We start from the raw sequence: 126,438 nt of genomic DNA on the forward strand, positions 1-126,438 counted from the left end.
ATGGACGGTTCAATCACGCCTTGGTCCAACATTTCTTGGACGTGCTTATTAATGAACTCTCGTCCCTTCCAACTCGTTCGGGTTGGGTTCATTTTAATTGGTGCAGCGTCGCCGACTTCTATGACGTGGGTCACTCCTTTAACGTCGCCGTAAGGCTTTTTGGACGTCGGGAATATGGCCCGGAGTTCCCATAAGTCCTGACGGAGTAGAGCGGTCTGCTCTTCGGTCAGGTGATCGCCGAAGTGTGCATTAGCGATGTGAGCGCGGATTTCGCGTTCCACTTCAGGATCTTCCTCTCCGGTTTGGAGGAATTGATCTTGGCATAATCTTCATCCGAGATTTCCTCGTATGGCTCCACTTGGCCCATGTTAACTCCTTTCCGGAGTATATGGGGCTCTTTGGAGTAGTTTGACACCAATATGGTGAAACTGTTGCCATTATGCTGGACTGGTCCGTCGAGCATGGCCAGACTCCGTTTGGTGTCTTGGCTTCCGAGGTACATAAGTTTCTGTCTCGGATCGACAGGATAATCAATGCTGACTTGGACCGGGGTAATGGACTCCGGTGGGAGTTCCACTTTTACAGTTGCCCGGACCATAGCATGGTCGTTAATGGTGCGGTACCGATTTGGATTGTTCCCGCCGCTTTTGGCCATGGTAAGGCGTCGGCGTTGGGAATTGACCAATCTACGCCGTCCTCCTTGATGTCTGGCTCATATATGTCGCTATAGTACATATGGCCAACTTTTGCACCTTTGCGGAGGATTTGGTCGCGTCGGGACTTATTTTGGACCTGAATCCACGCATGTTCGCTGTTTCGAGTTTGGACCTCTGCTTCGATCGGTATGACCAAGCGGTGTGGTCGTCTCAGCGATTTAAAGTGGATTGGCCGTCCCGGGTCCATAGTCCGATAGGACCGGACCTTAATCCAGCAGGTTGAGTAAGCTGGTAAGGTGTACCGCTGATGAACGAAAACGACTTCTTTCTCCTCCTTTAAAACGTCGGTTGGACGTTCGGTCCGCAATTTGCGGATTACCGGTGCTTCGGCTCGGAGTTGAAGAATTTCTGTGTCCTCTTCGTCATCACTCGACTCCTCCGATGATTGGTTATCGGAGTCCGTGTCCGGTGAGTCGCTTGAGCTTTGGACGTCCGAATCGGTAGACTCGGGTTTGTCGTCCTGCACTTGTTTTGGCTCGCCTTTATCCTCGTTAGAGGCTGGCGGCCCGCCGGTCACCGTTGGTACCGGTTCTGTTATGAGATCCTTTGGTTGGATCTCTGGCGTCCCGGTTGCGATTTCCTGTTTCTCAGGTTCGTCCAGTTCCGCCGAAGTGGTTGGACGGCTCCCGTTAGGGAGTGGCGAAGCTAATCGGCCTTTTGCCCAACGTTGAGTCGAACGGGTTTGTATGGCCCGTATTACTGCTTCAACGCCGTCTCCACATAGAGGACAAGTCAATTGGACTTCCTCTGATGAAGGGTCCTGCTCGTTCTGGCTGGTGTCCCTTCGATGGCCTCCCTGTTCTGGGTGTGGGCCATCATTGAAGCGCACCTTTGTCGCTATATGCGGTGCAGCTTCCGGCAATGGTTCCGGTATGGTCCTAACGTTAGTCAGGCTCAGGTCGTACTTTGGCCATATGCTGACGGTTAAGCCAGGGTGTTGGGCCACTTGTCTTCGAAGTTTTATGATGTCATCGAAGAGATCCGTGCACATCTTTTGAAGGGCTTTCGGCATTTCCATGTGGTACTCCCTGTATTCCCACACTAGGGCTAGACGTTCGTCCTCCCATAATGCTCCTTCTTGAACCAAATCGTCCAATTCTTGGGCGAATGGTCCGTATTGTTCGGCAATTTGCGGCCACGTTAGTGGTTCGCCTTTTTCTTCAAGCCAGCTCTCTTCTAGAGCAAGGAGTTGGTTAACGCGGTATTCCAGGAAATTTCTTACTCCTGTGAACCAAGTTTTATAGCGCTGGACCAGGTTCTCCTTAATTTCTCTGTCAGGCACCGGCCGTTGGCCCGGTGCCTCTGGTATCGGGATAGTCTTTACTATCCCGTGATTTGGCTTGAGTATGCCTGCACGGAATTGAGTCATATAACGCTCGATTGCGTTATGGACGCGCAGCTCCCATATGAGGCTTTCAATGGTGTCCAGGCATTCCCAGCAGGTAGAAGGAGAACCTTTCGGGTGATCAAGCCGATTTACTCTCACTTCATCATCGGGTCCCGGTGCCTCTGGTATCGGGATAGACTTTACCGCGTCCCAAACGATTTCTTCGTTTGGCTTAAGAATGAAGGTGAACTTGGAGTGGAGATAGTCACATCCAAGTAGTACGTGCACGTCCGTTAACGTCGGTTGGACGAAGAACGTGTGGTGGCTCTTGTATCCCTGCAGTGTCACCGGTACGGTGCAGCAGTGGGAGACCACGAAGGCGGTTTGTCCGCCAACACCAAGGATTTTGGTGTTCCGTCCTAATGGCTCCGTTTTGATGCCATTGGCGGTGCAGAATTGCTGGCTGATGAGGGATGTCTCCGCTCCAGTGTCCAGCATGGCGAGCGTGTGGACTGGTCCAATTTGGACTTTGTGTGTCCATGCTCTGACGGTCTTCGGTTTGCGATTTTCGTCAAGGCCAACTGTCACTTCCCGCATCACCGGTACAATGGGGATTAGCGACACTGGTCCTGGATCGTCAGGAGCGTATTGAGGTGAAGGAGGCTCCTTCTGGACAGACTCTTCCTGTGGTGGTGTTTCCGCAACCCGTAGGGTCGAAAACATGCTTTTGGTGTTGAGGAAGGTCCGTGAGCTGTTTATGGTTCGCACCGTTGGTGTGGTGCCGAGGGGTTGTCCACCGATCTGGGGCCAGCAGGTACGGGGACTTGACGCCTCAAGAGGTTCGGTTGTCCAATCTTTTAGGGATCCGACCTCGCTGTCCGTATCTTGTACGGACCATCCTTCCGTTGCGCTGTCGGAGGATGTGTCTGACGCCGATTGTGGATACGTCATGTTCGTGGTGCGACGTCTCGCTTTGCCACGTGTTCGGTTGGCCTTTAGGGGTTGGTTGAGGCTCCGAGTTTTGGTGATCGGTTGGCCTTAGGGTTAGTTGAGGCTCCGAAAATCGACTTGGTCGCCAGCTGGACGACTGTCGGCCTGGCATCACTTTTAGAGCCAGGTGGCTCAAGCGCTGGTTTGCCGCTGAGCCTGGATCCACTGGTGGGCTGTTGAGCCATAGGGGTTAGTTTGGGATCCATGTAGGGATTAGTTAAGTACGGATTATGGGTTATGTCCGGCGGTTTCGGTTCCGGTCTTAGGTCGGGTGAGTTGCCGATACTCCCCGACCTTAGGCGTTTCCCGCGGTTGGGCTGGCCCGGCTAGGGCCGCCGCCGCCATTGCCATTTGGCTTCACCAGCTGGTCCGGTATGGGTGGTAGCGCTGCCCTTTCGTTGGCTGGCGTCTGGTATCCCTGTTTTGGACCGTTCTGCCGGTTGCCGCCACCTGACCCACTTCCTGAGCCGGTGGATTGCCTTCGGCTGCCGGTCCCCCCACTACCACGTGGTGGTCTGGGTTGTTTGGGTGGCACTAAGCCGAGGCGGTTAGGATTGGCTGACCCGGTAGGGTAGCCTTTCTGATAGCGATTTCGCCAATCCAAATACCATTTCCGGTTTGGATTTTCGCCATATGGCCTGTTTGCGTAGCCACAGCCCTCGGTTGGGTGGTTTCCCCACAGGCAGTGGTTGCAGGTGATTATCCCGTCTTTGGCCCATCGTTCGAACATGCGCTCGACTCTGTCGATATACATGTCTTCTTGTCTGCGGGCCTCTTCGGGGCTCAGAGTCTGGCGTTGGCCGCTCTGGCCTCCTGGGCTTCGGTTTTGTCCTCCAGGGCTGTTGCCGCTTTGGTTTCCACTAAAGCTGGCGTTTTGGCCCTTGGAGAACTTGCCCTTTGGTCCTCCGCCGCTATTGCCCTGGCCGTAGCTATAGTTGCCCTGGTTCCGGGCCTGGCCATAGCCGCCACTACCGCCGTTGGGCGGTGTAGACCCACGTTGTGGGGAGGCTAGGTTCAAGGCCGCGATGGCGGCGTATGTTGCCTCTATTTGGGCTTGTGTAGCCTGCGGGGGATAAAGTGCCGGTTGTTGCGGTACGACTTGGGCTTGTGGCGTTTGTATGGCCGTTCGAATGGTTGGGTATCCGCGGCCCGCCTTCCCTTCGTACTCCGGCTTTCCCATTGTGTATTGCCGGACGTAGTCCCGGAATTCTGCCGGTGACTTCGGTATCCGGATGTCCAGAGCGCGGCGCAGTTCTGGCTCTTTGACGTTCTCCCTCAGAAAGTGGAGGGTCATTGTGTCGTCCAAGCCAGCGCGCGTCTGGAGAGTCAGCATGGCGTCATAGTACTGCTCAGGGGTTTCGGTCAGGTGCTGGTAATACCGGTGGGTAATTTCTCCCATGGCAGTGGCCTGCTGATTATCATCGCCATATCGAGTGGCAAATTTTGGAGCCACTCTTCTACTGGCCAGCCGTCCTCGTCTTCGCGATTGGCTTGGCCAGTGTACCATTCTTTACAGGGTCCGATAGGGCCATGTAAATGCGGCCTCATAAAGTCCGGATCTGGTTTGTTCAGATCGGACGACTGCTTACAGATCCGTCGGACCTGTGCAAGCCATCCTTTCACCATTGTTTTGTTGCCATCGAATTTTGGCAACTCGGTGCGGACTTGAGCTCTCGCGTTGGCTTTTCCCATCTCTTGGGCCATTTCCTTTATTTGCTCTCTGGTTGAGAGAGCTGGACTGGCCGGTGGTGATGGGGCAGGTGTTGGCTGCTGTGGTATCAGCGACACCTGTTGTGGTTGGGCCCACATTGGTTGGCCCGGTGCGACTTGGATAGTTCCGTTGGACGCCATCCATGCGTATGCTCCATTCGGGAGCTGGATCAGCATGGGCGCATTTTGGCCCTGGCCTGGTTGGGCTGCTGGTCCTGGTGGCATGGCCGCTGGTGGCGGTATGCCTGATGGTTGGGGCACATTTTGGCCCATGGGCGTGGTTTGGCCCATCTGTGGCTGAGCTTGGCCCGTTGGGGCTGCCGCCGTGATAGGAGGGCCAAATAGGCTTAGTTGGCCTACTAATGGTGGTTGCACCATTGGTGTACCACTTTGGCCTCCCGTCTGTCCTTGTGTAGCCGATGGCCCGAACATAAGGCTCGGCTGGCTGGTCCTGGTTGGATCCATGCTGCTAATGTGAGCCTGGCTTGTGGCCGGTTGTGGACTGAAGTTGAAGTCCATGTTCGGGAATATTGACGGGTACAAGGACGGGTACGATGGCTTTGATCCGAAATAACTGTGGCTGGGTGTTGCCTGGCTCGGGTCAAAGCCTAGCCCGCTTGACGTAGACGGATGAGTCTGCGTTGCGGGCGTCACTATTGTCGTTGGACCAATAGTGGCAGTTGTGGTGACCGGGACTGGTGGTGGCGGCAGTGTTACTGTCGCCGTTGATGTTCCACGGTCCACCGGGCTGGGAGGCGCAGGTATGGTTGGCCCCTTTGGCGGATCTCCAACCAATGGTGCTTCCACAGCCATGTTGACTTGGTAATTTTGGTGATGATACACTGGCTCGCGGTAGAAGCGTTGGCCTTGCCGCAGAGCCTCGTCGACTTTTTCTTGTCGGCGTTGTGTATCCGAGTCCGGAAAGGTATGGTAGGACGGTGGTTCAGCGGACAACTCGGAGTTGATGTCTACGAGGTGTGATTTCTCCGCATCTAAGCAGGCGTTCTCCGTGCTTAGCCTTTCCAGGTCCTCGTTCAGTTCCGTGATGCGTTGGGTGGCCGCCTGGTAGTCTTTGACCAGGCCGGCGTTATTGGCCTCCAAGGTGATGATCCGGTCGTGTTGGCCCTGGATCACCTGTTTGGCTTGGTTGAAGGCCTGCTCCAGTTGGACAAAGTTTTGGTGTCCAATGGCGCTGTTTTGCTCAAGTTGGACCCGAATGGTTGATTCGGTCTTGAGCTGGCTCTGGAGGGCAACAATTTGTTGCTGGAGTTGCACGTTCTGTGCCTCCTTCTGTTGAACCGTTTGGCTCAACAGTCCTCCTTGTTGAATTGTCTTCATGAGATTTTGATGGCTCTCATAAAGGAGGTTATAGCCGTTGCGCAGGCGATTGATTTCGTCCTGCAGGTTGGCCAAGTCGTCGGTAAGACGCTCGTTTTCGTTCAAGAGGCGGTCCGCCTCTGAATCGGTTTCATCAATGGTGGTCCGGGCCGCAGTCAGGTCATCCCTGGCTTTGGCCAGCTCAGTCCTCGTAGAGGTGAGCAAAGCTTCGAGTCCCGCCACAGCCATTTCTAGGCTGTGGATTGTCCTGCCGAGCTGGTCTCGCTCAGCATTGGGACATGGTGACAACTTGAGCTGGGTTAGCTCAAGTTGGGTCTGGGCCAGTATGGCCGAGACACGTTTAACCTCTGCGTCCGATTGGACCGCAAGGTCTTTGTGTTTAGAGACTTCGTCCTGCATCCAACGTTCGGATGCTAGGGCGGCCTCTGCTATGTCCGCCAGCTGTTTGGTCAGGTCCCGTACTGTGGTCCGAAGTTGGTCGACTTCGTCGATCTCCTCGGGCCGGGTTGCCTGGATCAGCTTTGGCGGGGTGACGCTGGCGCTGTTTATGTCCCAGGTGGGCTGATTAAGGTCCATCCTGGCTGTGGCCCTGTTTAGTTGTGCCAGGTCCACAATTGGCTCATGGTCCGGTTTGGACGGGCCAGACGCGCCGATGACGTCATTGGTCGGCGATGGCGTTGTTTGTGCTGAGCCATCGGTTTCAAACATGATGGGCGACTGACTCACGGGCTGTTGGCCCTGGTCATGTGCCTTTGGACCAGCCTTTTTGGCTTGGCCCTTGGCCTTGCGTCCTCCTTTGGCCACCGTTGGTGCCTCAGGTTGGATCTGGTCCGAACCCGGTAGGGTTGGACATGTTATCAGATCCTGGACGTCAAGGTTGGACCGGGCCAAGTTGTTTGGCCCTGGTCCATCATGGCGTGTCTTGTCCTCACTTGTGGCCGCCGTTGGCGCCTCAAGTTGGACTTGGCCCGGACCAGGTATGGCCGGTTGGTGCGCCAAGTCCCGAGGGACACTGTTGGCCTGGGCCGTCCTATCGGCGCCAGGTTGGCCGTCCTGAGGCTGGTTGGCCTCGGACAGTTCATCGGATGCCTCCAGGAATGTGTCGTCCCGGGTGGCGTCCAGACTCTCGTCACTGGTTTCCAGGTCAGCCGGCAGGATTTGTTTGTCCCGCCTGGCTTTGGCCTCGACCGAACTCGTTGAGCCGGCCGAGTTTGGCTCGTCTGGGTCAGAGCTGTTTGGCTTGGCGTTACGGAACCGGTAAGGTCCCGTTGGCTCTCGTGTAGCGTAGCTCTTGCCCAGTTGTTTCTTATATTCATTAGGTTGGCGCCCGTCCATAGGACTGAGCAATCTCCGTTGGAGTTGCTCATGGCTGGTGTATGGCATCACCTTGGCCAAGGCGCTTTCAGTTTGGCCCATGGTATTGGGACTTAGGAGATTTCTTTGGTCTTGGTCCGGACCGGAACGGGTTGGATCGCTGTCGGTGCTGGTCAGGTACGCTAGAGCTCAGGTTTAGCGTTAGCTTCCTATGGCCCTATGTTACGTTACTGACCAGTGTGACGTCAGTTACAAAATGGTCTTGCAAAAAGCTCTACGTCACAAGTAGCGTGCCGTGAGCAAAAAATGCAAAAAAGTATGATTCACTACGGCTGTTATAACACGGGGAAGTTTCCCACGCGTTCTGATTGGCCGAAATTTTATAGAAAATCACCACGCTGACGTCACGCGACTTTTCGCAAAATTTTCCGGCTGGACAAAATGGCGGTTGTTTTTCGCCGATAATTCGTCAAAAATTAGGAAAAAATTTCTCGAGAGTAACACTACACGATTCTAGTGCAGAATTTCACGAGGAATCCGAAAATGCTAGTTTTACGCAAATCGGATGAAAGGATCAAAAGTTATGGATTTTTAAAGTAAAGTTCTACGCGGGAACCCCGAAATTTTCGAAAGTTCTACGAAAAACCTAAGCGTCACAGTCTGGTCTTACCGAGGTTTTCTCGTCCAAACTGCTGCTCCGTCGTTCCACTTCACCCTCTTCTACCGTGAGGGCCGCAGCGCACCCGATAGGGCGTAATGGAGTAACAGGACCGTACCGAGCGCAGTTTTTGCGCCGGGAGCCAAAGCTGCGGGAGACCTACTTTTAGGCGCTGACCCGTATCAACGCAACCCGGTAGGGCGCTTAGTTGGACAACTGGGACGTACCGAACGCAGTTTTTGCGCCGGGAGCCAAAGCTGCGGGGACCTACTTTTAGGCGCCGACCCGTATGTAATCCGTCGCGCAGCAGGTTTCCAATGAAACCTGTATGATGCAGAAGATGTGGTCGCGGGATGGCTGGCCTACTTATAGGCGATCAGCGTAGTTCGACCGATGCCTTCACTGGGGATCAGAGGCCTCGTCGGAAAGAAAACCGAACGAGTCTGCTACCATGTCAGATATGACACAGAGGCAGATGGAAAATGGGGCAAATATCGCCTTTATTGGTACAATAAAGCAACAACAACAACACAAAAACCAACAGAAAACCCAATGCGGGAAAAGCTGGAAAAAAAGTGCCTGCAGTGCGCTGGTGAGGAATCGTGATTATGATTCCGCGTGCTGCGGGTATGCAACAGCTGATGCGGCAAAGCATGGAATCGCCCGTAGGCGCAGGGCTCCACCCCCAAGAGTGCAGGGAAATGCGCTGATTGGTCAGCGTAGACAAAGTATACGCTGAGTAAGCAGCGTAATAGCGCGGCACAAATGGAGTAGCCATGTGCGGGCGGGCGACAGAGCAAAGCCACGAGAGGTGTCTACCGCCTCGAGTGAGCGGTCTCTGACAGGTTTGATCGTAAATTCGTAATTAGATCTTGATATTGTTATCGCGCTATTGAAACAAAGTGCACAAAAAAAATCCCAATGCGTCCAGATGTACGAAACAGTTAAACACACACCACAGTCCACTTGCTGCTTCTGTAACTGGCACTGATGAATGATGCAAATGTTGTTTTTGTTTAACATTAGCCGAAAATATTGTATATTGCCGGATATTGTTATCGTACTTTTTTAGCAATTGAAGCAGCACGGCCCACAGTAAAACGTAACTGTACGTATCATTATAATTAAATTCTGCATTGCCACGGCACGCTGTACAAGTTTGGTGATTCCTCTTTTGTTTTCGCGTTGGCTTGTGTTCGGTCCACATAGAAAATGGTTTATTTAGTGACTTTATTTGAAAACCGAATCACATGTGCATCAGTAAAAGAAACCTATTAAACTCAAGCGAAAAGGAACACTTTTTAACAGCCAGACTACATTATGCTTTTTTGTCAGTTAAAAAAAATATAAAATTTATTCTGTTAGGAACTGGTTGGAAAACGAAAAATAAACACAATGTATGATTCACGTATTAGTAGCAACTTGCCATTAAGTAGTGATGCCGATTTACAGTCTTCTACAACTAAAGCGGAGCCTTTCGTACATTCAGTGAACCATCAAGAAATTCACGCAACGCAATACGGATTCACCAGCTGGTGTCGCTTTCGTTTCACTCGACTCTTCCCGCACACATCCTTCATCTGTTTCTCCATTTCTTTGCTACCCGCCTGGACGGTAAAGGTGTGCTGCACGACAGCAGCCTCCCTACTCTCGTCGACAATGCGACACCGCTTCCAGATCATTCTCTTGTAGACCGCACAGTCCCCGGCCAGACCGGTCAGTTCCTTAAACACATCACAGTCTTGGATCTCTCCATTGCACAACACGCAGTTGTACAGCACCAGCGTCCGCAGACGGTGGCCGTTCAGCAGGCGCCGCACCAACCCCGAAGAGTGCCTAGCTTCCGCTAAACCCATGCCGGCGAAAATCAGTGTCTTGGTGCGGCGAGTCAGGCATTTCAGCAGACAGACCGCCATCCAGTACCTGGTAGTAAATTACGTAGTTTATTTGTTACTATGATTTTAGAAAATCGCAGTTCAACTTATTACGGCAGAAAACGTTTTTAAGGGCAGTGACCCGGTTCACGTAACCAAATTCGTGTACATGCACAAAAACTTTCACTTTCGCTCACTCCTGCCAGCACCATCTGTGCATTTAGTTTAGTTTAATTGCTTTTAGAACAATATGCAGCCGATGGTTTGTACACACTGGCGTGAACACCTTTAGTGGCCACAACATCCGGTATTCCGGTTCGGGAGTTATGGCTGCATGTAAACTCATAAAAGTTCTAATGTAATCCTTGAATTTTGCACGGAAATATGACGATCGCTTTTTACACTGAATCGCACCACGTTTTCCAGATTTTGAATTTAAAGTTTTCTTACTCATTCTAAAATGTGAAAATAAATGCAAGAACCGTGGTTCGGTGTAAAAACGATCTTCACGCAAACATGTCAAGATTACATGCATAATTAGCCGGAGATCGGTCCATGGTGAGGCGTTTTGGTACATCTAAATGCACACAAACGTTTTGAAGTTTTCTTGCCGCCTCATCTCCCGGAACCGGATCTTACGCACACAAGCTGTTTTCACGCCAACTAATAAGTACTAACCATTTGGCAACATACATATGATATTTCATAAACAAAATGAAAGAGTGATTGGGGGCATGTACCGGGTCCCCTCCCTTAATGTGGTTCGATTTTCGTTTTTCCGGTACAAAACAATCAGAAATGAATTGGGAACAAAATTCTGCCATCAGGCTGTCGCTATCGTTACAGCTCTTTTTGTAAACTGCTCCAACGGCCAAAACAATACAGCTTTCACTGTTTCGCACACCAAAACCTCACCTGTCATAGCCGAACGGCTGATCCGCTGAATCTACACACCACCCAATCACGCATGGATCGTAGACGTTCGCGTCCGTGGTGAGAAGAGTGTTCCACAACTGACAAACACGCCGACAGCGGATCCCCCCGATGGAGCCCAGCGCCTGGAAGACCTCTACCAATAGTTCCGCTGGTAACGGAAAACGGATGCGCCGATGCCCGGCACCCTTGCGCTTTTTACTGGCGTCACGCAGGGCCATTTCACAGAGCGCGTATTCTGCTGTCTCCGATGGGAAATCGTCGTCCTCCTGCTGCTTGGCCCAAGCGTAGACCTCTTCCTGCAAGAAAAATGATGCTCACTAACCGCAAAGTTCAATAAATGAACTACCTCAATGGTTGTTGTTTAACGTTTAAATTTGAATAATTTTAAGTAGTATCACGCGAATGCACTTTTTCTTGTATAAATGCCAGTTTGACGTACCACTTGTTCAGCTGTCAGGGGAGTGGCGTCCTGACACTGCATATACACCAGAGTCTGACTGAGCACCGACGTGCACAGCACGCGGCATCGGCGGCTTAATTTACACTTGAAGAGCTCCTTCAGCACCCGCGACTGGTCCGTCCAGTAGGTCGCGGGCAGCGGACAACTGCGCAGAACAAAGTGCTTCTCCTGTAGGCGCCATTCCCGCAAGTCCTTTTCCGACGGCACCGGACGCACTTGATCGTCGGAGAGGAGCTCGCGGACGGTGCCGTAGGGCAGCTGCACCTCCACAAACGTGGAACGGTCCGAATAGCGGTGATTGGGGTCCACGGCTGTCCCGGGGTACCACACCCAGGCCCGGTCGGTGGAGCGGCGCAGCAGGACCTGGACGCGGTGTGGCCAGGCATTGAGGTAGCGGCTGTCGAAGATGCGTCCGTACGGGATGAATTGCGCGCGCTGTCCCGCACAGCGGAAGTCGATGATCAGGCCCCCGTCCACGACGCTCATGGCCTCGCCGTGCTGCAGCTGGCCGTCGACCAGGACGTCCACCGAGTTCCACGCGAAGACCGTGTGAACCCGGTCTTCGTACACCAGCATCGTGCGGTTCGTGCAGATACTCGTTCCAAATCCGCAAAGGACAATAAATTATTATCGTCGGTCGACTACAAGAAAGTCAGTAGCAAGACGTTGCTCGCCAATCTATCCAAAACCTTAATTCTATCAAACGCTGCGTGTCTGTTCTAATGATAGTAAGCAAGGTTGGCAAGCAATTTGTTTTGCTGAATTGAATAAAAACGAAGTCTGAAAAAGTGCTGTAACAATTTTTATCTTTTGTGATGGTCGTCCGCTGCCATGCGCATGCGCGCGTCAGCGCATATATATATTCTACACGTAGCCGTCCCACCGGGCGGCAGATTTGAATGCTGTGCAGTGTGCACTATCGCCACAAGTTTGATATGCTCCTAAATTACTAGTAATCGGCCTGTTAAGTACATTGGTTTAGCTTATGGCAGCAACATCGCCAATAAAAAATCGAATTTTCGAGTTGTTTCGTCGATGATACGTCGCGCACCCATAAGGTTCCACGTTATTTATAGCAGATATGAGCTCACGCGTCCACGTGCTGACCACATCCGTGCAGTTGGTACTGGCTGCTTCCGTTAAACGGCATCGATAAATTTGGTTCCGACATTGTACGCAGAGCCACCTGTGACTCGTCGCAAAACATTACCCAAACACAACGTTATTATTCATACTCGTTGCTGCGTATTTGATAAGTCGTATTTGATTAGATAAAAAAGCCATTCCTCAACACACGGCTACGATACCGCAAAGTGACCGTAACTCAAGGATTTTTGGAAAATCTAACCCGGTAGATTGGTATCTGTGGTCACCCGATGGTGTGGACCCGGTATAATTCGATTATTGCGGCGCGCCTGAATATCTGTTTCATATCATGTGGTTTAACCTGTAATACAATTAATGAAAAGCTTCGTACTGAATTTGTTTGTTTTATCTTCAGCCATAATCAAATCAGGAAGCCCGCCACCGAGCGTGGAAAAACGTCCTTCCATATTAGTCCATTACATCAAGACACCTTCCCACTTGTTACCGATTCAGTTGTAAAGATCGAAGTCCATCGAAAGCAAGTGACGCATAGAAAAACAGCCATTAGCGTGATAACAGATGAACTGGCATGAAGACAGCAATGAACGCTACATCAAAACACCGCCATATGTTTTGGCGCCAAGAGAAGTGCAGTGCACTTGTATCTCTTGCTTGCATATTTTTCAGAGGAAATCCAGTGTGCATCTGCACAGTTTGGACTTTTTGCGATAACCGTATCTGTAATATTATTAATATGGCCCCGCGCAAAAGTAAAAGAAAATTAGCAGTAGAACTTGTTGAAAAGCTAATTTTATTAAATTCCTCGCGAACAAATTCATCACTGCGATTTTTATTGGATGAACAAGAATTACTGCTGCATTTGTCATCACGTAAACAGGAAGAACATGAGTCCCTTCTTTTAATGATTCGAGGTTACCTGCACGTTACTCGTTATTTAAATCACCGTTTAACGGTGCCGAAAAGTACTAATTTTCTTCGATTTATTTTGCCCCGCCTGGACGATGACAGATTCCGACAAGAATGCCTGATGGCATTATAGCTCGCACCGACCGGTGGATTAATTTTTTTGGCCATCAACAGTATTACAGTATATGACAAAATCAAATTTTGTAAAAACGAGGGTCAGTTAATTTCTTTGTCAATAGTATTCCACAGTTTATTAAACTGGTCTATTCTGAAAACCAACACACCATGAAGTTAATCTGCTTGCGCTCATTCATGTAAAACGTGCACACACTGATGAGAGAGTGCAATGCCGAAATGAAAAGCAGCTCGGGACCTGCTTTTCATTTCGGCATAACGTTTTGGAAGTTGTGTGTGTGTCATACTTCATATCGCCAATCCCAGCTGCTGCGCTTATCTCAATGGACTTTGATCTTTATAGCCAATTCGGTAACAAGTGGGAAGGTGTCTTGATGTAATGGACTATTGTAAATGACAGAAGCGCTTGAGTCAAATAAAACGACCAAGCGGTAAATTTACGGTATGATGTTGAGACAAGCGACCAGAATATAAGCGACCAGAATATAATTTCGTATACAACTAGGGGAAAGCTTGCACCCCAGTTGTCCGTTTCTGGACAATTTTAACGTCTGCCACGCGTTGTAAAGAGCCGTTCAGCTCATCCAGTGACGGATAGCGCCACAGATTCCAATACAGTCCGCTCTGCATTTTCGGATACGTCAGGGCAAAACTGAACTTGGTTACGTCTCGTCTGTCAACAATAAAGCATACGTCAGAAGAGAAATAAATTTTTTTAAATTCTTATAGAAATAACTGGTCAGTTTCTGCCCACACGGAAACATTTTGCTTAGAAAAATCGGAAACCGTCTGGTTATATAATATTTTTTTTAGAATCTAAAAACCCAGCTTGAAAAAGTATGCCCACCCTGTGGTCGGTAAATTGGTATCGCGTCCCGTTAAAGTAATTGAGAGCGTGATATTATCCATTACGACGGGGTTTGCGATGGCAAAAGCTCGCTGTACTGCATCCAAGATTTTACCGGCATCCTGCAAAGAAACCCAATCTGAAATTTTTCGATCGGCATGCCATCGAAACCAGGAGTCAAACCATAGATGTACTTATTTCAAAAATTCAACAAAGCTCTAGATCTCTCATGGTAAAGTCTTCAACAGCTTCAACATGTTGACTCTTTCCTCCGTGCACTTACCGGCGGGTTAAATGCGAATACGGAAGGTTTCGACATCCGTTCGACGTACAAGGTGAACGCTGCCGTAACGGGACACGTCAGCTCTTCGACCGGTAAGGGAAGCAACTGAGTCTCTCCTCTGCAGTTGCGTAGCGTCGCTGCTTTAATCGTATCCTCCCGGGAATCCTGTGCAGGATACCGCGTCAGTCTGTATGGAGAACTCGCCGGTAATAATACGCGAAACTGAAAACCATCGAGCTTGCGGTAGATTGTAGCAGAATGCAATAATCTGCCATCCACGACGTAAATCCACTGTGGCAGGGTTTTAAAACGCAGGGTCACAACAAAGTTAACCACCCAGCCATTCGGATCGAAGTCCCAGACACGCACTTCCGCCGAGCAGTTCGACGCTGAAAGGGTAAATAGTGTATAGTTTGCCGTTGCTGGTCTATGCAAAACTCACTGTTGCCGACATTCAGTTGTGATGTCATTAACGCCTGGAGTCCCGGTAACCATTGGACATTCAGGGGGCGGTCCAGGTACAGACGGAACGAATAGGCCGGGTTCACTGGCATCATCATGCCCAAGACGGATGGGTAGTAGCGATCGGTATGGTTGTTCAGTGGAGACAAATCAATACCGAGGAGACGGAATCGTCTGCCGTTTTTCTTCTGCACGATGAGAAGGAACGGAAAGCGCATTGCCCGCACACTGCTCGAAACAAAGGCGGGTGTTGTAGTGATGACACATTTCGCAAGCCGGCAAGGTGCACGCACAAGATGCACGCACCATAAATTGCACGATGTCTGCAGCGTGCACTCTATAAATCTATATAGTGCAATCCATATACTGTAAATCTACAAAATCTACTCTACAATTTACATTTACATTACACTATAAATCCCTTCGCATCGCATGCGACACCGCTGCCTCTTATATGTACGAGTACTGATTCTACTGATGTACAGTCCATTTCCGAATTTTTGGTTCAGAGGTGAAGACAAGGGCTTGAAAGCAAGCACAGTGCGCATACAACCACATTCACTACAGCAAGTCTGGACCAAAAGCTAGTAGGTACAAGCTTGTCCCGTAATTTCTATCGCACCAACACAGCGAAGAGTATTAATTCAAGGGTTTCGCGCAAAAATACACGCGTCCTTACCTTTACGATAGAAGCTACAGGATAAGCTTGCATATTCGTGCGCTTCGAAGTAAATTAAGTATTCGAAACCGAAATATCTCAACAGCGTTGAAAATTTGCCCCTACTCAGAATAAGTGCCATTGCTCTTGTATGGCACGATGCCCGGCTCCAAATTTCCAAAATGGATTTCCACATCGTCCACGCGCGCATCGCCGCAATCTCGTCTACGCCCTCTTTGAACAATTCCCATCACATCCGCCTTCAACTGGTCGGTGTCAAAAACGCCGGATGTAGCATTTGCCCGCAGGTACGCGGAGTCGCGTGCAGTATACGCGGTGGTCGCGGGATACTTCTGACCGTCGTATGCTGCCAGACCCTTGTCCTGCAGGCGCCGTTTAAAATCGTCCATGGAAAGCGGAACGATTCGCGAGGAATTCGCAGAGGAGATAGCATCGGTCACGGGCGGTGGCATAACATAGCAAACCGACATCAGCGGTGACCTGCATATGTGCAAAATATTTGTAACAGCAGTTGCCAATTGCCATCAATGCACACAGAAAGGGCAAACGGGACACACTGCTTTTTTTAAAAGGTAAAGTTTTAAAGATTAATCAAACGATCAACCTCTCCATTCTCGAGTTAAGGAAGTTGGCCCGGTACATGGTGTCAAAAATAGGATACATACACCAAAACTTTCGCTTTCGCGCACTCCGTCGAATCGCTTTCTTCCGAATCTCTTGGCACGAATGTTAAGAAAAGCACATAGTAACAATCACTGGTCACTTCATTTTACGAATTTTCGGTCCATAAAACGCACTAATTCGCTTAAAACTGGCCCGGAAAAGCTTCAAGTTATTCTACTAATGGATGCAAAAATATACTAATCCGCCAAAATATTTCTCTAGTCGGTAATGATTCGGCGATCAAGTTATAGCTGGCGCTTACCCGTCTGGAGAAAAGTACAAGGACCCGTTTTCAATGTTCAGGATTTGGGCGTGTACCGCTGTCCAGTTGCTTTTCTCTAAAACGTTATACGGATTAGCGCACCGGTTGATTCTTTTTGTTAAGCTGAACTGATGCCTGTTCAGTTTTAATGATTGGATGTACATACATAAACAGTGGACGACAAAATTGTCTAGCACTTATGTACTTAATCCCAAAACGCGCGTAACCAGGCATTTCCTATACTCAAACAACTAAATTTGGAACTGGCCATCGGCTTGTTGACTTAGACACTTGCACCTTGCGCATTTCCAAACGAAAATCATCGACCAATATCTCAAACGAATACCATCGACCAATATCTGAAACGAATGAGGAAAAAATTTCCAAAAAATTTGATACCAAACAAGTTGCTTTTCATGAGATTTAAGAAAAAATCGACGGATATCAAGATCCTCGTAGACATAGCATAGGATTTGAATCCGCGGTTTGGTTTAAGATTCCACACAGAAATCGTACGCTTTGTCTACGACAAACTAAAATGGCTCGATTTTCTCTCAGATTTTCATAAAAGATGACCAATTTTGGTATCGAAATTCTTGAAATTTTTTCCTCTTTCTTTTGAGAGATCAGCTGATGGTTTTTGTTGGGTAATGCGTAAAGAGCAATTAATCAAATTCTTGCGCGTTTCCTGTTTATTGGTCATTCGGTCCCGGACCGAATGTGACACAATTTGGACGTCCACTGTACAGTCGCGAAGGGGCTGTTACTCCACCAAGCTGTTTTTTTAGTCGTCAAGACGTCAAGTACTCAGATTAGTAATGTCGTGGAAGTCATACCGAGACTTGGTAGCCAAGCATAGGTGATTGCATCCTGCAGCTCGGTTACGGTGCGGTTGTTAATCTGTAGCGTCACATAGTGCCGCAGCAGCGACTCCTTCACTTCGAGGTACGTCTCGAAAGGCTGCGAGAAGGACGGCCGTGTATCGAAGCGTATGCCGACCACTCCAGCTAGATCGGAAAAGTCATCGCGTCCCCCTGTTGCATTACGCAGTTCCGTGTCCGACAGTTCCGAGTTCGGACAGAGGTCAAATGTTCCGGGCAGAATACTGTCGTCTCCTAAATCAAAAGTTTATGCACCAGTATCTTTCTTATGCACAAATCACATGCCGACATTTCAGGTAAATCAAAACGAAAAATTGAAACACAATTACGTTACTAGATTTAACATTGCACGAAATAATTTTTCAGCCGGTCGCTTGCACTCGTCAGGATTAGATTTACCTAATTCGCTGGCGGTGATGCGGGTCGACAAACTGATCGGTAAAGTTATCAGAACAGAAATAAAAAATAATAACATAATCTTCGGTACGCCACGAAATCGGCCCAATTGCTGTAGCGTAATATCCATGTTGAAAAAATAATCGAATAACTGTTGTATCAGCAAGTTACAACCAGAAATAAAATATTAGCCGGTATATTCACAAGCTGTGATCGTACACGGATGTATGCATCCGTTCAGAGCACGCCGTTGGCGCTAGCCCTAGGAATGTCAATAATTCATTTTGAGTTCCGGCTATTCCGGTGATAATAATCAGCGTTTTGAGATTTGCTGGCGCCTTGTTTTAGACGCAGCCTTAATCGGTTAATTACATGCTAACTTTACATCAGAAGCGGTTTTAATACTGGAAAGCAACTCAATCATTGTTACGGAAAACGGTATTAAGCGTTTCTGAAATCTATTCGAACCTGTTGAGCATCGGCTATGTTATAAAATAACGCTTTTTGCGAATCCTGAGTGGTTGCCGTTCAATTAAGCGATTGCTTCTCTCCTCAGGCGCACAGAATTAATAAGAATGCTGCTTGTTTTCTTTCTGCAGTGTGTGGGTTAAAGGTAGTGACGATGACAAATTGCCCCTGCGGAATTGTTCAATGTAGACATGCTTCCTAGAACAGTCGAATGACTATTGTTACTTGCAGCTTCGTTAAGTGACCCGAGCCGGAGTTAGCACAGTAGGATTTAACCGGAAACAGAGTACTGAATACGCTCGTACTTTCCTGTATAAAGAAGAGCGCCGGGCGCTTTCGTCATCATTCATCATTTTGAGTTAATCGAAGAAGCTTAGCTACCGTCAATGCGGCGTAGCAACGCCTGTTGAACCTCGAGTGGTCAACATCGTAGAAGATCAACTGCCATAGGGTGTGTCACAATTGCCTTGGAGAAACGGGCTATGACTGGCTTGGGATGTGACATGCATGGACGCAGTTGCTTTTTCTAATGTCATCAGCAGCAGTACCAAGGCATGCAGAAGCAGCCAAAAAAGCCGATGAAAAAGGCGCCGGAAATATGAATACTGTATTTAGCCAACGATTACATGGTTGTTTCTTTCGCTTTTAGGACTTTCGGCGTTATTGTCCCTGCATGTCTACAGCTTCTGCGCGAACTAGGTACACGGTTACTGGGTGATGATGCTCGTACGAGTTTTTGCTGCAGCGACTTAGCAATTTAGATAAAGCAGGGAAGAGCGTTTTCCATAGCCTTGACCGTCCCACGTTCTAACGGTCTTAATGCTGTTTAGTGCACTACTTTGTTTTATAATGTTTTTAACATTATACAACATTCACCCCTTTATTAGACCCATGCAGCTGAGAACCGGACAGTCCGGTGGATTTTAACAAAGGGGCAGTTTTCTATTATAACATTCACCTTTCTATAACTACAGCATACACCTGACAGTACGAAACGGCATCAAAAATTGAAGAAAACCAGATATTCCTTCTGAAGCATAAACTGCCAGTAACACTACAATGTCCCTACGTAACAAACACCTCTTAACAACATTAAGAGAGCTAAGAACGGTGTACGCGTTTTACTGTATGGCGAGTCAATGCTTCAATCACTTCCTTCCATTCATCCGATACAGCATTCGTGGTGAGTCTGTAGGGATCACTATCCGGTGATAAGCGCAGCTCTAGACCATCGAGTTTGCGACAGATTATGGCCGAGTGCGACATTCTGGCATCCGGGGCGTGCAGCATCCATGGTTGGGGTGTATAAAGCAGAATGACAAAAAAAGTTAATAGCCGAACCATTCGGATCAAAGTCCCAGACGCGCACTTCCGCCGAGCAGTTAGACGCTGAAAGAGCAAACATTCTGGTTCACCATACCATACAGCTGCAATGTCGCAGTTAAATTCACCATTGCCGGTTTGATTCAGTTGTGATGTCATCAAAGCCTCCAGTCGCGGTAGCCACTGGACATTCATAGGCCGATTCAGGTACATACGGAATGACCAGACCGGATTCGCTGGCGGCATGTCCAAGTGGAGATAGTAGCGATCGGTATGGTTGGTCAGCGGGGTCAAATCGATATCGCGGATACGGAATCTTTTACCGTTTTTCCGCTGAATGATGATAAGGAGAGGAAAGCGCATTGCCCGAACACTAATCGAAACAAAAACAACCGGTGTTGCAGTGGCAGCAGTGCTTACACACTTCAGAGTTGTTCGCAGAGCGTGCAATTTAGATAATTTTATTTTTTCGGCAAAATAATCTTGCATAAATATGGGTTTTCCTGTTTTATGTATGCTCGAATAATTTTACTACAGTATAGCGTAACGGTGTTGAAAAACCGCACTTACTCAGAATAAGTGCCGTTCGTTCTCAATGGCACGATGCCCGGCTCCAGATTTCCAAGATAAATTTCCACATCCTTCACGCTCGCATCGCCGCATTTCTGTCGACGCTTTTCTTGAACAATTCCCAGCACATTCGCCTTCAACTGGTCCGTATCAAAAACGCCGGATGCAGAATTTGCCCGCAGGTAAGCGAAGGTTGGCGAAGCGGTGGGATAATAATAATAATATCATAATATATCGGACCGTCGTATGCTGGTAGACCTTTCCTCTCCAGTCGCCGCATAATATCGTCGACGGAAGGTGGAACGATTCGGGAGGAATTCGCAGAGGATAGCGCACCGGTCACGGGTGGCAAAATATAGCAAATCGACATCAGCGGTGATCTGCATATTCGAAAAATAAAAACTGGTCCGAAAACACCTATTATTTCAACCACGTATGGATAGCTTAGTTAGATATCGATTTCGCACGATGGGTCATGTCATATCTTTCTGGCGGTTACCCGTTTGCAGAAAAATGCCAGGTCCCATTTTCAATATTTAAGATTTGAGCGTGGTTCGCTGTCCAGTTACTTCTCTCTAGAACACACGTATTAGTCAGGGGATTAGTGATGACGTAGTAAAGTCGTACCGAGACTGGGGAGCCAAGCATAGGTGAGTGCATCCTCCATCTCGTTTACAGTTCGGTTGTTAATCCGCAGCGCCACATAGTGCTGGAGCGCTGACTCCTTCACTTCGAGGTACGTCTCGAAATGCTGCATGATGTAAGGCCGTGTGTTGAACCGTATGCTGGCCACACTAAGAAGATCGCGAACGGCATCTTCGTGACCTTGTCCCGGTGTTGCACTGAGCATTTCCGTGTCCGACGCATTTGGACACAGGTTAAACGTCCCCGGCAGGAATTCGTCCTCTCCTAAAATAAGTTTTTGTGCGCCACTGACTGTATGGACAATCACATGCCGACACTTCTGATTACGTTGCGGGTGGATATAGACTGCACAAAAATAATTTATTGATTCCGTAGTTTGCACTGGGCAAACGATAATACTGACCTAATTCGCCTGGAATCCACGTGTTATTGAGGAGAGGACGTGTGAGCTCGTTGCCGGTTATGATGTCAGTCGACAAAGTAATCGGTAAAGCTACCAGGGTCGAAAGAAAAACTAGTGACTTAAATTTCGATACGCTAGGAAATTGGATTGATCGTTCTAGCATCTTATCCATGTTGTAGATAGTAATATTTAAGTAGTAAGTAATATTTGCATTACCGGTGCGTCAGCAAGCTACAAACTGGCATTAGCCGGTACAGGAATGTTCTTGTTATGCAGTTATTTATACGCATCCGTTCAGCATACGCCGTTGGCATCGATATGTCAGCTGTTCACTTTGAATTCCGGCTCAACTTATAGTGCTCACAATAACTGGTAGTTGCAGAGGAAGCCATCCTCGGTTGACATTCGAAACGATTCATTGTTTATTGTTTTCTGGGGAAACAACTCAATCACGGTTGAGGGAAACGCTGTTAAACACTTCTGCGGCTTTTTTGTGCAGTATGTAACGCTTTTTCGGAATCCTATTGGTTGCCGGTAATTATCCGTCTTGTTTGTTTGTTTGTTTGTTTAATCAGCTTAACGTCTACAACAATCAGGACAATCCTGCACGAGGTTGTAGACTACCAGAAGAGAATGTGCTTTCATATAAACGAAAGCACGGCACATAACAAAACAGTCAACAGTTCATCAGAAATTTACAACAAAGGATAGTGTTCAGCATTAAGGAAACGTTTAGTCCAGCGTAATTCCGTCCATTTGATGCGATCCAAACTGGCGCCGAAACAGGCGATGCTTGAATGCGACTCTTGAGGAAGTTTCAGCTCGTTCCAAAGCTGCGACATAAGGAATGCGAAGCTCCTTTCACTTAGCAAGGTCCGTCCGTTTGAACTTGTCCTTGAGGGTTCCACTGCATACGGATGTTCGTCCAGGGCGGTGGCAAGGCGCGTTCTTCCTGCAACACATTGAGAAACGGCAGCAAACTTTTCACGAAGCTTAAAAAACTTTTCGCCGTAAGGGACAAGGCTAAAAACGATTTTGTACACGAGAAGAAGTGACTTTTTAATGCGGTTAAGCAACAGCGAGTTATACTTAGCCAGTCGTAACACTTCGGGGTATTGGAAACTGCAAGGTCCTAAACGAATAGTCTTTAGGAAGCGATACTGACATTTTTCAACGAGGTCAATTAACAACTTCTGCTGACAGAATGCGATTGTGCTACCGTAATCAGCGATCGGCTTAACGAGCGAATCGTACAACTTTTTCCTAGCTGCACTATTCTGATATGGAAACAGAGCGTTCAGGTACCGGATTCGTTTCCTTATCCTACTTGCCAAATTTTCGCTGTGGTATTTCCAGTTTAGGTGGCGGTCAAGGTAGATTCCTAGATATTTTGCATTTTCCGCATTCGGTATACTCTCGTTGTTGATAAAGTACACACTACCTTGCAACTTAGCGCGCTTTTTCGTGAAACGGATATGCGTCGATTTTTTAGGATTAAATTTTAACTGATGATCGGCAGCATATTTCAAGACTGTATCTAGGGAAGACTGCAGATTCTGTTCGTCTTGTACTGACTCTATTTTCTGCAAAACACACATATCATCGGCAAAAACAAGTATTTCGCTGTCACCAGGCAGATCATCTATGTCATTCGTAATGCATAAGAACATCTGCGGGCCTATTTTCGACCCTTGAGGTACGCCGCTTGTGACATTCTTAACAGAGGAAATCATACCGTTTATGATCACAGCCTGGGATCTGCCTTGCAAGTAGTCACTTAGCAAGTCTATTAAATTTTCATGCACATCTAGATTACGTAGCTTTGTGATTACAGTTGCATGGTCGACTCTGTCGAAAGCATTACTGCAGTCCAGAAAAACACAATCAACATCGATTCCATTATCAATGAAGTTCATGACTTTCTGAACTAGGATCTGGCATAACAATTCAGGAGAGTGCTTTTTTCGGTAGCCGAATTGATAATTTCTGATCAACCTGTTAGCGGTCAAGTGCGACGTCAGTTTATCATTGATGATTGTCTCTAAAACCTTTGAAAGGGGGTGAAGACAACTGACAGGCCGCCAGTTTTTTGGTATCGTAAGGTCACTCGACTGTTTTGGGACAGGAGTGACGAAGGATAGCTTCCAAGTTTCAGGAAATTTTCGTTCGAGAAAACAATTATTAAATAAAATTCTTAACGGCGTTATTAAGGCGGAACCACATGCTATTATTAACTGATTCGTGAGAATGAACGGGCCACTGCTTTTCGACACGTCTACCGCTTTTAAAACATTCCATACATCATTGTCAGTTACAAAAATGTTTTCTGTTAAACGGTTTCTGCAAGTTATTATGTTTCCTGAGCAGTGGGAAGAGCACGGAACAAGGGTGCTGACGTAGTGTGAATTTAAAACATCTGCTTTCTCTCCGTTGGTAGTGGCAACATGGCTTCCATACCGTAGTATTGGCATACTATCCCTATCCACACTTTTTCTTACAAACGACCAAAACTTTTTTGGGTTTGTTCGCGAAGCTGTTGCAATATCCTGAAGCTTTCGGTTCATGAAATTTCTTATCAGTACATCACATTTTCGAGCGTGTTTTTTCCAGTTGCTTCTTAACTTCGTCTTACGTTCACCGGTACTTGCATCTACGTAACGCTTGTGCGCGGTATCGTGCATTCGGATCGCACGCTTTAAAGGAAGAGGATACGTAATATCAAATCGCTTTGGAGTAAGCTTTATTCTTTCGAAAAACTTAAAAGCTTTGTCAACAATTTCGTCCTCAATTTTAACTGCCACTTCAGTACAGTTTCTATTTGATAAAATTACAGTCCAGTCAATTTCAAAAAGTGCATTACGGAAGGGCAAAACACGCTGGCGAAATTTTCCATACAAACTTGTAAGATTCTTGTGATTTATTTTTCGGTAAAAGAACACTGAACGATATTCCATCGTGATCGTTAGTGCTTGCTGGTGGGCTGCAAGCACCGACATAATCGATGTACCATTTAGTTGGAACGATAACCAAATCTAAAACACTGTTGATACGAGTCGGAAAAGTTACAATTTGTTTCAGATTAAATTCTTTTAACGATTTTAACAAATGCTGTCCATGCACAGTATTTGACGTTAATGCTTGCCAGTTAATTTTGGGACAATTAAAATCCCCCATCAGTAGAAGCCGCTGCATATCGTTTTCGACAAACTTTTCGCTCAAATGTTCAAGAAAACGTGGTAGTATTTCCGCAATCTTATCAGGGGAGCCATAAAATACACCAGCAATTACGTTAATACTGCTAATCTCAACCGCAACAAATTCAATGTCATCTCTCTCAAGGTCCGACCGTCTTTGTCCAGCCAAACATTTTTGACAATTAGAGCAACACCACCACCTGACCTACCGATACGTTCTCGACGAAAAACATTAAACATTCTGCCGTCTCTAAATAGCTTATCGGGCAACCCAGGCTTATCTTTGGTCTCAGTCAGACCTACAATATCTTGACCTGTGCAAAACATTTTTACTTCTTCTGATTTAGTTGAAATTCCGTTGATATTACACAATTTAATGGCTACTTGAGATAACAGGCGTTTACGATTACATCTGATGTTCGTTCTAGATTTCAGTGATCTGAGTTTAAATTACCGTTATTACCGTTATTCTGGCCGCCCGCTGGCTTTGGAAAATATTTCCAAAGTTTAACAGAAATGTTACTCGGCCAGATTTGTGCATTCATACACACAAGTTGTGATCAAAACGTTGTGATCAAACCTTGTAACTCTTGTTCTCTCCTCAGGCCAGCATGATCATTAATCATGCACTGTCTGCTTTCCTTCTGCAAAGTGTTGGTAAAAGATAGTAGCGATGACACACGATCCTTGCGGAATTGTTCAATCTAGACATGCATCCTAGAACAGTCGAATGACTACTGTCACTTGCAGATTCGTTAAGTGACCAGAGTCGGAGCCGGCGCAGTAGGATTTAACCGGAAACAGAGTACGTAAAACGCTCGCGCGTGTCTGACTTTCCTTGTATAAAGAGTGCCGGACGCTTTCATCGTCTTTCATCGTCTTTCGTCATCTTCAGTCAAGTTATTGGGAGAAGCTAGGTTACACCGTTAACGTGGCGTAGCAATGCCGGTTGAATCAATAAGCTCTTGTTGTTGTAGTCAGTCTCTCTGCTAGTGAGGTCGTGACCGTTAATAAACCAGCTGCAGTGAAACCAACATCGTAGATGATCGATGGCCAGACGGTGTGTCACATTTGCCTTAAAGAAACAAACTACGACTGGCTTGGGAAGTGACATGGGTGGACTCACTGGACTGGACACAGTTGGTTTTTCAAATGTCATCAGCAGCAGTACCAAGGCAGGCAGGAGAAGCAGCCCAAAAACCCGATAAGGAAGGCGCCGGAAATATCCGGAAATATGAATATCTAGCCAACGATTACATGGTTGTTTCTTTAGCTTTTAGGAATTTCGGCGTTGTTGTCCCTGCATGTCTAAAACCTCTACACGATCTGGGCACACGGCCACTGGGAAGTGACGCTCTTACGAGTTTTTGCTGCGGCGAGTCAGCATTGGAATACAGCGGGAAGTGCGTTTTCCATAACATTGACCGTCCCACGTTCTACTTTTTAGTGTTTTACTTTGTTTTATTATGTTTTAAAATGTGAGGCTCATAAGCTGGCTGATTACTAAAGCAATATGAATTCCATCATCGTTACGTATACCCTTATACAACATTCACCCCTTTATTATATAGATGCAGCTGAGAACCGGACGGTCCGATGGATTATAACGTGGCACGGTTCTTGTTTTGGAACAATTAAGCTTGTTCGGAATTTAATTTCACCCATAACTTCCCAGTCGGATGTTGCGCGCACAAACGGTTTTCACAACAACATATACGATGCATACCATTTGGCCACAGCATACAATACAACAAAGCGATGCAAAAAAGTGCCTGGGAGATCGGGCATGCGCGAAAGTGTGTATGTACAGTACCCTTAATTTGAAAACCTTGTACCGGGGGTCACTTCCCTTAAATTTTGCAGTTTGCTACGCAGCAGTTTGGTACGCAGTTCTTTGTTAATGCCCCGGAATAAGTCTATAAATGTCAGACTGTGGAAAACAGCAAAAGACCATTTTGGGACTAGATATGTAAGACATACACATAAGGCGGTGCCGCAGGAACATAAACATAATGCTTCCGTACACCGACATAAAGTCGAAATGCATAAAAGCCGAGCCACAAAAGCACAAACTAATGTGGTTATTTACAATAAGGCAGATATTATAAAACACCATGAAGAAAAACACAAATGTGACCAAACAGTTACTCCTCCCTGGAGGCCCGGGCAAACCGCCCATTTCTTGCATGCTTTGAAGGGATACCGGAACTTCCACGCGTACCTTGTACTTATAAAGTGTCATGTGCTTATAAAGTGTCAGATATGGCACGATAGGAACACTGTTTCTACAAACACGAAACAACTACGTAAATGCTTCGAATCAGCGCTCTACAGCTTATCCGAGGTTTTCCCGCGTGCATCCCACTTCTGCACGTAGCGCCATAAGGCACGCTGGCACAACGTGTTCAGCTGTCGGACGTTCACGCTAGCAACATTGTCCTCCGTCCACCTGATTCCGCGATAGTGAGCAGAGGGTCGTGGATCTCCGGTTTGACAATTCTTTAGAATCTGGAGGGTAAGAAAAGAGCATTCCTGTAGAAAACATCACCGCAGCCTTGTTGGAGTAACACACCACTCTGCGGCACTTCAGATTTTGAACTACTACAATGCCTTCTCAAGTCTTCTCATCGATGGCCGTTTAGACGTACAAATTCTCTACGCCATTAGCGTATACAGGCATTAACCTGACCGCATTTCTTGCCATTGCCATGTTTTGACTTTATTCAACTTGAACGAGCTGGTTTTCTGCATCAGAATCACTTCGAGCTTATTGACCCTGCACCTTGGTCAGCCCTGCTGCACCGGGAGTTCACGCCGCACTTTGTGGGATTAGAAGTGAAGGTTTACGTCGTAATATTGCGAAACGTATAACAGAGTCAGCCATAAGTCGGCAGTCCGTGGTGATCTTAGCGAGGGAGGGCGGTCAGATGAAGATCCTGTCTGTTGAGGAAATTCCGAAAAATGGCGATGGAGCGGAATCGAACCGCTGGCTACCGGGTGAGATCCACGTAGCACAGCCACTGTGCCATCGCCGCTGTTGGCGAAGATCAAGATATTTGTGCTTGAGCTTGAGCCAACCAGTAGGCGGCGGATGGGCGGCTGCTGTGGGTGCAGAGGATTCTCCTCTTACAAACAGTTGACCTAACACTTTGACAATAGTAATAGCTGTTCTGCCAAACGCGAAAATGCTAAGTCCTTGACAGGGCTTCCGAAGATTCATAACTTTAATACAAAAACGGCTTTCTTTTAGTGTTACCTTTTTGACCATCCAAGCCTTATCACGCTTCCCTGCGCAACCGCCTATGCAGTGGGCGATGCGCTCCACATTTAACGGCATTCCACTGCCCAACACATGCTCCTCAAACACGTTCCACATCAGCGTTTCGTCCACATTCACCAGGACGAAGACCGCCAACGGAATGGCAAATTCCGCTGTCGCTTTGCCAACGTCTCCATATTTCAGGGAATAATCTGTCCAAATCAAACGATCACAACAGTTGGCCAGTCCCGCATAGTGCGCGGCCATTTCAGCGAACACCATAGGCAACTCCAGCAACTCGTATCCACACGGAATGACCATCAGAGACCGATGCTGCACGACCAAGCGGTGAACACGACTGCCGGCTTCGTTCAAGACGCCTTTAATCAAGGTCAAAGCTTGATTGCTCTTCCTGAAAGTGTCTATATCACCGCAACGCACTTCGGTGTCCCCGATACAAATGCTCTGCGTTGCTGGTGTGATGTACTTGAAGATGCAACTGTACAAGGCCAGATACCGATGCCACTCTCCCTCCGGTCGCGATGAAACGGCCGGATGCGGACGCAGTACATTGACGCGAACATCTCGGCACATCTCCGTCAAAGTGAGAATTCGTTCCCATCCGCGGCAGCTGCGGCGGCAGCGCTGTCGGTCGATCGTGTCCAACGACAGGAAGACCTCTTTCATGAGTTCTACTGGCAACGCTGCCAGATCGCCATCATCCTCACTGGCCCGCTTATTCCGCTCTGGTTCACTGGTCACTTCGTCCAGACGGTTCGAATCTTCAGAGAAATCATGGCTGGACAGTACGAATTCCCGTTTCTTCTTTTCGAAAAACCTCGTCTATGGTAAGAATTAAAAACCGTCAGTATTTCTGATAGAATTAACGTGGTTTTGGTAGTTTGCTTTATTCAAGAGTAAATCTGCACATCGTAACATTGTAAAAGATTTCCTTATATGCTCAGTAAAACAGTCACACGTTACTCAGAAGTTTAGTCAAACTTCTCCTTCAAGGTTAGTGTAAAACAAAGGTGTACAACATGAGTAACATCGTCTGAATAACCCGTACAATCATTAATTCTAACAATTTCCATCGTTACTGTCGAACAACTTACGATCGTAATGTCCTTTATCAAACCGTGTGCGCGCCGCCGGATGTAGTGCATTTCCTGGCTGAACACGCGAGTAAACCGCAAAGAGAATCTGTCTTCCATGGCACGGATTAATTTGGCGACTAGGCAAGGCTGGAGAATCCAGTAGCCGTGCGGCAGAATACACGTCCGTATTTGGAAATCACTGGATGCCAGACGCCGGCGCGACCGTTTGTTCTCCGCGAGCGGCAGCCGGATCTGCTTGTCGGGCACTATTTCGACCCAACGCTGTTCAGGCATTATCACCTCCACCCGCGCATAATCCCGCATGTGGGCAAAACAATCGATGAGAATTCTCCCGGGATACCACTTCCATGGATGATCGGGACGATCAAATAATAGTACCTGTTATACAGGGTTCTACTAGTAAATGAGAATACGCGGATGATACTAAATAAGCTTTAATGATAAACGTACAGTCTGTGATAATCGTAGAGAAGTAGCATCGAGATGATCGTAGAATGATGAGAGCATGAATATCGTACGAGAGAAGCAAAAGCGTTTATATACGACTAATACGAGTAAAAGAGGTGAAGGTATTTAGGTAAATAACACAAGAGGCTATGTAGATGTACAGACATGACACGGAAATACATTCTCTATATGACACACCTCCACAACAGCTCCCTGAAGCGGTCGGACAGTCGAGCTATAGCCTGGATGGGTGAAGCAGCCGAATGCCTGCCCGCAATCTACCAGCACGGACCGCTGCTCTGGACACCCAAAATCCACGATAAGACGCCCTTCTCTATCTCCGCCATGCTCCAGGCCAATGACGTGACCGTGCTGCAGGAAACCGTGCATCTTCACATCGATAGCATTCCATGCACACACCGACCGTTCGCCGTTGTTGTACAGGTACATGGTTAGGACGCTCTGGATAAGGAGGAGAAAAATCTCTGGCGCAGAGGCACAGAAATATTTTAAGCAAAGTTATTAAATTCCTGGAACGATACGCGCATGATCGAAGACTGTCATTACTGGAATTGCGGTTACTGATTTGTAAAACTGTGACTAAATCAGAAAGTTATTTGGACCTTTAAAAGTACTGGCACTGGATGGAGTTATCCCCCATCTGCGCATCCCATAGCGTGGGGAATCATGCGCACAGAAATAATAACCTAAATCGAACCAAATGGAAAGCTTCAAGCATTAGAAGTGCTTAATTCAGGACCGTTTCCCACTTCCGGACATTTCCGAGACGTTTGTAGGGCAGAACCATTACATTTGGGTAAATTGTATCCGCAATATCGGTTAGACGTTAATGTGCTGAATTCTCGTCCCATAAAGCGTGCACCTGGCTCAAAGCGTAAAATGAGCAGATATGCACACATTAGGAGTGACTTATGCTGACAACAATAATACTATGATTAAACAGTGCCACTGACAATCCGTCCTAATTGTGATGCTACCGTTGTATGAGTAAGAATGTGGGTATAAGAAATCGCGCACAGTGTTACTGTAGATAAGGAGCTTACACCGATAGATAAGCCATAAAGTCACAGATATCACGTACCAAAAGGTCTGTTTACCAACGCGTGGGCCTTCCTTTAGTAGGGCAATGTTTGTGCGCCGCTCGAAATCGGATAAATGTTACTGTACTCTCACAATGCGTACTAGTATTCGATAATGTGTGAATAATCTTGACGCGTCACTAAAAACATGTGCTCGCTGCACGTGATGAGTCACTTACACGCGCACACAGTGCGCCTTTTCATAGTTTAATATACTGCACTTATTAAATGTCTTTCACCCACGTGCTCACTAGTACTGTGTAGTGTAGTGTGTACTTATGAGTACGCTGACTTGGTATAATGAGCTTAAAGTACGAGTGATCTGCTGTACCGTCTGTTTGTATTCCGGTGTAGTTTATTGATAGCACTGCTTAACTTTTTTGTGTTAACGCAGTTTGTGTTCCTTTTAATTAAACTTGGCAAAGATGTAACCGTAATAACTAATTAATTTAACCAGGGTGCAATTAACTTTTTCACTACTAACAAGCAACAACTGTCTGTAACTGTTGCGTTATTATGGACAAGATAACAACGGCAAATGTACCTGTGTTGTTGGCAGCTATCTGTATGTAAAACTGACCTATGGTCAGTAGATCGGTCTCACTATTCCTGTGTTGCAGTGAGCAGTTCGTCCTTGGCAATGGGAATTCTCTTATGTCCGTACTCAATAAACGTGCATGCACAGTACCTCTTGATCCTCCAATAATCAGCACAATATCATATGCACTTACAAGCTTTCTTTCACGCCACTTTGTCGCAATATAGAGTTCTCTTGTAAGCGCTTCTGTGCTATACTTTGCAGGTCGACGATGACCTTTATGTCTACTTATGTATTAGACAACGCACAACGCACCGTATGTCTGTGACCTTTAATCGAAATATATCACTATGCCCACTATAACAATGCTAATGCTAAGCTAGCTATGCCAGGGGAGGCTCGCAATGGGCTGATGTGGTGCTGTGGTGGATGGGGCTTTATATATCGTCCCGGTCGAGGTGCGCTCGACGATCGCGGGCGGGGCTGGTGTAGGGAGGATCCAATGGCGGGGCGCACGACGGCATAGTGATGTAATATGCCGTCAGAATGACCGCGCGGGAATGTGCCCGGCATACCTGCACGCGCACTTCCGGTGACTAATGGCGGAGCGCTGGCGGTGAGGTTCGACTAGTGACGATGTCGTCACACCAACACCAAATTCGGCTTCCACATTGTTGCAGTCGTGCACGTGTCTGGAAGGTACTTTAGACTGTTTAGATATCCGGAATGACAGGACGCGTGTGCGCATACAGAGCCCTGTAGCACAAACTAGTGGACTCGCGCTAGCGGCCGGCTTCTTCCAGACGCTTGATCTTGATCCGCATTTGCCGATCCCGTACTTCCAGGTCATAGCTATCTGCTCATACTGGACTTTATTGGTCAAATCAATGCGACAATACACAAATTTGAAGAGAAAAAAACACGCTAAACTATAACAGAAAAATTTCGTTCAGCTTATCCAGTCCTTCCATCGTGCCCAGCACTGACGCCGCATTTCCCCGTTGAATTTCTATGGACAAACGCTGCCGCAGAAATTCGAGCGAGCGTGCTTCTCCGGTGTGCTGCTGCAGTCTTTTTCCCAGTTCTTTGATGATGGCGATCGCCGACGGTCCCCACGGGCCCAGTGTTTCAAAAGCGATCGGAACGAATAGGTAGCGGCCGGCCAGATAGGAATATAGCCCTGATTTTCTTAACTCTGCCTGCATGGCGGCCGCTCCAGCTGTGATGGAAGTGGCCTTGACATGCGAAAGCGCAACCGTGTCTACACAGGTTACGTCCCAAGCGAGGCATAATCCGCGTTTCCATGCAAAAGTCGTGCAGCCATCAGGGCGGCATTCATTGGTGTGAGAAGTGCCGCGCGGTTCCAGTTTCGCTGGCACACCGGCGGATACTAAGGCTCTGCAGAAGATACTGTTTAAACCGCCGTGGCGCGGATGTCGACCGGCGGAAAAGGCACATGACAGCCCATGGTGCCCGTAACCACCAACAGGTTTGTGGCACTTGACGCAGTCGTGGGGTTCGCAGATCGTGGCACCGAGACGGAGGTCGATGCTGATCTTCAGTTCGTCGTCGCCCAGTAGATTACCGATGTGAGCGGACGACAAAGCGCTCAACCAGATGCCGGCCTCTGGTCTAGACTGGGCAAGCAGGCGCGCTGTGTTGACTTCGTCTCCTTGAAACGCCTCCAGGAGGGCCGCAAGAGATACGTTGCATAATGGCAAGTCCCAGGCCTTTTGAGACTCCTGAAATGCAGCTTCCGGGAGGTACGGGTTGGCGGGCTTTTAATTTCCATGACTCCGAGGCACCAGTAACGTCAACAGCGGTGCGGTTAGGCAGTAGTGCAGAAAGCAAACCGGATACGGAATGAATCGAAGCCAGGAAGGCTGGAAGGGATAATTCTTCCTACCGGCGGATGCCGATTCCACCTCTGCTAACCGGTAATGTTGCTTGACGCCAAGGCGGGTAGTCGTTGTGATTGGTCCGTACATTCGACAAATTCTGGAAGCAGGAGCGCATTGCTTCGTCCAGCTGGTATAGTAATGCGGGATATTTCCATGCATTACAGCACCGCAACATGTAGATAATTTTCGGAGCGCCGAGACAATCTGCTCATTGGTCTACGACACATGCGTTATCACTTCAAGTGTTGGAACTGTCCAACAGCCGATGGCCGTTGCAGAACAAGCAGCACTTACCGAGTTGCGCCGCGTCGTGATCCGATAGTGACGGCAGACACCGGCATTCCGCGGGACCCTGCAGTACAGGACGGACCTAGGCGGTGGCGGACTGGGGATGAGAAGTGGTCACTAAAAAAAGCGGTCAAAATACAGCTGATCGGTACAGTGATTTGGCGTACAGAAGGCTTGCAGTAATAATTCACAACAATTACTGCCAATCATATTAAAGGTATATGGATTGATTACTGTACTGACGGAGTTCCAAGGAATCGTTTATCCATATGTAATATTTTTATTTCACAAAACACGGCTACAATTGAGAATCAAGCACAGAACTTATCACAACAAAAACAGTTCATTTAACGCTGCCGCTCCTTCCATGGTACCGAGTACGGAAGCGGCGTTGCCCCCGTTGGATTTCCAAGGACAAGCGTAGACGAAGAAACTCGTGAGAGCGAGGTTCACCCGTCTGGTGTGCGAGCCGCTTACCGATTATCCATATTGTCAGCGCCTATCTATATACGTTCCTATTGCTTAGTGAATCAGGCAGCAATTTGTTTAGCAGGTTTTTCTCAAACTTCAAAGAGCATCGTACAGCTGAGTCAGCAGTAGGGTTGTCATCCCACCAAGGTTTTGGAGGTGGGATGTGATGGGAATGTGAACGGGAAGTGATGTGATTGGTGGGATAGATTATTAATTTATTGCATAATTTCTGACATATTTTTCACAACAAAAATTCAAAATTTTTTGCTAACTTTTTTCAAGAAAGATGCCTTTCAAAAAAGTTGAAAAAACCTGCGCAACTATGTAATTAAGCTACCACAAGTTGACATCCGTTCAAAGCCAAAACTGGCAAGCAACGAAGTCTTATGGTCCTCGCAGTTTTGCAGCAGTTTACAAGAAATAAAAAGCCGTTGGGAGATTACGGCAAGTATCTTACCATCATCTTCCTCAGCGGTCACTTCAGCCCATCCCAATCTCCGGCCACTTCGGTAGATAATTTACAAATCAAATACCGCCACATCACAAGGACGAAATTAAACTGCTACAAGTTTTTGAAAAGATTTTAAAATTAAATCAAACCAAACCACAGGCGAACCAAGTCACTCAACTGCTCTCTCACAGGATTTTTTAAAAATGTCGCTAAAAATGTATGCCCTGTCGATGCGCTATAGTTTAGGTAACCGAATTTTGACCTTTCATTTTTAACAATAAAAACTCATCCCATCACATTTTTTTATCCCGCCCGCAATTGTTCGGCATGATGGGACTGTGAGCAGGAAAACGGCGTGACTGTGAAACTGTGGGACGACGTGATGACAACCCTAGTCAGCAGAGCGTCCGGCTGGGTGCCGGGTGGCACGCTTACGGTGCGAGCGTGCGAGATATCCGTCTGCACTTTGCACATTGCAGTTTTGACCTGCCGCTGGACTGAACTGACCACTGACTGTCACTGATAGACCGTGACAAAGAGACATACGCTGCTGTCTATCCGGACCAGAATACTCTTGGTCTCTCTCCATTTCTCTCTGTTTTAACTTCTCATGAGTCTTCGGGGTCGCCTTCATCGAGCGCCAGCGCGTGCGTTAAAATTTTGTCAGCTGTACCGCAGCACTCTATGAGATCTGATATTTTCATACCGTACTTGCTGCGGTCTTCGAATAGTTTGTAAATTTTGTAGCACTTTTTTAGAATCTGCTATTAGAGATTTTTACGGTTGCTGCTATTTGAGATTAACCAACAGCAATCTAAGTGAAGAATACAAATTGACGATGGCGAGCAGGAATTCTTTAACCAGCGGGTCTCTCAGTGGGTCCACAAAGCACCATTCAGCGAAAAAAGGTACAGTAAGTATTGACTGTACGAAGGTAAAGTGTGGTACTCTACGAATGTACTGAGCCTATTCAGGTATGCACTATGCAGTAACAACTGAAAATGTCCCAAGTTTTTACCACATTGGAACTTCCTTGAACTTTTCTTTATTTTTTTATCTTACTTCAGTTAGCCTGCTAAGCTTTCTCGGGTTTTAACTGGCCTTTAGACTATTATGTGTCAGTTATCGCTGATCACTGCAGCTTCGTATACTAAAAGGCATCAAACTGTATCATTTAAAGAGCGGTCCCTTTACTGGGAAAAGAAAGGATTGCCTTTCCACATAACGCTATGAATTGTTCTTGGCAAAACGAAGCATGCTGCGGTTATGAAGCGATCGGAACGTTGGGAATTTTTTTGGATGATCACTACGCGAGGTGGAATAACATGAAGTAACGGAAATTTTGCGATAAAATAACTGTACGATAAAAGCCTATGGTGGATTTCCTATTTGTCGTACGTTCAGTCTTTAACACAAACAAGAGCTTTTGGTCGTGCATTCAGATGAAGCACGATCCATCGTAGCTTCTAATTATTCGTCTCATCTGTTTTTACATATGCTGTATTGGGAAAACTTCTGATTACGTCGCGGGTCTGTAATCTGCCAGCAAAACGAATGAGCTTGACAAAAGCCGGGGCAAAAGTGCGCTTAACCATGTATCCTGAATGTGTCCCAGTCAGCTGTTTTCCCTTCTGGCCTTGAATATTTTCTGGTAACCTAGGAAAAGTTAAACCATCGCGAATTCAGTTTTAGTCTGTAATTTCATCTACATCCCTGTCTCAAGAAGCAAAACTAACTTCGATGAAAATGATTTCAAGTTAAAAAATTAGCCGTACTTTGCGATCAGGCGGAAAGTTGTATAGGAAACAGCACGGTTAGATACTCAAAAACTCCCCATAATAATGAGATGGTAGGCAGAAACTGATAAGTAATTCAAAAGCTTCCATGTGGGACACTGAAGTATATGTTATAGGCAAATACGCCACCGGAATCCCAGAAGCATTTGAAGTGATGGAAAAGGTGAGGCTTTTCATGTATATTCGCACTGCACTGCCGGCATGTTGGAATATGTGGTTCTATGTTGCTCCATAGGCGTACCGAACGGTGCAGGCCCAGTGGACCGCGGAACAGGACGCCGTAGAATGTATGTATTAAGCGGAATCTGCTGGTGTCTAATAATTTATGAAAAAATCGTTTCAGTGGCCATCAAGACGCTGCAGACGCAAGTGATGGAGCGCGACCGGGTTATTGAACAGCAGACGGCGATGGTGGGTGTTCTGCAGAACGAGATCGCCACGCAGATGCGGACGGTGAACGAGCAGCAGCGGCGCGTCCGGGATCTGGAGGGTCGCTTAGCGGAGGAGCGGCGCCGTGTTGCGGAGCTAACGGAGCGCAATGCCGCCCTGCTGCAGGTCACCGAATCGCTCCAGGGGCCCTTTGCCATCTATGCCAAACTGATGGTGAGCTAGAGGATTCAGGTTTAAGTGTTCAGTGTCCTGTCAGGTTTCATAAGGGAAGTGGGTCGGTACATGGCACCGAATTCGTTTACATGCACGAAAATAAGCTTGCACTTTCGCGCACTCCAAAACACATTTTTCTTTCGGTTTATGACATTCTGTAGCCAGAAGATTTGTACACACGGGCGCGAAAACCGTTTGTACGCACTACAGCTGGTTCGGGAGTTATGGCTGTTAGAAAATTCCCAAAAGTTTAAATGCATTCAGGTGTACCAAAAGTCTCGTTATGGACCGATCTCTCTCAAATTTTGCATGTAAATGCACGTAACCACGAAGAACCGGGCCACTTCCCGTAAGGCAGCATCGGTCAACTGCATAGCGCCGGGTTACGGAATAAAGAAATAGGCGGACCGAAAAGCGTTTTTATATTAGCGAAAAGCATTATATAATAATTAGGTACATTACAGACGTTTACAGTGATTATTTGTAGAGTTCCAAAGGAGACGTCGAAGCACCGGTTGCTGCTGACGCTGCAATTCCACCAGTTGCCCCGATGCTGGTTCCTGCTGTCGTCGCTGCGCAAGGGTAAGGCTGTCTTGTAATTTTCCGATCTGTGGAAAAACTTTTTTCCTTTCACCCTGAGTTCCGTACTATTTATTCCGATTCATTATTCTCACGGCTACAACTAAATACCGAAGACTGCGAAATATGTTTATTCGAATGTATGCTTCTGTTATGCCTCTGTAGTAAGCCAAAGGCAAAGGCATACAGACAGTGAACGCGTTTCCTTCCAGGCAACCCGTGGCTGCTGTCGGGAACGTGGACTCCGCGACTGACCGGCAGGATTCCGCTGCGCCGGAGCGCCCAGTGGAAACGGTCGTTGAGCAGGTGGACGTCAACACGGCTGGAGCTCCCGTCTAATCAGTGCCCGTGGCGGACGATCCAGCGTCCAGCGCCGGCCCGAGTGGCGCAGTGAACGTGGACATGCCACCCACCCTCCCCGTCGAGCCAACCTCGGAGCCGACCGCCGCGCCACCTGTCCGCAAACCGCTTCTCATGAAACTAGCCCGAAGACCCATTGTGAAGATCTGTCGCTCCGACAACTCCCCGGCTGAACGGGAGACCCCGGCCACCCCGAAACCCTGTCCGCCCAAGGAGACCCCCGGTTCGGCGGCGCTGACCGTAACGGTGATGCGGGGCAAGCGGAAACGCGCGCAGACGCTGCTGGCGTCCAGCATCTGCAAGGGCTGCAAGGTGGAGTTTGCGGATGCGGGAGAGCGACGCCGGCATGCGTGTCCGCAGCAGCGCACCTTCCCCTGCACCGTGGACGGCTGCGACAGGACCTTCCGCAGCCAGCCCGGCCGGCGATACCACGAAAACGCCGCGCACGACCGCTGACCACAAGGGAAATTTGCTCGGTCTAAGCGGTCATGTTCCACTGACTAATGCGGGCTAAATGCGCGGAGTTCTGTACATTTCGTCTTTGCATTTATGCTTTGGTATGGTTACGATATTCGGGTATGTTGGTATCGCCATTGCCGTATACGATGCGTTAACATCATTCTGAAATTCGGTTTACGAGACGCGTTTAATGTCGAGCACCGTTCCTTTGATCGCGTATTCAATCTTACTGTACAGGATTTGTTTTATTATGTACAATTTTATATTTTCCCGGAATGAGCTCATATCTGGTTTGTTTTCCAGAGTGTAACGTGTAACTGATAGAACTCTTCAGTTTGTGGTGTAAATAAATGTTTTTTCTGCAGTTCGACTGTCCTGATTTTGTGCTGGCGGGAAGCCTCCCGTTGAAGTGCGTTTCCGATGTACATGTTCGCAGAATCGCAGTTTCGTACTAAAAGTTTTGTACTTAATGTGCTCAACCATAGCATGAACAAAGGCTATGGCTCAACCCCATAATCGTCAGTAAAAATATTTCGGAACATTGACACTCACTTCATTCGGATTTCTTGGGCGCCTTCCTTAGCTCACGTGTTTAAAGTGCGTGAAACATGCAGTGCGAGTAAACACTCGCTGCAAAAAATCTAGCAGTCACTACCACACATTTGATTTTTAATGCACGAGAAGGAAAATTCGCGTTTTTTGCTGGCCGATGTTCATTAGGTTTTGGCTTGCAGCTTATAACTGGATCAGTCTGGATAATCGAACTCGGCGGCGTCGGCGCAGTCGCTGGGATGCAGCGTAGCGCCGACACGCAGCCCGCGTGCGGTTGGGTAATGCTTCGAATCGAACAGATGCAGCACAAGCAAAATCGAAACGCTTACGTTGATTCTTCCCGTATTTTCGCGGCCTTCTTCCCTCGCTGCTAGTCTAGTGATTACGTTTGCACGCGTGCTTGCAAATCTTGCAGTCTGCTGCTTCAAGATTTCACAGCTGGTAACGAACAGAAGCCCAGTAAGTGTGTGCTACCCAAGTTACAGTGGCAGGCGTAGCAACCAGCAGCCCATAAGCTCTGCAGTCGGGAGCGCACTGGGAATCCACAATGGCCAGCCGAAACTCCGTAACCAGCGGGAATCCAAATGGGCACCGTTCAGCTAATCAAGGTATGAAGAAAGCACGATTTTAGATCTTTTGATTCAGTACAGTACGATTTAAACGAACACTCTCTGCACTTGCTTGAAGCTGCAGTGGTGCAGCGACGCGCATGTTGGAAACCGAATCAGGGAATATTCCACGGATAATGTTTGCTATACTCTCAAGTTTCAAGCGAATCGGGGTATCCATGATGTAGCTACACTAGACAGGCACTTAAGAGATGTTACCAAGTTCCGTATGAATTACGACCGGGAAATACGCGGCGGTTAGAGCAAGTAACACGACCGCCGACGCATTTTCCCAACAATAACATCAGCGTTAAGAAACAGCACCTATTTCGCTGGCAACATGCAGGTTCTGTTACGCCCTGCATTTTTGAAAAAGCACAGAAATGCAGGATACTGTCGGCAGAATACCGACCGACCTTGAAACCTTGACAAAATTTATCTCTGATTAAAAAATCTGGAATATAGACACTAGTGGAGTTGCGTAATGATTATCCCAGGTTTCTAATTCTTTGGTAAGCGCGGTTTGGTTTGGCTTGTTTCTTTGGTTTGTTTGTTTGTTTGTTAACTATGAAGTCGTTAGTTCTACTGTTGGATGTTAGGTCCATCCGAGAGCGGCGCGGAAGATAAGTTCAAGGAGGTTATCGAGGTGAGACACGCGCAGTACACCGTACGCACTGCATCGTTGACACGTTGATGCTCGTAGGCATGCGAACGTGTGGAAGCCAAGTGGGAAGAAGAGCGGCAACGCCAACAATGTAAGCCCGTCTCCCGGAATTCATTACTAGTCCGAGGTGCGTTGAATACGGCGCTTCACTGACTGCCTACTCTTGCATATGCAGCGACAATCCGGACGCTGCAAGAACAGGTGATGGAGCACGAGCGTGGCGCTGCCGAGCAAAAGACGCTGATAGCCGAACTGCAGGCGGAGATCTCCGTGAAGGAGCGGATGCTGGAGGAGCAGCAGCGTCGCTGGCAGGAGCGGGAGGTGGAACATCAGCGGGAGCAGACGCGCATCCGCGATCTGGAGGGGTGTCTGGTCGAAGAGCAGCGCCGCGTGGCCGAGCTGACGGCGCGCAATGCCACGCTGGCGCAGGTCACCGAGTCTCTGCAAGCGCCATTTGCCATATATGCCAAACTGATGGTAAGCATGCGTCCAGTTCATTTTTCTGTTCAATTAAGCTGCCCGGCCCGATTGAATGAAGGCATCAACTGTCGACTGCATGATAGTGCCGAATTGTACCTGGTACGGCTTGGCTACTCAGTAAACAATCATTCAATCAGGCGCAAAGTTTGGCAATAACAACAATTAAAAAGGGTGTCGGAAAGTGTTTTTATTAGCCAAAGACGATATAAAAGAGTCGAAATAAGTGTCGAAATATGCAAAGTACGAGGACAGCTGGGTGCTGTGAACATACCCTGCACGATTAGGTGGCGATGAACAGCCGGCTAAATTTAAGCCTTTTTTTTTTTTTTTAAGCCTTTGCATTCAGACTGTGATATCAGTAGCGTTGCGAACTAGGGCTAACCAGCTGTTCATCGCAGCCTAATCGTGCAGGGTATGTTCACAGCACCCAATTGTCCTCGTAGTCAATGTACGAAGGTCAGTACTGGTCAGCGCGGTAATTATGGGTTAGCAGTATATTGCGCTGAAAGATCCCTGTTATTATACTTTGTTTTGTTGTTTGTTTGTTTAATGAGCTTAATGTCTACAACAATCAGGGATGTCCTGCACGAGGTCATAGACTAACATGGAGAAAAGGCTAGCGCATTAGCGAAAGCCTTACATATAAAACATCACAAATCTAGACAACATGTAGTTTCACAGTAAACAGTAATGATCAACATGAAGTTGAAGGAAACGCTTAGTCCATTTTAAATCCGCCAACTTAACCGCATCCAGGCAAGATTCAAAACTGTTGATGCGGTTGTATGATTCCTGGGGCAGTCTGATCTCATTCCACAAGTGCGCCATTAGAAAGGCAAAGCTCCGCTCGCTAATGAACTTCCGTCCGTCCGAGGCGCAGGTGTCCACGGGTTCCACTGCGTAGGGATGTTCATCAAGGGACGTTATCTGACGTGTTCTGCCTGCAATACAAACGGCGGCAGTACCAAGTTTTTCCCGAAGTTTGAAAAATTTCTCTCCATAAGGTACAAGACGGAAAACCATCTTGTACATCAGGAGCAGAGATTTTTGGATACGACAAAATAACAGCGACTTGTAACCCGCTTTTTTTAACGTTTCGGCATACTCAAACTTGCAAGGTCCGAATCTGATACTTTTTAAAAATCGGTATTGGCAGTCTTTTAACTGATCAATTATTAGCTTATGTTGACAGAAAGCTACGGAACTGCCATAATCGGCTATCGGTTTGACAAGGGAATCGTACAACTTCGTTCGAGCCGCACTGTTTTGATATGGAAACAGTGCGTTTAGGTAACGGATACGTTTTTTCATGCGGGTAGCTAGATTTTCGCTGTTACGTTTCCAGTTTAGATGTCGGTCCAGGTAGATACTTCGCATTGTCGGATACTGGGATATTTTCACTGTTTAACGTGTATAAACTATCTGGCACTTTTATACGCTTTCTGGTGAATCGTACATGAGCGCTTTTCTTTGCATTGAAGTTTAGCTCGTGTTCAGCCGCATATCTAGAAACAATATCTAAAGCTGACTGAAACACCTGCTCGTCTTGAGGAGACTCAACTTTTTTTAGAAGACATACATCATCAGCGAAAACAAATACTTCACAGTCTTCTGGTAGATCCGGAATATCATTCATGACACACAGATACATTTGGGGGCCTACCATCGATCCTTGTGGAACGCCGCTTGTTACTTCTCGATGAGACGACAGCTTACCGTTTACATTCACTGCCTAAAAACGACCTTGTAAATAGTCACTAAAAAGTTCCACGAGAGCTTCGTTTAAGTTCAATTTACGAAGTTTGGTTATCACGGTGGAGTGATCAACACGATCAAAGGCTTTACTGCAGTCTAGAAAAACGCAGTCAACATCAATGCCACAGTCAATAAAGTTCATGACCTTTTGCACAAGGATTTGATTTAACAGTTCGGGTGAATGTTTTTTACGATAACCAAATTGGTAGTTGCGAATAAGATTGTTAGATGTTAGATGATTCGTTAATCTACCGTTAATTATTCTCTCGAAAACTTTGGATAACGGATGAAGACAGCTAACTGGCCTCCAGTTTTTGGGTATTGTGAGATCGCAGGACTGTTTCGGTATGGGGGTAACATAAGAAATTTTCCAATTCTTCGGAAATCGTCGTTCAGAGATACAACAATTGAACAAAATTTTAAGGGGAACAATTATTGCCGAACCACAAGTTCTAATAAGATGATTTGTCACAACAAACGGTCCGCTACTTTTCGAGATATCGACTGCTTTTAGCGCTTCCCAGATGTCACATTCATTGACGAAATTTTCATTTTGTTCAGATTTCTTGCCCACCGCCGATGACAGATGGCAGTGTGACGGGCACGGTAGGAGAGAATCAAAATAGTGTGCGTTCAAAACTTCCGCTTTCTCTTCGTCGGTTATAGCAACTTTACCATAATGGTGCAGGATCGGCATACCCTGTTTATCGACACTTTTTCGTACATAAGACCAGAACTTTTTTGGGTCACTTCGGGAGGCTGTGGCAACATCCTGAAGTTGTCGATTCATAAACTTTCTCGTCATTAAATCACACTTCTTAGCATAATTTTTCCAAGCTATTTTGAGTTTTTCCTTTCGCTCACCGACACCAGCCCTAACGTAACGCCTGTGTGCTGTATCTCTCGTCCTGATAGCTCGCTTTAGCGCAAGAGGAAACGATATCACAAATCGATTCTGCACTACTTAGTTGCCGCTTCCGGTCGTGTAGCTGACCGGTATTAATTTATTGCCGAATACGCTATAAGTTTTTACCGAATACGCTACAGTTACCCTACGTCGAGCGATTCGACACCGTGCTCATTTTTTTAGAATTCCAACGGCGCCATCGACAATCCTCTTGCCCCTGCACAAGCACACGCTGCACTTCCGGCTGTCGTCGCTGCGGAAGTGTAAGGATGTAGTGCTGCAGTTATTTAGTTAACCTGGAATTGTCAACCAGTATTCTTAGCTACTGCGCTGATTCGGAGCGTACCGTACCTAGAACGAGTAATCAAATGTAAATGTACCTGTACAGGCTGCCTTGAATTAAATATACCCTTAAGTGTAATATAGTGTCAACTTTAAACACTGGCTTGAGATTGGTTGAATTGTTCTCTTTTTTGGTTTTATGATTAATTCCTGGAAGCGCGTTGTAATTTTAATTGCCTAGAAAAGCTAACGAAATGTACTTTATTTGGATATTGGTGCAGGCATCACGTGACGGTGGCTGATGACATCCCGCAATCGGCGACAGCACCAAGGCCAGAGCTCCCGGCGGGAACGGTCGCCGCGCAAGTGGCCGTCGACACGGCGATGGCGGCCGTCGCGCCGCTCCCCGTGGCGGACGACGCAGCATCCAGCGTGGACGGCAGCCTGTCCGCGGACGGGGACCTGCCGCTGACGCTCTTCCTGGACCCACCCCCGCAGCGCACCGTCCCGCCACCGGCCTACCACTCCATTCTCCTTCTCCCTGCGGAACGCACGCTGCTGCAGCGCCTGAACGGCTGCATCGAGTCCGAGTACCCGGCCCCTCCGGGGCCCGCTCGCCCCCCGAAGACGGTCCGTTTCGCGGCGCTGCCATCGCCGGTGGCTGGCGGGAGCAAGCGGAAGCGCTCGGCCTCGGTGCTGACCGCCGGCACGTGCGGCGTCTGTAGCGTGACGTTCGCCGATGCGGCGGAGCTGCGCCAGCATGCCTGTCCGCTGCAGTGCGCCGTGGAGGGCTGCGGCAAGACCTTCAGCACCGAATCCGCCCGGCAGCGCCACGAGAAGGGCCACTTCTCTCCGCTGAAACGGGGAAGCGCCCATGCGTCGCGCTAGTTGTATGGACGCCTTACAGGATGCCGCACTTGGAACGGGAGTCGCGTTAGTCGTCTGTCAGACCCTTGATGTAAAAGTTAATGGTTTCGGTATATTTCGTCGGTTACGCTTTGCACGAATATGCATCGCCGTTAAGATAATGCGATGATAACATTTTTTCCAGTTACTCGCACAGTATTATCAAATTACTTTGATCTAACGTCGGGTTGTTTTCTGTGGTGTAATCTTTTTATATGGTTTCTGACTTTCTGTCGTTATTCAGTTGGTCACCGTTGGCGTTGGTGTAACTCCAGTGCAGTGCTTGCCTAAATATTTTCTGCATTTATATTAGCCTGTAAGCCTGTTCTGTTATTTTTGTTCCGGGAAGATTTCCATTGCCGTGTTTTTCGACTTTTTTCATAAAATCATGAATTAAAAGTATAAAATTTTTAAAATGTACCAAAAAAAGTTCCATTAGCCTGGTAAGATATCTTCATCAGCTTGTGGTGAATAAGTTGGCTACTGTAGGAAAAATAATAAAAAAGGGAACAGCCAATTGTGACCTTAAGCTATCCAAAACTTACACAACGTGTACTTTAACCGTAGACCCCTCAACATATACGAAACTTTTACCACTTTGCAAATCGGCAATAAAAAGACAACAACAATCAACCTACTAGAAATAATTTCGTCCAATTGGTGAACTGGTTTTGAATCTGAATGGATTGTAAGTCAATGCACAAAGGCTAGCAAATAAAAACGTAAGCAACTGTTGCAGGAAGACTTCACCTACAAAATCAGTGTCTAATCAAACAGAACAGCGAGTGAGAAAAGTCGTGAACGATGAGCCAACGGTAGAGAAAAACCGGCTGTTTATACGCAGCCCTCAACACTGAGCAGAACAGCGCAGTTACAACAGTCCGACCACGGAGCTGACCAGAAACCGGCGTCCAGGAGACCAGGCAGTTAATCGAAATAGGGGCCCGTGTCAGGATAGCGTTGTGGGCTCCACGCAGCGGGCAGAGGGGAACCAAGGGTTTCGCTGACTGTGAGGTTGGCCACCGTCAGGACGCTCAGCTGACCGACGTCCAACTGCCCGATGTCCGCCGCCGTCCACAGCCGCCCGCGGTGCACAGTGCCGGGACGCGGATCCGGGCTCTGGTAGTTGTTCACCGTCTGCAATATGCCTGCTACTGTTTATTCGGCAACGACCAGCTTACATAACGCACATCCTGCGCTGATAAAACTATAACCAAAAGCCAATAAAAATTCCGTGTTTTCCCAGAACATATGCTGGGCACAATGGAAGGCCTGGATAAGCTCAACGAAATTTTTCTGTTATAGTTTAGTGTTTCTTTTTATATATATGTATTGCGTTTTTGATTTGACCAATAAAGTCCATCAATACCTACTCCACTTTGTCTTAAAACCAAGAACGCAACTTTTCTGACCGGGACCAATTTTTCATCCAGAAACTAATTTGTCCGAACGAGCAGAAACCCGGTTTAACTTGGAATGACTCAATTCGAAAATATGAAAAGTTAAGCGTTTTAACTTGTGATGAAAAACACTGATCTCGTAAAATACACGCTCTCAAAAGAGCGACCCTGGACCTACCTTGACAACATCTTCAATCTCAGCGTCATTGTGTTCAGCGATGCAGGCAGCGATTCGCTCCTTAACGGCCAGCCGGTCCAACGGTCGTTGCAGCAGCAGACCCTTCTCGAACACCTCCCACACCTGCACCGCCATCTCCTCCCGCGACTGCACGTTGAATACGTGCTGCTCCACAACCGCCTCCAGAAAGCTGATAACGCGGCACTGCTTCCACACCATGCGACGGTCCGCCGCGAAATCCTCGGCCAGGCTCGTCAACCGCTCGACCATGTGCTCGAATACCACGTCAATTTGCCCGTACATGTAGTCTTCGGTATCGAAAATACTGAAGCAGGCCTGGAACAGCACCAGCGTCGGCAGGCGGTGACTGCCGCGGAGATGACGCACCACCGCCGACAATTTCCGGCAGTCCACGAGCCCCATGCCGCTGAGGACCAGGGTCGTGGTGGCGGTGGTCAAGCATTTCAGCAGACAGGTCACCAGCCACATGTCGCGCATGAACGGGAAGTCGGGATACTCGGACGACCAGCCGTCGATGTGGATATCGGGGAAGTAGGTTTCCGTGGTGAGAATGCTGTTCCACAAGGCGCAGACACGGCGACAGCGGACGCGCCGGCTGCAATCCAGCGATTGGAAGACCTCCACCAGCAGTTCAATCGGCAAAGCCAATACCGCACTTCTCGCAGAGGTTTTGCGCTGTTTCCTGGCGTTGTCCAGGGAGATTTCCCGGAGCACGTAGTCCAGGGTGAGTGAGGGATGGTCAGTCTCGGTCTTTTTCTTGGCCCAAGCGTACGTTCGTTCCTGCAACCGATACATACAACGAAATTTTAAAAAAAGGTTGGAGTTTTATTTTTATAATTTATATGCTCGTTGACATGCGTATTGAAAAATAAAAAGAAAAATAAAAAGAAAATTGATAATTATGTTAGCACTATTTCATTCAGGGGTCGGTGTTGCTTCAGGACGCATAATTCTTAATACATAAAAGCCATTCCCGTAAATTTAACCTGCATTCCTGCACAAATCACTTGATCGTATAACACTTAACAGCGTTGTTACGCAGAGCCTAAAATAGTGGAATTTTAAAGATTGACACCCCCCGGGTGGGTGATCTGCGGTGTGGACTGGGGGGAGGGGGCATGGCGGCAAGGTGTAAGCCACTGTAGGGTCAAGAGTTACATCAAATGCCAGTTTCTGCGCGAAGACACGGAGCTTTCCCTCCAGAAACTGCTAGAACTTAGATTAAAAATAGTACTAATAAATCGGAATTTGTGGTACGATAGATTTTGGGCATTAAGCAACGGAATTTGCAGAATTTTAGCGGAAAGTATTTCCACGCGAAGCGCGAAGCCAGCGAGCGATTTTGCTGCAAAAATTGCTAGAACTTAATCTTAAATTAATAATTAGTAGAAATAATTTTTCTTTGCAGCGAAAGCTTAAGGGCATGCCGCATGAAGTATGGTTGTATCTTGTATATAGTCTTCAGAAAAGATTCGCGCGAAGCGCGAAGGTGACGCACGTTTTTACTTGGAGAATTGCTAGAAATTTTATAAAAATTAGTTAAATATTACAAATTTCTTGTAAAGCACTTCAATGAACACTCGAGTTCACTGCAACAAATAATATTCTTATTTATATTTTTAATTTATTTTTTAAATCGCGGACCCCCTCAATCTTTTTATTGCATTTTTCAACTTTCAACAGATTGACAGTTTTTCCCGTAAAGTTTGACAAAATTTTTAAAGATTGACACCTGTGTCAAATAATTGACACTATTTTAGGCTCTGTTGTTACGTTTCACGAAGGCATCTAACTTATAATCTGACAATTTCGAACGAAATTCAGAGACTTCCGGCGGAAGGATGAGTAAATGCAACCGCTCGGAGTGGCAGCTTCAGACGAATTGCATCTTGAAGTTTCGGAACTTCAAGATAAAATTTCCGTTTTCTACGGCGTCTTCAAAAAATGGTAAAATATAGGGTACAATATTTCCATTAAGAAACTGAAAATAAATTAAGTAAAAGAAACCACTCCAAATTGTACGAGCTTGAAAAATTGAAAAACATGCAAGAACAGTGAATCAGTGTGAAAACGTTCTTCGTGGGTATGTGCATTTACATGCAAAATTCGAAAGAGATCGGTCCATAATGAGACTTTCGGTACACCTGATGCATATAAACATTTTGGAATTTTCTAACAGCCATAACTCCCGAACCGGATGTGTGCGCACAAACGTACGGTTTCCACGCCAGTGTATACAAATCATTTGGCTACAGAATGCCATAAAACAAGACAAAAAAGGATTTGGGAGTGCGCGATTTGGGAGTCGGACTTGTTCACGAATTTGGTACCATGTACCCGGCCACTTCCCTTAATGCCACTTACCACCTGTTCAGCTGTCAGTGGGGCGGCGGTCTGGCGCTGCAGATACAGCATGGTCTGACTGAGCACCGACGTGCGCAGCACCTGGCAGCGATACTTCAGTGCGCACTTGAACATCTTCTTCAACACCTGGGACGTGTTGGTCCAGTAGGCGGCCGGCAGCGGACAGCTGCGGATGACAAATCGATCCTCCGTCACCACCCAGCCCCGCAGAACCTCCTGGGAGGGGTGGGGACGCACTTGCTCACTGGGAGCAGTTCGCGGACGACGCCGTGGGGCAGCTGCACCTCCACGAACAGGACTCCCTCCGATTCGAAGGGCTCCAGCTCCACTACCTCACCGGGGCACCACAGCCAGGCGCCGTCGCGCGCACGGGGCAGCAGCACCTGCATGTGTTGCGGCGTCCAGGGCTGGCCATGGCGTCTAGCGAAGATTTCCCCGAATTCAGCGAAGTGCGCGCGCTGTCCCGCACAGCGGAAATCGATGATCAGGCCCCCCTCCGCCACGTCGACCACCTCACCGTGCTGTAGTTGGCCGTCGACCAGGACGTCCACGCCGTTCCACGCGTACACCGTGTGCTGCGCGTCCTCGTACACCAGCATCGCGCCGTTCGTGGCTAATGGGCTTTCTCGATGGCTGTAATATTTCACGAGTCGGTGGACCAGCAGAAATTCACAGGTTTATATGAGTTTTATCCGAGATTTAACCGAATCGCAATTCTCAGAATTCTGACCAAGTTGTCAACAACTTTCTCGCCTGTGAGAGTGATTAAGCGCATTATCTTGATTTGCAGCTGCGATAATATCAGGGATACTCGCCAGCTGAAAAGCCAAACAAATGCCAGCTGACTGCTGCTAGCACGGTAAAGGCAGAGCCACGGTTTGCAGCACGCCTGCATTTTGAGCGTGATCGCCATTCTGGGCGGTCACGGCGGTGGATTTGCAATTCGTGCGCTTTGTGGTTCTGTCAAAATCTCTCTGTCATTAGTATTAATATCTAAATTTTTTTAAAATGTTGCTGTTTTTTGTTGCCATATCGTGACCAGACTAGTGAAGTGTCTCAGGATATGTCTGCTCGGAAATAAACAAAACCAGGCACACTTCATTCGCGAAGCCACAGTCTTATCCGACAGAAGAGGGAAGACCCTCATGAACGAGTAACCAACGGTAGAGAAAACCCGGCTGTTCATCGGCAGCACTTAGCACGGAACAGAACTCCGCAGTTACAACAGTAAGAGGACTGATCAAGGAGATGGTAAGTAATCGGCGTCGAGAAGACCCCGCAGCAGATCCCCAAAAGGATCAACGTCAGCGCTAAGTTGTGCGCGTTCCGCATTGGCAAGCGACGAATCAAAGCCTGCGCCGAGGCTGGCCACCGTCAGGACGCTCAGCTGACCGACGTCCAGCTGCCCGATATCCGCCGCCGTCCACAGCCGGCCGCGGTGCAGGGTACCGGGCCGCGGATCCGCGCTCTGGTAATTATTCACAGCCTACACAAGTTCATCTTCATTTCTGATAATTATGAAGGAGAATTATTAATATTTTACAATTTATATCGATCGTTGATAATTTACGTCACATATAAATATAATCGACATGTATGAGCCATGCCAAATGCGTGTGACGTGCCGCAAAATAAAGTTTGCAAAATGTATCTGCTGCTGTGATAATGCGGTAGAAATATTAAGGAACAAGCCTGACGCTCTCCAAAAAAAATACTCGTACGCAACCTACCATCACCATATCCTCAATCTCGGAGTCGCTATGGTCAACGATGCAGGCAGCGATCCAATCCTTAACCGCCTGCCTGTCCAACGGTCGCTGCAGCACCAAACCCGCCTCGAACACCTCCCACACCTGCACCGCCATCGCCTCCCGCGGTTGCACACTAAACACATGCTGCTCGACAACCGCCTCCAGACTGCTAACCACCCGGCACTGCTTCCACACCATGCGACGGTCCACCGCGAAATCCCCGGCCAGCCGCGTCAACCGCCCGACCGACTGCTCGAACAGCACGTCCCGCTCCTCGGTGTCGAAGACGCTGAAGCGGCACTGGAAGAACACCAGCGTCCGCAGGCGGCGGCCGGCGAGGAGATGGCGAACCAGCGCGGAGAGCTTCCGGCATTCCAGGAAGCCGACGCCCGTGATCATCAGGGTCGTGGTGGCCCGGTTCAGGCATTTCAGCAAGCTGGCCACCACCCAGAACATATCGGGCAGGGATGGGAGGTCGGCAGACTCGGAGGACCAGTGGGAGACGCGGACATCGGGGAAGTAGGTGTCGGTGGTGAGGATGCTGTTCCACAGGGCGCAAACACGGCGACAACGGACGCGGCCGATGGAGTCCAGTGTCTGGAAGATTTCTACCATTAACTCAACGGGCAACGGAAGACTTTGACGATTTCCGGGAGTTTTGCGCTTTTTACTGGTGTTGCCCATGACGATTTGCCGGAGGACATAGGCCACTGCGGACGAGTGAACGGCTTTGTGCACCTCGTATTTGGCCAAAACATAAGCATCTTCCTGCAACAATTATTAAAAATGAACTCTTGTTACTGTATTTTAATACGAGAATAAGAGGAGCAGTATTTTGGCTGCTCAGGAGGCGCAAAGGGTCGCTTAAAGACGCATAGCTTCTAATTCACATGAACGACTTCCTTCAGAGTAACATTTATTCCTGCGGAAATCACTTTTCTGTCTAACGTAATTTATGTTTAACGACAAGCTCCTCAATGAAAATTTCCAACGACAGAAATTCAACGACTTCCGCCGTCTGAAGAGATTGCAACCGCCCGTGTGACAGCAAATGTCAATTTTACCAAGAACGTCGTTCAGAACGATTTTGAAAAAATCTGTTTTCTTCCTTTTTGATTATCTCCCCAAAAATGACTACTTCCTCTGCAGTGCTTTTATTTAAAACAAATAAGAATAAAATTAATGAAGTACAAGAAATGCTTCTTGGTTGAAGATGCACCATTTGGAGGCAGACTGATACAAAACCAGTAAAAGCAGAACGAACACAGAATACTACTTAAATTTAGTCAGCCAATAATCAATATCATCTTTAAGACTGACGTCCTTAACCCGGAATGCATGACGAAAATAAAAGCAAAGTTAACAAAATCATGACTGCACTTACCACATCTTTACAAGTCAGTGGAGCGGCGTTCTGGCCCCGCAGACACAGCATGGTGCGGCTGAGCACCGCCTTGCGCAGCACCTTGCAGAGTTTGCTTAGTTCGTACTAGAAGAGCGCCTTCAGCACCCGCGACTCGTCGCTCCAGTAGTCCGAAGGCAGCGGGCAACTGCGGATGACAAACCGCGTCTCCGTCACCACCCGCCCCCGCAAATCGTTCTTGGAGGGCCGTGGGCGCACCTGATCCCCGGGGACCAGTTCCCTGACAACCCCATGGGGTAGCACCACTTCCACGTACTTCGGTCCGTTGGATAAGGAATCGAAGGGACCCAGGTCGACCAGCTCCCCCGGGTACCACAGCCAGGCGCCGTCGCGCCCGCGCGGCAACTGCACCTGCACGTGCTGCAGGCCCGAGATCTGGTGGCGCTGGCAGCGACTCTCGAAGATCTCCCCGAATTCGACGAAGTGCGCGCGCTGTCCCGCACAGCGGAAATCGATGATCAGGCCGCCCTCCGCCACGTCGATCACCTCGCCGTGCTGCAGTTGGCCGTCGACCACGACGTCCACGGCGTTCCACGCGAACACCGAGTGCTGCTGGTCTTCGTACACCAGCATCGCGCCTTGCGTGGCTAACACGGACGCTTTCCTGATCACCGATGGGTCTGATATTCCCCAAGTCGATTGCCCAGCAGAAATTCACAGATATTCCAAATTTTCAAATGTATTCCAGATTTGTACAAGTCAGAATCCTGTCACGGACTCACTGTCAGACACTTTATGTTTCTGGCCCGTCAAAAACATGTTTAACAAATCGAAGACTGCAGTTGTGCTTTTTGCCAGCTGATCGGCAGCTAGGAGCAGCACGGCTGAATTTCTCCAACGTGCTCGCCTCTCTGGGCGGTGATTTTGTGCGACTGCGGTGCAATAATTTTTTTAAAATATAACCGGCTCCCCTCTAAGGAAATTTCCATTTTTTGATTGAACTTTTGAAGACAAATTTGGCAGTTAGGATACTTAAAAACATAGTTTCATCGACAATCGTCCAGGAGGCGTGGCACGATTCCGATACCGCTACGATTTCGCCCAAAATTTCCGTTATGATAAATCCGATATTCCGCGCTTTTTCCGCGGAAAACATCGGAATTGTCGGACATATCGGTGGTCTCCGATGACTTATCGGACCAGCTGTGGAACAGACTGTACCTGAACCAGGGTGTTGAGTCTACACACTATATTGCCTTACGTCAAGAACATTTTTATTCAGATTGCAACTAGCACACTATACCGTACCGGTTCGGTGTATCAACCGGCTTTTTTTACAACGTCAAGTGCAAGAAATAGACCACTACTGTAAGATTAAAGATGCCCAATGCACAAATTTAAAAAAAGCGCTACAACTCTATGGATCAGACGGTCCCCTGTCGTATACCAAAAAAACTGGGAAATCTTTATGCGTCGCTAACCAGGAGCCAGCAAACAGCCCGATCAATGCACCGAACGCAAGAGACTATAGTAATTATTATTATGGATAACGCGTCGGAACGATATGGTGACTGCCACGCAAAATGTCCTCAAAAGTCAAAATCCGGATCATCCAGGGGATAGGGCCAGCTGGTAGGTGGGTCAACGGGAGTACCGCGCTTGGCAATGTTGTCGGTAGCGGGCAGAGACAGATCGATGGCTTCGCTGAAGCTGGCCGCCGTCAGGACGTTCATCTCGCTGACGTCCAGCTGCCCGATATCCGCCGCCGTCCAGCCGCGACCGCGGTGCAGCGTGGCCGGCCGCGGATCCGCGCTCTGATACATACCAACCGCCTGCAATGCAATCATTTGTACAAGTGTACACGTCGATCCTTATTATCACTTCGACGTTTTCCCATACCGAACATTTTCGCACTCTGGATTCGCGTACCAATCACCAGAGACACGGTATTTTCCGCATGAAAAAAATTATCAAAAAATTGATTAGGTGATTATACGCATTTTTACACAAGCATGTACAGGAGATTAAAAGAAAGTGCAATGAGTGCATCCTATGATCCTAATGATTTTGGATGTTTTTTTAATGTTTAAAATTTCGTCATTTTAATTAGCGTAAAGATGCGCGAGCGTATTGTAATGCGCGGCTGTTGCCGAATAAAAAATTGCATTTAAAAGAAAGTATGAAGGTTAAGAATGCGGAGCTTCGCAGCGAATATGTTTTGGTTCGTTTCGAAATCTTCGTAGTTTTTTGGTTGTATAAGATAAACATGTAAGGTCTTTACCCTAATAATATCATCAATCTGAGAGTCATCGTGTTGCTCAACGCACGCAGCGATCCAGTCCTTAACCGCCGGCCGGTCCAACGGTCGCTCCAGCACCAAACTCTTCTCGAACACCTCCCATACCTGCAACGCCATCTCCTCCCGCGACCGGACGTGGAAACCCTGCTGCACCACCACCGCCTCCAGCTGATCGTGCGCCAGACGGCACCGCTTCCACACCATGCGACTGTCCGCCGCGAAATCCTCGGCCAAGCCGACCAAACAATTGACCATATCCGGGAAGTAGTCCTCCTCCTCTTCTTCCATATCCAGATAGCTGAAGCGGCACTCGTTCAACACCAGCGTCCGCACGCGATAACCACTGAGAATATGGCGAGCCACCTGTAACGTGATTCATATTATGTCCGTGACTTTAGCGAGTCTGCTTGACCTACATGCTATTTTGTTGATATTCTATGTCTAGCTATATAAGCCACAGCCCGTTTTGTTGAGTCATGTGGTTTTCTAACTAGTCGATCGACTAAACAATGTATCAGCACGGTCAAATCTCTTAGTAAAACTCTTCTTTACACACCGCCGCCAAGCTCCGACATTGGACGATATCCAGGCCGGTGATGACCAGGGTCTTGGTGGTGCGGTGCAGGCATTTCAGCAGGCAGACCACCATCCAGTACATGTCGGGGATGAACGGGAGGTCGGGAGCGTCCGACTGCCAGCCGGAGACGCGCACGTCGGGGAAGTAGGCGTCGGTGGTGAGAAGGGTGTTCCACAGTTGACAGACACGCCGGCAGCGGACGCGTCCGATGGAGTCCAGTGACTGGAAGATGTCTACCAACAGTTCAGACGGCAACGGGAATTTCTTTTGAGGCTGTCCGGATTTGCGCTTTTTGCTGGCGCTTCGGGTAGCCATTTGACGGAAGATGTGTTCGGATGTCGGGCACGGGGAGTCGGTCTCCGCCTCTTTCTTCGCCCAGGCGTACGCTTCTTCCTGCAACCAGTAATGAAATTGCGGATTTTTGCTAAGTCTGATTTATTTCAGTATATAAAAAGGGAAGTAGTTTATATAAAGGATTTAATGATTTAACGTCCGCACACATTCAGGGCCCAGTTCGAGGCAGCAGACACTCACAACAACAACAATTCTTCAGAATACACAGCATTTCAGATCCGCTTTAAACAATAATACATCAGCGTACTGCGTACATATAAAAAAATTCTGATTATTATCTTCCGGCGTTCCCACTTTAAAGTAGGCGGCAGATGGCCTTATAAAGTAATTATTTATGTAAAATCATAAATTACTCATTAACCCAATCAATTCCTTTTCGATTATTCGTTCTATGTCTTATTTTTAAATAAAAAGGAGACTTTTATTCAGCAGTAGACACAGCAGTACAAAAATGGTTGCGCTGGATTACATTAATTAAGTTGAACAAATTTTAAACACTAAAATAATACCAAAATAGGTCTTACCACTTGCTGAATTGTCAGAGGGGCGGCGTTCTGACACTGGAGATACAGCATGGTCTGGCTGAGCACGGACGTGCACCGCACCTTGCAGCGCTGGCCCAATTCCGCCTTAAAGAGCTCCTTCAGCACACGCGACTCGTCGGCCCAGTAGGTCCCAGGCAACGGACAACTGCGAATGACAAAATCCTTCTCCGTCACGACGCACCCCTGCAAGTCCTCATCCGATGGCTGCGGGCGCACCTGGTCGACGGGGACCAGTTCGCGGACGGTGTCATGAGGCAGCAACACTTCCACGTACTCGGAACGGTTGGAGAGGTAGGGCCCCAGGGGGAGCACCTCCCCGTGATACCAGATCCAGGCGCCGTCGGATGCTCGGCGCAGCAGCACCTGCACGTACGTCGGCCAGGTCTCCTGGTAACGGCTGTCGAAAATGCTCCCGTAGGCGACAAAGTGCGCGCGATGTCCCGCACAGCGGAAATCAATGATCAGGCCGCCCTCCGCCACGTCGATCACCTCGCCGTGCTGCAGTTGGCCGTCGACGCGGACGTCTACGGCGTTCCACGCGAACACCGTGTGCTGCTCGTCTTCGTACACCAACATATCGCGCAGTTCGTGGCTAGATCACAGATGGGTTCGATATTCGCAGAGTCGGTTGCCCGGCAGAAATTCACAGTTTTGTCAGGTGTATCCCAAATTTATATACAAAATCACTTGCCAGATACACTTTCTGTCACCGTCTCGTCGGTATAAATATTACACAAATGATAAATCTGAAACTTCAGTAATCGAATCTGGTGATAACGTACAGTACTGATAAGAAAAACGTTGAACGAAAAGCAGAAATGCACCTGCTTAGCGCACGCCTGTATTCTTGACGTGCTCGCCGTTTTGGGCGGTAGGTTAAAATTTCGTGAGATTGCGGCGTACTGCTTAGGTTTATGGTTGTAATTAAAAGTGAGTAGCGGCGCGCAGCCTTTAATTTGTCCGGCCTGCAGTCAGCGACCAAGATTCATCCCAAGATTCACAACTTGAAAATCTTACCAGAACTGTGCAGTTACGTTCAATTATTGATTTTTAAGCAAATTCAGCTATAAGGCTCTTTTCGAGAGTATTGTTAAAAACCACCAACGACTACGATCTCGTTTTAAAGATGGAATGGTGGCGCCTGCTCCCCATAGCGCGGCGACTGTGCAGCTGCTGTCCGCCCAGCCGTCTCCCACGATGCGCTGGTGCGAAGCCAACATCCGCTACCCCGACTGGATGGGGTTCTAGCGTGGGCTTACACAAGGATTCAAAAGCGTCTAACACAAGAATCGGTTACATGTTGTCGCTGTTCGATCATTATGATTCCGCAGCTCTTATCTGCAGTAATCTGCTTATTTAAAGCACTGATTTTTCCTCTTCTGGATTACTGCAGTCCAGTGGTAAAAGCTTTCCTTAAAATGCAACGAGAAGATCTAGAGATATGTGTTTTGAAATTTTTAAAAAGACTACGTCTGGGAAGCGCGCGTAATGATTACTGTGGCCGACTTCATGAGGTAAACTGGGACTGCGTTGAGTTACGTCGGGTTACGACCTCTTTTTTTGTTGCGTATAAGCTATTACTCGGCATTATGCCCCTCGGCAACTGCTTTTTCACTAGTTATGAGTCAGTCACTGCCGTCAATACTGTTGCAGGTAACACCCGAAATGCAAACCGGATGTCGCGCCATCCATTCCCGATTCAAGCTGCGAATACCACTTTTTGCAGAACCGAAGTGCCAGCCAGTGAAGACTCGTTCTCATGGAGGACTGACAAAATCTGGAATGACCTCGATTTGGACGCATCATCCTATCGCAGTATCGCTCACTACATGTGTTTCAGGCAGCACTGGACAGCGTTTCATGGAAGGAAATCGCCTCTGTTAAAGACCACCTTGACACGCTTAATTAGCTTGACCTTTGTTGAAATCGATGTAATCGTCCTTATTTTGTCGGTTTTGTTGCACTGTTTTCTTGTTTTAATTATTTGACTTGTCTATAGATCTCGATGAGGAGTGATTCGTTGTATCTGTAGACATTAAGCATTAAAACCAAACAAAACCAACCCTAAGCGCCGCGTGTGTGGTGTGTGCTTGTGACTACGGTATGTGTGTGCTGTGTGTCGCCTTGGTTGATGAAAATTAATAAAGGTCATGCTCAGACGCGGTTATACGTGGCGCTCGTCATAGATTCTACGTTTTCCGAAATGGTCAAATAGTTATTAGCCATCAGGAGAATGAACACTAGTTTTATTGCAGCCAGAAATTCTTGAAGATTACCACGATCACATCGCATCACGTTTTGTCCAGCCAAAGCATTTGGTCTGCCAATGCATTTTCTAGTTATTCTAAATTTACAAAGGTAATTCATTTTATTTTAGCCAGATCGTCATTATAAAGGTCAGTCCTCTTTTATTATACAGACACAAGTTCACAGCAGTATTCCAAAGGTCACTTATTTATTTGCATCGCCAATATTTGTTTCCATCCCATTCTATTAATTTTTATTAGTGCCACATCTGCTCTGTGAAGACCCCCCGCATTATGACGTCATTTTAAAGGTCATTTGTTTACATTTAATAATAGCCACATAACTCAGCTAGGAATAGGAAACATGTGGAAAATTCCTAACACCACCGATACTAGTATCGGTGGTGTTAGGAATTTTCCACATGTTTCCTATTCCTATTCCTATTCCTATTCCTATTCCTATTCCTATTCCTATTTCCTATTCCTATTCCTATTCCTATTCCACATGTTAGGAATTTTCCATGTGCGCGTACTTCTTCACGAATACTATAATCATCGTAGAAGGCGTTCTCCAAATGTATCGCTTTTGCTATTACAAACTCGTACTAGCTTCGTATTATTAAGTCACTTTATTGCATTTGTCTAAGAATTAACAATCAGTTAAGACAGATGAGAGACACATGAAAGTGATTTTCTTCAATACTTAGATAACATCAGTGAGCGAATGATTTTTTGTCGGTTATTTTTTATTTTCTGGTGCTGTGCATATATATTAAGCGCAAAAAAACTGAACATGATTTGGCGCCTGAACATGGCGCAAAGAATGACTTACTTTATCGTCGAAATACGTAATTCGAAACGTTTTAATAAAAATTTATCCTCCAAAAAAGTGCAGATTCGAATTGCTAAAAACACGATTTTCAAAGCAGTACTGTATCTGTATATTCCATGTTCCGTATATGCCGTATATTCTAGATGTACAAGCCTGTCCGTGTAATGAGCACGTAAAGGTACAGCTAATGCATATTTAGCGCGATATTAGCGCTGAGCACGATGGCCACTACACTACGTTTACCACAATGCGTAAATGCGCTCCGCAGTTAGATTGTCCCTTACTGCACCGACCGTTTTCTAGCCACCATCCGCCAGGCAATTACAATTATTCTCAATAAATTATCAGGTGCGCAGCAGGCCACCAGCCAGCGAAACGCATGTTACGTGTTTAAACAGTGTGGCGTAGCGTGGCGTTGTATGTTGTTTGGCGTAACCCATGAATTTACATTTTTTGCTGTTCTTTATCGTGCTCATCATCCGGACCGGCTTGTACAAGCTTGTCCGGTAATTTCTGTCGTAAAGGTACAGATGGCACATATTTAGCGCGAAGTATGCGCTATAGCGATTGCCACTACACTACGTTTGGCGTAACACGCAAATTTGCGTATTTCGCTGTATTGAACCGGCAGGAATTACCGGACAAGCTTGTACAGTATATATAGTATATATTTATATACTGCTTATATACAAGCCCATCCAACAATTCTTTGACCGCTGTAAGCGCAGCGCATATAAATCGCGCACAGTAATGCAAATACGCATCGTAGTGTAGTGGCAGATATATTTATAAATATTCAACCAATATATTAGATCACAATTAATAGACCATTATTAGACCAACGTGGAATCAATCATCTTTAGCCCGGGCATGTTGCAATCAGTAATTTGAAAGTAATATGGATATTAAGTACCACCGCGATATTGTATTGCAAAGCAAAGATAATACTGTTACAAAAGCATAAAATTAATATAAATTATGATGGCAATAAATAATGCTAAACATATTACATTGTATATCACAGATACAGTAACTGCAACACATGCAGATTTGGTGCTTATTTACGCAGAATACGCAGACCCATGTGGCGTGACGTGTCGAAGCACATTAAATGGTTCAAGCCCACGTTTCTTTAAATTCCCGCTTACAGCGGTCAAAGAATTGTTGGATGGGCTTGTATATACTGCTTGTACAGTATATATTTATTCTACAGTTTATTGAATAATGAAGTAATAATATTTTTTTCATTCGCCTTTTTGTAAAGCTGTAACTGCTGTATAAATTAGCTTAGTGCTCACTTCACGCTGTTGCTAAGCGCTTTTCTTCCGTGCACAAAACAAGACGAGCACCACATACAATAATAGTGAGTAGTGTTGTTGACCTACCGTGAATGTATGAAGCTTCAAACCATTAAAAAACTATCATCATAATAGTGAGTGCGTACTATGTTAATAAACTTTCGATTAGGCATTCGTACGACGACAAAAGCTTGAGACACAGCTGCAGACTGGCAGTGGCGCAGTTGAAATGCCATCAGTGCTTCCGGTCTAATAATATATTGAATTTGGCAATCGCGGCGACCGCCATCAGTACAGTATATGAAGCTTCCGATACGAAGGTTCTTGGCTGGCCACTAATTTAATTGACCAGTAAGTGTGTAAATAGATTTTGATGACCACTTCGTACACTACCTTTCCCTACCTTTTATTCCGTATACTACCTTTTGCGCTGCCTTCCTTTCCGTGCACAACCATTTTGCACCACATTTCTTTCGGTACGCTGTCTTTTTGAGGAACTACCTTTGACCCCGTACACTAACCGTTCACTTCCTTTATTCACATGCCTGACGTTCTGTTTTACAAATTTTTTCTTGTGACGACATCGTCACTACTCACTAGTCGCACCGCATCGCAATTAGCCACCGGTGTGCAGGTAAGCTGCACATTCCTGCGCGGTCATGTTGTACTGTTTCAGTGCTCGAAATTCTGAAATTACCTGTGCACTTAAAACCTACGAAAATCAAACTTTTTCTCTAGAAAAAACGAGCTCTTACGGCATCAGTGTCTCCTCTGCAGTGATGCCTTATGCAGTGTTCGTAAACCAAAACCTACAACGTGGGGAATACAATGCGAGCAAGAAAGGAAGCTACGGGTTTAGGGTGTGCGTTCTAGCGAAGACAGCGAAAACCGGTTTCTACAGCTCGTACGCGCACAGACAGCCACACTCATACGTGTGTAAGTGAATGCGAGCGGATTAAACCACTCACACACACATGTGCCGATCAATCGATACAGCAAGGCAGCATTCAGCTTGCGCTTTTTGGCAGCACTGGAATCCGCTGTCTTCGGTCTGTTTATAGTCACAACAGAGACGCTGCATTGATCAACCAGCCTCAGCGGGCAAAAAAGGCTGTTCGCTGGCTTTTTAACATAGACCGTAGCGTCCTCATTTAGTCAGATTGTATGTACTCTCATTGTTGATCGTGCTAATTTCGTCCACATTCGATGCATTTCAAGCGATTTTAAAATATCGCCATTTCAAGCAGATTGACGTTTCAATTCACTTCACATTTCACGCAAGGGTCCTCGTGGTTATGAAATGAAAGTGAAACGAAAGTGAAATGTTTAATCGTGAAAGCGTGATTTCAACCCGACAAGTTTCCTTTCCACTTACCATTTTTTATCTAATAGTGGCTAAGTGGATACTGGACATTCGATAGAATCACTTGGGGGAATTCACCTGTCGCATTTATAAGCGTAATGTGATCCAGTACCTTAGTAACAAGATTGGTGTATCCTACGTCAGCTGTTGCGCCGCAAAATTTTGAACTATATTCTATGGTGGCTTTGTGCCGTGAAGGATTCGTAATTGCTACTTTGAATGTATTGTCACTGGGTTTATCGGGTGATTCGGGTCGGATATAGGAGTATGCAAGCTGCACGTGGCACAGGCAGTGCATGGTCTTTCAGAATCACAACGCGCATACGATCGTAATCAGGGTTGTTTCTTTTTTTGTGGAAGAAAGTAAACCTCGTCATCCTCGCAAAATTTCTTGCTTGCTTGATGAGATGGGCGAAAGGAGTGAACAGTAAAGTTTCATTAGGGTTTCCTCCATGTAATCTTGGAGTCTTGGAGGAGAAAGTTGTTATTCATGCTGTTCAGGCCATATATATTAATATTTTTCGAATTCTCCCGCATAAATTGTGAATCTTTTTCTCCCAGCCGAAGAATGCACAGCCCCAATTACAGGGAATGCCAGGTGGACTGCAACACCGGGGGCCGGATACGTTTTCCGACAATGTACATGAATTTTCCTCCACAGCTACTCGTACACTTTTTTTTGGTTTTTTAACTGACACGGCATTCGGTCATGACGCCATCGCTTAGTACGTTCTTTGTCGACTTCCGACATCTCGCTACCATCCGGCCTAATATCGTTTTTGCGGGATAAATCTCTTCTTAACCGTCCAATAACTTTTGAGTACTTTCCATTTCATTGCTTAGTTTTCTGGATACCCAGTTTGGTTCATTTTGTTTATCACATATCTGGTTATATAAAAGATACGGAATTATGAATTTCCTCGTTCATCGCGGCGTGCAGTCCAATCCTTTGCCTCCCATGAACACTGACACTTGTGCCGCCGTTGTGAGTCCACAGAGGAAATAAATATCAGTCTGCGTAGTTTATCAGTTTAGCTGGATCCCCGGTTATGAGAGCGAATCAGCTGTTCTCCAGTTCTTAAATCGTATACACAAATTTTTTGTACAGTCCTCCTCCTGGTAGCCCTCAAAAACTACGCGCTGTTCTTGGTCTCAAATCTCTGCGAGTGGTAAGTTAGCCACCTTATCACTACAGTGCTTTTCAGATTTCAGAGCGACAGATACGAGAAAACTTGCGGACAAACTGACTGAAAATGACGCTGTATGGGTAATTACGCTGGGTCAGCTAGTTCAGCATGACACCGGACACTCACTGCAGAGCGTGCAGTTGCCGGTGCCCGGGAAAGGTCATCATGTTCGTTTTTATCTGCTATTAATTGTCGTTCGCGATAATTCACAGCATGGTAGAGATTCAATGAAGGCCTATGTTTTATTGCTTTGCTTATCGTTGGGACTGAGTATTCCCTTGCGAAATCCATTTGCAAACACTAAAAGAATATGTTACAAAACCTTTACGCAGTATTGTATGTGGTGAACTCCGTATCAAAGTAGCAATAGAACGCTGGGTTGCTTCCAGCGTTCTTTGCTGACTTTATTACGAAGTGCCCGCTTTTCCGCTTATAACACACCCGCGATGAAATATAAGAGAAAAATTATCGCTCGTGCTGGTTGATTTTAAAAAGGCAACGTTTGAATTGCTTCATCTGAAGTGTAGGACATTACATTGAATTACCTATTAAAAACTTACCGTAATAGTACAGTACTGTAACTTTATTGTACGATGTGCCTCCCATTCCGTAATAAACATTAAGTACGTACCGCCTCTGCCTATTGCACTAGGGAAGTATTTGTAGGAAATACTTTTGTAGTGTATGTAAGTACTCGTACAAAGGTTGTACGAGTATCTCGTGAATCTGGAATGATGCCCTACGGATAATGCGCCGTAGCAACGGGATACTAATGTCCAGTGTTGTTGTTTTGTCATAAGTTTAGCTGGTTGTTTGCTGCTGTCCCGAGCGGACATAATAAAGATTATGCCGTTCGTTCAAGACATCACGACTTTCTATAACAAAGAACAGCCATGCAATAACTAGGCGCAAATATCTGGCACATAAAGAATTGACCACCAAGGTCTCCGCAGTGATCGCGGTCAGCTTTGAAGAATCCAAATGGGTTTAAATAACACTGGGCACCGTCCAGTCCCCATCGCGGTAGTGGAAAGTGAAAACACGCGGATCCACACTTTGGTAAGATTGGAAAGCCTACATACCGCTTAAAAACAGTTAATTTGTTTGGCTGTACGTGACTAGATATCTGATTTTATGCGGTTTCTGTTGAAATTTTAACTATGACTAGCCGGCTGATCAGTGCCTCAGGATTGTCTGCTCGGAAATGAGCTAAGCTGCAACTGTCCATGCCCAGTTGGCGACATCCCTGCATTTAGATCACGCCCACAGCTACACCACTGTCCTGAACCAGTAGGGACGTCTCGAAGGGTTTTAAGTCAAAGGATTCGGTGCCTTTGGACTACGGCATAACTGGGAACTTAAAATGAATGTTATGTGGGAGCAACGCTTTTCAGAGAGGTCTGTTTGAGTTTTAAAATTCCTGGAATTCGTAATTATCTCGAATCCTGGAAACCGCAGGTGCAAATGGTGTCAGATGTACTGTACTCACAATCAGTGATTACGCAAAAGTTTAATAGTGTTAAAATCATGGGCCAGGGGTTCATGCGAATTTTTTAAACGGACACCGGCAAGTTTGCGTGGACAGGGTGTATATACACCCTGTCCACGCCAAGTTGGCGGCATGGCATTCTGATTTGTTGCCGGATCATGTCGCGCATGCTTTCCAGATCTCTTTATAGTTTCTGGTGTAGTTTTCTTTTGCGCATTTATTGAACAAAAATTCAATCGGTTTTCGATTGTGATTCCGTGAGAAACACCTTCCGAAGCGAAGGCATCGATGGAATGAGTCATGGCAGTGCTGAAACACAATTCATTTCAGCCAGAAATTCAGGAACGACTTTTGGCGCTTGGAATTGAGATTAGTTTGAGGACCCCTAATAGCGTGCTTCGCGAACAAAAACTAAAAGTCAACGGCTAGACGAAACCTGCAAAACGTCAAGGGGAGCAAAACGTTTTAGCGCCAAAACAAAGCACTAGTTGAAAAAAGGGATGGTGTCCATTGAAAACTATTACATTGGAGGGTCGCGCGCTTATGCTGAAGATGATAGTGAAAAAGCTAATGCCCAACACCTCGTGAATCGTATTTTGTGGTGCTTGTTCAAGGAGGCCTTCCCTCGGCTGTATGGTGACCTCGCGAAGGAGGTCGTCCTACAATTTGGCCACGCCCACCGTTATACCGGTGCCCTGACCCAGGAGTGGCATCAAGTTAATGATGTGCAGTGCACCCCGAAGGGCCAATGGATGGCCAAGTCAACAGATTTGGCGTCCTTGGGCTACGTCTTAAAGGGAATTTAAAACGAATTTTAGGTGGGAGGGACGAAACCGCGACAGCTGAACTGCAGCGCACTTTGAAAGTGGTCCGCTCTAGTTTTAAAATTTCTGTAATTCGTAACAAGCTCAAATCTTGGAAACCCCAGTTGCAAATAGTGTTGGATAGATTCAGTTATCACCTTAATGTTTAACAAAGTAAATGTATGGACCAGTGGCTCATGGGAATTTTTTAAATGGATGCCGCCAACTTGGCGTGGACAGGGTGTAAAATGCTCAAAAATATTCATCTTCTGCGCTTTCTATTTATATCCCACTGACACACGACAACGTACGCTAATTCTGACCTATACAATTCGCAACACGCCGTTTTTACTTACTACCCTTTTTTTGGAACTTGTGTCAATAAAAATAGAATCCGAAAGATCGCCAATAAAGGGTCTAGTACTCATAGTAGCTTAATCATTTCCCGCTCAATCTCTCTATGCCGCTTCTCAGGATGGGCGCCTTATTCAGCGGCACAGAGAGATCTTTCTGCGCCAGTGTATACAAATCGTTTGACTACGGAATGTTAATTTTAAAACCATGCAAGAAAGAGATCCGGAGTGAGCCAAACCGACTGTTTCCCGGCGTTTACACGATGTAGTGCTACGTACCCAGTCACGTCTCTTCAGAGGTACCAGAGTATGAGTCGTCCACCCCTGCGCTCAAGGCCGCCACAGTGAGGGCTGTCAGCTTCGCGGCATCCAAATCGGAGATGATGCTGGACATCGTCCAGTGCCGACCGCGGTATGGTGTGGACACGCGCGGATCTACGCTCTGGTAACAGTGGAGACTCTGCAAATGTAACAAGCACCAGCTAATACTGGATGCGGCGCTAGCCAATATTCAAATGATCCTAACACTCGCGTCTTGCACTATTCCAAGTTTCGTTAAAAGGGATTGGCAAGAAACTGTTTATGAGGACCGGCGAGAGTCGCTCCCCTTGTTTTTTTGTTTCAACATTTAAGTTTGGAGATTATGCGTGGTAACCCTATGAGTGTTTTGTGTACAGACCCATCCCATGTTAATTGGCATAAATTTTTTATTTGATTTTATTTACTGAGTGGTGCTCGCTGAAATGAATATTGCGAATAAAATACCAAGTTTGATTGACGTTGCATATTCCTATGTGCTGCAAAGGCAAATATCAGGCTGATTTCGCGCCGGGCGGGTTCCAGTCGACAAATTTTCAACTTCGCAGCGGGCGCGGTGATTTGTTTAAGCACCGGAAGTCCTTGAAATTTCTTAGTTTTCTGGTTGGTTTTTTTAATTATAAATGAAGCTACATAGAAAATTGGATTTACTTGGCGAAACGGCAGTCAAAATAGTGCGAATGATAAACAAATGACCGAGTACCGTGATGATCTCCTCGGTAATCTCCCTTTCCCGCTTCTTCGTAATGCACTCGGCAATCCATTCGATTACGTTGGCGTGCCGGGTCCGCTGCCAGAGAATATTTTTCTCAAAAATCTCCCACAACTGCATTCGGAAACCATCGCTGGGCTGTGTACCAAACGCATAATGCGATACGACGGCCTGCAAATAGCGGTCAGTCAAGCGGCACTCCTGCCACACCACGATCTCATAGACCGAACACCCCGACACGATGGCGTTGATGGCCGTTGCGATGGTCACATCCTGCGCGTAATAATCACCAAACTCGCACCGGTAGAACACCAGCACCGGCCAGCGTTGGCCCTGGAGAAGGTGGCCGATCAAGGCGAGGATCGGCGCTGACTGCTCGCCGGTCAGATGCATGATGGCCGTGACCTTTACGCGGCTGCTCAGACATTTCAGCAGGCTAGCCACCAGCCAGTACGTCGCGTCGTTGCCGTGTCCGCCGGAGACGTACACAGCGGGGAACTCTGCTGCAGTAAGGAGACGGTTCCATTGCCGGGACACACGCCGGCAGCGGACGCGGTCGCTGAACTCCAGCGTCTGGAAGACAGACGCCAGTAGCTCCACCGGCAACACCATGGGAGTTACCAGGCTGGCCGACCGCTTGCGCTTTTTCTTCACCGTTTCCAAGCTGGCGATCTGTCTGGGCATCAATGGAAATGGCCAGCCGCCGGATCGCGTCTCTTTCGACCACCTGAATGCCGCATCCTACAAAGCCAACGCTGAAAACAAACGCTACAAAGTCTTAAAAACCATGTTTGGCTGGTAGAACGATTCGCGACATGACAGGAGAACCCCGCTCTACTGCATTTTTAAAGCAGAGATTCAGTCTGGCAGTTGTTAAAGGAAATGCTGCTGCTGTTTTGGGCACTATGAATATGCGACCTAAACGGCCAGACGGCGCTAACGATTTTGGTTGTTTCTTTAACGTTTAAATTCGAATCATTTTATGTAGTATTACGCGTATGCATATTTTCTTATGTTGATGGCCTCTTGCCTTTTGCCCAAGAACATCAAAAGCCATGTTTTAATTGGGTACACTTGAAGATTACAGGCTTGGGCATATATAATTACGTTTACCTATACAGGTGAGGTCTTGAATTTTTACAGACCACCTTAAGGGGGGTCGGCTGTTGTAGGACGGGGCCAATAATTTAATTCGATAATAACGGTATTTACCATATCGTCAGCCGTCAAGGGGCCGAGAGACGCATCGCGGCGCTGTACATACATCATTGCAAGGTTGTCAATCTCCGTGCACCACACATCTTTCATGGTCTTATTATTGAGATGCCATTTAAGGAGTTCCGTAAGATATGGCTGCTCCTCTTCCGACCAGAAGGAATCGGGCAGCGGGCAGTTGCGGACAACGAACGTCTGCTCACCGACGCAGCGCTGTATTAAGTCTTCGGGTGAGGGCGAGGGGCGCACTTGCTGGGCGGGTAGCAGCTCCCGGACAACGCGGTAGAACCACAGCGTTTCCACCAAGGCAAAATGGTCGTTGGCGGGGTAACCGCCCAGGTCGACAACCCGCCCCGGATACCACGTCCAGGGTTGATCAGGCGAGGAGCGCAACAGCACCTGCATATCATCGGTGGGGCGCAGGAGCGAACAAGTCCGCGGTTCGTTATCGCAGTGAAAGATGCGGCCGTATCTGATGAATCGCGGGCGTTGGGCGGTGCTGTTGAAATCGATGACCAGGCCGCCGTCCACCACGTCCACCACTCTGCCGTGCTGCAAAAGCCCGTTGTGGATCAAGACCTCCACGGCGTTCCATGCATCGACCTGGCTGGAGAACACAACCATTGCTGCCACTCTGTGGAATTACAGTGAATTCACATCACGTCTCCCAAACAAAAATTCCTGCCACTCATTTTTAGTCCTTCACTCCTGTTGCCATTATAGGCCTTTTTAAAAATCGTGCGTGGGGCAAAAGTAAAACACATCGCAAAAATCCTGTTAACGCGAGAAAAAATTCAATATTTAAACCTGAAGACTTACCAGACGGAAACCGGGATTTCGTAAATTAACGGATATTTTTCCATAGGAAATTAATAATGCCAATCTGCAAGTGTTTCGCAACGGCTGAACCTGAACGCACGGAAGGAGGAGAAAATGACGGTGTCGGTCGGTGATTGGTTGGATAGAGCCCGCAACACAGGTGCCTGCCACAGCCGCGCGCTCGGCGGCACAGAAGTCACTGAACACTGAGCTGTGATGGCGCTATGAATGCATCTGCCGGCTGGACGGCGGCCGGCTGTCGGTGCATCCTGATCAGCAGTGACCGCCAACAGGTGGCAACTACCGCTGCCCTGGCGCACGTTGACTTGTATTTCCGTTTCCGGTTTCATAGATTTCTCCTTTTGGATGTGCACATCGTTCTCGACTCTCTTTTAAATTCGTCACTTTATGCAGCTCAGTAACTTTGTCAATCCAAGTCGTTTTTTGTTGGCATTCTCGAAACTAGCGTAATAACGTCTTATTTGTCGCGTCTGCGAATTATGGGACTGCGTCACTGCCAGGAGGCAAGAATTCCTTTTAATGAAGACTGCGGCGTTTAAATGCGCTGCTGTAATGTTGTTTAAAGCTTGATCTGAAACACTAGTCCGGTTCAATATAGACCGGAAATTTAGTAAATCCTGACAATTGTGAGAATTCTGAAAAAGCTGAGTAACGCACGAGATAAGATAAGCGCTCACAACTGGTCAATATTGCGATGATGTGTCTTTTGCACGTTTGTATCCACGCCCCAAATATTCGTAAATGTTGCTCTAGAAAAAGCTACTCGAGAGTAGCATATTCGAGCGTCAAAGTCGCCAATTTAGATATTTCTCATACAAACTCATGTGCACACATTTTAATGCTTACATTTCACTGCGATATGCCGTAATCGTACACCTCAATAATTACCCAATAATAAGTACTGCTAACGCCTATCGGGTATCCACAATCTTAACAGCTAATTAATAACATCATAATTAGTGTTAATTGCTCATCCAAACACATTCTGGTAGCGTAAAGGCGGCCCCATAGTGAACCGTTTTCTGAGACGGAGAAAACGTTTCTCGACGGGACGGTACTGACGGAGTTTTCGTGGTCACGGATTTCCCACGACACGGTCACTCCGACTTACCGTCCCGTCGTTGTGTCCGAAAGTTGTGTTCCTCATAGTTGTCCGTGCTTCGGCTATATTCTTTTGACAGGAAGTAGGCAACCGCCCGCTGAATCGGTTGGAAGTCACCGCCCAGGGCGGTTGAAGGCTGCATTATGGCAAGCCGGCATTAGGCTTATGGCAAGCCGAGTATTATAGTATTATTTGGAAATAAATACTGTACTGTGCAGTACATGTCGATTACGAGTAGGATGAGTGAGTAGAGGCTTTGCAATAGATCAAACAACATTTCAACAAGTAATTATGCACATTATACTGCATAATTTGCCAAATCTGAGAAACTAATTTTTTCATAAACTTTCAGTTTGGCAATCTACCAACTCACGGTAATTTTTGGCACAAAATACTTCATTAGTAGCTTTCCATATTTATTGTTATCCCCAAATGCCTTGCAATGTTCACACAGCTGCTCTGAATTCCGAGTTATTCGGTATTAATTTTTTTATACTGTTAATGTTTTACGAGGCATTTTGCTACAATTTAATAAGCAAATGTAAAACTTACGTAAACTTTCCAAACGGCTCACAGATGGAAAATCATGTAAGTATGATATGTACTGACTTACAGATATGGAAAAATGTGCGTACAGATGTAACTATTTTAGTATTTAAAATGTCTGTTTAACAAAAAGGGGTTGTGTTACATGAGGTGCATTTATGTAATAATAATTAGTACATATATATAGGTACATGATATAAATGTATTAATAATCTGGGCGTCCAGGTGGGCAGTGGCCGCTTGGGCAAACGTATGTATGATTGGGCGAAAACAAACGGAGACCGTATTAGGGAGGAGCCATCCTCTCCTACACCGAAGTCGTCGAAACCACGAATTTCGACGTTTCGGTTTCAACACGGTCATGTCCCCTCATAGTCATCCGTAAAAATGGGACGGAGAGTCGGGGAATGGTGTCCTCATAGTTATTCGAAATTTGGACACCTTTTAGTCGAAACTGCCGTTTTCGGTGAACTATGAGGCCGCCTTAAACCAGAAAGTGCGCGTAGGACGCATAAGTCTTTAACATAACTTACCACGACGTGTTAAAATGTCTAATTAAAATTAATTAATTAATAACGGGTTTATTAGAATCAAACATTTTGCGGATAATATGGTGTACAGAGTATTGATTAATTCGTTGACCGCCTGGCGTTTATTAACTTGGAACACATAGCGTTAACTAACTGTTTTAAATTAACGGTTAATTACAGTAACTGTTTTAATTACTGTAAATTGAAGCACTGAATTCGGTAGGCAATACATTTATAGGCAGCAGTAAGGTGCAAACTGCAAAGTTAAGTTACAGACTGGAATGAAAGCACGCCGTAAAGCAAAATGTCGCACGTTTTTGCGCTCCCAAAATTGCCTGCTCGATGCAGATATGTGATGCATCATTGCCGTGCAGTTATTTGCTGTTTGTTAAGGTTCAAAGTGCGATTTTTTTAAGCGTGTGTCACAGATTTCCTTCGTTGAAACCTTCGTGACTGAATCTTGAGCCTAACTACTGTGTATTCTGGAGAATTTTGGTTGTTGTTAGTGTCTGCTTCGAACTGGGCTCTTGCCCTGAATGTGTGCGGACGTTAAACCACTAAACCAGCTCCAGCCATGTTGGTGTACGGAGACTATGAGCATTCCGTTAGCGCGTGGAACGCCGTCGACGTGGTAATCGACGGCCAGCTGCCGCACGGCGAGGTGATCAACGTGGCGGAGAAGGGACTGATCGTTGATTTCCAGTGTCCTGAACAGCGCGCGCAGTTAGTCGAGTACGGGCGCATCTTCCATTGCACGACGAACGCGGAACGCGCGACGACGGAGGTGGAAGCGCTGCTGCGTCGCCAACCCGACGGCGCCTGGATCTGGTACCCGGGACGCGTTGTTCCCATTGAATCCTGTCTGTATGAGGGAGCTCAGTACGTGGAGGTGCAGCTGCCCAACCGAACGGTCCGCGAGATTCTGCCCGTGGCCCAGGTGCGCCCACCGCCCGCGGGTGGGGCGTGCAGGCAGGGAGGCGTGCGGGAAAGCGACTTTGTGGTGCGCTCTTGCCTGCTGCCTGTCACCTTTGGGGCGGACCAGTCGCTGCACGTCCTTGTGGGATTCAAACCGGAGCTGAGCCGAGTCTTTAAGGTGCTCTACATCTCTCTGATCAATGAGACCATCAGCTATCTTCAGCGTCAGGAGGAAGAGCCACTCACGGCGAAGCAAGTCGTAAGTAAATATTAGTTAATACGTGGAGTAGTTAGATGATGATTGAAGATGGTCAACCGTTTGTGCGGGCAACATCCGGTTCGGGAGCTGTGGTTGTAAGAAAATTCCAAAAAGTTTAAATGGATTGAGCTGTACGAAAAGTTTGATTATAGCCCGATCTTCTTCAAATGTTGTACATAAATGCACGTACGTATGAAGATCGGTTTGACACCGAACCAGAGCTCTACCATTTTTTCAAATTTTCACATTAATTTTTAAATATTTAAAATTAATTTTGAAATTTGAAAAAAATTCTGGTATAACGCGGGGCCGTATGGGCGCCACGCGTATCCTCGACAGCGAAACAGCGGTAAACCCGGATGAGGCTTTATTGCCGAATCTAATGCGCACCGTGGCGCAGCAACACCAGACTAACAAGGAAGGATTCTGCAGCCAGTGCAACTGTGCTGCAGATCCGTCAAAACAGCGCAGCAATGTGCGGGGTGGAAATCCCCAGAAACAGCGAATAGCTACTCAGGAGGGCGGAGCGTCCCGCCGTTACACTGGCATTCTGAACGAGTTAACTCGTTCAGATGAGTTAACTCTCGCACTCGTCGATGGTTTATTTGCACGGAGTTTTCTTGTGTGTAGTATGCCAGAGCGTTCGGCTCTGAGCTCAAGTCCGTTTCGGATGGACCGCCGGATCGGAGCTGCCGAGCCGCTCTTGTGCAGTCGATCTCCATTCATCGGATTCCACCGATTCATTACGATGTTTTTGGCCTCAGTGTGTTACCCGTATCTTTACACGGCTACGTCTATGACCTTTACGATATCCCGTAACAACGATGTTTAGTCGTTTAATACCGTAAGCTGTATTCTGCACAGATCGTAAAGTCAGAATGATTCCATCATTTCCGCCAGAAGCACACTACCACAAAATGAGACCGTCTAGCCACATGCCAATGCATTCAGTTCACAACATTTCCAAGGACATTCTTTTCCGTTATCACACTTTCCAACATACCACCCAAGACTATCGATACACTTCCCATGACAAATGAAAGTTAGTTATGCAACAGCATGAACAACAGGTGCACGCGCCGGTCATGCGCATCCACGCATCCACACGCGACTGGCAGCGCGTTGTTAGTATTAGCGGTTCCCCTTCGGACGCGTTATCAGCGTTATGCGGCTAGCATATCCCCCTCCTTCAGACTTTTGGTCCTCCAAAAGGAAGGGACGGTCAGGCTTCAGGCTTCAGGCAGAAATCCCACGATGCGCAGGGACGGATCCGTTTCCTTCTTCCAGGTGACACTATCTTTGTTGACGGCCACCCTCGAGGCTTCCCCTAGGTCCACAGGGGCGCTTCCGGATCCATGCATCCGACCACCGGCGCCATCCTCTATGTCGGTTATCGCTTCTTCCGTCACTCGCGCTCCATGTTCGGATTTCCCTTTCCGGTTTCCTCTCCGCGTCGGGCATCTCCATAGGCACGCGAACAGTTTGCGGCCATACTTCAAAAACAACACAAGCAAACAGGCGCAAATAAGTATACCTGCTATACTTCCGCCAATGCTCTCCCACAGTTTCATTCGGTAGAATAGTTCTGGCACTTGTGCGGACTTCGACGCACTTTGCACAATCTGGCCAACATCAGAGATCCCATGCTGATCCATTGTGCCGGCAAGTTGACCAAGCAAGCTGAACTGGAATAAGTGATCTTTTTTAACCACCGCTTGCAGTGCCGATCCAGACAAGTCTGTGGACTCTTTGAAATGTGCCGCCAGGAGCAGGTGATTGACACTACTGACCGGTTTCACCAACACCCACTGTCCGTTTCTTGCTTCATACGGTTTACCGTTGAAATTCACAACCGCAGATTTCCAGTAGCACTCGGTGTAACTGGCAAGGGTGTAAACGTCGGTAGCAATTGTGAAGTTTCCGCTCGTAGGCTGTGGTCCACATTTGGAGCCGTTGTGTACTTCGAAATCCATTACCGCTGCTCGACACTGGAGTATAATACCAAACGTTCCCATACTCTCCAGTGACTGGCATCTCCGAAGTTGCATTTCGCGCGCCGCTAGGACACCGGATAACCGCGAAAGCGCGTATACATTACTCAAACGCGCACGGGCCACTTGGCAGTCGAGTGTGTTCACCGCGTCGCCCACAGCCTTCAGATATTCCGTTTGCATATCTTGTTCGAACTGCAGATGCGGCTGCAGGATCTGGTCCAGGTCAAGTGTAAAGTTGTCACCACCGACATCCCGTCTGCCGCGTCGCAATGGCCTCCTTCTCTTGAACTTACTGGGCGCCGGTTTCTTTACTCCGTTCAGCTGATCCCGTGCTTGACTGACATTCAGCGGTTTCCTGTCTTCAGTGTACAGTGTAACAAACAAGTCCGGTTGTTGCGCTATAGTAATCAACTGATAACGTACTGTACCGCACACCGCTGTGACATTTCCCAGGATGAAATCCAGCTGATGAATTGAGTCGCGTAATCGCAGTCCGTCCGCTTCAGCGTATAGACTTCCCTGCCACTGTGTAATTTTCTTTACTTCACATGGCTTCCTTACTGCTTCCACTTCTCTCCATACGAATGTACGCTGTCCTTGAACTGAGTATCCATCAGAACGTTTATGGCTGATTTCTCCAATCACGCTTACCACCGGGCAGCTGTCACAATTCTGTTCCAACGTTACTTCTTCCATTTCACAGTTTCTGGTTGTGAAATCTTTTACGCTATTCCAACTTCCTTCGCCAGTTGGCGTAGCTGTGTAACTCCATACGCGTCCTGCTTTGACCATAGGCGAGTTACCGCATTTCATGGTCTGCACCATCGTCCAGCAGTCCTGTGCACTGGTGGGCACATGCGCCACGTCTCTTGTGGTATCCGTCTGCCACAAAAAGCTTTCCGCAATGTGTAGTTGGTTGTCCCACTGCCGGCATACATAACCTTTAAAGGTTTTTCCATCCGGCTTTCGAGTCCACAAGTCGAAATTCACAGGCATAGACTTCAGGCTCGTATTCTGTGCTTTACAGTTAAACTGTTGCTGGAAACTGACCACTCCCACATACTGCGGCTGGTTGCAGTTGCAGACTTCCACTTTCACTCCGTAACTTCCGCTAACGATGCTGAGAACCAACATCGACATGAATAGCAGTCTGGACATCGTTGCTTGCGGCTCAATGCGCGAGTTGAACACCGTTGACGTGTTGTGGTTACCGGTTGGCAGTTGCTGGTGACCTTCCATGTCAGGCGCTAAGGGCGAGCCAAACTCCTCGATGTAGCGCTTCGTGGTGCGTTCTCCTTTGTTTGCACGGCCCGAGCGGCGCGTCTCGACCACCGGCTCAGGTCCAACATTGTTGTACGGTTGGCCATACATGTCCACTCCGCCTGCCGGTTCCCCTTGGGCTTCCCCTGTGGCTTCAACCGGGTAGGTGTCCACACTGTTTGCACCGTCCTTCTCGTCACCGGCGTCACTGTCAAAATCCTCATCGTTCGAGAAGTACCGCGTTTCGTCAGTAAAGTCATCTTCCAGCTCCCGGTGATCGATGGTCTCGTTACCAACACGATCGCCGTTCACGACCACAATGTCCTCTTCATCTTTGACCACCGTATCGTTCAGCTCCTCATCGTCGGAAACTGATTGACCACTTACTTTTTGGTAGCCACCATTGTCCTGGTCCATTTCCGCATTACCTCCGGCCGGCTCTTCCCAGCCTCCATGCGTGCTGCCAGCGTTTTCTTGACCATCGACGTCTTCTGCATCAGATGACTCATTTCCGTCGCCGATGTAGAAGGTTGCTTTCTTTGTCGGAATATCGTCATCAGGGTCATCGTACATGGCGTTTCTGTCCTTGAACAATTTCAACTTTGATACATGTACCACAAACGTTTTCCGCCGCTTCCGGCCTTGGGTGTGCACTTCGTAGTTCACTGGTCTTGTGCGCCGTAAGACCAGGTACGGACCGGTCCATCTGCTCAGCAGCTTTGTTGCCCTACCGACTTCTCCCGCGGGGCAATACACCCAGACTATGTCACCGGGGAAGTACTCCACTTCCGGGTGGTCATCACGCGCCCAAGTCTGATTGTGACTTGCTTCAATCCGGGCATGGGCCTCTGCATGGACGTCTCTTAACCGGTCTGCCACATTACGGACAAACGGCTCTTTCGCCGTTGGGAGTGCCAAGTCCACTGGGAGCGTCGGTTCACGCCCATACAGCATGTAAAACGGGGAATATCCGGTGCTGTCATGGCGGCTCGTGTTGTATCTAAAAACAACAAAAGGTAGCAGTTCATCCCAATTCTTTTGCGTAGGCGTCACATATTTCGCAAGCATGTGCGCTAAAGTCTGGTTGAAGCGTTCCGTCGTGCCGTTGCACTGTGGCCGATATCCTGATGTAGTAGTGCGGTGAATGCTGAGCAGCTCGTACAGTTCTGCGCTCAAGTTGTTCAGGAACGGCGTTCCCCTGTCGCTCAGGACCTTTTCTGGCATCGAAAACTTCAAGAAGACTTTGTAAAGGAGGATCTTTGCGACACTTGTCGCATTCTGCTCAGTCAGCGCCTTTGCACATGTCCACTTGCTGAACAAGTCAGTGGCAACAATTATGAACTTGTATCCAGCACGGATCCGGGGCAGTGGTCCGAGGTTATCCGTCGCCACCGTGTGGAACGGCACATCCGGACAAAAGCTCTGGACTGGACCAGCAACTTTTCACAGTAGGACGGTTTCTGGCTTGACATTTGACACATGACTCAACGTATGTCTTTACGAAACTCAGCATGTCTGGAAAGGTCACACGTTTGCTAACCTTTTCCCAAGTTCGGTCGAATCCCAGATGATCAGACAGCGGGTCATCATGTAGAAAGGCCAGGACTTCAAACCGCAACTTCTTTGGCAGCACCAGCAACATGCGCTTCGTCCCCTGTGACTTCCACCATCTGTACAGTATGCCTTCCTGGAGTACGTATGTCTTCCGGCACATTCTTCTCGTGTGGCATCCGCTGTACAATATCGCTGCAAAACGCATCTTCTTTTTGCTCGGCTGCAATGTCAATGTTCATACCAATTTTATCCGCAATAATAGCGTTAAACTGCAGCGGCTCCGCAGGGTAGCGGGACAGGCAGTCCCCGTCGGCTTGGATTTTTCCCGCTTTATGGATAATTCGCAAGTCGAATTCCTGCAGCTCGAGTGCCCATCGTACAAGGCGGGAGCTGGGTCCCTGGACATTGATGAGCCAGCACAGACTGTGGTGGTCCGTTACCACAGTCACCAGACGCCCCAGTAAATAATACCGAAACTTTTCACAGGTGTACACAATCGCAAGACACTCGCGTTCAGTGGTGGTGTAGTTGCACTCCGCCTTGTTTAGTCTGCGGCTTCCGTAGGCCACCACACGCTCCCGGTCCTCTTCATCTCTCTGCACTACGACAACTCCGATTGCGTAGGCCGACGCATCTGGATGGACTTCAATGTCTCGGTCAGCGTCGAAGTGGACCAGCACAGGGGCAGTGCACAAAGCATGTCGCATCGCGTCGAACGCCTCTTGCTGTTCTTGGGACCACTCGAACGTAATATCTTTCTTTGTCAGCCGGGTTAGCGGCTCCACTATCGCCGAGAATCCCTTGATGAAGCGGCGATAGTAACCGCAGAGGCCCAAGAAGGAACGGCACGCTTTCAATGTCACGGGTCGTGGGAAATTCTGGACCGCTGTGACCTTCCCGGGATCCGGTTTAATGCCTTCTGGTGTGACAATAAACCCGAGAACTTTGCAGCGTGACTTCAAAAAGTGACACTTACCGGGCTTCGAAATCAATCCGTAACGACGGAACCGAATGCAAATCTCACCGACGACTTCTTTGTGTTCCTTCAATGTTTCGTGCCTACACACAACGTCGTCGAGGAAACAAAACATATTCTCGAACAGCATTCCGTGCAGGACATCATTCATCGTCCGCTGAAAATGTGCCGGGGCGTTGCGCAAACCGAAGCATACCACGTTATACTCGTACAGACCACCGGCTGCTTGAAATGCTGTAATGGGCTTCGACTCTTCCGCTAATGGCATCTGCCAGAAACCTGACTGCAGATCCATTGTGGTGATATACTTCGCCTTGGAGAGCACCTGCAGACAGTCATCCACGTTGGGGAGTGGATACCGGTCGGCAACCGTGACCGCGTTGACCCCTCGCATGTCAGAGCACATCCGCTTTGCTGCGCCGTGGTCCTTGTCGACCAGCATCGAGGGCGAGCACCAGCTGCTCTTTGAACGCTTTATCACCCCTTTCGCCAACATGTCCTTTACCTGCCGCTCCATCTCTTCGAATTCTTTCGGAGTTCTGCGGTACTGACCTTGATAGCGCGGCTTCGTGCCGGGCTGCAGTACAATCTTGAATGGTTCCACTTTGGCCATTCCCGTCATCTTGTCATCTGTATGGAACAGATCGGCAAACTGTTCCAGGAAGGCTGAAAACTCTTCCACTTTATCTTGTGTACGAGCGTCACCAATATCGAATTGGGTAATCGGGACTTTAGGCCAAGAATAGTCCCAGTTGTCCATATCCAACTCATGGACACCGTCCATTGCGACGGCCAGTCTGGGCTGCTGAAGGACTTGTCCACCACCAGTCTCCTGATGAAGAAGTGCCATCATGAATGCCTTCACTCTTGGCTGCAGCCTTGCCGCTTCCCGCTGGGCTGGGACTGTTGCTGCGGCACTGGTAACTTGCCCCTAGGGTTGGCCCTGTGACTGCCCGTTGCGGCCCACAGCGGTGCTGCCGAACTTGCCGGTGACCTTTGCCACTGCTGGTTGACCACGGCTAGACGTTGGCTGACCGGCACCGCCGCTGCTCTTCAATGTGGACATTCGCTTCAACTGTTCCTCCTTGGACAGTCCGAGCGTTGATCGTTGCACTTCGGTGAGCCCCTTCGTCAACACGTAGTCGCTTGGTCCAAGCAACCTGTTGTTTGCAACATCAACCAATATGCCGGGTATACCGGTAACATTGCACGCGATCATCGCGTCATATCTGCCACTGTTGAACCCATCGAATACCTGGAATGGTATGGTTCCTTTCAACCCACATACCTCCTCTTCCAGGAAGACACGGCTAGTTGTGCGCACTACGCGGTTGCCGGCCATCGTGACTTCGACGCTGTCCGGCACCACTTCGCAACCCATGCCACGCACAAAGCTCATGTTGACCACCGACAAGCTGGCGCCGGTATCCACCAATGCAGTAGCAGGTCGTCCGTTTATGCGAATGGGCATTATGGGTACTGACCAGACATCTGTAGCGGCTCTTGTGCAGGTCCAAACGTCTTTGTGTCCGACTGCATCTCCGCCCTGTGATGCTTCACGGTCATCATAGCAAATGTCTGCCATGGATTCTGCCGACGTCCTCTTTGACGCTGCATACGTAGTCCTTGCTGATACCGATCAGCATACGTAGCCTCCGGATCACTGAAACTGAATACGCCGGTTGGTCCGATCCGGCTGGACACTGGTTGCCTTCGCGCTCTCCCTTGTGGTGATCCCTGTGCTGTCCCCTGTGCTGACCGTTCGCTGCGCCACGCGCTTCGGCGCCGGTTTCCAGATCCACTGGGACCACTCCGATCTACCACATGTCTGTTGCGCACCCGAACAACAACATCGTGGTCCTGCAGTCGCTTCAGCGTCCTCCGTGGTCGCGGGACTTGGTGACGCTGCCAATCCACTGCGCCGAGACGCTCAAATACACTGCGACGTTGCTCTCCAATTGTGACGTGTACCACATGGACCACGCGGTGGCCACTCGGCTGGTGACCAACACCTCTGCTGTATGTCCCGTGACCTTGGATGCGGTGTCCCCTTGGGACGCTTCGACGACCTCCTCTAAGCTGAGCTACGGCCGGTCCCAGCATGCATTGGACGGGCTGCTTCCACGGTTTCGGCACCAGTTTGTTACCCGTATCTTTACACGGCTACGTCTGTGACCTTTACGATATCCCGTAACAACGATGTTTAGTCGTTTAATACCGTAAGCTGTATTCTGCACAGATCGTAAAGTCAGAATGATTTTATCATTTCCGCCAGAAACACACTACCACAAAATGAGACCGTCTAGCCACATGCCATTGCATTCAGTTCACAACATTTCCAAGGACATTCTTTTCCGTAATCACACTTTCCAACATACCACCCAAGACTATCGATACGCTTCCCATGACAAATGAAAGTTAGTTATGCAACAGCATGAACAACAGGTGCACGCGCCAGTCATGCGCATCCACGCATCCACACGCGACTGGCAGCGCGTTGTTAGTATTAGCGGTTCCCCTTGGGACGCGTTATTAGCGGTTCCCCTCGCCGCAAAAGATCTCCACGACCCGCTGCGCCACCCCTGTTCAGTGGGGACGGCCAAGCGACACGACCGCACCACAAAATCCCCCGGGCTGACACGGCGCTTCTCCAAATCCTCAGGAGAAAAGTTGTAGCGCACCTGCTCCCAGGGGAGCAGCTCGCGGACCCTCCCCTGGGGCAGGGACACCTCCACGAATGCTGCCCGGTAGTAGTCTTCCAAAGGGACCACGCTGCCCGGATACCACATCCACGCCGCGTCTGGACGGTGTCGCAACAGAACCCGCACGGCCCCCTTCGACATAAACCAGGAGCGGAAGAGGCGGCCGAAGGCCACGAACTGCGCGCGCTGTGCGCTACACTGGAAATCGACGATCAGGCCCCCATCCGCCACGTTGATGACGCGGCCGTGCTGCAGCTCGCCGTCCACCAGCATGTCGACCGCATTCCAGGCGTACACCGAGCCCTCGGCTCCGTAAATAGGCATTGATTGCGTGATGCTATGGGGTACTACGTGGAGATCGTTGAAAATTGCGATGGAGAACATCTAGCATCTGCCTCAGACGCCTGTAAGACTCATGAGCTGATCAGTCAACGTTGTGTCTTGACTGTCTTCTAACACTATCCACACAAAAGTATTTCAAGTTTTATGAAAAGACGCAGGAGGGAAACAGTTTGCTAGTTTTCTGTTTTGCTGCTTCTACTAGAAGTACCCAAGTCCAACTGCTGCAACTGCAAGTGCAAGTTAGCATAGTAGGCTGAATGGCAAACGTCACGCTGCTGCCAGTAACTGGCTGCCGCGCACTTGTCTCCCTGTCGACACTCAACAGGCTGCTTCGGGTCGAATTTTGAAAACAGTGGAAAACGAAATTTATTTTTCGAGGAATTGTGCTACAGCATTCAATGATTCAGTCACAAAAATCGTCTTCGTATTCATTTACGCGTAACTTCGTAAGTGCTAAATCTGAAGAGGATCGGTTCCTGACAAGACGTTGTATCAGCTTGCTTTTTGAGTCTTCTACTTACCAGACTGCGAAAGACAATCCGTTTTCACACCAAATGGAATGTTACGAAACCGACGTGCTTTTGTGAGCATAAATATCTGTATACGGAAGTAACGTGTGAATTAGCATTTAGATTGGCGATATAAAATTAGGATATTCTACATGCCAGACTTTCGCTGATGCGATACCTTTTCCACGTCAGTCGATGACCTCGTTGACATCAGGCTGATTAAACAACAATGTGAGAAAACTGAAGCTTTCAGAAAACCTACTCGTAAGATAACTTGTGTAAAAGGAGAATCCTCTGTACACAGGGCAGCCGCCCATCCGCCGCCTACCTGGTTGGCGCAAGCTCAAGCACAAATATCTTGATCTTCGCCAACAGCGGCGATGGCACAGTGGCTGTGCTACGTGGATGACAGTCATACTCATCACACACTCTGTAGCCAGCGGTTCGATTCCGCCCCATCGCCATTTTTCGGAATTTCCTCAACAGACAGGACTTCATCTGACCGCCCTCCCTCGCTGAGATCACTACGGACAGCCGACTTATGGCCACCTCTGTGATACGTGGACGGTTTAGCAAAACAGTACATAAAACTGATAGAAGTTTATGAAAAAGATCCCTGAAATGCTTTTCCGTTGACAGTTCACAATTGTATAATTGTTTCTGTACGATAATGGCCGAAATAATGTTTTCTGTGACTAACTGTTAAAGGAAAAGTGTTGAAATGCATGGTTTCCGAAATGAATGATTTCCGAAATGAATGGTTTCCGAAATGAATGGTTTCCGACTTTCCGAAATGATAGGGTGCCCATAGGGTAGGGTTATTGGTACAAAATATTCTAAGGTTATTGGTACACATTATCTTACTGTCTTAGTATCTAAATATTGAAATTCATATCTAATCTGATGGATTTGATCTCGAATGTCGTCTCAGAACAGTAGTAATTTCATCTGTGATTTATGCGCGAAAGTTTGTGTAAGTGCTCATGGGATTGGAAAACACCGTGACAGCGGAAAATGCAGAGAAGCCCAAGCCAAAAAACTGCGCAGCGAACCTGTGATCCCCGCTGCATCCAGCCAAGCTGTTCCTCCCGACGAAAAGCTTGTGGATAGACTTTCTCGGTTAAGGCGGACTAACCCCATTCTCCCGCACGTTCCAGTAGGTGCCAGAGATGCGTGTGCAGATGCCCTTGCGAAATTATTATTTGCATGCTGCACTAAAAACGATATCGACACATGGAGCGATTTGATCCTTTTTGCACCCAGTATTCTGACAGCTCCTACTAAGAAATCCGGCAAAGGCCCGTCGCTTGCTACATCTGTCAAGAAAAATAAAACGAGAAAACAGACGGGGATCGTTCCACTCCAAACAAGAAGCAGCAGAAACCGAAAGCAGCAGCCGCAGTCAAGGCTAAACTAGTGAACGCCAAACTAGAATGTGGATCGATCGGGCGAGCAATGAACATCCTCGTATCCCAGGAAACCATTGCTCCGTTAACAGATGAAGTGGTCGCGATTTTAAAAGAGAAACATCCAGGTCGACCCGTTGACCTGGATGCTACGGTGCGCACCGTCGATGTGGTTCCTGCTAACGTTACACATAGAGAAGTGTTATCGGCTGTTGAGTCGTTTGATTTTCAGGTACCTGCCCAGGCCCGGACGGACTACGCGCAAACCACTTGAAGGATCTGCTGTTCACTAAAGGCGAAACCTGCAGGAAATTGTTGGATGCCCTGGTGAAGTTCGCGGACCATGTTTTAAACAGGAAAATTCCAGCGGAAGCAAGAGAAATTTTCTTCGAAGCGAACTTGTTTCCCTTTGTAAAGCCCAACGGTGACATCCGCCCCATTGCCTCCGGATGCACATTACGCCGTCTAGTAGCAAAAATTGTGTGTTTTCGTCTTACGGAAAAAATGGGGAATTTTTTCCGACCAGTTCAGTTTGGATTTGGCACCAAAAAAGGAGCTGAAATAGTCGTGCACTGTGCCAGAGAATTTTTACATAAGCCGTCTATGAAGCCGCGAGCGTTCCAGAAATTTGATTTTGCTAACGCTTTTAATACATTTGCCGAGACAAGCTGCTGGATAAAGTCTTCGAGCGGATTCCTGCATACTATAACTTCGTTCGTTCAGCTTATGGCGAAGCCACAACTCTGTTCTGCGTTTCTTCCAGTAGTGGCGTCACCATACCATCCGCCTGTGGTGTGCAGCAGGGGGATCCCTGCGCACCGATGTATTATGGTTTACTAACGCAGGATGTCTCTTCACAGAGCCACGCCGATATCAACCTCTGGTATCTAGACGACGGAGTTTCCGCTGGTGATCCGGAAGTTGTGAAAGATACCCTGGTGAATATCAAAGGAGCAGCCGCCACAGTGGGCTTGCAGCTGAACACAGCCAAATGCGAACTGTACGTGCACGGCGGAACCCCCGAAGAGCGTCAGGCTGTAGTCCAGACATTCCTCAACGCTGCACCGGATATCCGGATTTCGAAGCCGGAAGAACTGGAACTACTGGGCTCACCATTATTGAATGAAGCTGTCGCGGGCGTTTTGATGAAAAAGGTCGGTCAAGCTCAAGTGCTTGCCGAACAGCTGGGTATATTGCCTTCACACCAGGCGCTGTTCTTGCTTAAGAACTGCTTGTCGCTGCCAAAATTGTTGTATCTTTTTAGAACGTCACCGTGTTGGCAGTTTCCGGATGAGCTGAACAGATTTGATGACGTCATCCGGGAGAAAGCAGAACAGATCACCAACGTAGCAATGTCAAGTTCAGTCTGGGAACAAGCCTCGTTACCCACGAAATTTGGAGGCCTGGGACTGATTAACGCAGCGGATGTCCGGCTAGCTGCTTATGCTTCCTCGGTTCATGGAGCGACCGGAATGGTGTGCAGCATTACCGGCGACGCCACCATCAGAGACAGGTGTAATCAATTAACAGAAACATGGACAGATCGGTTCTCCATGGAGCCCCGCGTATGGAAAGTCTCTGTTTCCAGTCGGATTGGACAGCACTGCAGCACTCCCAGATAGCGACCAGCATGATGGATAACACCGACGTATTTACCTCTGCTCGACTGTTGGCAGCATCCTCACCGGAGTCGCGTGCCTGGTTATCTGCTTTACCCGTTTCAATTTTCGGGAATTTACTGGAGGACGCACACTTGCGCATTGCCGTGGCGCGGCAGCTGGGAGCTCCAGTCTGTGAAAAACATGTTTGCCGGTGCGGTAATACTGTAGACAGTCTTGGACGTCATGGATTGGTATGCAAGTTAGCGAAAGGAAGGCATGGTGTCCACGCCGTCTTGAACGAAGCAATGAAGCGCGCACTGAGTTCGGCAAAAGTGCCATCGTTCCTTCAACCGGCGGGTTTAGACAGAGGCGATGGAAAGCGGCCCGACGGTGTGACAGCATTCCCTTGGAGAAATGGAAAGCCGCTAGTGTGGGATGTAACCGTGGCGGACACATTTGCCCAAACGTACATCGCTCAAACGTCCAGGGTTCCGGGAAGTGCAGCAGAAATACGTGAAAACCGGAAGTTAGGAAAGTACAGCGGGCTGGCAGACCGTTATACCGTGCAACCGCTGGCGTTCGAAACTACGGGCACGTTTGGACCACTGACGAAGAAATTCTTCAGGGAGCTGTCGAGAAAGATTATCGACAGTACAGGCAACCCCCGCACAGGAGAGTTTTTACGCCAAAGAATTGGTATTGAGATTCAGCGAGGAAATGCAATTTCTGTTCTCGGTACATTCAGCGACACGGTAGAGAAGGAAGATGTGTACTTTGCCTTTCATTTAGCGGAACGGAAATGATGTGATGGTTTTTGTTAACTGATATTCTTGTATTACACTGTCCAATACGAACCTCAAGTATATAAAAGGGCTGAAAAAGTTTAGCAGAACGCTCTCCTAACTGTACGACAGCGTGTTCTTTCAATTACTATAAATGCCGTTCGACTATTAAAATTATAATAAGCAAAGTTAGCAAACCAGCGTCCGAGTTCTGATGCTTTTTAACTATGCCTAAAAACACAATCAGCATTCCAACTTTCGATCGTTGCCTAATTTGTAGGGGAAAGCAGATCTACTAGATAACGGATCTACTAGATAACCGCATGCGACGATGCGAGCGATGCTTTTATCGAGACTGGGTGGCGAATTTTGCGATGTGGTGCAGGCCACGCAGCGCTGAAATTCGAGAATTAACAGCACCATATCGAGATTGTTTTAGGATAAAACTTTTATTACGGATTACAGTGACTTCCGGTAGGAACGCACACTAATGTTTTCGTCACAAGAAGAAACAAGAGCGCCCCAACGTAATTTCTTATTAACAATTACAATTTCACCAGTTTTTCAAGTCCAGAGAGAATTCTCATAGCAAACGAATCAACCACAATTGCGTATTAATGCGTTAAATGCGTGCTGTTTGTCGAGCGCAAAAATGCGTCGTGAATACATAACACATAATTCATAACTTATGGTGTAATTAACAACCAGTGTGCAGTCTAAACCATAACGGATACGTACTACACATACGTATGTACATTGCACTAGCCAGGAATTATCATTTAAAGTCTATACAAAAGTTACACAACCTACGGTAATACAAAAAGCACCATATTATACGACATCGAGCAGGGAGTGGATACTATTCGCCGCATTGCGAACATCTGCCACCGCTGTCAACAAGAACCGCCCACCGAAAACGAGGACGACGCTGCGGCGCGCGCAACCGAAACACCACGGTTGGCTGCTGGCAACAATTAGGGTATCCAGAATGTATCTAATCATTCAGGCAACCGTGCAGAAACACCGTCGTTAACGTGGTCAGCTTCGTGACGTCCAAATCAGCCAAGTCCGACTCCGTCCACTCTCGATCGCGGTACCGAGAAGAGGGACGCGGATCCGCTGTCTCGTACTTCCAAAGACCCTACACAAACTTCCATTTTTCAAGTTTTCTTAGGTTATTTCTTATGTTTTATTAGGTTCATTCTTAGGTTTCTTAGGTTTAATAGGTTTCTTAGGCTTCTTAGGTTTTCTTAGGTTTTCTTAGGGTTCTTAGGCGACACCCTCTGGACGAGCAGCGCCTTTCGGTCGACTTTGTGACGGTCAACCAAGTATTAGGGGGCATGGATACCAGCGAGGCACAAATTAATTATGCGGTCAACGTTCGCCGCGTATCTGTGCACCCCGCAATTTGCCTGGCAACTAGTTACCTTCAGGATCCGTTCTACATCGTGCTTCCGCTGGTGCGCATTACAATCCGCGATCCACTGCGTGATGCCCGGCCGATCCAGCGGCGTTTCCAGAATCAGACTGCTCTCCAACACATCCCACAACTGCACCTCCATTGCCTCCTGCGACTGAACGCGGAAGGCATGCTGCGAGACAACCGCCTGCAGACGGTCATCGCAGAAGCGGCAATTTACCCACCGCATTCTCTCAAAGCCGCTGTCGACGCCCAGCTGTGCCACGGACCGGATGCGGTCCTCGGGCCAGTAGAATGCCCGGCCCAGATCGCACTGATACAAGACCAGTACCGGCATGCCTCGCCCTTGGCGAATGTACTGGATGGGCGCGGTCAGTGTGCGGCAATCATATAAATCCACCTCCTTCAGCACAACCACCGTGGTGGCGTTGCTGAGGCATTTTAGCAGGCATATCGCCGTCCAGTACGAACTTTGCTCAGCCAAATACATCACAGCGTAATCCGCGCAATTCCCGGAGATGCACACATCGGGGAAGTAGGCGTCGGTGGTGAGAAGGGCGTTCCACAGTGCGCAGACACGGCGACACCGCACCCGCCCTACGGAGTCCATCGAGCGGAAGATGTCTAACAGCAGCTCTGGTGGCAACACTAATCCCTCTTCCTCATATTCACCACCCAAGGTTTTTCGCTTACGCCGGAGCTTCGGCAGGGTTTGCTTTGACATGCCCTCACCCCGCTTGGCACTTCGCGCCAGTTTGTAGACGGTCGCCTTCAAGAACCAACATCGTTTTAGGCGAACCAATGAATAGCAAGAACCCGATTTTATAAATCAGCGATTTTCTAAACTGAGTGTATTTTTGTTAAACTAACCTTCCTCTATTTGAAACAAGTTAGATATCGGAGAACGGATGAATCGTTCAATTCTTATGCAATTTTCTGCGAAGGCTGTCATAAAAAACTTACAACTGGCGTAAGTTAGTAAAACAATTCACCACGGCGAAATTTTTATATTTATAATTTTTTCTGGTCTCGCTCTTATCTAGAGACAAGAAATGCAGCGTTAGTTTGAAGTACCCTTACACTGTGCGCAGGTCTTAAGATTAAGTTACAAGTAACCCTTCTGGATGCATTTGAAAAAATTAGTAATTTCAATTGAAATTCTAGCAATATCTATATTGAAATCTTCAATCGGCTTCGTGCTGCATCGCTTTTTAAAGTCACCCTAAAAGGCGACTCTATTTAAATTCGCGTTCTATTAAAAATTTTTTTCTCAAACTTAAAAAGCATAAATCTGCTACGCAATAAGCATATTTGTGGTACGGGATACGTCGACCTTTTGAGCAATATTAAAGCCGTGCTCTAAAAGTTGTTTACCGAAAAACTTATAATAAAGCATCATTTTTCTATAGAATTTCTCCCATGGCCAGTTCCCGCAGCGAAAAATGCGTGTTCGCTTCGCCCAGTTTCGCTAAATTTTAGGCATCATATACTTAGCTAGTGGCATGTAGACTAGGGCTTCTAAGAAACTTTGCTACAAGAAATTTCAAGGCCTAATTGGTCGTATGGGGCGATAGGGCAAAACTGCCGAAGCCTCGTTCTGAACACCTACCACTTGCTCAGTGTCCAGTGGAAAGAGTATCCCAGGCTGCAGGTAGGTGAACGTCTCCTTGATCACCGAGATATACAGCGCCTTCCATCGTCGGTTGAGTTCGCAGCGGAACATGTGCGCGACCCGCTGCGACACCCCCGTCCAGCGGGGGACGGCCAGTCGACACGAACGCACAATAAACGCCCCCGCTTTCACCCGCCGCGCCTCCAAATCCGCAGGGGAGAGGGGCAGGCGCACCTGCTCCCAGGGGAGCAGCTCAAGGACGCTCCCGTGGGGCAAGGACACCTCCACGAAAACCGCATCGATATAGTCACCCAGAGGCACCACGTTCCCTGGATACCACAGCCACGCCGCGCCCGCACGACGTCGCAGCAGCACCTGCACGGCGCCCCTGGGGATCCGCAAGCTGTCCGACGTGTCCGCATTGCAATGGAAGATGCGTCCGTATTCGACGAATTCCCCGCGCTGGGAAGTACACTGGAAATCAATGATCAGGCCCCCGTCGGCCACGTTGATGACGCTGCCGTGCTGCAGCTGGCCCTCGACGAGGACGTCCACAGAGTTCCATCCGTACACCGAGCCGTCGTCTCCGTAAACCAACATTGCGCGGTCCTACGCGCAATCCGCTGCTATGATTGTGAATTGTGCAGTTGTGCTAAATGAATTCAGCGTCAGGCTGTTGGCTATTTAAAGCAGACAGTTCACAATGTACAACTAAAATATTGTAATTACCACAGAATCAGACAGAAAACAAATCAGTGTAAGTTCAAACTTCCAGGTTTGACGGGAGTAGAGGGGCTCTCGGAAAGACGAAAGCGGCTAGTGGTTTCTGACGAGACGTGGCAAGCCGAACTGCTGCAGCGAACATCACGCTGCTGCGGTGACTGACTCCCGCGTACCGATGACGAGGGCGACAGACATAAGCGTTGAATGCTGAGTAAAGCAAATGAATAAAAAAATATTGATAAAGATGATGAATTATTTTTAAGAAGTGGACTCGGTAACACTTTAAACATTTTAAAAACATCCAAAATCGTTTAGTGTCACTCGTGGTCTAAGAACACGCATTCAGTGTACTGTACTCAAAACCGCTGCTGCATTTCTTCTGCCTAGCTGTATCTGTACAACAAATGCATTTAACCTGAATGCATTTAAACTTTTGGAATTTTTTTCAGCCATAAATCCCGAACCGGATGTTGAACGCCTTTCACGCCTGTGTATACAAATCATCTGGCTTCAGAATGTCAGAAAACAAAGCAAAAAGTGTCTACGCGCGCGAAACTGAAAGTTTTCGAAACTTATACCGGCATAGTTGAGTTCGTTCGGATTTCACGAGAAATTTCGCACAAATAAGTATATTGTGCGCTTTGACCGCCTACACCAGTTGCAACTGCACAACCTTTTCAATCACTTTTGACAAGTTACTCAGCAAGGAAATTGGCCAGAAGTCATCGGGTGTAGCTGGAGTGTTTGATTTGGCAGTGCAGTTACATCCGCCCGCTTAAGGGAAGTGGGCCGTAACATGGTGCCAAATTCGTGTACATACTTCGCAAATTTAAACTAAAATCCGAACCGATCCAGACTTCCATGATTTTATTCAAATTTTAAAATCAATTTTAAAATTTTTGAAATTCATTTTAACATTTGAAAAACACGCTAGAACAGTAGATCCGTGTAAAAACGATCGTCATAGACATGCGCATTTATGTGCAAAATTTGAGGAGATCGGTCCATAATGGGACTTTTGGTACACCTGAATGCATTTAAACTTTTTGGAATTTTCTAACAGCCATAACTCCCGAACCGGATGTTGCGCGCACAAACGGTTTTCACACCAGTGCATACAAACCTTCTGGCTACAGAATGTCATAAACCGAAACAAAAATGTGTTTGGGAGTGCGCGAAAGTGAAAGTTTTCGTGTATGTACACGAATTTGGCACCATGTACCGGGCCACTTCCCTTAAAAATGTCAGGATAAATGCCACACGCTAACGACTGGTTCACCATTTCAGTAAGTGGTTCGGAAATCAACGGGACAATCAACGGTATTATTCGGTTAGGTATTCCATTCGGTCCATTACTTTTCTTTCTGGTGGCGATTTGACGGAAAAATAGATCGTGGTCATACATAGAAGTAAAGTAAGTGACACAGGCTACACTGCTACATATTATTATATTCACTTATTAAAGCGTAACCGGCTCGTGGTCATACATGCTGCTTCATTGAGGTGACCTTTAATGGATATCGCATGTTAGTACAAATGAGCACTAAAAAAACGAGATTTGTATCAAAACCACTTCTCTAATGCTATCCTACTCGGGGATTGTATTCATAACACATATCGCGTTTCCCCGTTGCATTTAGATAGAAAACCGCTGTCTAAAAAACTATTTCGCCCGTTTCTGGCCGGTGGTCGCTACTTCATTTAATGTTACCCAATTTGTATTTTGCATTTTCTTCACAATTCACATCTCAGAAATGCGCTTATAACCCGGCAGTAAGCAGGAATTCTGCTTTCTATCGCATCTGCGCGCTACGTAACACCGCTCTTAACAGGAACCGGAAAGACGCTCAACAGGAACAAGCCGCGTGCTCAACGAAAGCCAGCCGGTGGAATGCTGCCCCCCGCAGCCAGCAATCAGGTAGCCACTCGCTCATCCAACCAATCGTGCAGATACGCCGTGGTCAGCGTCGTCAACTGCGTGGCGTCCAGTTGGGCCAGCATCGACGCCGTCCATTCCCGGCCGCGGTAGGGAGTGGCCGGACGCGGGTCCGCGCTCTGGTAATTCCACAGGCCCTACATTAGTGAAGGGTGTGGTCAATGCAGGTCACGCCATCATTTCGTAGACTAGTACTGATTATAAATTTATTTCTCAATATGTACAAGGCGAGCTTCGCTCAACAAACATGATCAAATGAAGAATTTGTAGCAATTAACACGGGAAGGTGCACAATACACTCATAGCATTACCACGCATAATCTCATAACCACGCACTCGCAGTATTGAGAGTACCAACCTTGGACTTTTCTCAACAGCCGCTAACTTTCGCAATCTACGCTGAACAATTTTATCAAGCAACGTTTTAGTTTGGCTGTTATGAAGGGAAATGCAACTGCTGTGTTAAGTACGCTGCCTTTTAATCCGCGGGTGGATAGAGATGTCACTTATTTTTTTCTTAATTTTTAAAGCGTAACTGTGCGCTAGTACAGCTTAGGACAAAATGGTCGCATACCCAAAATCTCCACATTCAGTACGAATGCAGCGCAGTGCACTGTACGACTGACTTCAAAATATCCGTTTCGTACAAGTGCACCGCACCGCTTGCGTACAGAATGCTGGGTATGGGGCTATGCGACCATTTAGTCCTACATTGTATATCCGCGATTGCATTTTTGGTTACTTACCAGCAAAATCATCTCAATATCGTAGTTGCGCTGCTGCGCAACCGACTCCGCGATCCACTGCGCGATGGCCGACCGATCCAGCGGCTTCTGCAGCTGCAGACTGCTCTCCAAGAGATCCCACAACTGCACCTCCATTGCCTCCGGCGACTGGACGCGGAAGGCGTGCTGCGTGACCACCGCCTGCAGGGCGCGATCGGCGAAACGGCAGTTGACCCACACCAGGCGCTGGCAGCCGGACTGCACGGCCAGCTGCGCCGTGGACCCGATGACGTCCTTGGCCCAGTCGAAGGGCTCCCCGAGATCACACCCGCACAACACCAGCACCGGCAGGCGCCGGGCTGGGCGGATGTAGTTGATAACGGCGGTCAGTTCGCGCCATTCGGACACATCGAGATGACTAAGCACGACCGTCTTGGTGGCGTGGCGGAGGCATTTCAGCAGGCACACCGCCGCCCAGTACGTCGTATGCTCCGCATAATGCAGAGCATCGTAATCCAGCCAATGCCCGGAGACGCGGACATCGGGGAAGTAGGCGTCGGTGGTGAGCAGAGCGTTCCACAGCGAAGAGACACGCCGACAACGGACGCGGCCGAGGGAATTCAGCGACTGGAAGATCTCCACCAACAGCTCCACCGACAGCGGTACACCGTCGCGATCACCGCCGGAAAGCTTGCGCTTGCGACGGAGCGGCGCCACACTGGGCACTACTCTGTGGGGGAATACGGGCACAATCGGCCCGGAGGTCACATCGCTCCTCTTCGCCATCCGCGCCAGTTTGTAGACGCCTTCCTTTAAGAAACCAACGTAATTTTATTAATAAAATATTCTTCCACCACGGTGAAATTTTTATTTTCTAGATTTCTTATTCATTTTTTGTTTTGTCATCTATTTATTCGACAACCGCCAGTACATATAGCCTATAGATAATAATGCGCCTGCGCGGGTTTACACTAATAAAAAATTCAATTTTTTTATTTTATCAAGTTTCCACACTCGTCGACTCGGAACTAGACTGCTTGGCGGCGCCTGTAGTTCGTTTCAAGGGATACAGCGCTAACCTTCACGACTGATTTCTTTCGAAATAATCTGTACTTCTGGGAAAATCACTTTCCTGTCTAATGGAATTTATGTTTCTCAAAATTCTCCAAGGTGAAATGTTCAACAGATTGGAATTTAAGGAATTCCGGCGCTTGACGTAATTGCAGCCGCCCAATGTGGCAGCGCAAATTCGAATTCCAAGTTGAAATTATTAGAAAATTCCCCGTTATTTTCTATTTAACTTTCGTCACACAAAATCACTTCCTCTGAACTTTTTGTATCAAAAATTTAGAGTATAAAATTTAAGAAACAATTTTACGTTTCACATGTGTCGTCTGGAAGCAGACCAACCGACCAGCAAAACGCGCCGCAAACCAAACGGAAAATAGTGGATAGTTAAGCATCAAGATGCACTCGGATACAGCAAAACAAACTTACCACCTGTTCAGTTGTCAACGGATTGTCGATCTGTCTCTGGAGATAGTCCATCGTCTGGTTCTTCACGCATATACACAACGCGTCGCACCGTCGCTGCAGTTCCCAGCGGAAGATCTGCCCGACGCGCTGCGACACCCCCGCCCAATGGGGGACGGCCAGGCGACACCAGCGCACCACGAAATGCCCAGGCATCACCCGCCGCTCCTCCAGATCCACATGGGAAAGGGGCGGGCGCACCTGCTCCCAGGGGAGCAGCTCGCGGACCGTCCCGTGCGGCAGGGACACCTCCACGCAATTGGCGTCCTCAAAGTCCAGATCGACCACGTTCCCGGGGTACCACAGCCACGCAGCGTCCGCACGGCGGCGCAGCAGCACCTGCACGTCATCGGTGGGGATCAGCCAGTTGGGGTAGCAGCGAAATATGCGGCCGTACGCGACGAACTGCGCGCGCTGCGAGGCACACTGGAAATCGATGATGAGGCCTCCGTCGGCCACGTTGATGACGCGCCCGTGCTGCAGCTGGCCCTCGACCAGGACGTCCACAGAGTTCCACACGCACACCGAGCCCTCGTCGCCGTACAGCAGCATGGCGCGTGCGGGCTTCTGTTAGGTCAGGGAGGACTCAACAGTGCGTTCGCGATGGTTGTGAAATCGTGATGGAAAAATTCAGGCTTAATGGCTAATGCACGAGCGATGCCTAAATAACTTTTATATGAACACTTGAACAGAAAGCGATCGGACGTAAATAGGAGGAATCAATCAATCAAGGGCTCAAAGTGAATCTTCATTCTGAAATTTTCTCCGACTACTGCTATCACACTCGACTCGAGTGACTCGAGGAGCGAGGCCGATTTTTGAACGTGCTTGTCACTCTGGGCGGTAGACGCATAATTATTAACATGAAGGTCGTTTGTACACCGACCCTGGTTTCCACCTTGTTTTTGAAATTTTCAAAAGAATGTGGAAACCTGGTTCGTGGTAAAAACATTCCTCATGCCAATGTACGTTTTTACGCAAAATGTGAAGAAGATCGGTGGGCAATGAGACTTCGTACACCGCCGTGCGTTTAAACTATCGGAATTTTATTTCACCCATAACTACTTCCCAATCGGATGCTGCGCGCATAAAGTGTTTCCTGGCAGTCAGCCAGTGTATACAAATCTGGCTACAGAAGGTCATAAAACAAAATAAAAAAGTGTTTGGGAGCACGCAAACGTGAAATAGTTCGTGAATGTGCAGCGTACACCAATTTGGCATCATGTACCGGGCCGCTTCCCTTTTGAGTTTATGCCTGTTTTCCATTTCTTTTCTTTCTCTCCGCGTGGGTGCATATGGTTAATGAAGTCGCATTGCTCTGGATGGTGACTATCCTTAGTTTTCGCACAATGTACTGATTTTACTTATGGGAAGTGGCCCGGTACATGATGCCAAATTCGTGTAAGTATGTGCACGAAATCTTTCACTTTCACGCACTCCCAAGCAATTTTTTCCTCTTGTTTATGACATTCTGTAGCCAAATGATTTGTATACACAGGCCTGAACACCGTTTACGCGCGCAACATCCGGTTCGGGAGTTATGGCTGTAAGGACCTTCCAAAAAGTTTAAACGCATTCGGATGTACCAAAGGTCCAAAAGTCTCATTATGGACCTATCTCCTTCAAATTTTGCGCGTAAATGCACATAACCATGAAGATCGTTTTTACACCGATCCAGATTTCCATGTTTTTTTTCAAATTTTAAAATGAATTTAAAAATTTTTGAAATTCATTTTAATATAAAATTTGAAAAACATGTTAGAACAGTGGATCGGTGTAAAAACGTTCTTCGTGGTAATGTGCATTTACGTGCAAAATTTGAAGGAGATCGGTCCATAATGAGACTTTTGGTACCATGTACCGGGCCGCTTCCCTTAACGTATTAAGCACTTTTACCATGTCTATCCGTAATCGGTGGACACCGAAATGCAACGGTGCGGTACGTTTCTGCAAAAATGTACTGTGCCCAATCCTCGACCAAGTCACACATCCGCTGCATACCGTCATCAGGCGACTGAGCCACACTTCCGGCTGTCTTCGAGCTGGACCTACTCGTTGTCGGTCGGGACGCGAATAATTCTCCCGTACTCGACAGAGTGGGCGGCTTGCAGTTATACAAAACAGGGCACAGAATTAAATACAAAAAATGAAATGGGAATTGAAACTAAAACTATCGCTCGAAACAATACCATTCTCGAGTGCGGAAATGCGGCTTCCGTTGTGGGTACTGTTGCTTGTTCTCCAGAACTGGTAGAGTTGTTTTATTTGTTCTTGCTAGCTGACCTTTTTCGTTTAAGTGGAAATGGCATTTTGCTTGTACAAGTGAATTAATACGAGGACATTTGGGTGCTGTGAACATACCCTGCACGATTAGGCTGCGATGAACAGCTGGTTAGCCGTAGCTCGCAACGCTACTGATATCACAGTCTGAATGGAAACGGCTATAATCGCAGCCGGCTGTTCATCGCAGCCTAATCGTGCAGGGTATGTTCACAGCACCCAAATGTCCTCGTAAAGATAATATTTTAGCTGTTAGGTTTTTCTGTAGTTAGCCGGCCTAATTTTGACAATTTGCTGGATTTCCTTGTACCGGCATAGTAAAATTCGTTCGGAATTCACGAGGATTTTCGGTTTCGCGCACTCGTAAAATGTTTATACTTATTTCATTCCATTTATTTCATTTATTTTATTTCATTTCGTTTATTTCATTTGCTCGGTAAAGTGTACAGCTATACTGAACCACAGCTTGCACCATCGTGCGAGTACGAAAGAAACAACGCGTCGCATACTTACAACAATTGAAGGTTAACAGCACGTTGACCATAATTGTTTGTGCATTGGTTGTTTTATCGCTTTCGCGCGAGTACTGCATGTATTGTACTGATACACTTGAGCCGTTGAAAGATAAGAAGCACAGTCCTCCTAACAATACATATACTGCTTCGCTTTATTTCTCGATCACCATGTAAGATTAATTTCGTTACATGACGCGATGCGCCTGAAATATTGTGTCGAAGCACTGAGCGACAAATGAATCAGCGGAGGTTGATAAAGTCGGAGTAGGTGCAGTTACGATCGCTTGCCTTGCTTTGAACTGTTCAACGTTTTCGCCTGTGAAAGTGAATTAAGCTTTATTTAACGCAGTACAATATACGCGCGAAAAACATTAGCATTTGAAATTATTGCGTGAATACGTGCAAATTGTATTCACTATTCGATGCTTCTGAATTATCTGGAATAGTGGATAAAACAACGCGGTGTCTATTTGCTTGCTGTTTTCTTATTATAAGCGACACCGACTTTCCGAACTCCACGGTCATGCCTCGTGGCGGCGGCGGTGGTGGTGGAGGTGGGCGTTCCCGGGGATACGGCGCTCGTGGAAACGGCTCATTTATGACGTAAGATACTTAAATTATCGGACACGTGGCATTCTGTACAGACAAGCGTAAATGCGCCTCAGTAACTGCTTTTTGCAGGGCCTATTTAAAACTGCGAGCCGTCAACAAGGAACGGGTTGCCACTCGTCAGGAACGAGCCAAGAAATCTACCACCTCCGAAACTAACGACGACTTCCATCCACGTTCTGCACCGTCGCAGCAGAATCAGCCGCGCACGGGCCAAGCAGCCAAAGCAGACGGCTGTCAGCGGGAAATGCAGCAATTTGCCGAATGTCTGCAAAAGTACAAACTCGGCACCGACCAGTGTACAGCGCTCAGCCAGCTTCTCCAGCAATGCCGTATCCGCAATGGCATCAGAGCCTAACTAGAGCAACTGCAGTAAAGGTTCCGGGCACGGAAATTTCTCATGTTGTACTAAACCCTTAATTAAGGTCTTGCATGAGACGGATTGCGGTCGAAGGCGTAATTGCCTTTGTCGCGAATAAAATAAAGCTCACTGTTGCCTTTATGGTGGCTTCATATTAAAACGATGCTCTTAAAGCACTCAACTGGAATTGCTTGGACAGCGCTTCCAGGGAGCAAACGACCGTTCCGGTTGGAAAAGGATGCGAGGTCACGAAGCAGCTATGATTACGATAACCAGAATCGAGAAACACCAGTTCACTGTGCGGCCAGATCGCTGGCCTAACTTTATTAGTACGTTCCGACGAGCGGACGAAAAACGAAAACTAAAATTAGGTTAAGAAATAGAATGGGCAGCTTCCGATAAATGTGTCTAGTCATGCTATGCGCATGGTGAGCTGGTCAGAACAAGTGGCCACACAAGGTGAACCGCTTAGACAACATTCATCCGCTTTAATATATGGTACGTGATTGCTACCTAGACAGTATACACTACAGGCAGTAAATGCCAATACGACAGCTCATCGCACTGTTAACATTACTTAACTTTAACAAGAAGCACCCCACAACACAGAAAGAATGGTGCGACGTGAGTTGACCGCCGGCAAAGCGGTTTCTTAGACAAAAGCCAGCAGTTGAAGGAACGGATTCGAGGCCTTATCGTTTTCATCCAGGAACTGCTTCAGAAGCGTCAGCCGCGTCAGGGCTATTTTGGTCAGCTGTGTGGGATTCAGATCAACCAGGCTGGCCGGCGTCCATTTCCAGTCGCGGAAACGGTTCGAGGGACGCGGATCCGCACCCTGGTACTCCCGGAGAGCCTATCCAACATTTTCACGTCACAACAAAATTTTAAGCAATAAAAAATCAATCAAAATCTCCATTCCATCTCACATACGCGTACACCAATGGGCATTAAAAATCAGGGTGCAGCGGTAGTACAGCAAGCACAGTGCGTACACAACCATACTCACTACACTAAGTTTGAACCAAAAATTAAGAAACTGACTGTCCTACGGTACTCTTACCTTTAAGATCTCGTGAATATGACCGATGTCTTGGAACGCAATACAGTCCGCGATCCACCGCGAGACCATGGCCGCGCTGGGCGGCCGTTTCAGCGATGTCGGCACCACCAGACAACTTTCCAGCACATCCCACAGCTCCACCTCCATCGCCGCCGTTGACGGGCCGCGGAAGGTGTACTGCGCCACAGTAGCGAACACGGCGCTGTCGAGCAACGTACAGCGCACCCACACCATGCGCTCGGCAAAACAATCCCCGCCCAGCTGCAGCGTGGCCGGGATAACGTCCTTGGCGGGCTTGCTTGGGTCGCCCAGCAGGCAGTCGCCCAGCACCAGCAGCGGGAGGCGACGGGCCTGGCGGATGTGGCGGATGGGCGCGGCCAGCTGGGGGAATTCTTCATAACCCAGGCCGGTGACAATCAGCGTGGTGGTGGCGCTGTTGAGGCACTTGAGCAGACACGCCACCACCCAGTACATGCCGCGATTCCCGAGATGCGCCGCACCGTAACTCCCATCATGGGCGGACACGCGGACCTCCGGGAAGTTGGCGTCCGTGGTGAGGATGTCGTTCCACAGCGCGCAGACACGCCGGCAGCGGACGCGCCCGATGGAGTCCAGTGCGCGGAAGATCTCCGTCAGGAGCTCCGCCGGCAACGGCACTCCTTCTTCCTCTCCAGCGGAAATCGCTGGTTTCGTGTCGGGTCGTGGTTTGGCATCCAGGGGGAGGCCGGGGGTCCCCTTACGTTTGGATAACTGATAGGTGTTTTCCTGGAAAATCAAATACCGTCACGCATCAGTTAAAACAACATATTCGAGCTATTTGAACTACGGAGACCACGTTTTATCAGCGTGATTGTCAAGAATGTCTAGAAAATAATCTACTGAAAACTTCAAAACGTTAGAATCGCAAAGCTCGTTATCAGACAGCTCAAATAATTTTTCTGACAACACTCCGAATCAGCCACAGCAACTGAAACAGTAGACAGGTTCAGAAAGGGATTATAATTTAAATCTGGACCTCAGTCGCCATTGCCACCACCTACGGTAGTTCTAGGTTATTTAATCGTTTTCGGTGTTCAAAGACGGCTTCTAGATCAAAGAAATCCGCAGAATCGGCCCGCATTTACAATCGGCTTTGGCCAGGAAAAGTCGTTTTACCGCCATCATTCAACTATCGGCATATTTGCTTACCGCTTGCTTCGCCGTGAGTGGCTCCGCATCCTGACGCTGCAGATAGCTGAAGGTGTCGTTGATCCGCGAGATGTACAGCACTTTGCACGCTCGACCCAACTCCGATTTGAAACCTTCCCAGACCAGCGGCGACTGGTCCGACCCGAAGCTGGCAGGCAGCAGGCAAGAGCGCACCACAAACTCACTTTGCCCCACGCACCCCTGCCCTACCACCCCTCCCGCGGGCGGTGGGCGCACTTGGGCCACTGGCAACAGCTCGCGGACCGTTCCGTTGGGTAGCTGCACCTCCACGTACTGAGCTTCTTCATACAAAAAGGATTCGATGGGGACAACGCGTCCCGGGTACCAGATCCAGGCGCCGTCGGGTTGGCGGCGCAGCAGTGCCTGCACGTCCGGCGTCGCGCGTTCAGCGGGCTCCTTGCATTGAAAGATACGCCCGTACTCGACTAACTGCGCGCGCTGTCCAGGACACTGGAAATCAACGATCAGTCCCTTCTCCGCCACGTTGATCACCTCGCCGTGCTGCAGCTGCCCCTCGATTAACACGTCCACGGCGTTCCACACGTACACGGAATGCGCGGAGTCTCCGTACACCAACATGGCTGGAACAGTCACTGAAAGTTCCTGGTAGTCCCAAAACTCACAGAAGCGAAAGATAAAACGCTCTTGCGCTTGTTTCGAGAATGCCAACAAAACCGGAATATCCTGGCTGGGTGGACAGAATCAATGAGTCGACAAAATATGACGAGCTTAACGGAGAACCGAGAACGATGTGAATTTAAAAGGCAAGTCAGTAGTTCTAATCAGACCTGGGTAAAGATTCAGCTGATGTTTTGGCTGAAGTAGGGCACAACGCTCTCTTGCGCGCCCGTGAAAGATAACGCGAGTTAGTCACCACAACATTCTCAAGCCGAAAGCTAACGGCTGCGCTTATTGGTCCGCTGCGTGATCCACAGTTGAATTACAAAACGCAGCTTCGAAGCTGCGTTTTCTGTTTCACGTACACTTTCACCTCCGTTGTTCAGCATAGTCAACAGAACTTTACACAGTGGTCACTCCTAAAACGATGAAGCGCTTTCATTTAATTAGTTAATATGCTAATAACAAAAATGTGATTGAGTATTAATCTGCGTCAGTGATTTGGCCCCATTAGCTTAAAAGTTGCTATTAGAGTATTAGTACTAGACTAATTGCTAATTTAGTAATTACGATTTTAATTACGATTATTAATTATAGTAATTACTATTAATGATTATTATTAGGATTACTATTAGTAAATTATATTAACAGTGTTGTTTAGGTTGCGTTTACTGCGTAATTAAGTAAGTAAATAACATTAATCAGTTAAGTTATGAATCATTTATTAAATTTTAATAATTACCATCAAGCATGCGGATTAATATGCGTCTGCAACCTGCAGTACAATTCATTTGTGTTTATGCAGCACGATTCATTTAGCAGTCAGTGCTTGCGTTTTGTCTGGTGATCCACTGCTTATTATTGGTCCAACGCATTCTCATTTTTTGCGGTGTGTCATCCATCAATGACGCATACTGCTTTCACATTTTATTTCGCGATATCTTTCTCGAGAAGTTCAGCTAGGATTGATCGGGCCTAGTGTGACGATCAAATCAGCACGACGCATTACGCAGGCGACGTTCGCCTTCGTTCAGGTAACAACCTCTGCGGGTGGCAGCAACGTCCCACCCGTCTTTGAAATTTGAATTTGTAACTTTTTGTAATTTATTACCGAGTTTCTGTAGAATATTGACTTGTTTACCGCATTAGTTTACAAAAAAATTCTGCCTGTATTCGCGTTACCACGCTTCCTTAGGCTGTAGTGTACCACCGAGGTTCGCCGAGTCCGGAAATCATTCGTATTAATTTTACGAACCGCCAGGGCCGTAGCGAGGGGGGGTTGGCACGGGCGCACGCACCCCCCTCCTCGGCTAACTTGTGAATTTATTTTGCGCCCGAAACTGACGCACGGGCGCGATGGCGCAAAATTCAAGGGATTTTTTAAGGGCGCAACGGGCGCCGGTACCAGTGCGCCCGTCCCGTGGCGCATGCGCGGTGCCGTGTTAAATTCGATTAAAATTTTTGTAAATTTGGTAATTAGGCACACAGTAGACTTTGACCGGCTGTCCAAAGGGAGCAGGGTTGAAGCGAAGCCCGAGGAATAAGGGGTGCGCAACGGGCGCAGGCTTTCAAATCCAAGGGCGCAGTGGGCGCTGGCCGAACTTCAAAACGGGCGCAGCTGGCGCAGCCAATTTGCGCACCCCCCATCCGTCGGACCTCGCTACGGGCCTGCGAACCGCTATGAATCTGTCCTTGTGGAAACAGTTAAAATGTGGACAATTATCAAGGATAGAAACTGAACGACTCAAGAATACGATTCCTATTACAATTTCTTAATACTGGAGGTCAGAAGCAAACTCAGAGGGACATTAGGCCAAGTGATTCTAATCCGCTCATTGCGGCTAGAAGCGCGTCAGTTTACAGCGGCGCCCACCAGAAACGGGAACGTCGGACAGTCGTTCGTCCCAGTCCGAAAATAACCGGCGCGATCAGTCATCCATGGTTTCCTGGAGAAACGCCACAGTCAACGTGGTCAGCGTCGCGACGTCCAGCTGGGCGAGGTCGGACTGGGTCCACTGGCGACCGCGATAGCGCGTGGAGGGACGCGGATCCCCGCTCTGGTATTCCTGCAGACCCTACACGAACCCGACGGTCAGTACTCATTTTATCTTTAACTCATCAAGCAGTTTACCTGTAAAATTGTCGGAACAGTATCGTTGTGCAGTTTCCCGAGGGAGCCAGCGATCCAGCGCGCGATGGTCGGCCAATCCAGCGGATTTTCCAGAACCAGGTGGCTCTCCAAGAGATCCCACAGCGCCACCTGCATCTGCTCCTTCGACTGGCCGCTGAAAACGTGCTGCGGGACAACCGCTTTCAGCGTGCCGACGGAAAAGCGGCCTTTCACCCACACCATTCGCTCGCACCGATAATCCACGGCCAGATCGACCACGGACTCCATAACCTCTTGGACACTGTCAACGGCTTCGCTCACATCGCAGTCGTGCAACACCAGCGCCGGCAGGCGGCGGCCGGGACGAGCGTGATTGACAGGAGCGATTAGGTCTCGGCACTCGAATAACTCCAGCTTGCTCAGGACCAGCATCTTGCTGCGGTCACTCAAGCATTTCAACAGGCACGCCACCACCCAGTACAGACCGTCCTCCGCGAAATGCGCCGCGCCAGAACCGGCGCATCCATGAACGGACACGCGCACATCGGGGAAGTAGCCTTCCGTGGTGAGAAGAGTGTCCCACAGCTGACAAACAAGTCGTAAGCGAACGCGTCCGATGGAGTCCAATGTCTGGAAGACCTCCACCAACAGTTCCGCCGGAAGCGGAAAGCCGTTTTCATCGCGGCCGGACATCTTGCGCTTTTTACTATTCTTTGGTCCGCTGCTGACCGCTACGGGGCGGGGCGTCGGCTGCGACCACCACGAACTCTTTTTTCGCGCTCTCGCTAGTTTGCAAATCTCCTCATGCAAAACTAACAATTATCAGTGTCAGGGCTGGGTTAGGCTCGCACAGACACTTGCAAAAAATCTGCCGATTGAGGGAATCGAACCCACAACCTCCATACTCTAATGCCGAGAAAGGCACCACTAGGCTATCGGCATAGCATACAAATTGTATTGAAATATTCCAACGAACGATCCTATAGAGGGCGGATGCCGCTCTGACATGAGCTTTATTCTCGGGGTTTCTTGCAGCACGATATTTAATAGGCGCGTGCATTAACGTACCATTCGCTCTGTGTCGAGTGGCTTGGCATCCGGCCGCTGGAGATAAGTTAGGGTCTCGCTAACCAACGAGACGTAGAGTACCTTGCACACCCGGTTCAGCTCCGCTTTGAACTTCTTGACAATCCGCGGTGGCTGGTTGGACATACCGCGCGCGGGCATCTGGCAGGAGCGGATCATGAAGTCCCCTCTTCGCACGCGCGAATGCTGGCAGACTCCCTCACGGGGCGCTGGGCGCACCTGTGCCCAAGGCAGCAGCTCCTTGACGTTCCCGTTGGGGAGATGCACTTCCACGTATTCCGCGTACTCGTACAGAAAGGATTCGATGGGGATGACGCGGCCCGGGTACCAGATCCAGGCGCCGTCGGGATGGCGGCGCAGCAGCACCTGCACGTCCGTCATCGCACGCTCCGCCTTCGCCGTGCAATGGAAGATGCGCCCGTACTCCACTAGCTGCGCGCGCTGCGAGGCACACTCGAAATCGATGATCAGTCCCTTCTCCGCCACGTTGATGACGCGACCGTGCTGCAGCTGGCCGTCGATCTGCACGTCTACCGCGTTCCACGCGTGAACGGCGTCCTCGTCGTCGCCGTAGAAAAGCATTTTGGTGATTGTATAGCAGTAATGTTAGCAAAACTGTCGTAAGATCGTAGAACTCACGCTGCTGGCCGTAATGCCATTCTCAAGCGCGCTACATGCAGATAAAAGGTTGCACTCTATCGACGAAATAGTAATCAGCTTTGAATACTAGAAGTTTTTTCACGGATTCTGGAAAAGGGTGGAGAACCCAGGTAAGTAATGCACTGTGCACAAATTTGCAAGAAACTTCGTGCAGGCAGGCCTAGACTCCAACTCTGACTCTGACTCTGATTCTGACCACTCAAACTCTGACTCTGACTACTCAAAGTCTGACTCTGACCGCTCAAAGTCTGACTCTGACTCTGAAGGTTTCTTAGGTTTCTTAATAGTTTTCTTAGGTTTCTTAGGTTTCTTAGGCTTCTGAGGTTTCTTAGATTTCTTAGGTTTCTTAGGTTTCTTAGGTTTCTTAGGTTTCTTAGGTTTCTTAGGTTTCTTAGGTTTCTTAGTTTTCTTAGGTTACTTAGGTTTCTTAAGTTATTCTTAGGTTATTCAGTCAGAGTCAGAGTTTGGACAGTCAGAGTCAGACTTTGAGTAGTCAGAGTCAGAGTTTGAGCGGTCAGAGTCTGAGTCAGAGTCAGAGCTTGAGCGTGGGCCGTGCAGGCACTGACGGTGTAACTTTCCATAACAAGTAAGTATCAGATTGCTCACATCTGCCGCCCATGGCGGCGGGCACGTTTACTTACGGACAGCAGTACTAGCTTGCTAGTTACTACTGTTAGTTTTGACGCTGTTTGTGTTCTGCCGATTTCTTGAAAGTTTAATACTTTTATCTGTGCAGATTTTCTGGAAGGGTAGTTCATGAGAAGATCAAGACTATTATTCTCCGTATCAAGAAACAGTTTATTCTCCGTATCAAACAGTCTGTTAAGTTGCGTCTATAACCGTATAACGCGCTTGTGGATGGCATTATGGGCAGCAGCCAAGATAAATCTCTAGCTTGTGATCACGCTAATTTCATAATCTGCGAAATGCTTTTCTACGGCGACGCTGTGGACCCCATCGGCGCCTTTTTCAGCCGTTTCTCGGTTTCCAGTGGATTCCGCCCGGGTTTTAATACCATCAGATTCTTGCTCTGCTCAAACGTGTCGGCACATTGTCAACTGGAGATCTCTCTAGACATGCTGTCGATATCGTTTTGGAAGTTAGAGCTGGTTGATTTCAAGTGATTGAACCCTATCTTTTAGAATTCGACGCCCTCAGTGCCAAATCCGGACGACATTATTATTACGTAACATTAAGAAACCATCACATTACAACAAAGACAACTAAGATTTGCAAATTACAACTAAGGTTTAATAGTTGTTAACACCAATACTAAATGCAAACGTTCCGCACTAAACAACAGCCACGCCGTGACGCGGCCTGCTGCTCGTCGCCGTCAGCACTGAAAAGGAAACGACGGGATCAATGTTTCACGCCTTCCTGCAGGAACGCCGCCGTCAGCGTGGTCAGCTGTGTGGCGTCCAGTTGGGCGAGGGTGGACGCCGTCCATACTCGACCGCGGTAGGGCGTGGCGGGACGGGGATCCGCGCTCTGGTAATCGTGGAGGCCCTGCAGGCAGCAAGTCGTTATTGCCGGTTATGAAGCTCTAGGGTAGCTTCTGGTTAGCCAACCAACTGAACCAACTGATTGAACCAGTGTTTTACCTGGCATGTGGTAACAGCCACCAAAGAACAATAACCGCAAGGACTAGTACACTAATCAATAATTACAATTTAAAGACTGATAGAATAGCCAGAGTCGCTCTTGGGCTAAAATGTAACGCACTAGTGTATGTGCTTTACTAACAGCCGCACTAGAACGCTGCTTTGGAAAAGCAGTAGCACCCGCGCTTCTCCAATTAAATCCCGAATTTTACGGTCAATAAAATGCCAGAAGTTTCCTTAAAGCGGGGCCAAATACTGTACTCCCAGCGTACTGTAATAGTATAACTGTACTGCACTATACAGTACTGTAATTACTAATTACACTGAACCAAGTTCACAACGAACATCCAACCCATTACCTGCAAAATGGGCGTAATGTAGTGGGCGAGCGGGAACAGTAAGCGATTGGCGATCCACTTGGCAATGCCCGGCCGATCCAGCGGTTCCTCCAGAACCAGATGGCTCTCCAACAGCTCCCACAACTGCACGGTCAGCGCCGCCGACGACTGGACGCGGAAGGCGTACCGCGGGATAAATGCCGTCAGGGTGGCGTCGGAAAAACGGCACTTCTTCCACAGCATTTGCTCGCAACCGAGATCCACGGCCAACTGCACCGTGGACCCGATCACGTCCCGGGGGCGGTCCAGGAGGGGTCCGCTAAGGTGGCAGTTGAACAGCACCAGCGTTGGCACGGGACGGCCGGGGCGGACGTGGTGGAGGGGGGCGATCAGTTGGCGGCACTCGAACAAATCCAGCCGGCTCAGCATCAGCGTCTTGGTGTGGCTGCTCAGGCATTTCAGCACACAGGCTACCACCCAGTACATGCCGTCCTCGCAGAAGTCCATCGCTGGGTAATCGCCATCCGCGCAGTTGCCGGACACGCGCACGTCGGGGAAGTAGGCTTCCGTGGTGAGAATGATGTTCCACAGTGGGCAGACACGTCGACAACGGACGCGCCCGATGGAGTCCAGGGAGCGGAAAATCTCCGCCAGCACTTCCACGGGTAACGGGAATCCCTGTGCCTCGCTGCCGGATATCTTGCGCTTTCTACTGGTTCGTGAAACGCTGCTAATCGTTAAGGGGCCCGACCACCGCGGGGTGTCGCTGCGTTTTTTCGCTAGTTTGCAGATTGATACCTGTAATAAGCGGCCATTTATTTATCAGCAAATAAGGTTTCGCATAGAATACACTCAATGCAGATTTATTGGGTAGGTATTTTAGCGCGAAGGTTGGCGCTACGAACACTGCCACTACACTACGTCTATCACAATGACAAATTCAGCCCTCTCAAGATTTAAGATAAGTGATTATAAAGCAAAACCGCTACTAAAAATTCCATAATTAATTCATATCGATAATTAATTTAGAATTTTGGATGGATATTTGGCATGAATCTGACACTTGTGCAATGTGCAGGGCAAATGCATAAAGAGCGCAACAAGTGTGGCGTGGTGCGCCGTAGTATGGCGTTTGGCTGAACACCCGTATTTGTAAATACTTTTTTGTCACCGTGTTGATGCGATAGAAATTACGGGACAAGTTCTGCAGGTAGCGCGTGTAGTAAGTAATACTCTGTGTGCAAACGTACCAGCAGCTCCATCGTGAGCAGCAGTTCATCCACACGCTGGAAATAGGTGAGGGTGTCCCCCAGCAGCGAGATGAAGGCAGCCTTCCCCACGCGGACCAGCTCCGCTTTGAATTTCTTCACGACCCACGCTGGCTGCTTCGACAAACCAGGAGTGGGCATCCGGCAAGAACGAATCATAAAATCACCCCTTCGCATGGGTCTCAGCTTGGATTTCCATCCCGCGGACCGTGGGCGCACCTGGGCCAAGGGCAGCAGCTCCTTGACATTCCCTTTCGGGAGACGCACTTCCACGTATTCCGCATACTCGTACAGGAAGCCTTCAATGGGGATCACGCGTCCCGGGTACCAGATCCAGGCGGCGTCGGGATGGCGACGCAGGAGGACCTGTACGTTCGTCATGGAGCGTTCAGCGTTCTCTTTGCACTGGAAGACGCGTCCGTATTCGATTAACTGCGCGCGCTGTGTGGGACATTCGAAGTCGATGAGCAGTGCTTTCTCGGCCACGTTGATGACGCGGCCGTGCTGCAGCTGGCCGTTAACGAGAACATCCACGGCGTTCCACTCGTGAACGGCGTCCTCGTCGTCGCCGCCGTAAATAAGCATTTCGCAGATTATGAAATCGTGATCACAACCTAGAGAATAATTTTGGCTGCGGCCCGTAATGCCATCCACCAGCGCATTGCATGCAACGTAGCAGATTGTTTTGATATGGAAAATGAATACTGTTTTAAAACTAACTTCTGAAAATGGAGACTGCTCACGGACTCCAGCAAAACTTTCAAGAAATTGGAAGAACACAAAAATGCGAATACGAGTAGCAAGTTAGCAACTACTGCCAACTAGCACGCTACGGCTGGCAGCCGAATAAACGTACCCGCCGCTATGGGCGGCAGTTGTGAACTTTCTCTTAGCGCTGCTTCCGCCAAATTCGTACATTTTCCGCCAATTGCACCCATTTAATTCCGCAGATTATGGATAATGGAACAGGTAAATTTTTCCAATGAGGCGTAAAATTATAGATAGATGACGGATCTAGAACTTCGGGGGTCCCGGGTGCTGAACACATAACGCGGTATCATGGCCATCATGATCACATGCAGATCAATGATGCACGACTGCGATGCTTTCGTACTTTCGTGGCGTCCATATGAGGTGCGCCATGTAGAAGACCACGTCATCCGCGTAGTCACACGGATGGCCGAAACGGCAGTCGTAGAACACCAACGTTAACACGGCAACACCCACCAACGGCAGCGATTAGGGTAGGATCCCTCGAATACTGCAAGAGCGCTTTTTGACGTGATCTGAGATAAGCATAATGTACATTGTACAAGCAAATAATTTTAAAGACTTTTTGGAGGATCTGTTTTGTAAACAACCCGTCCCGCTGAGCAGCAGCATCCGGGTGTGGCTGCTCAGGCATTTCAGCAAACAAGCCACCAGCCAGTACGTGCCGTCGTCGGGAAACGCTAGTCCGCGTTCCGTGCGAAGCTCACATCAGGGAAGTAGCTAGGTGTCGGTGGTGAGAAGAGTGTTCCACAGTGGATGGACGCGACGACAGCGCACGCGTCCGATGGAGTCCAGCGACTGGAAGATCACCACCAACAGTTCACGCGGCAACCGCACGTCCGAACATCTAACAGCAAAACCGCGCTTGCAGTCATTCGGAGTGCGCGAAAGCGAATAGTTTTATTGTATGTACACCATTTTCGAAACCATGTACCCGGCCATTTTCCTAATTAACAGCAAAGTAAAAGTACGAAGTTATGTGTTGTCCATGGATAGTCCATCTGACGCTGGAGATACTCGAGCATCTCACAGATACGTACAGCATTCCAACGTCCGCGCATCTCTGCGCGAAACAAGTGCTCTTCGCGTGGCGATACCTCGCCTCCAGGGGTGACGGCCAGCGGACACGACGGCACAACGAAATCACCCGGCCCCACACACCGCTGCTGCACTCCGCACCCGCGGGGGTTGAGCGTGTCTGCTGCCAGGGCATCAGCTCTCTAACATTCCCCTGCGGCAGGGTGCACTGCCACGAATGCCGCATCACGATAGAGGGCGCCTTCAGTACTGGCGAGGCGTCCCGGGTGGCAAACGCAAGCGCGATCCGGGTGGCGGCGGAGCAGCACCTGCGCAGCCGGCAGCGGGTACTCCGCGTTCTCCTTGCAGTGCGATAAAGTGCGCCCGCTGACTGTCACACTGGAAATCGATGAGCTAGCCACCCTCCGTCGTGTTGATGACGTGGCCATGCTGTAGCCGCTCATCCTGGAGAACGTCCACGGCGTTCCATGCCGACACGTCGCCTGCGTAAAAATGCATTGTGGGATTTGGGCTTGACTCTTTAACTGTCGTTGGCACTTGGCAGTGCTCAAAAATGGATGAGATTTGTGACCAACGGCAGTCGCCAGGAAAAGGTCATTCGTACATCAAACGGTGCGTTTGCGTGATACTACTTACAATGACTCAAATTTAAACGCCAAAAAACAACCGAAATCGTTTGCTCCGTCCCACCTTTTAGGGTGTATAATTATGAAATCTTATTTTACTAAAAGATTCAAATTTAGGTTTTTAGCCATAGAAAACGTACAGTTTCGCTATTCATCTGTTACGAGTGCTCAGCATCAGCAACTGCCGGTATACTATTGATCTGTCGTAATCTTATGTTGTTTACTTTTGTACCGACCAGACGTTGAAGTCCCGTTAATCGGGTTGTCTGCTCTTGATGTAATAATAATAGATTTACACTGCTTAAAATGATTACGGCACTTTTTAATGATTAACCACATGGAATACAGGTTTTCAACAAAAAATTCGCACACAGCAAATCTACGGCACTTGCTTACCCAGCAGTGTCATGTCGAAAACTTGATAATATTATGATCATGTTGTGATCACACAACTGACGATCCCATTATACATGTGACCATGTCTAAGACCGATGTCTAAACAACCCGGAAGAGCCTCAAAGTATTCTCGTCTACCTTTAGATAAATTCGCTGTACTGTTGCACACTCGCGTACAGTCATTCTGTGCCATCAATGAAAATCGTCCATTACGTTACTGCAGCCATGGACTGCAGCCAGCCAGTTATTATTGCATGTTGATCTCCCGAATTGCCACGACCATTATATTTACAGTCTAGGCTTGAAATGTGCTCCAACTTGAACTGGCGTGTACAGACTCTGCCGTAAAGGCGGAGACACCGTCATACAACGGCACACGGACAAATCTTCTGAGCCTTCCGACAGAAACGGTACGAGTACATACAGGTTTAATTACAATCGCAGTGAAGCGATCTTGCTGTCGACACTTACATTTGTCCAAAGCTGCCCGTTCTATTTCTATAGTTTTCGTTTCCGCTCGTACGGGACGTTTAGTCCGACGTTCTAATAAATTTAGGTCGGCGATCTGGCCGCACAATGAACTGGTGTTTCTCGATTCTGGGTAATGGGTCATAATTGCTTCGTGACCTTGCATAAGACAAACTGAACGATGGCCGCTAAACTGAACGATGGTCTGGTGCGTGTCGGCCAGGTTATGGAAGAAAATATGCTGCATACAAACGAAAAGAATTGCCAAGCGATATACATTTGTTCCGACTACAATATGCAGCCGGATCCAGAAGTCGTCATCAATGGGTCAGTTGTCGGCATAGCAAAATGTATACTTCTATGATATCTCGGCGTTGAGATCGATAACCACCTGAAATGGAATGATCAGTTCGGAAAGGTAAAACGTAAAGGGAATTTCGGCACTGCCATGATTAAGCGAGCACAACAAGGGCTCAGCATATCACAGCGCAAAGGTCATTAGCACGCCCGCTTCGGTTGCTATATCGCACAGCAGTCGCCGGTATGGTCTGCAGCGTCTTCGGCTGAGCGCGACAAGCTAGTGACGGAGAGATCAGTACGATAGGAATAATTACCGCAATAATCTATCCTACCGACCCACTCAACGACAGAGAATGAGCTAATAATCGCAATGTGGCATAACTAAGTCTACGAATCTAAGCGAAGCGAGAACTGCATCTCCGACGATATTTTAATTAGAAACTCCGAAACTGCCAAAACTCGTAATGAGAGAACTGATGATGTAAAATACTGCCACTCACGGACTTATATAGACACGGCGCATCCGTGTAGAAGCAACCAAAAGTAAATCCGAACACAAAAGAGAAACGTCGAGAAAGTACAGCGAATAACAGAAAGTACGAGTAAAGCCGTCACTTTACGTACTACATCGCTACCGTATGCTATATCACGTCACTAGCCGGACTACAATGTGAAGCTCTGAAAACCATCACTGATTACAAGATGCCGGTTACTCCGGAACTGTATCAGCAATCGGGTATTCCCCATATATTCGACCGATGGCGTAGAGCGATGCGGCGTGGCTGGACAAGATCTGGAGTAAGAATCACTTCTCGCTTCCCGCCTACCTCCTGGACTTGATCAAAGTGAAAGCGAACACCATGCACTACAATTTACGAAAACCGGGAAATGATGCGCAGCACGGGCAACGAAAGTTATTGAAGAGTCGACTATGTTAACAGCTTAACTGCTGTTACCAACAGACTGGAAGCAGTATGTAACAGCAGTTATGCACTTGGGGTTGGGGGTGATAATTGGCCAACATTTAAAATGAGCCGAACATTGTAATAAGGTCCACAAAAGTGTCAGTCAAGGAATCGCTCTCATAAATCGTGCAAAAGACGGCCTGTGCAATTCCCAACACATCGGACTTTTTTACGCATTTGTCCAGTCTCATCTGGACTACTGTTCTACTGTGTGCAACGGCGGGTCTGTGTCCTTTCGTGAGAAATTAGCTGCTGCACACCGAAATGCTGTTCGGGCGATCGCGAATTACCCGAGAACACCAGTGAAAAACGCTAATGAATCAGTTCGGAATCCTCCCGCTGTTCACCAGATGGAAGCACCAGGAAGCCACCTGGCTATATAAAATCTGGCATCCTACGACATTCCATGTCCCGACGTACATCGCGGAAATGATTGTGTTGGAGGAGCAAAAGAAGCCGTACAGCTTGCGACACGTAACCCGCCCAACCATCAAAACACATGCGGCGCCGAAAACTGGAGAAGCAGCGCTCGCATGTAGACTACATAAGCTGCTGAATAAAATTTGCTCCTGTAGTAGTGATGTGTTGAACTTACGTTCTCTAACTTGTTTTAAGGATCAGCCATCCCATGCTAGACTGTCAACCTAGCCGGATACGGGCTACCTGCTCTGATTGCGATTAAATTAAATTAATTAAATGGAAATGCGGTTAATGCGTCTTCTTGATACAAATTCTTACTCTTCCAATTAACGCAAGTTCTATACCTGCCTAAGCATGTAACTTCCTACTCAAATCTGTTGATCTGTCCTCAGTATTTACATCAGCGCTTCGACCAGCCTTGCAGTCCCCTTGGGCTTGTCTGCTCTTGTGCCGTAACAATACAGTTATCAAAATCATAACAACAGACGCAGCCACAGCAGCACATTAACTATTGACATCGAATTGAAGTGTGTTGATACTGTTCCCGTATTTGAAAGAAGTCTCGGATTACAGCGTAACCGGTCCAAGAATGCAGTGCCTGTTACACTTCCATGAGCGTGATCACTCATCCATGCTTTCCTGCAGAAAAGCCGCGGTCAACATGGTCAGCGTCGCGACATCCAACTGTTCGAAATCGGATTCGGTCCACTGGCGACCGCGGTAGTGCATGGATGGACGCGGATCCGCACTCTGGTAATCGCGGAGACCCTACATGAAAGCGACAGTCAAAGCTCGTTCCGTCCCATTGTAGCTGATCCAGGCTTCAAGCTTAACCAAGTCATATTGAACATTTTACCACCAAAATCGTAGGTACGTTACGGCTGCGCTGCTGGCAGTCCGCGATCCAGCGCGCGATGGCCGGCCGATCCAGAGGCTTCTTCAGAACCAGATGACTCTCCAACAGATCCCACAGCGCCAACTGCATCTGCTCTTTCGACTGGCCGCTGAAAACGTGCTTCGGGACCAGCGCCTTCAGCGTACCAATAGTGAAGCGGCAATTCAGCCACACCATCTTCTCACACCGATAATCCACGGCCAGATCGGCCACAGACTCGATAACCTCCTGGATACTGTCAAACGGTTCGTTCACATAGCAGTCGTACAACACCAGCGCCGGCCGGCGGCGGTCGGGACGAACGTGATTGATGGGAGTGATCAGGTCTCGGCACTCGAACAATTCCATGTGGCTTAGAACCAGCATCCTGCTGCGATTATTCAAGCATTTCAACACGCACGCCACCACCCAGTACCGGCCGTCCTCCGCGAAATCCGCCGCGCCGTAACCGGCATTCGCGTCTCCGGACACGCGCACATCGGCGAAGTAGCCTTCCGTCGTGACCATCATGTTCCACGCTGCGCAGACACGGCGACAACGGACGCGTCCGATGGAGTCCAGGGTTTGGAAGACCTCCACCAACAGTTCCGCCGGAAGCGGAAAACTTTCCCCATTACTGTCGGACATTTTTCGCTTTCTATTGGTTCCCTATCCCTGGCTGATCACTGTTTCACTGATTTTATTTACAATCTCACGTTCCCTGAAATTTCTTTAAATAAATTTTGAACAGATTCCATGGTATCTTTCCACCACTCAAAACTAAGTAATCTAAAGTTTTTTCTTGCAATTCGAATCGTTTCAAACGCGCTTCAGGTGGTTTCACAATTTCAAATACACTTCGAACGCTCCCTCATTTGATAGTGATATGTTTTAATTTGAAGCTTGAAATGTGAAATGTTTGAAGTTATAATGCAACGGCGTAAAGGGGGGGGGGGGGTGTCAACCGGCAAATTTTCGACGTTTGCCTCCCCCTCCAAAAACCGATTGCCCTGCAGGCCCTATTTTTATCAGCAAAAAATTTCTCCGCTTCGTGTCAAGCAGGATTTTCTTCGTCATTATATAAAAATAAGCAGGATGTAAAGTGGGGCTGCGAAGAGTACTCACCAGTCGGTCCGTGTTGAGTGGCGTGTAATCCGCCAGCTGGAGATATGTCAGGGCCTCAACTGGCCTCAACGTATCCAACTTTATCATAAAAAACAGAGCCGCACCGAGCGTCAACTGGCTCTTTCGGTCGAAAAAGGTTCGGTTTACAACTTACATACTTAGTAATTCACAGCGTCGATGAGAGCAAATTTAGATCAAATCTTCTCTGTCATTTGGCCGCCCCTTCCGATTGATGCTTATTAAGTGACTGTTTCCGAATTTAATGTAAACTGTTGGTGAAGAAAGTAATTAATAAAAAAGTATTTCACTATCAGATGACAGAGTTTCACAGTTTAATGTTTCTTCTTACGCAGCGACCAAACGCCGGCTTCTTAGTACAGTGACTACAGTCTCAGTCAGTCTGTATATGGTTGATACTCCTGACCCTAGGCAATCACCCTAAACGCAACAGCCACCATCAGCACGCTGATAAATTACTAATCCACTCCAATACGTAGCCGCTTCCTATCCACATTTCTTGACATTTACTGGAGCACAGCTTTGTCTATAAGTGCTTTATGTCGGGAAACTAAACTCGCAAATTCTGCCAGCATTCCGTTGCATTACGATCAGACTTGTACAGGTCAGCAAGAAAAAAGAGGGATCAGTCTGCCATGCGTTCTTTGAGAAACGCCGCCGTTAGGGTGGTCAGTTGGGCGACTTCCAGTTGGGCTAGGCTGGACGCCGTCCACAGTCGCCCGCGGTAGGGCGTGGCGGGACGGGGATCCGCGCTCTGATAATCCCGGAGGCCCTGCAGGCAGCACCTGGGCGGTTAGTGTTGAGTATGGTAACAACAACTACGTACTTAAAAGAGCCGTTGTATTTCTTTTAACAGCAACTCGACTAAACAACCTGGCTGCTGGAGAAAAGCAGTAGTGACGGAGAGATCAGTACGATAGGAATAATTACCGTAAATAGAATCTATCCTACCGACCTAACTCAACGACAGAGAATGAGCTGGTACCTCAATGTGGCATAGCTAAGTCTACGAATCTACGCGAAGCGAGAACTGCATCTCCGACGATATTTTAATTAATAACTCCGATCACTGCCAAACTCGTAATGAGAGAACTGGTGATGTAAAAACTGCCCTCACGGACTTATATAGACACGGCGCATCCGTGTAGAAACGAAACCAAAAGTTGACCCGAACACAAAAGAGAATAATCGAGAATGTACAGCGAATAATGGAAAGTACGATAAAGCCGTCACTTTACGTACGCACCGCTACTGTAAGCTGCTATATTCCGTCAGTAGAATGCGTTTGTCCAGTTGAATACTGAATTTTACGGCCAATGAACTGCAACACTTCACTCAGAGCGGGGACAAACACTCAACCACTTAAAGACAGAAAAGGGACTGATTTCCAAAAACGAATGAAGCACCTAATTTTCACAACACACAACGTAATCATTTCTCTAGTCAGTCAGTTTATTGTTACACATACACCACACCTATGTAGTATGCACCAGACTTGGCCCATTTTCGCTTTTCCCACTTTCATCCCACCCCCACCTTCACAGTTTAATTCCCAGCCCAGCCCACCTCCGGCTACTCAAATTTTCAGCCCATCTCACCTTTTCGATCTCATCTTCATCCCCATTTTTTTACAGGCTCAACGCCGCTACTTTTGCAAGTTTTCCGCATGGGACAGAATTGCCGGGCAAAAAACAATTTCGGTTTTCAAGAGAATATGCTCACTTATTGATCAAATCCGCGCGGAGCGCGGAAAATTTTTGTTTTTGGAGCTCGAATGGTGCATTTTTACATGCTCCAAGCGTGGAAAACACATGAAAATATCAACATTTTTTATTTTTATTTGTTTTCTTGGTCCCATCCCATCTTTCAACAATCCCAGCCCATCTCACCTCATCTGCGGCTTTTTCCCACCTCATCCCCATTTTCACCTAAAAGATGAGATGGGCTGGGAAAAATGGGGAAAATTTTCACCTCACCCAAAAGATGGGCCAAGTCTGGTATGCACAATGTACTTAACTGAACCTGGTTCACAATGAACGATCAACTATTATTTTACGTACCTGCAAAATCGACGGAATGTAGTGGTTGAGCGGGTAGCGTAAACAGTCGGCGATCCACTTGGCGATGGCCGACCGATCCAGCGGTTTCTCCAGAACCAGACGGCTCTCGAACAGATCCCACAGCTGCACCGACAGCGCTTCCGACAACAGGTCGCTAAAGGCGTGCCGCGGGACGAAAACCGTCAGGATGGCATCGGACAGGCGACACTTCTGCCACAGCATCCGCTCGCAGCCGCACTCGACGGCCAGTTGCACCGTGGACGCGATCACGTCCCGGGGACAGTCCAGGAGGGGTCCGCTAAGGTGGCAGTTGTTTAACACCAGCAGCGGCAGACGGCGCCCGGGGCGGACGTGGTGGAGGGGGGCGAGCAGAGCGCGGCACTCGTACACATCCAGCCGGCTCAGCGTCAGCGTCTTGGTGTGGCTGCTCAGGCACTTCAACAGGCAGGCCACCACCCAGTACATGCCGTCCACCACCCAGAGCCTGCCGTCCACCAGCCCATAGAAATGCATCGCTGGATAATCGCCATCCGCGCAATTGCCGGACACGCGCACGTCGGGGAAGTAGGCGTCCGTGGTGAGAATGCTGTTCCACAGTGGGCAGACGCGACGACAACGGACGCGGCCGATGGAGTCCAGCGACTGGAAGACCTCCACCAGCAGTTCCACGGGTAACGGGAATCCCTTTACCTCGCTGCCGGATATCTTGCGCTTTTTATTGGATCGTGGAACGCTGCTAATCGTTAAGGGGCGCGACCACTGCGGGGTATCGCTGCGTTTTCTCGCTAGTTTGCAGATGGCTACCTGCAACAATCAATTATCAAAGTTTCGCATGGTGTCAGCTTATGGCGTACTTTCTACTGTAAAGATACAGAATACACTCATTGCAGACAGCACGTATTTAACGGGAAAACTGTGCTAGGGAAACTGCCACTACACTACGTCCACAACGATGACAAATTTAATCCCCGCTAGATTTATACAGCATTATAAAGAGTAAATAAATAAATCAACTATAAAAAAGATATAAGTTAATGTCTGAAAATTTATGTCCATCGTTTATAATTTTGATGGATATTTGACAATGTCAGATGCATACACAGCGTAAATACGTAATGTGGCGTGGTAAGGCGTTTGTAATTGTTGCTGTGTTGATGCAGCAGAAGTTCCGGGACAATCTGATACAACATACAGGTGGCACGTTCAGCAAGACTATGTGGGCGTAACGTACCAATCGCTCCGTCGTGAGCAGCTGCGCATCCGCAAGCTGGAAATAGGTGAGGGTGTCCCCCAGCAGCGAGACGAAGGCCGCGTTCCCGACGCGGATCAGCTCCGCTTTGAACTTCTTCAGGACCCGCGCTGGCAGGTTCGACAAGCCAGGAGTGGGCATCCGGCAAGAACGAACCATAAAATCACTCCTTTGCATGGGTCCCCGCTTAGACAATCTTCCCGCGGATCGTGGACGCACCTGTGCCAAAGGCAGCAGCTCCTTGACATTCCCTTTCGGGAGACGCACTTCCACGTATTCCGCATAGTCGTACAGAAAGGATTCCATGGGGATCACGCGTCCCGGGTACCAAATCCACGCGCCGTCGGGATGGCGACGCAGCAGCACCTGCACGTTCGTCATGGAGCGTTCGGCGTTCTTCTTGCACGGGAAGACGCGTCCGTAGTACTCCGTACTCGATTAACTGCGCGCGTTGCGAGGCGCATTCGAAATCGATGATCAGTCCATTCTCCGCCACGTTGATCACCCGACCGTGCTGCAGCTGGCCGTCAACGAGAACATCCACGGCGTTCCACGCGTGAACGGCGTCCTCGTCGCCGCCGTAAAAAAGCATTCCGCAGATTAATGAGATGATGAAATCAGCGTGGTCACAATCTACAGAATAATTATGGCTACTGCACGTAATGCCATCCACCAGCGCACTACATGCAACGTAGCCGACTGTTCTGATATTGAAACTGAATACTTAGTACTGTTTTAAAACTAACTGTTAAAAATGGAGTCTTCTCACGGACTTCAGCAAAACTTTCAAGAAATCGGAAGAACACCAACAGGCAACAGCGTAACAAGTAGCAAGCACTGCGTAACTAGCAAGCTACGGCTGGCAGTCGAGTAAACAACGTACCCGCCACTTTGGGCGGCAGATCTGAACTTCCTCTTATAAGAGGAAATTCACGCTTCTTCCGCCATATTCGCAGATTTTCCTTCAATGGCACCCATTTATTTCCGCAAATTATGGATAATGGAGCAGGTAAATTTCTCCAACGAGGCGTAAAATTATAGATAGATGACAGATCCAAGACGTCGGGGGTGCTGAACACATAACGCGGTATTATGGCCATCACATGCAGATCAACGACGGACGACTGCGATGCTTTCGTACTCTCCTACTTTCGTGGCGTCCATATGAGGTGCGCCATGCCGAAAACCACTGCATCCGCGGAGTCACACGGATGGCCGAAACGGCAGTCGTAGAACACCAACGTTAACACGGCAACACCAACCAACGGGGTAGGATGCATACAACTTCCGCCTACACAAACTCCCTTAAAAAACATTTCGGCTGACATACAGATCCAGTACTGTACTTCCGCTGCGGAAGTATCTGTATGTCAGGCATTGTCAGCCGAAATATAACTTGGCCGAAGTGAAGAGCGGGCGAAGTGATCGGCTGCCATTCTTGTAGACGGTATTACTGTAAGTCACAACGCACAGCAAACCATGGACTTATAAGTTCAGCTCTGCAACGAGCGAGCTTCGTTGGTGTTCAACATAATCAGCGGTCCATTCGGCGATGAGCAGACGATTCAGCAGTTTCCGCAGCAGCAAAACTGCTCTCCATGCCATCCCACATCTCCATCTCCAGCCGCTCAAGCGATTGAATGCTGAATGCGTGCAGCCGTACAGTTGCTATAAAACGGACATCGAAGAGGCGGGACTGTTTCCACACCATCCGATCGCAGCCGCAGACCACGGCCAGCATAACCGATCCGTCAACAATCGTCTCCGGACAACCGATTCCGTCGTCCAGATCACAGTCATGCAGTGCCAGCAGCGGTAGACGGCGACCGGCACGGATGACCTGGATGATGGGGACGACCATCATCCAGGTGATGATGTGACATAGCAACGTGCGAACAGCAGCAGCGTAAGCTGCCAGTATGACTGTGAAGAGCTAAGTGAATAAATGACTTTACGAAGACGTGACAATCTGGCGTGAGGAATCGAGCTCATTGCCGTTTAAGAGTGATAAATTGTTTACGAACAGCGTGGTTATGCCTTCGGGAAGTGGTACAGCCATGCTATCGGGAGGAAGAAAGGAGGACACCGGTGGATTGATGAGGTTCGAGCCAGCCGTGATGACCTGGCGATCCTGGCAGTATCGCTACAAAAACTACGTAGCACTGCACAAGGTCACGGACACGGCCGAGCAGAAGGCGGTGTTGCTGGACGCCTTAGGCGTGGAGGCGCTGGAGATTCTTATTTCCATGTGCCTGCCTGGCAGTCCGGACGATTTCACCGCTGGCCAGCTGGCGGATAAGCTGGAGCAAGCGTTTGTGAAGAAAACGCTGAAGGAGACGGAGTGGGCGTTATACTTCAGGATTAAGCAGGAACCTGGGGAGACGCTCCTGGAGTTCTCCAATAGACTGCGCCGGAAGGCGACGGTGGTTGGGTTCCCTGCGACAGTCCTGGAGCAGAACATGATGGCTGCATTCACCAATGGACTGGTGAACGAAAACACCAGGCTGCACCTGATGTCAAAGACACGCACCAAGTTGGAGGAGTGCTTGGAGATTTGCGAGCTGTACGAGCTCGCCCGGGGTACGAAGAAGACCACGGAGACGGTGGATGTGGCGAGAGTCCGCGATGGGCGTGGCCCGGATAAAGGTCACGGAGCTGGTGGCCGTGGAGAGAGGCCAAAAGGGCGTGAAGCCCAGGGCGACAACCGCCGCGGCAGAAGCGGTAGTGGGGAGAGAGACCGTGAAGGCGGAAGCCAGACGGCACGGTGGCCATACAACGGTGGCGGATGTTATGGGTGCGGAGAGCGCGACCACCGCAAGGCCGAATGTTGGGCGAAAGATTTGCGGTGCGGCAACTGCGGGAAATATGGCCACATTGCCAGGGCCTGTCGCGCCGACCCGAAGGAGAAAGAGCAGCAGAGGGATGGTGCACGGCGCACCAATCTGATAGAAGAAGAGTTCGATGTGCTACAGGTTAATGTGGATAATGATTTTGACTGTATGGTGAAACATCAGCCTAGTTACACCAGGCGAGCAAGCAGCCGCCCCTGGAGATGCAGCAAGGACGGAGATGCGGTCCTGCATACTGTGCTAGGTGAACTGGCTGCCTTGCACACGAAGGTGGACGAAATGGCACGAAGGAGCACAGCAGCGACTCCACGATACTGGAGACCGGTGGAGCATCGGCGATATCAGCCGGAGCAGAACCGGAACGTGGAAGAACTTGCGGCGATCGAAATGGCAGAAGACTGCGACGTTTTGCAACACGTGGTGGCAGTCAGCGATGGCGGAAACACTGACGGGGTCAGTATCGAACGGCCAGAAAATGATATCCCGCCAATCGGAAGCGTCTCCGAAAAGGAAAGGGGAACGGTTTCAAGCAGTGTACTGGTTAAGACTCGCAGCCAAATGAAGCGGGAGAAGAAACGGAAAAAGAAGGAAGCAGTGAAAGATACCGATATTTTGGATTTATTTTCCGATTAATTTGGTGTTAAGTCTGGAATTCTTATGTTCAAATATCGTGCATTTTCTTTAGTGTGTTTCACACACTGGGGAAGGTGTGATGATGTGACATAGCAACGTGCGAACAGCAGCAGCGTAAGCTGCCAGTATGACTGTGAAGAGCTAAGTGAATAAATGACTTTACGAAGACGTGACAAATCGTCTCCGGACAACCGATTCCGTCGTCCAGATCACAGTCATGCAGTGCCAGCAGCGGTAGACGGCGACCGGCACGGATGACCTGGATGATGGGGACGGCCATCATCCAGGTGATGATGTGACATAGCAACGTGCGAACAGCAGCAGCGTAAGCTGCCAGTATGACTGTGAAGAGCTAAGTGAATAAATGACTTTACGAAGACGTGACAAATCGTCTCCGGACAACCGATTCCGTCGTCCAGATCACAGTCATGCAGTGCCAGCAGCGGTAGACGGCGACCGGCACGGATGACCTGGATGATGGGGACGGCCACTTCCTGGCAGTTGAAGACGCCGAGGCCGCTGAGCAGCAGCATCCGGATGCGGCTGCTGAGGCATTTCAGCAGGCAGGCCACCACCCAGTACGTGCCGTTAACGTTGTCCGGAAACGGGCGAGCATCGTAGTCCGCGTCCTGTGCGACGCGCACATCGGGAAAGTAGGTGCCAGTGGTGAGAAGAGTGTTCCACAGTGGATGTACGCGCCGACAGCGCACGCGCCTGATGGAGTCCAGCGAGGGGAAGATCTCCACCAACAGCTCAGGCGGCAACCGCAGGTCCTCATCGTCGCTGCCGGCCATCGCATCTTTCCGGCTGCACTTTGGTACTACGCCAATCGGTACTGGACGGTATGGCGTCGCGGGTGTGCACCTGCCAGCCGTGTTCATTACTCTGTAGATATCTGCCTGTAAAACATTTCGCGTCCAGTGATTGAGTAAACGTTTAATTTGTTTCGTATCTATGAGAACAAGGACGGAGACATGAAACAGTGAAAAAGCGCTTGCAGTCATTCGGAGTGCGGGAAAGCGAAAGTTTTAGTGTAATAATACTGACATGCTATGCGGAAGTCGCACCGCGAAAACCGCACTAGATGATCAAACCTACTCAATCGGTAGAGTGGGAATATGCTCTGGACTCCGTAAGTGGTACTACTACCTACTTCCCCTAGGTACGAGCGGATTGCTGTGCCTAACGAAAGTTACCGAAACCCAAACACTCAGGAACTTCCCAAATGTTTAATCACCAAACTGAACGAACAAACCAACAGAACAGAACAGAACGAGATATGAACTTCCTTCTAACCTAGAGTCACGCGACCTTTCAGCTAGAATCAAGCTCACAGATTTAGTCGAAGTTAGAAACTCCAGACTGATTCGTTAAACCAGAATCATGGATGGATAGCAATCAAATGCGTTAGATAAGAACAGCAAATCGTACATAACGGAAACAGACAACACGTACGTCATAACACGCAGTTACGTAATACGCGCAAGCTACGCATAGCGCGTTAATACCATTTTTGAAACCATATACCGGGCCATTTTCCTTAATAGCAGAGTGAGCCTACTTACCGAGTGATGTGTTGTCAATGGATAGTCTGCCTGACGCTGGACGTAATCGAAGGTCTCGTTTTTCACAGATAGGTACAGCATCTTCCAACGTCCGCGTAACTCCTTACGAAACAAGTGCTCGACGCCTGGCGATACCCTGGCTCCAAGGGGGACGGCCAGCGGACAAGACCGAACAACATAATCTCCCGGATCCACATTCCACACGTCGCTGCTCCAACTCTGCACCCGCGGGAGGTGAGCGTATCTGCCGCCGCGGGAGCAGCTCTCTAACATTTTCCTGCGGCAGGTGCACTTCCACCAATACAGTATCAGGATAGAAGGCGCCTTCAGTAGGGACGAGGCGTCCCGGGTACCCGACCCAAGCGCAATTCGGGCAGCGACGGAGCAGCACCTGCGCAAACGGAAGTAGGTGCTCCACGTTCTCCTTACAGTGGAAAATGCGCCCGTACGCGACACACTGCGCCCGCTGGCTGCCACATGGTTAATCGATTATCAAGCCACCCTCCGCCGCGTTGATGACGTGGCCATGCTGTAGCTGCTCATCCAGGAGAACGTCCACAAGGCGTTCCATGCCGACACGTCGTCTGCGTAAACATGCATTGCGGAATTCTGGTTTACCTTTTTAACTGGCGCTTGCAGCGTTTAGAGATGGATGAGATGTGTGATCAACGGCAGTCGCCAGGGAAAGGTCATCAGTACACCATAGGGGCGTTTGCCTGCTACTACTTTTAATATCAATAAATATAAATGTTAAAAAAACAACCACAATCGTTCGCGCCGTCCGACATTTTAAGATGTATAATTATTAAATCTTGTTTCATACGTCATCAGCCAGTACTTAATACCAGCATTGTAGTGCCTGGACACAATGCACTAAATAAAAGATTCAGATTTAGCCATAAAGACATCCAATATCGCTGTTCATGTGTTACCTGTATTCCGCATCGGCAGCTGCCGGCACAGATCCACGATTGATCATGTTGTGATCACGCAGCTGACGATCATAGTATTAAAGCGTATGAATGTTGTCTAAGCGGTTCACCATGTGTGGCTACCTGTTCTGCCCAGCTCACCATGCGGATACAGTGAAACTCCTCTTAACATTCACCTTCCTATAACATTCACCCCTTTACTGCATGCATGAGTCTGGGAACCAAACCGTCCGGTAGACTATAACACAGGGGCAGTTCTCTGTATAACATTCACCTCTTTACAGCTATAACATACACCTTTTTAGGAACCGGTAACAGTTTTACCATATTATTCAACCCCTGCGCAACATACGGTTGGCTAGGCTGGTGAAAAAACAATTTCGGTGTCTTTAAAAGAAAGTTCCGGATTCTGTTTTTAATCTGTTTAGTACCGGATCTTCCAACTCTAGGCATACAAAGAGGAACAAAACCAACATTCAGACCGAATAACTAATATTTTGTTAATTTTTTGGTTAAGTTACACCCCCGGGGGCTGTACCCCTGAGCCCCTTAGGGCAGCCCCCTGGGGGCAGTACTTCTGTATAACATACACCCCTCTGTAACATTCAGAAAGTCTGGAACGGAGGGTGTATGTTATAGAGAAGTTTCACTGTAGCATGACTAGACACATTTATCGGAAACTGCCCATTCTATTTCTAAACTTGATTTCAGTTTTGGTTTCTTCTTCCGTTCGTACGGGACGCGTTCTAATAAATCGGCCTGCGATCTGGCCGTACAGTGAACTGGTGTTTCTCTCTTCTGGTAATTGTAAATTTGTAATCATAGCTGATTCGTGACCTTACATCCTTTTCCAACCCGAACAGTCGTAAGCTCCCTCGAAGCGCCGAGTAAGCATTTCGAGTTGAGATGCTTTAAGAGCATCGTTTTAGTATACTTTAGTACATGAAACGGCTTCAGAGTGTTCTCGCCTAACTTTAGATATACGAATTATTTATTGGTTTCCTTTGTGTTCAACAACGAAGATTACACACTACGGTTACAAGTTTCAAAAACTACCAAATTCATTCCCTTCCCCAAATTTATTTCTGCCCGACAAAGTGCCTAAAACTGCGGCAGCGTTTCCCTTCATTATCGCTAGACTGATGCGTTGTTTTAAGAAGGCGGTAGATCGGCTTTCTCCTGTCTTTCCCCGAATCAGGCGTCCAACGAAGCTGACCATATCTTTCGCGGCTTCTCCAAGAACACCCAGCGTTTCCACCGCAAATGGATAGAGCAGATACTGTTCTCCGAGGGAACGGTACCTTTGACGCTTCCGACTTTCCGCTTGCCGAGCTGCTACACCAGCCGCTTTCGCAGTTCCTTTAAGGTACGACTGAGCCATTGTATCTGCGCATGTGGCATCTCATGCCAGCTGTTTTCCATCACGGACAGGTACCAGAGTAACTCCATCCGGCCGCATGCCATTGTCTCCCGACATTCCCTTGGGCTCTAGTTCACTAGGAATACCCGCCGCCAAAAATCCACGATGAAGAATGCTGTTTAACTCGGAATGCAAGCTCCATCTGCCTTTGTGCATGTTTATTCGGCAATGGCCAATTCAGATAACAAAGCGCTTGCGCAGGTAGAAACTACTTAAAAATGATTCTGAATTTAAACAGTAAAAACAGACTGGCACTGCTGGCCCTCCTTGAGGGCAAACAGCCACTCCCGCACCCCAATGTTGGGAGGCCAGTTTTCAGGAGTGAACATTTTGTCAGACTCATGGGCAAACGAACCAACACGCGCAAACAAGTTGTTCTTACGACCCTTTGTTGTACAAACAAGAAAAGCCATGGTGACCGTCCGGGGTTACCGGAAACGAGCATGCTTGACAGTCGTGATTAGCTACCACAGGTAACCCACACCTCAGTCCTATGGCAATTCTTACTTGCTCATCGGAAAGTAGGGTGCCCAAACTAGCCGCCGGCAACGCATCTTTAGATATACACGCCATGTACCGCTGTACCAATTACTCTCATGCTAGCCATGTGCCATCCGCGTACAGTCATCTTGTGCCATCAATAAAGATCGTACATTGCGTAACTGCAACCATTTAATCGCTCCAGGTATTAGGTGTGTTGATCTCCCGAACGGCCAAGACCATTGTATTTACAGTGTAGTTTTGAAATGTGCTATCAAAGGGCGTCCACAGGCTTTGCCGTAAAGCCGGAGAAACCACTGACCTTTTACTTTCTCATACAGCGGAACACTGGTGAATCTTCTGAGAACCTTCCGCAAGGGTAGCCATAGATACAATTACAACTGCAGTAAAATTTTTATATTGGGCAAAAGCAGTCAAAATAACAAAAGCTGCATTCGCGTCGCGCTACTTGAAATAATTCAAATTTAAAGGCGCAAACGGCATGCGAAACGACAGTTATGCAACATTGAACACAGAAACGGCTTAAAGAAAGCAAGATGGATGTGCTGGTGCGGGCTTTCCCTTGTTAACGGGCGGCGCCCATGCCGGCCTGCAGGAAGGCTGCCGTCAGTGGCGTCAGCTGTGTGGCGCCCACATCGCCCATATTCCATTCCGTCCAGTTCCGGTCGCGGTAGCGCGTGGTCGGACGCGGATCCGGGCTCTGGTAATTCCACAGGCCCTAAGCACGCACCCGACATTCGCTGATACACAATTTTAAAGCCAGCTAGGAGTGCTTAATTATAAAATTTCGGTTTTGGAAAAAAAAGAAGTCGACACATACATAGATTGCAGACTGCTCTATAAGTGAGCAAAAAGATCAGGGAGATGCGACTGCAGGGCTCTAAAACACGAATTTTTTAAGTCTTTTGAAAATTCAGCTATCACAGAGGACGCCCTAAATACGGCTGTCCGTGGGTAACTCAGCGAGAGAGGGCGGTCAGATGAAGTCGTAGCTGTTGAGGAAATGCCGGAAATGATGTGCACCTACCACTTGCCCAGCCGTCAATGGAGTGTCAGTCTGACGCTGTATATAGCTAAACTTCCGCTTTCTCATACAGACGTACACCGTCTTCAGTTGCCGACGCAATTCACAGCGTACCATCGCTCCGACCCGTGGCGACGCACGGGGGGGGGGGGCCAGCCGACACCCACGCACCACAAATTCTCCCGGCGCCACGCGCCGCTCCGGCAACTCCGCATCAGAGGGGGGTAGGCGCACCTGTTCCCGGGGGATCAGTTCCCTGACGCTCCCGTCGGGCAGGTGCACTTCCACGAATTTAGCAAAAGGCCAAATGTAGGATTGGATTCGGATAACTTCTCCCGGGTACCACACCCTGGCATTCCCCGGATGGCGACGCAGCAACACCTGCGCAACGTCCCGCGGGGATTTTGCGTTCGCCGTGCAGTGGAAGATGCGTCCGTACTCGACAAACTGCGCGCGCCGTGCAGGACATTCAAAATCGATGATTAGTCCTTTCTCGGCGACGTTGATCACAAGGCCGTGCTGCAGCTGGCCGTCGATCAGCACGTCCACGGCGTTCCATGCGTACACGGAATGCTTTGAGTCCTCGTAAATAAGCATTGCTCACAGAGCCGCAGCTACAATGAGACAATGTGATACAATGAGCGAGTCCTATAAACAAGATTTCGAAAAAGCTCCTAAGCTGCGGATCACCTGGACTCTTGGATAATACTGAATAACTTGTGTATTTAAAAAAAACCTGTCGCCCGGAAAAAAACGTTATGGTTATGTATTCACAAGGTAAGGTTTTCAAAATTTTATGTTGATGAATTCACTGAACTACATAGACATGGATCAGAAAAACGCATACGAGTAGCTCAGGCGTATTCTGATCCCTGTCAGACTATTACAATACGCGATTGCCGATTAGGTAAGTAAGTGCGAGCAGAGAAGCGGCTCACGTACAGCGACAAAATCTTTCAAATGATTTCAACGTATTGCGCCGTGGTGCAGTGGTACTGCCTACGCGGATCTAACGACGTAGCCGGGGTTCGATTCCCCCATCGGCGCCTTTTTCAGCCGTTTCTCGGTTTCCCTCGGATTGCGCCCTGCTTAGATAAGTATGCAGCAGTATCACGCTCCAAGCGGCTGCTGGCGGTCGAGTAATCGTGCCCGCCACTGTGGGCGGCAGATGTGAACTTTGTGTCAGCCGTTCGATCCATAATATTCGTCGACAACATGGCCTGTCGAACGCGTCCATTTGTCCGGAAATTATGAAACAGGTTTTTCCAACGTGGTGTAAAATTGTCGATACATCATACATCGAGGACTTTTGACAGGAAAAGGGGCTACTGTTTAGAAAACAAAACTGCACGGCTTACGAATGCGTATGCTTACAACTGAACGCTGCGCTTTATTTTTCGTAAATCGTAATCCATACTGAAACAAAATACGCACAGCATGTTGCAACAAAAATTCTCTGAACATTCCCGCTCCGTTAATA

At 48.2% G+C, this 126,438-nt stretch overlaps 13 protein-coding genes across 13 annotated transcripts; 2 read left to right on the forward strand and 11 right to left on the reverse strand.

The window, feature by feature from the left end:
- Positions 1-13,762: 13,762 nt before the first annotated feature.
- LOC129592415 (uncharacterized) lies at positions 13,763-18,382 on the reverse strand. The gene is made up of 8 exons (XM_055488441.1): positions 17,948-18,382; positions 17,504-17,782; positions 16,668-16,743; positions 15,848-16,222; positions 15,044-15,291; positions 14,602-14,990; positions 14,319-14,440; positions 13,763-14,144 (listed from the first exon to the last, which is right to left on the reverse strand). Exons 1-8 carry the CDS (start codon positions 18,072-18,074, stop codon positions 13,973-13,975), a joined length of 1,788 nt encoding a protein of 595 aa, XP_055344416.1. The 5' UTR covers positions 18,075-18,382; the 3' UTR covers positions 13,763-13,972.
- Positions 18,383-24,407: 6,025 nt separating this feature from the next.
- Positions 24,408-30,373, reverse strand: LOC129592435 (uncharacterized). Its single transcript, XM_055488474.1, has 4 exons — positions 29,570-30,373; positions 28,922-29,302; positions 27,804-28,649; positions 24,408-27,055 (listed from the first exon to the last, which is right to left on the reverse strand). The coding sequence occupies exons 1-4, from the start codon at positions 29,819-29,821 to the stop codon at positions 26,876-26,878; spliced, it is 1,659 nt and encodes a 552-aa protein (XP_055344449.1). The 5' UTR covers positions 29,822-30,373; the 3' UTR covers positions 24,408-26,875.
- An 8,428-nt stretch (positions 30,374-38,801) lies between these two features.
- LOC129592454 (uncharacterized) lies at positions 38,802-44,427 on the forward strand. The gene is made up of 6 exons (XM_055488499.1): positions 38,802-39,077; positions 39,677-39,723; positions 39,781-39,832; positions 39,917-40,218; positions 43,067-43,146; positions 43,447-44,427. The coding sequence occupies exons 1-6, from the start codon at positions 39,017-39,019 to the stop codon at positions 44,051-44,053; spliced, it is 1,149 nt and encodes a 382-aa protein (XP_055344474.1). The 5' UTR covers positions 38,802-39,016; the 3' UTR covers positions 44,054-44,427.
- Positions 44,428-44,643: 216 nt separating this feature from the next.
- On the reverse strand, positions 44,644-48,166 carry LOC129592357 (uncharacterized). The gene is made up of 3 exons (XM_055488368.1): positions 48,035-48,166; positions 45,650-46,450; positions 44,644-45,208 (listed from the first exon to the last, which is right to left on the reverse strand). Exons 1-3 carry the CDS (start codon positions 48,146-48,148, stop codon positions 44,999-45,001), a joined length of 1,125 nt encoding a protein of 374 aa, XP_055344343.1. The 5' UTR covers positions 48,149-48,166; the 3' UTR covers positions 44,644-44,998.
- A 964-nt stretch (positions 48,167-49,130) lies between these two features.
- On the reverse strand, positions 49,131-51,302 carry LOC129592358 (uncharacterized). Its single transcript, XM_055488369.1, has 3 exons — positions 51,170-51,302; positions 49,765-50,553; positions 49,131-49,520 (listed from the first exon to the last, which is right to left on the reverse strand). The coding sequence occupies exons 1-3, from the start codon at positions 51,218-51,220 to the stop codon at positions 49,275-49,277; spliced, it is 1,086 nt and encodes a 361-aa protein (XP_055344344.1). The 5' UTR covers positions 51,221-51,302; the 3' UTR covers positions 49,131-49,274.
- A 1,114-nt stretch (positions 51,303-52,416) lies between these two features.
- LOC129592403 (uncharacterized) lies at positions 52,417-55,696 on the reverse strand. Its single transcript, XM_055488426.1, has 4 exons — positions 54,903-55,696; positions 54,004-54,417; positions 53,430-53,810; positions 52,417-52,980 (listed from the first exon to the last, which is right to left on the reverse strand). Exons 1-4 carry the CDS (start codon positions 55,497-55,499, stop codon positions 52,738-52,740), a joined length of 1,635 nt encoding a protein of 544 aa, XP_055344401.1. The 5' UTR covers positions 55,500-55,696; the 3' UTR covers positions 52,417-52,737.
- Positions 55,697-84,599: 28,903 nt separating this feature from the next.
- LOC129592443 (uncharacterized) lies at positions 84,600-87,889 on the reverse strand. Its single transcript, XM_055488483.1, has 3 exons — positions 87,087-87,889; positions 85,485-86,246; positions 84,600-85,198 (listed from the first exon to the last, which is right to left on the reverse strand). The coding sequence occupies exons 1-3, from the start codon at positions 87,687-87,689 to the stop codon at positions 85,052-85,054; spliced, it is 1,512 nt and encodes a 503-aa protein (XP_055344458.1). The 5' UTR covers positions 87,690-87,889; the 3' UTR covers positions 84,600-85,051.
- Positions 87,890-89,306: 1,417 nt separating this feature from the next.
- Positions 89,307-92,764, reverse strand: LOC129592431 (uncharacterized). Its single transcript, XM_055488468.1, has 3 exons — positions 91,971-92,764; positions 90,495-91,283; positions 89,307-89,885 (listed from the first exon to the last, which is right to left on the reverse strand). Exons 1-3 carry the CDS (start codon positions 92,556-92,558, stop codon positions 89,727-89,729), a joined length of 1,536 nt encoding a protein of 511 aa, XP_055344443.1. The 5' UTR covers positions 92,559-92,764; the 3' UTR covers positions 89,307-89,726.
- A 2,236-nt stretch (positions 92,765-95,000) lies between these two features.
- On the forward strand, positions 95,001-95,894 carry LOC129592457 (uncharacterized). The gene is made up of 2 exons (XM_055488501.1): positions 95,001-95,404; positions 95,483-95,894. Exons 1-2 carry the CDS (start codon positions 95,325-95,327, stop codon positions 95,766-95,768), a joined length of 366 nt encoding a protein of 121 aa, XP_055344476.1. The 5' UTR covers positions 95,001-95,324; the 3' UTR covers positions 95,769-95,894.
- A 181-nt stretch (positions 95,895-96,075) lies between these two features.
- LOC129592445 (uncharacterized) lies at positions 96,076-99,008 on the reverse strand. Its single transcript, XM_055488485.1, has 3 exons — positions 98,020-99,008; positions 96,832-97,596; positions 96,076-96,624 (listed from the first exon to the last, which is right to left on the reverse strand). The coding sequence occupies exons 1-3, from the start codon at positions 98,617-98,619 to the stop codon at positions 96,424-96,426; spliced, it is 1,566 nt and encodes a 521-aa protein (XP_055344460.1). The 5' UTR covers positions 98,620-99,008; the 3' UTR covers positions 96,076-96,423.
- A 1,448-nt stretch (positions 99,009-100,456) lies between these two features.
- LOC129592465 (uncharacterized) lies at positions 100,457-101,491 on the reverse strand. The gene is made up of 2 exons (XM_055488510.1): positions 100,790-101,491; positions 100,457-100,733 (listed from the first exon to the last, which is right to left on the reverse strand). The coding sequence occupies exons 1-2, from the start codon at positions 101,459-101,461 to the stop codon at positions 100,587-100,589; spliced, it is 819 nt and encodes a 272-aa protein (XP_055344485.1). The 5' UTR covers positions 101,462-101,491; the 3' UTR covers positions 100,457-100,586.
- Positions 101,492-103,804: 2,313 nt separating this feature from the next.
- Positions 103,805-106,486, reverse strand: LOC129592451 (uncharacterized). The gene is made up of 3 exons (XM_055488495.1): positions 105,707-106,486; positions 104,478-105,254; positions 103,805-104,023 (listed from the first exon to the last, which is right to left on the reverse strand). Exons 1-3 carry the CDS (start codon positions 106,307-106,309, stop codon positions 103,877-103,879), a joined length of 1,527 nt encoding a protein of 508 aa, XP_055344470.1. The 5' UTR covers positions 106,310-106,486; the 3' UTR covers positions 103,805-103,876.
- A 6,635-nt stretch (positions 106,487-113,121) lies between these two features.
- Positions 113,122-116,817, reverse strand: LOC129592460 (uncharacterized). The gene is made up of 3 exons (XM_055488505.1): positions 116,017-116,817; positions 114,786-115,589; positions 113,122-113,497 (listed from the first exon to the last, which is right to left on the reverse strand). Exons 1-3 carry the CDS (start codon positions 116,413-116,415, stop codon positions 113,351-113,353), a joined length of 1,350 nt encoding a protein of 449 aa, XP_055344480.1. The 5' UTR covers positions 116,416-116,817; the 3' UTR covers positions 113,122-113,350.
- Positions 116,818-126,438: the final 9,621 nt, after the last annotated feature.

Source organism: Paramacrobiotus metropolitanus, unplaced genomic scaffold (genome assembly GCF_019649055.1).
Source record: "Paramacrobiotus metropolitanus isolate TYO unplaced genomic scaffold, Prichtersi_v1.0 Parri_scaffold0000052, whole genome shotgun sequence".
Lineage (NCBI taxonomy): Eukaryota > Metazoa > Tardigrada > Eutardigrada > Parachela > Macrobiotidae > Paramacrobiotus > Paramacrobiotus metropolitanus.

Bases quoted from the DNA above. Each gene is read 5' to 3' on its own strand.
- LOC129592460 (XM_055488505.1), bottom strand. From the start codon at position 116,415: ATGACGAACGTGCAGGTGCTGCTGCGTCGCCATCCCGACGGCGCGTGG. The intron at 115,590-116,016 runs GTACGTTACGCC...TGATTGTTGCAG, and splicing joins TGCTCACGACGGAGCGATTG to GTAGCCATCTGCAAACTAGC. The intron at 113,498-114,785 runs GTACGTAAAATA...TGCTGCCTGCAG, and splicing joins ACATTCCGTCGATTTTGCAG to GGCCTCCGGGATTATCAGAG.
- LOC129592431 (XM_055488468.1), bottom strand. From the start codon at position 92,558: ATGCTGCTGTACGGCGACGAGGGCTCGGTGTGCGTGTGGAACTCTGTG. The intron at 91,284-91,970 runs GTAAGTTTGTTT...GGTTTCTTAAAG, and splicing joins CGTTGACAACTGAACAGGTG to GAAGGCGTCTACAAACTGGC. The intron at 89,886-90,494 runs GTAAGTAACCAA...TCACTAATGTAG, and splicing joins ATATTGAGATGATTTTGCTG to GGCCTGTGGAATTACCAGAG.
- LOC129592403 (XM_055488426.1), bottom strand. From the start codon at position 55,499: ATGTTGGTGTACGAAGACGAGCAGCACACGGTGTTCGCGTGGAACGCC. The intron at 53,811-54,003 runs GTGTGTAAAGAA...ATCACGTTACAG, and splicing joins AATGTCGGAGCTTGGCGGCG to GTGGCTCGCCATATTCTCAG. The intron at 52,981-53,429 runs GTAAAGACCTTA...ATTGCATTGCAG, and splicing joins AGATTGATGATATTATTAGG to GCGGTTGGTATGTATCAGAG.
- LOC129592457 (XM_055488501.1), top strand. From the start codon at position 95,325: ATGCCTCGTGGCGGCGGCGGTGGTGGTGGAGGTGGGCGTTCCCGGGGA. The intron at 95,405-95,482 runs GTAAGATACTTA...TGCTTTTTGCAG, and splicing joins GGAAACGGCTCATTTATGAC to GGCCTATTTAAAACTGCGAG.
- LOC129592358 (XM_055488369.1), bottom strand. From the start codon at position 51,220: ATGCTGTGTCTGCGGGGCCAGAACGCCGCTCCACTGACTTGTAAAGAT. The intron at 50,554-51,169 runs GTAAGTGCAGTC...TAATTGTTGCAG, and splicing joins CACTGACTTGTAAAGATGTG to GAAGATGCTTATGTTTTGGC. The intron at 49,521-49,764 runs GTAGGTTGCGTA...GAACTTGTGTAG, and splicing joins AGATTGAGGATATGGTGATG to GCTGTGAATAATTACCAGAG.
- LOC129592465 (XM_055488510.1), bottom strand. From the start codon at position 101,461: ATGTCCGGCCGCGATGAAAACGGCTTTCCGCTTCCGGCGGAACTGTTG. The intron at 100,734-100,789 runs GTAAACTGCTTG...GGGTTCGTGTAG, and splicing joins CTGTTCCGACAATTTTACAG to GGTCTGCAGGAATACCAGAG.
- LOC129592443 (XM_055488483.1), bottom strand. From the start codon at position 87,689: ATGTTGGTTTACGGAGACGACGGCTCGGTGTACGGATGGAACTCTGTG. The intron at 86,247-87,086 runs GTAGGTGTTCAG...TGGTTCTTGAAG, and splicing joins CACTGGACACTGAGCAAGTG to GCGACCGTCTACAAACTGGC. The intron at 85,199-85,484 runs GTAACTAGTTGC...AAGTTTGTGTAG, and splicing joins ATGTAGAACGGATCCTGAAG to GGTCTTTGGAAGTACGAGAC.
- LOC129592357 (XM_055488368.1), bottom strand. From the start codon at position 48,148: ATGTTCAAGTGCGCACTGAAGTATCGCTGCCAGGTGCTGCGCACGTCG. The intron at 46,451-48,034 runs GTAAGTGGCATT...TATCGGTTGCAG, and splicing joins CACTGACAGCTGAACAGGTG to GAACGAACGTACGCTTGGGC. The intron at 45,209-45,649 runs GTAGGTCCAGGG...GGCATATTGCAG, and splicing joins AGATTGAAGATGTTGTCAAG to ACGGTGAACAACTACCAGAG.
- LOC129592445 (XM_055488485.1), bottom strand. From the start codon at position 98,619: ATGTTGGTGTACGGAGACTCCGCGCATTCCGTGTACGTGTGGAACGCC. The intron at 97,597-98,019 runs GTAAGCAAATAT...TTGATTTTCCAG, and splicing joins CACTCACGGCGAAGCAAGCG to GAAAACACCTATCAGTTATC. The intron at 96,625-96,831 runs GTAAGAGTACCG...AATGTTGGATAG, and splicing joins ATATTCACGAGATCTTAAAG to GCTCTCCGGGAGTACCAGGG.
- LOC129592451 (XM_055488495.1), bottom strand. From the start codon at position 106,309: ATGCTTATTTACGGCGGCGACGACGAGGACGCCGTTCACGAGTGGAAC. The intron at 105,255-105,706 runs GTACGTTTGCAC...CGCTTATTACAG, and splicing joins TGCTCACGATGGAGCTGCTG to GTATCAATCTGCAAACTAGC. The intron at 104,024-104,477 runs GTAATGGGTTGG...TGCTGCCTGCAG, and splicing joins ACATTACGCCCATTTTGCAG to GGCCTCCACGATTACCAGAG.
- LOC129592454 (XM_055488499.1), top strand. From the start codon at position 39,017: ATGGCCAGCCGAAACTCCGTAACCAGCGGGAATCCAAATGGGCACCGT. The intron at 39,078-39,676 runs GTATGAAGAAAG...GTTGGATGTTAG, and splicing joins GCACCGTTCAGCTAATCAAG to GTCCATCCGAGAGCGGCGCG. The intron at 39,833-39,916 runs GTAAGCCCGTCT...TTGCATATGCAG, and splicing joins AGAGCGGCAACGCCAACAAT to CGACAATCCGGACGCTGCAA.
- LOC129592435 (XM_055488474.1), bottom strand. From the start codon at position 29,821: ATGTACCTGTACAACAACGGCGAACGGTCGGTGTGTGCATGGAATGCT. The intron at 29,303-29,569 runs GTGTGTCATATA...CCTGTATAACAG, and splicing joins TTCAGGGAGCTGTTGTGGAG to GTACTATTATTTGATCGTCC. The intron at 27,056-27,803 runs GTAACACTAAAA...CTTACCCTCCAG, and splicing joins AGGCTTGGATGGTCAAAAAG to ATTCTAAAGAATTGTCAAAC.
- LOC129592415 (XM_055488441.1), bottom strand. From the start codon at position 18,074: ATGGATATTACGCTACAGCAATTGGGCCGATTTCGTGGCGTACCGAAG. The intron at 16,744-17,503 runs GTATGACTTCCA...ATAACGTTTTAG, and splicing joins TGCTTGGCTACCAAGTCTCG to AGAAAAGCAACTGGACAGCG. The intron at 16,223-16,667 runs GTAAGCGCCAGC...GCACATATGCAG, and splicing joins TTGTACTTTTCTCCAGACGG to GTCACCGCTGATGTCGGTTT.